Raw genomic sequence first — 103639 nt, 5'->3', positions numbered from 1 at the left:
GACATTCCTCTAAATCCCTTGCCTAGATCTCAAACGGCACATGGTTTTTTTTAAGCCAGTTAACAATTCTTTTTTTAAAAAAGGCCCATTTTGCAGTTGGAACTTTTAAAGAACCTCTGATCTATTAAGAAAACCCCTTTAAGGAAAACCTGGGAAGGAAGGAAGGAAGGAAAGGAAGGAAGGAAGGAAGGAAGGAAGGAAGGAAGGAAGGAAGGAAGGAAGGAAGGAAGGAAGGAAGGAAGGAAGGGAAGTGCTGTTCTCCTGCCAGCTGAGCTCTGGGAGGGAGTGGGCTGAGCTGAATCATGATGCTCGCAAGTAAACAAGAGCGTTTCTCCTGGAGCCTGGCCATCGGATGCCGAAGGGAGGCTGCCTGCCGCCTGCCCCAAAGCCACAAAGAAGACGTCATCGTGGCTTGGAGAGGCGGTTTGTTTTGATGGCTGCTCGAGCCTCCGTGCTTACTGAAGGCTCTTTGAACTATTTGGAGGATTTTTGGGGGAGCACTGCATGCGAGGGGCTTCTCTCGGTGTTTTTTGTTTCTTCCCCTGTCCCATCCACACGTTGCGAGGCGTTTCCTCTGACTAAGAGGCCGTCCAGGGTGCAGATTCAGACGTAACCAGAGGAGAAAAATTGGCTCCCTGGGAAGAAGGGACCAGCCACCCGCGTGACAGGCCGGTCTCCTCTGTCTCCTCCTTTGGGTGGGTAGCTCGCCTGGCCTGGCCTTCCTTCCAGGGATGCTGGCAGGCTCAGTTGGTCCACCCACATCCGACCTGAATCTCCTTTCCCACGTTGGACCCAAAACCCTGGACCCTTGTCCTAGTGGCCCAGAGAGTCCTCTGGCACGCAGAGCCCTTTCTGTAGGGACATGCCCTGTCTCCAGCTGGTCTTCCTCGCCTGTGAAAATGTCCCCCCAAATGGTCTGAAAATGGCCCGAAAAACAGCCAAAAACCCCAGGTCAATTTCAGGCCGTTTTCAGACCATTTTTGAGTCATTTCCAGGCTATTTTGGGGCCACTTTCAGGCCAGAAAATATAAATAAAATCAACATCAAATCAACATCAGAAAATGACCTGGCCAAAAACAGCCCAAAATGGCCTGGAAACAGCTCCAAAACCATCCAAATCTGGCCAAAAAACAGGCATGCGCTCACCGGCCAGGTGGTCTTTGCATTTCCGGTCCTCCAGCGCAGACCCATGAACGCGCATGGATGGCCCCTCTGGTGCCGAAAAGGTTTGCCATCCCTGTCCTAGTAGATCGAATCTCCTTCAAGTTCAAAGGCTGTCCTTTTTTCTCAGCCCCTCGGCTCCCCCTTTCATTGCACCCAAGTCTCGCTTTGCGACCGGATTTCCTGCCCCCCCCCCTTCCCAGTCCATCTCAAATGACGCTCTTCCCCCCCCCCCTTTGGTCTTTGGTTCTGGAGACATTTCTCTCCCACGGAACCAAGGAATAATTTCACCCGGGGCCCAGCTTCTGTAAGGATAAAGGGAGGGAGGGAAGCTGAAGGGGAGGGCTGGAAGAAACGCCCCCCCTTCCCAATCCGAAGAATCTCAATCTCAGTCTTTCCGAGGTGGCCAAGCGATCAGTCCTCACACTACGTCTCTGCGTTCGAAATAACACTTCCGTGGAAATCTCTGGATCGCAGCCTCACTAAATGAAATAGGAGGAGCGCCAAGGCCTCCAGTTCTCTTCTGTTGCTCCTGAGCCTTGGCTCCTCTCCTCTGCTCCTCGCTCCTTTGACTGGCTAACTCTTGGTCGCCCCTCCTGCTGTTGGCACCCTCGGGGGCTGAAGACCCTCGGGCCCAAGGAAGAGGAGGAGAAAGCCGGGCAGTTGTGAGCATCCAGGCCCCATTCCCCTCCTGCGCACAAATGGCCTGCTTCCCCCCTTGGCTGCCTTGCAAGCAATGAAGTCTGCTAGAAGGGTCTTTGGCAACGGGCAGACCACACCCCTTGGGGGCATCTCTGCCTCCAACAGCACCCAAGCTTGGGGGGGAAAGTGGGGGGGAAACTGCAACCTTTGCAAGGGGTCTAAAGGAGGACAATGTGGCCCTTCTGGCCTGATGCACAGCTTCTGCCTCTCTCCCCCCACCCCAAAATCACTGGGGCTTGGAATTGCCCACCGAATGCTGGTGGAAACTCTGGCAAAATTTCTCCCCTCGCCTGGTTGAAGCCTCCCAGGGGCCTGTTGGGTCTCCGCAGGTGGCAGGAGGGCGGAGGAGTCCGAGGGTGGCTTTTTGTGTTGGTGTGTGTTTTGTTCTTTCTTTCCCCTCTCCATGGCTTCCCGCAGATTCTTTGTTAAGTGCAATTCCCCTTGTAAATAACCCCCCTTGGATTTTGTGCATGGTTATTCTTGTATTGTGGGTATATAAAGATTGCCAAACCAAATGGCCTCTGTGCGTGCCCGTCGTCGTTTTGTTTGCCCCTGAGAAATAGGGCCTTGCGCCTGGGTGGGTGGGTGGGAGGAGGAGAAAAGCAGGCGAGATTTCTTTTTTTTGGGGGGGTGGGGAAGAAATCTCATCCATCGGTTTTCAATGAGTGGGGAGGGGGGCGTTTTGTTTCTGTAGAAGCCTAAACTGTGCTTAACGCTGGCAGACGAAACAATAAATACCCAAACCACATTATGCCTTGGTATGCTGTAGGGACTGGACTGGCACCTGCCATCCCTGCGTGGTGTAGCTTGTTTTCAGTTGCCATGCCACGTTAAGGTATCTGCTGCAGTTGGCGAGCCCCCAGAGTGGGCCACCATTTGCTCTCTGGTTCATATCGTGGCCTAAATAAACCCCTTCCCCTAAATCGGAGGTCTTCAAACTTGGCAACTTTAAGACTTGTGGATTTTAAAGAGAGCCGAGGTGGGGCAGTGGTTAAATGCAGCACTGCAGGCTACTTCAGCTGACTGCAGTTCGGCGGTTCAAATCTCACTGGTTCAAGGTTGACTCAGCCTTCCATCCTTCCGAGGTGGGTAAAATGAGGACCCGGATTGTTGTTGGGGACGATATGCTGACTCTGTAAACCGCTTAGAGGGGGCTGAAAGCCCTAGGAAGCGGTATATAAGTCTAACTGCTATTGCTATTGCTATTTCAACTCCGATTTCTCCAGCCAGCTCTGCTGCAGGCCGGATGCATCACGTGCCCCCCCCCCCCCCCGTTTTAGCAAAAGGGGAAAAACAGTTGCAATACATCACATGATGATGTGTCATTGCGAGTTTGACACCCCTGGTAGAGACAAGACTGATGGATAGACAATAGGCTGAGACAGATAACCTTTATTGTCATTGTTTACTGTGGGCAGAGTGGCACACATGAAAAATGAAATCCTCTTGCCTGCTGTCAAAAGCGTACATAACAAACAGATTCTGTATACATCCACACACGTCATCTTTTAACAACCTTGTAGTCCCTTGTGGGGTGGAGTCTGGGCGAGGGAATGGAGCTGAGTGTTTCCTGGCCAGATGCCCTTCCCTGTCGCCAAGGTGGAGTTTTGTTCAGCAGATACATTCTCATTGTGCCCAGAGAGAAATACCTGCCTCTACCTAGGATCGAACTCACAGCCTCCTGAAATATGAATCATTCACCATCTTGACCACCAAATAGAAAGATTTGAAGTTCTGACAGTTGGGAGGAAGACACACACACACACACACCTGCACTTTGGCAAGATGGCACCTAGGCCGCCTTTATATGCCCTTTACAACATCCCGTGATCATATGTTTCTGTTTTACGACCGCTTTGTTGAAAACGGGACATTCCTGGCCAAACCAGAACGCCCAGGGAAACTATCGTCTTGCTGAACGATGGTGGGGGTTCACTTCACGACCGCCGCAAAAGGGGCCAATAAATCGAGTCAGTCGTGTGACCAGGCCACTTTGCCGCTGTCACAACAAAGGGGCAGGCTCCACTGTGGTCATAACTCGAGGACTAACTGGCTTTCATGGGGACCGCTGACCAGTGCGAGTGACATTCACAGCAAGCTGCAGGAATAAGAGTTTTACACAGGGAAGCAATAGGTGTAGGGAGGGTTTCCTGCTTGGGCAGGGGGGATGGACTAGATGACCTAAAAGGTCCCTTCCAATTCTGTTAAGCCCGTTTTGCGATCCAGGGCTGCATTTCTCCAGCTCTGCAGCTTTAAGAGGTCTGGACTTCAACTCCCAGAATTCCCCAGCAAGCCCCGGAGGAACCAATGACAAAGAAAGGGGCGTGGTTTCCTCCGTCCCTCTCGCGCCAGTGGCGGAAAAGCCGAGCGGGGGGGGGGGAGGAAGGGGGAAAAAAAAAAAGAAAACACCGGCCGTTAGAGCACGCGCAGCCCAGGACGGGGAGAAGCGCGCATGCGTTAGCTTCCCATTTTTCCTCCCTCTCGTCTCAGGGGCGGGCGCTTTTTCGTCCCGGACGCGGCGGATTGGCCCCTTCCTTACGCTGTTGGAGGCGATTGGCTGCGCGCGGTGTGGGGGGGGGGAGGCGGAGAGAAAAGGGGCGGGGTCCGGCTTTCCCCCGTCAGGTGCGCAAGGGGACGCGGCTGACAGAAGCGGCGGGAGGCGGCGGCCGGCGAGAGGCCTCCCTCCCGCGGCTCTTCTCCACCGCCGGCCGGAGAAGATGAGCCGCCGCCGGGCAGGGCCGCGGCGCTGAGCAGAAGGCCGGGGCGGCGGCGGAAGGGGCGGGGCGCAGGTGAGGAGGGGCGGGGCGAGGGAGGCTTGAGTGACAGGAGCAGCAGGAAGCGACCAGGAGGAAGGAGGTTTCGGGGGCGGAGGGGGAGCCCATGGAGGCCTGGCGGGCTTGGGGGGCGGCCCGCCCGGGGACGGCACGGCAGCACCGCGGAAGGCCCGGCTCCTGCGGCGGAGGGGCCCGGAAGGAAGGTCTCCCCGCCGGCCTGGGGTGAGCAGGCAGCCCGGCCCTCGGGGGTGAAGAGGGAAGGGGGGTCTGAGATGGGGAGGGGGCGCCTCGGCCCGTCCGCCTCCGATGGGCTCGTGCAGGTAGAGCGGGGGGGGGGCTGGAGAGGGTTTCCGATCTACTTGCAGCCCTGGAGTTTCCTCGTGGCCTCCTTTCCCTGGACTCCCATTTCCCCTAGGGAGGTTTCTGGGACCCTCCCCCCCTTTCTGGGCTGATTTCAGAGACCGGAAGGCCAATTTGGGGGAGGGGGGAAGGGGGGGTAGAGAAACTCCTCTGCCTTGGTCCCCTCCCCCCCCCCCCGATTGGTCCTCCTCGACTTACGACCCCCAAGGGAGCCCGAAATGTACCTTGCCAAAGGAGACGTTGGTGAAGGGAGCTTTGCCCCCATCTTGCAACCTGCCTTCCCTACGGTCGTTAAGTGAATCACTGCAGTTAAGTTAGTGACTTGGTGATTGAAGTGACAGCGGAAAGGCCCAGCGTAGAGGAGCCTGGGAGGAAGGTCTCCCCGCTGGCCTGGGGTGAGCAGGCAGCCCAGCCCTCGGAGGAGAGGTGTGAAATGGGGAGGGGGCATCTTGGTCCTTCCGTTTCCGATGGGCTTGGGATGGATTCCCGGAGCCCACTCAGCGGTAGAGTGGTGGGGCTGGGGGGGAACCCTCTTCCCCATCTACCTGCAGCCCTGGAGTTTCCTGGTGGTCTCCTTTCCCTGGACTCAATTCCCCCGGGGAGCTTCCTGAGAACCCCCCCCCCCTTCCTGGGATGATTTCAGGCATGGGAAGGCCAATCTTGTGGGGGACAGTTAGGGGAGGGGCGGCTATACTTTGTAGGTTGGGGAGGGGGGAGAAACCCATGTCTCAGTCCCCTTGCAATTGCTAAAAGAGACGTTGGAGTTTTGCCCCATTGTGCAACCTTCCTTGCCTACCGTCATTAAGTGAATCACTGCAGTTAACATTGTGACCTGAGGCAGAGGAACCCGGAAGGAAGGCTGTTGCCGCTGTCTCCGGTCTGGGCTGAGCTGGCCGCCTGTCACTCGGGGGAGGGGGGGAGAGATGTTTCTGAAACTGGGAAGGGTCCTTCCACTTCCGATGGGCTCGGGTGGTGGGGCTGGGGGAACCCTCTTCCCGATCTCTTTGTAGCTCTGGAGTTTCCTGGTGGTCTCCTTTCCCTGGACTCAATTCCCCCGAGGGAGGTTTCTGGTACCCTCCCCATTCTGGACTGATTTCAGGCAAAAGAAGGCCATTTTGGGGGGGGGGGGAGAAGCTACACTATCCTTTCTAGGTGGGGGTGGAGGGGGAGGAAACCCCCATACCTGGCTCTCCTCCCAATTGCCCCTAAAGGTACTCTTCAACTTACCACCATAACCCGGCCCAAAGGAGAGGTTTTGCCCATCGTGTGAACTTTCTTGCCCACCGTCATTAAGTGAATCACCTGTTTGGTTAGTGACACCCTGGTGAATCTGGCTTCCCTGTTGAACGGGCTCGCCAAAGGGGATCGCATGACACCCCTCCGGGGACATTGTGACCGTCATAAATACGGAGCAATTTCATCTGTACTTGTGACTGTAAGGCATGCTGCGACGGTCGTAAGTTTGAGAAATGGCCATAAGTCACTTTCCCCCCTCTCGGGACGTTGTAACTTTGGACGGTAACTAAATGAAATGTTGTATGTTGAGGACTCCCTGTATTGGTTTGTGCCCACCTGCTGCTTGATCTGGTTGGGGGTGGGGGGTGGGGGGGTGTTACATCCGGGGTCCTTGAGGATGGGCAAGGGTGCTTTCTCTGCTGTGGCTTATGGAACAGGCGTTCCCTTGAGAGACGGTGGCTTGACCTTACTGGCTTTCAGGAAGGCAGTGGAGATCTGGCCCTGGGCTCAGGGGATTGATGGGGTGATTGGCAGGTGGCGGTAAGTCAGTGTGTACAACGTTGGCAACTTTAAGACGCCTGGACTTCAACTCCCAGAATTCCCTGTGGTGGCTGGGGAGTCCTCGGAGTTGAAACCCAAGTTGCCAAGTTTGGAAAGCCTTCTTTAAATTCTCTTTTAAAAGGCTTTAATTTCACTCCTCCGCCTTCTTCTCTTCCTTCCGGTCGATGGGTAACTAACTCTGTGCATTTGTTGAATTAAAAAGAGAAATAAAAGAGGGGAGCCCCATTGGACGGAATTGGCTCTAGGTCAGTGTTTCTCAACCTTGTCAACTTGAAGATGTCTGGACTTCAACTCCCAGAATTCCCCAGCCAGCGAATGCTGGCTGGGGAACTCTGGGAGTTGAAGTCCGGACATCTTCAAGTTGACAAGGTTGAGAAACACTGTCCTAACCACTGCTGGGGAATTCTGGGAGTTGAAGTCCGGGCATCTTCAAGTTGCCAAGGTTGAGAAACACTGTCCTAACCACTGCTGGGGAATTCTGGGAGTTGAAGTCCGGGCATCTTCAAGTTGCCAAGGTTGAGAAACACTGTCCTAACCACTGCTGGGAATTCTGGGAGTTGAAGTCCGGGCATCTTCAAGTTGCCAAGGTTGAGAAACACTGTTCTAGAGGCCTGGCAGCCCACAATCCTCTTCCCACAAGTGGATAACCTTACGACAGCATCTCTCTCTGCCATTCAGGAAGTTGCACAGGGCCCATTTCCTACCACACACACACACACACACACACACACACACCCCGCACGTGTGTTGTGCTCAGCAGAACAACTTTGGAAGCGCAGAAAGAAGAGTTTTGCCCGGCCATCCTGAGATGCTTCATCTGGCCTGCTGTTTCTCAAAACTCTTTAAAAGCGGCAGGGACTTCAGCTCCCAGAATCCTTCAGGAGGCAAGCTGGCTGGGGGATTCTGGGAGTTCCTCCCCTCACTTTAAAGATGTCACGGGTGCAAGACACGAATGGAGCCCCTGCTCCGAGAGCGGGGGTGTGTGTGTGCTCAAGGGCGTCAAGAAAACCCACAAAACCATCTGCGGGTAGTCCTCAAAGAACAACAGCCCATTTAGTGACCGTTTGAAATTACACTGGGGCTGAAAAAAGTGACTTACGACCGTTTTTTCACACTGGAGGGCCGTCGTAGCAGCCCTCTGACCGAAATTGCTTGGCCACAGACTCATATTTAGTGCCCTGGGGTCACGTGCTCTGCTTTTGCGACCTCCTGACAGGCAAAAGTCCACGGGGAAGCTGAATTCGCTTAACAACCGCGTTGCTCGCTTAACAACCACTTTAACGGTGGCAAGAAAAGTTGTAGAATGGGGCAGAACCCACTTAACAGGTGCCTCGCTTAGCAGCAGAAACTTAACCATTTAAGCACGGCAAGGAAAGTCGTAAAAATGGGGGAAAAGCCCAGCAAATGTTTCACTTAGCAACTGAAAATGTGGGCTCAATAGTGGCCGTAAGTCAAGGACTCTCTGCATGCCCCCTTCTGTACCTGCCCTCTCTCCCCAGAGTCCTTGAGGATGGAAAACGACCTTTAACTATGTCTTCACTCCCAACATCCATACGCTGCCAGTCTGGTTTTTGACATCCAACTTGGAATAGGTTTAAGTAGCAGGCCAGAAACCACAAGGCCCTGAGTTCTAGTCCTGCCTTGGGCAGGCAGCCAGCCGGGTGCCCTTGGCCCGGTTGCTGTCTCTCATCCCTGGGATGATGGGGGCAAAAAACCAAATTCTGAATCCTGCCAAGAAAACTACGGAGCCATGCTAAGGCCCGTGACCCGTCAAAACCGCGGTCGATAAAACCGCGCTCGATGAAAGCGCGTACCTGACGTCATCAGCAGCGCGACGAAAAATATTAAAAAATAAATAAAATTTAAATAAAATTAAAGCAAGCCGATTCACATAAAGGTAAGGGTTAGGGTTAGGTTAAGGTTTAGGGTTAGGTTAAGGGTTACGTTAAGCGTTAGCAATAGCAATAGCAGTTAGACTTATATACCGCTTCATAGGCCTTTCAGGCCTCTCTAAGCGGTTTACAGAGAGTCAGCATATTGCCCCCAACAATCTGGGTCCTCATTTTACCCACCTCGGAAGGATGGAAGGCTGAGTCAACCCTGAGCCAGTGAGATTTGAACCACTGAACTGCTGATCTAGCAGTAGCCTGCAGTGCTGCATTTAACCACTGCGCCACCTTGGCTCTTAGGGTTAGGTTTAGGTTTAGCGTTAGGTTAAGGGTTAGGTTTAGGGTTAGGTTAAGGGTTAGGGTTAGGTTTAGCGTTAGGTTAAGGGTTAGGATTAGGATTAGGTTTAGGGTTAGGTTAAGGGTTAGGGTTAGGTTTAGCGTTAGGTTTAGGGTTAGGATTAGGTTTAGCGTTAGGTTAAGGGTTAGGGTTAGGTTTAGCGTTAGGTTAAGGGTTAGGGTTAGGATTAGGTTTAGGGTTAGGTTAAGGGTTAGGGTTAGGTTTAGCGTTAGGTTTAGGGTTAGGATTAGGTTTAGCGTTAGGTTAAGGGTTAGGGTTAGGGTTAGGTTAAGGGTTAGGGTTAGGTTTAGCGTTAGGTTAAGGGTTAGGATTAGGGTTAGGGTTAGGGTTAGGATTAGGTTAAGGGTTACGTTAAGCGTTAGGGTTAGGTTTAGGGTTAGGTTAAGGATTAGGGTTAGGGTTAGGGTTAGGGTTAGGTTAAGGATTAGGGTTAGGTTTAGGGTTAGGTTTGGGGGGTTTAGGGTAAGGTTTTCGCTTTAATTTTAAATTTACCACTCACAGCGCGATGTTTTTGTCGCGCTGTGATGACGTCACGTACGCGCTTTTGTCGAGCGCGCAATTGTCTACCGCGGTTTTGTGGTGGAACCGCTAAGGCCGCTGTTAAGACCCCACACGGACTCAAAAGTTTTTCTCTGAAGACCTTTCGCTCTTCTCATCCAAGAAGCTTCTTCAGCTCTTGCTGGATGGTGGGCAATTCTTCAGCCAGAGTGGAGGAAGCTTTTTTGGATGAGAAGCAAAACGTCTTCTGGGGGGGGGGGGGAACACCTTTGGGACAAGTGGGACCTGGATGGCTGAGAATCTCCATGGGCAACGACCGAACGCAGGGCCGTCTCCACTGTGGAGTCTTAGGATTTGAGGGCATCGAGAGCAACCTTGGGAGGTGGCCGTTTCACACGTTCCCCATTCCAGTGTAGGGTCTTCTGCTTGGATGCAGGGGTCAGATTAGATGACCTACAAGGTCCCTTCCGACTGTTGGAAGAAAAGGTCCTTCTGGGTTCAGCTCCAAGTGGGGGGAAAAGACACTGGAAACACGGAGGCTGCTTGGAAAGACGGTTTAATGGTGGACAGGGTGGCTTGAGATCCAAAAGGGGGGGTCAGATGCTTCCAGATGTTGGGAGGAGAAGAAAAAGAGGCAGAGAGGCTGAGAGTCCCTGGTTTTATGCCCTCTCTGGCCTTTGACCTTGATCTTGTCTTCTGATTGGTTGTCAGACTCCCAGGGGGCCATGCGGGGGCATCTCTCTAGGCTGTGAGTCCATGTTTGGTTGAGCCTCGCTTCGTCCCAGGTGCCCCGTGGGGGAGATGGGTCAAGGGCTAATCCTATCATGCCTTAATCCCATCACGCTGGAGCTGAATGGGGGAGATCTTTGTTATGTAGAATAGACTGCCCCAGGCCTTTTAATCTCCCATTGACAAAAGTGGGTGGCTATTCAGAGCGAGTCTTCTTCCTGCCTAAAAACATGTTTCTCCCTTTCTGAATCAGGGAAAATATAAAATTCTGCCTCTTTCAATATTTCCCAGGATATTTCATTTTTTCTAGCAGAGGGGTGTGTGCTAACTTCCTCCGCGACTCTGTTATTCTGTTAAATCTCCTCTTGTTTCACGTGGGGGGTTAATTCTTCTTTTATTGGGATTTGGGCTGGTTTCTTTCACCCTTAAACAGGGAGACCAGGTGCCCTTCAGGCGTACCCGGATTCCACAGGTGGGTTCCCGGGGAGGCCCTGTTTCGTTAACCCTGTTTGCCCTCTGAACAAAATCAAAGGCGATATCAAGTCAGCAGTTCGACCCTCTTTGACTGCCAGCCAGAAGCAGCTTTGTGCCACCCGGTGCCGGGAAGCTTTTCACACGGCAGCGGCTGGTTTCTTTTGTCCCTTTGAGCCTTCTGCCTTGGGGCCACTGTGGAAGCCAGAGCGGGTGGCTCTGACCACTCCCATGCCAGGGGCCGATGCCCACCTGTGAAACCTGTGGCTGTGCAGAGTCCCCAAGAGAGCCAGTCGATCAATTTGCTCTCACCCAGCTGCCCAAACGCAACCGGCGCTCTGAACTTGAAGCCACGATTCCTTGATTCGGAGCCCTGGCAAAAGGTTCCTCTCTCACCGCAGGCTTAAAAGGCCGGCTGGCAGGGAGATGAATAGTTGCCTGCCCCATCTATTCACCTCCACCCCTGAATTTTATCCCCAGAGCTCAGGTGGGGCTTCTCCAGCAGCTGTGGCTCTTCCGTCCCGAGGACCGGCCCATAGATTTCCACTGCTCTCCTCTCCTCTCTCGGCCTTCTGCCCATCAGGCACTGTGCCCAGCTGCTCCTCCTCTTCCTCATCAGCCACCTCCAGTCCTGGGGGCTCTTGGCTCTCCAACGGAGGACTGACCGACGGTCCAGGTTCCACCACCCCCCCCCCCGGACAGCTCCAGGCCCTCTTCCCCCTCGGAGCTCTCAGGTTTCCCTGATGCTGAGCCTGACTCCCACGCCTCTCCTCCTCCTCCTCCTCCTCCTCCTCCCCCCCCCCTCCGATTCGGCTGCTGGAGGGGCCGGTGGCTGACAGGCCACGACACAATCAGAATAGAGCTGGAAGGGGTGTTGGAGGTCTTCACCAACCCCCTGCTCAGGCAGGAGACCCATCCCAAGCGGTCGTCCAGTCTCTTCTTAAAAGTGATGGAGCATCCAGAAATTCTGCAGTTCCATCATTTTTCTCACCATCAGGAGGTTTCTCCTTAATCCTACTTTGCTTCTCTCCTTGATGCGTTTCCATCCATTGTTCCTTGTCTGGCCTTCAGGTGCTTTGGAAAAAATAAGTTTAACCCCCCCCCCCCGGCCTTCTTCTTTGGGGCAGCCCCTCAAATCCTGGGATCCTGCTCTCATGCCCCCCCCACCCCCGGTCCTTCTTTTCTCTAGACTGGCCAAGCCCATTTCCTGCCCCCCCCCCCTGGTTCTTCATAGGCTCTATGGACATTTGTCCCTCTTAGGAGGCCTTCCTGGCCATCCAGGCTGGGATGGGACCTTTGGCCTCCAGCCGTTGCTGCAGCCAGCAGGGCCAAAGGTTAGCGGCGATGGGGGTTTCCTGCGTCAGGAACAGATCGAGCGTCTCCTGTTGCTTTGACTCATGTGTCCTTTTGGGGGGGGGGGGAACGAGAGGGAAATTTCCCCCACCTTCCTCTCCGAGAGACTCCCTTCTAAAGTTCCAAAACACTTGGTCTGTTTCCAGGAAGGCAGAAACTTGGTTCCTGGCTTCCTGAGTCATCCTTGTAGGTAGGTAGGTAGCATCTATTTCTCAGGGATTTCTTTCCGTGGGGTTTTAAACCCACAACTTTGAACTTGGCGTGTGGAAAGTGATCCCCCCCCCCGGCTTCCCTCTTTTGTATTTTACAAGCCCCCCTTGGCTGGAATCTCTGGCGGCTGCCAGAATGGCAGGATAGGTGTTGTGGGGCTTTAAAAAAAACACACACAAAAACCCTTAGCCCAGGGGTGTAAAAAAAAAAATATTGAAGGCCACATCAGGGTTGTGTTTGACTTTGAGGGTGGGGTGGGTGGGTGGCGTGGCCAGGGGGCATGGGCAGATTTTTAGAATAACAAGAGTTGGAAGGGACCGTGGAGGTCTTCTAGTCCAACCCCCTGCTTAGGCAGGAAACCCTACACCACCTTCAGACAACGGGTTATCCAACATCTTAAAACTTCCAGTGTTGGAGTGTTTGCAACTTCAGGTGGCAAGTTGTTCCACTGATTAATTGTTCTAGCTTGACATCCCTTGTGTGTTGGGGGCACCTGCGGTGGCCGAGTGCTAAGGCGGGACTTCCTCAGACCCCCACCTCACTGTCCTTATAATTTCCTTCCTTCCTTCCTTGTTCACTTCTCTTCTTTCCTTCTCTTCCTTTTTCCTTCCCTCTTCATTCTCCTTCCTTTTCTTTTCTTCGTTCTTGACTTCTCTCCTTTCTCCTTCCTCCTTCCTTCCTTCCTTCCTCGTTCTCTTCTTTCCGTATTTCTCTTCCTTCTCCTTCTCCTTCCCTCTTCATTCTCCTTCCTTCCTTCCTTTTCTTTTTCCTCCCCTCTTCATTCTCCTTCCTTCTTCCTTCCCCTCTTTCCTTCTTTTTCCTTCCTTCCTTCCTCTCTTCCCTTCTTTTTCTTTGTCCTTCCTCTTTCCCCTTCTCTCCTTCCCCGTCTGTTCTTGGATGCTCAAAGGCAAAAGGTGTTATGAAAACATACTCCCATTTGATAGCAAAGGCTATAAAAGAACCGAAATGTTTCTTAGTTCGTTTTGATAGCCCTCTGCCAGCAAAAACGGAGCGGGCGGGGAGGGGGCTGTGCGCGTGCACACACACACACACACACACACACACACACACACACACACACACCCCTGTGCCCCGTTTTCGGCCTGGGTGGCCTCCTGCATCCCTCTGGCAGTGAAAAGGGAGGCCCCGAGGCACCGGGGCCCAGATTTAAACACTTTGACACCCCTGCATCCATATGATCAAAATGAATCAATGAATGGGAAAACGTTGGGTTGCCTGCTCGAAAAGAGAAGCCCAGAACCACCTTGAAGGGGAGAAGAACGGCACAGAAATGACAGCCAGTTCTCGACTCACAACGGTTCATTTTTGTGACCGTTCAGAGTTACAGCAATGCTGCAAAAAAACCACGGCTTGCCACCCTCTTTTCACACTTAGGACGGTGGCAGCAGCCCCCCAGGGCCACAGGATTTGCATTTGGGTGCTTGGCAGGCAGCCGACTCACGTTTACGACGGTTGCAACATCCCAGGTTGCGACCTTTCCGACAGGGCCAAGATTCACTTAACGACCGTGTTACTCTTTGAATTGCTGCAAGGATTCACTGAACAAATGTGGCGAGGAAAGTCGTGGGGCAAAACTCGTTGAAGCAGTTTGCCGCATAAATTTTGGGCCTCATTTGCAGTCGTAAGTTGAGGACTACCTGGGATTAATTAATCAAATTTTAATAAAAGAATGGCATGCACAGGCCTTTCTTGTTTCATAGCCTCTCTCTCCTCTCTCTCATTCATTCTTTCTCATTCTCTCTTTTTTTCTCTCTTTTTCTTTCTCTCTCATTCTTTCTCTTTCTCTCCCTCTCTCATTCTTTCTTTTTCTCTTTCTCATTCTTTATCTCTCATTCTCTCTCTCTCTCCCTCACTCATTCTTTCTTTCTCTTTCTCATTCTTTCTCTCTCTCTCATTCTCTCTCTTATTCTTTCTCTCTTTTTCTTTCTCTCTCATTCTCTCTTCTCTTTCTCATTCTTTCTCTCCCTCTCATTATTTTTTTCTCATTCTTTTTTTCTTTCTCATTCTCTTTTTCCCTTTCTCTCCCTCACTCATTCTTTCTTTCTCTCTTTCTCATTCTTTCTCATTCTCTCCCTTTCATTCTTTCTCTCTTTCTCTCCCTCTCTCACTCATTCTTTTTCTCTTTCTCATTCTTTCTCTCTCATTCTCTTTCTCTCCCTCACTCATTCTTTCTTTCTCTTTCTCATTCTTTCTCTCTTTCTCATTCTCTCTCTCCCCCTCTCTCATTCTTTCTTTCTCCCTTTTTCTCATTTCCAGCTTATCATGAACCTGCTGTCTGGCTGCTGAACCCAGCGCCCCCCCCCGTTGCCATGACAACAGGTGATTGCTGCCACCTCCCTGGCTCCCTGTGTGACTGCCCGGGCAGTGCCACATTGTCCAAGTCAGTGGAAGATTCGGACCTCGGACGCCCCCAGTACGTTACCCAAGTCACAGCCAAGGACGGCCGGCTGCTCTCGACGGTCATCAAAGCCCTGGGCACGCAGAGGTGAGGCCGGTTCGATCCTCGGTGAGAGCTGGGGCAGGGGTGGGGGTGGGAGGCATGGAGGTGGGCTTCCCAGCCAGAGAGCACAGCATGCAGTTCTGGGGCAGCCGGATGAATGGTTGAATGAGTGGATGGATCTCGGGTGAGGGGCTGCTTGTCCTAATCTTACCGTTCTGCTTTTGTTAGCTGCCAAACCTTAGCTGTTTCCAAACATCCTGTCTTGAATGGGCTTCTGCCGGCAGTGTTTGCTTTGCTTATGAATGGAGCCCTCTAGATAGTTGGCTTCCTCTTTCAATCAGCTCTTTATCTCCTTAAGTGCCAGCCTCTGCATTGAGAAAGACTTGGGGGCTGCTTTCTGCCTCTAAGAACACGTTCCTCCATTTCTCCTTTAGGGAAATATAATATTCTGCCTCTTTTAATATTCCCCAAAATATTTTGAGGAGGTGGGGGGGGGGCTTCCCACACAACCGTGGACGGCTCCCATGCAAAAGCTAAAGTCCCAGGGGGCTGAAATCCCTCCGTCATAAAGGTGGTTTTTCAAGTGGATTTCCATGTTTTTCTCCGAAGACGTTTTGCTCCTCATTCAAGAAGCTTCTTCAGCTCTGACTGGATGGGGGGGGGGGAACCCCCCCCCCCCCATCCAGTCAGAGCTGAAGAAGCTTCTTGAATGAGGAGCAAAACGTCTTCGGAGAAAAACCAGAAAATCCAGTTGCCTCCTAAAAAAGCAGCCCCTTTGGGACACCCATGATCTGGATGCCTGAGAATCTCTCTAGACCTTCACCCACCTTGAAGTTGGTGTAATTCTCCATCCTGGCTGGGGAATTCTGGGAGTGGACATTCACCCAGGTTTAAAATCAGTTTACCGTATTTTTCGCAGTATAAGACGCACCTTTTTTCTTCTAAAAAGAGGCTGAAAATCTGGGTGCATCTTATACACTGAATAAAGCATTTTTTGCCTCCTGAAGCCCCGCCCCCTTCACAAAAATGGCCTTGCAAACCCTTAGGGAGGCTTTCAGAGAACTCCTGGGGGCTGGGGAGGGCAGAAATGAGCAAAAAACGGACCATTCCCCCCCCCGCCGCCCCCAGCAGCACTCTATATAAGCCTCTATATAAGTCTCCATAAGGCTATGCATGCAATTTTCTTGACAAAAAAACGGACCATTTTCACAAAAAATGGGCCATTTTTTGCTCATTTTTGTGTCCCCCCCCCCCCCCGGAGCACTCTGCAAGCCCCCTGCCCAAGGCTATTCATGCCTTTTTTTAAAAAAAAACGGGCCCGTTTTTGTGAAAAACAGGTTGTTTTGGGGAGGTTTACAGAGTGCAAAAACTTTTTTTCCCCCTTTTGGAAAGCTCTTTAACTGATTGATGAGAATTAGGTGGATCAAGTGCTGTGCCAGCAGAAACAAAGTCTTAGGTGCTGCAGATTGTCAGCGATTTCCTTCTCCAGCACATGGATAAAATACACCTGGAAACATCTACCTACCTACCTACTCTCTTTCTCTCTCCCTACCTATCTACCGTATTTCTCTCTCTCTCTCTCTCTCTCTCTCTCTCTCTCCCTATCTACTGTATTTCTCTCTCTTTCTTTCTCTCTATCCCTCTATCTACCTACCTATCTACACACTTTCTCTCCCTCCCTACCTACCTACTGTATTTCTCTCTCTATCCCTTTACCTACCTACCTACCTACCTACCTACCTACCTACTTACCTACCTACCTACCTATTCTCTCTCTCTCCCTACCTATTTACTGTATTTCTCTCTCTCTATTTCTCTCTCTCTATCCTACCTACCTACCTATCTACACACTTTCTCTCCCTCCCTACCATATTTTTCTCTCTCTATTTTTCTCTATCCCTTTATCTTCCTACCTACCTACCTACCTACCTACCTACCTACCTACCTACCTACCTACCTACCTACCCAACTATTCTCTCTCTCTCCCTACCTACCTACTGCATTTCTCTCTCTTTCTCTCCCTCTACCTACCTAGTTTTTTTAAAAAATTGCCTCTTCAAAACTTGGGTGCGTCTTATACTCCGAAAAATATGGTAATTTCCCATGCTGGCCAGGGAATTTTGGCAGTTGAAGTCCACCCATTTTAACATTGGTTCAGTTCTCCATCCCGGCCAGGGAATTCTGGGAGTCGAAGTCCCTCCCCCTCTTAAAGTTGCCAAGGTTGAGAAATGCTGGCATAGAGCAAAGTTTTGCCGGTTTCCCCATTCCTCCCCCCCCCCCCCAAATCTCCTTTTGGAAAAGCCACAGACAGGAAAATGGTTTCTGTTCTCCTTTCAGAATTTTGTCTGCCTGGCGAGGGGCAGAGAGGGTGGACTCTGGCTTTAGATAGTGAGAGACTGTGTGGCCTCTGAACAGCTCTGAACAGCTTTCCATCTGCCCGATAGGGTTCGGTCAAAGGCGTTGGATGCAAATTGCTTGCAACACGGATGGTTAAATACCCTGAGAAGATCAGGATCCCTTGTTAGTTTAACCCTAGGCAACCGGTGACTGGCTGGGTCCTTGTTTCACAGGCCCTGCCTGACTTGAACAAAGGAACAGGGTGACCATCGATGGGCAAAACGGCAGGGGAAGCAGGATTGGCTTCCCGCTGGCTTCCCCAATGACGCTCCAGGTGGGAAAGAGTCAAGGGACTCTGCAGGGAGCATTGGAAAGGGCGGTCGCCTGAAGCGGACACAAGTCGCACTAGGAAGGATGGGTCCCAGATTTTGGATGCACTCTTTAAGGTAGCCCATATTTGAAGTACAGATAGTCCTCGAGACTTAACGGCAGTTTGTTTAGTGACCGTTTGAAGTTACAATGGCACTGAAAAAAGCGACTTACGACCGTTTATCACCCTGTAGCATCCCCATGGGGACGTGATCAAAATTCAGATGCTTGACCACTGGTCCCTATTTATGACGGTCGCAGCATCCCGGGGGGGGGGTGTGTTCATGCGATGCCCTTTTGCGACCTTCTGACGAGCGAAGTCCTTGGGGAAGAAGCCAGATTCGCTTAAGAACCAGGTTACTGGTTTAACAACTGCAGGGATTCGCTTAATGACTGCGGCAAAAAAGTCGTAAAACGGGACAAAGCTTGTTTAAGAAATGCTTCCCTTAGCAACATAAATTCTGGGCTCCATCGTGGGTCGTACATCGAGGACTGCCTGCACATTGATTCCAAAAATCACTGCCCCAGGATGGGCTGTTTAGGCCAGTGGAAGGTTACAAAGAGCAGCCGAATAAATGAATTCACCCAACTGGCTCCTAGGGACTAAAACGTACAATGAACATTTGTAGGAACTGGGCCTGGCTAGTCTAGGGCCAGGGCAGACAGGAGAGTGTCTTCCAATATTTGAGGGGCTGCCACAGAGAGGAGGAAGGGGGTCGAGCTATTCTCCAAAGGACTTGAAGGCCAGAGAAGGAACAATAGATGGAAACCCAACAAGGAGAGAGATTCAACCTGGAAACAAGGAGAAATTTTCTGACAGTGAAAACAATCAACCCCTGGAACAGAAGTTGCCTTCGGAAGTTGTGGGAGCTTCATCACTGGAGGCTTTCAAGAAGAGGCAGGACTGCCATCTCTCAGAAATGGCGCAGGGTCTCCTGCTTGGGCCAGAGGGTTGGACTAGATGACCTACAAGGTCCCTTCCAACTCTGTTAATCTGTTAGATAGAGTTAGATGATTATGTAGACAGACAGACAGAAAGACAGAGACAGAAGTTGTGGGAGCTTCATCCCTGGAGGCTTTCAAGAAGAGGCTGGACTGAATGGTGTAGGGTCTCCTGCTTGGGTGCGGGGTTGGACTAGATGACCTACAGGGCACCTTCCCATTCTGTGAATCTGTTAATTGGCCAGAGGGTTGGTTTTCGGGATTGCAGCCGAGGGCGGAGGGTTTTTTTTCCAAGCAAGGTTGCGACACTCTTCCCAAAACGGACGAGAGGACTCTCCTCCTGCGTTTTTCCCTCCAGAATCCGGGGGGCGATTTTCTTACTTCGATTCCCCCTCCCCTCTTCCCCCACCCCCTCATTTCTAGCGATGGTCCCATCTGTCGAATCTGCCACGAAGGTGGGAACGGGGAGGGCTTGCTTTCGCCCTGTGACTGCACTGGCACCCTGGGCACCGTCCACAAGAGCTGCCTGGAGAAGTGGCTGTCTTCCTCCAACACCAGCTACTGCGAGCTTTGCCACACGGAGTTCGTGGTGGAAAGGCGGCCCCGGCCTCTAACGGAGGTGGGTATGTCCCGTCCCGTCCCCCCCCTTGGCTCCTACCCGGAGGGAAAGTCTTGGCGGGAGGGGCAGGTGTTTTGCCGCGTGTGAGGCGAGAGTTCTCTTGACTCCTCTGGGACTGACTTAAGAGCTGGCGACGGGCGGAAAGAATCGGTACGGTTCGGGCAGCCTCCTGACGCGACCCATTGCAGGAGGGGTGAAATCCTCCTGGTTCGGCCCGGTTCGACTGAACTGGCTGGGACGATTGGCATCAGTTCTGTGAACCGGCGGCAAAAATCCCAGATGGCCCCACCCACACCTGCCTGGTGTCCCTGTCGCCACTCATCTCTTCTGACTACTCGACCTGCCCACCCAATCCGAACGTTTCTCCCTCCGTTCACAGCAGAGCGGCTGCAGCCTGTGCCTTTAAGATAATCCCCGGGAGGGAGGGGGCCGGGGGGCGACCATAAGTGGAGCATAAAGGGCATGTGACTGAGTGGGCGTGGCCGTGTGGGACATCAAGTTGGCCATGGCCACTCAGTCACAGGACACCACCACCAAGCCATGCCCACAGAAACGGTAGTAAAACAATTGAATTTCACCACTGCATCGCAGCATTCTTCCGGGTGGCCTGAGATGACCTTCAGCTGCCCCCTATCAGGCCGCTGTCGGACATGGAGCCGGTCCTGGGCAGGACGCAAGGGCAGGAGGAGCCAGCTGAGGTGGTGTGGCCATTTCCTCACATCCTTCCCAGGAATTGGGAATCTCTTATTGAGAAGTTTAGTTTAGTTTAGTTTTATTGATTTTGTATGCTGCCCACTCCCGGAGGACTCCGAGCAGCTTACAATAAAACAAGGGAGGGGGATAATACACAAAACAACATATTAAAATATACAACAGTCACAATTTCCGAGGGGCTGGATATTTCGAGAGCCCTCCGGCCTGCTGGAGCAGCCAGGACTTAACGGCTTTGTGGAAGGCCAGGAGGGTAGTAAGGGTCCGGGGGGGGGAAGAAGAACCGGGGGGGGGACACACGAGAACAGCCTTCCAATATTTGAGGGTCTGCCGCAGAGAGGAGGGGGTCAGCCTCCTCTCCAAAGCACCAGAAGGCAGGACAAGAAGCAACGGATGGAAACGGGTCAAAGAGAGAAGCATGCTAGAAATAATGAGGATTTTTCTGAACAGAGCCATTAAATCAGACTTGCCTCCAGAAGTTGTGGGTGCTGCATCACTGGAGGCTTTGAAGGAGAGACTGGATCCGAGGTGGGATTCAGCCGGTTCTGACCACTTCTGGAGAACCGGTAGCAGAAATTTTGAGCAGTTTGGAGAACTGGTAAATACCTCCTCTGGCTGGCCCTGCCCCCATCTATTCTCTGCCTCCTCCCGAGTCCCATCTGATCGGGAGGGAATGGGGATTTTGCAGTATCCTTCCCCTGCCACGCCCACCAAGCCATGCCACGCCCACAGAACCGGTAGTAAAAAAAAAGTTGAATCCCACCACTGGACTAGATGGCCATTTTGTCTGAAATGGTCTAAGGGCAGTGGTAAAATTCAAAATTTTCCCCTACCGGTTCTGTGGGCGTGGCTTGGTGGGCGTGGCAGGGGAAGGATACTGCAAAATCAGCTGGGACTCGGGAGGCAGAGAATAGATGGGGGCGGGGCCAGCCAGAGGTGGCATTTGCCGGTTCTCTGAACTACTCAAAATTTCTGCTACCGATTCTCCAGAACCTGCTGGATTTCATCCTGTCTAGGGGCCTCTTGCTTGAGCAGGGGGCTGGACTAGAAGACCTCCAAGGTCCCTTTGCAACGTGTTATTTGATGTTCTCTTTGTCCTCCTGGCTGCAGTGGCTCAGGCAACCCGGACCCCGCAACGAGAAGCGGACGCTGTTCTGTGACATGGCCTGCTTCCTCTTCATCACCCCGCTGGCGGCCATCTCGGGCTGGCTCTGCCTGCGGGGCGCCCAGGACCACATGCAGTTCAACAGCCACCTGGAGGCCATCGGCCTCATCGCCCTGACCATCGCCCTCTTCACCATCTACGTCCTCTGGACCCTGGTCAGTGCTCGCGGCCTCGGCCGGCCGGCCTCACACTTCCGATACTGTCAGTTGTGCCCCTCGGCTTCCCGCCTTTGCAATTCCTAAGAGTCCCCGGGAAGGAAGCCTTAAGGACCCCATCACGCCCACACTGGGGAGGGGGGTACCCCTCTTTGGCTGCGGTGGGCTGGCTTTTCTTGCCCTGGCGGGGCTGCAAGGATCAGGCGGGTGTCAGAAGAGCGATTTCACGGACTGGGAGGCTCAGGGACACCCCCCCCCCACTCAGATCAGACCATCTTAGGTGGGGCTACGGGGGAGTCCAGTCCTGTTCCTTGACCTCGACTGGACCTCCCTGCATTTGAAGGATGGGACAAGCTCAGCTGATAAAGGAGGAGAATCTTGTGGCTTAGTGGTTAACACAACTGCCTAATATGTAATACAGCACAGGTTCTAATCCCAGTAAGGGTATGGCTCGCTGATGAGAGCTAAATAGCTTGAAATAGATCTATACTAGTCTCCCTTTATTTATTTATCAGCACAAATACAACATATATATAATTTTATAAGTTATAGCTTTATATTGTGTGTGAACAGACTTGGTTCTGGGTATCATTCATATTAATCCAATTAACAATAACAATATTAATAATCTCTAACATTTCTCAAACATAAGTAGTCCTTATTATAGTGTTCAAACATATATATTTAAAAAAATGCCTAACCTCATCTTTATCTCTACCTTCATCCATGTCTTTGTTGTTCTATCTAAACATTTCTCTATTACATATGAATAAATTTAACTGTTTCCATTTATATTGATCCAGTTTACACTAAGATTGTTAATAAACTCTATCAACATTTATCAAGTTTATATAACCCTCACATTATACAGCTCCCCCTTTAGTGCTTCAGTTCTTATCCATTTTTCCAGTTTAATCCAATTCACAATAACAGTAGGAAGAAAGTTAACTAGATATCATTCATATTGATTCAATTCACATTAAGATTATTGATTATCTCTTAACCACACTAATCAAATTATACAGTCTTGTTACAGTGTTAAAGTATACATTGAAAGAAAAATGCCTAACACCTGTAAACTTCTAATCCAGTGTTTCTCAACCGTGGCGACTTTTAAGTCCTATGGACTTCAACTCCCAGAATCCCCCAGCCAGCACAGCTGGCTGGGGGTTCTGGGAGTTGAAGCCCACAGGACTTAAAAGTCGCCACGGTTGAGAAACACTGTTCTAGTCTGTTATTTTTCTTCATTCTATAAGCAGTTTGTGTTTTAATATTTCCCCGGTCTAATTTTATTGCTGCCTCTCGAGTTTTTAATAAGCCAATTTCATATTAAAAGGGCTATTTGTTCACCCATCTCTTTCCTGTGTCCCCCCCCCCTCGTCCCCCCATGTGCCCAGGTGTCATTCCGCTACCACTGCCAGCTCTATTCCGAGTGGCGAAGGACCAACCAGAAAGTCCAGCTGATGCTTCCCGACGCCAGGAACCCGTCTCCCGTCCCGCACTCCCTGCTCTCCGCCAAGCTGCTGAAGAAGAAATCGGATGAGACGACCGTATGAGCCAGGCTGGCGCTGGTTTTTCTTCCGGAAAGGAGGAAGAGGAAGAAGCAGGGAAGGGGGACGGTCAGAACATTTCGCCAGCCCAGCTGGAAGGGCGCTTGCTGTCCGTTCATCGGTCAAGCTCCCCCCGCCCCCCGAAAGACAACCAATTCCCGGGTGTGTGCAATGGGGCAGGGGACGGGGCGTGCCATGGGCGCCCGCCATGGGCCCCGCTCCGTCCTCAAGGCCCAGCGGTGGGTAGAGGAGGATACCTCTCCCTCGATCCGTGTAACGATCTTATCTTATAGTACCTTAATTATTGTTGTAATTATAATTTTATGACTGTTCTCGGGCTTCGGCTGTTGTGTTCGGGGGGGCCTTCTCCCCTCCCGGGGCATCACTGTGAAAGGGTGCGGGGTTTCCTTCCCCCGGAGGGGCAGAGGGTCCCCGTCCTTCCCCTCAGCCCTTGTTCAGAGAGACGGACGGGCTTGTAAAAAAGAAGTCACGTGCAAATCCGGGGATGGAGGCCCTTTGGAACAAGAGCGAGGCGGGGTCTCCCTGTCACCCCTCCCTCTCTCTCTCTCTCTCCCTCCCTCCCCTCCTTTCATATTTTTGCACTATATAGATTGGGGTGGGGGCAGTGTTGTCTCCCCCTCCTTAATTTCCCAGTGATGCTCTCCCTAAGTAGAGGACCCTAAGAACGGGTTCGAATCTAAACATCCCAGGAGGAGTTTAAGGAAGCAAAAGATATAATAACCCCTAGAGGAAAAAAACTGGCGGCGAAACCAGAGGGCACTTTTTTCTTTCTTTCTTTTTTTAAAAAATAAACCATCCGTCTTACAGAAATAAAACAGCCACGGGGTCTGGAAGTGTTCAATGTTGCCTGCACGTGCCACGTGCCGCTTTGTCAAGTGGAGTTGCTGTCGTTGGCTTCTCGCTCGCTCGGGGACGAGCCGGCTTCGTTGCTGCTGGGATTTCGTGGATCAGAATTCCCATCCAACTTGGGGTTGGATCCAGCCTTGTTGAGCTTCGTGGAAAAGAGGAGGTTTTGGTTCAAAGGCTGCCCCACGAGAACTGGACTCCCCCCCCCCCACCACACAGAACATAGAATCCGAGGGCTGGAAAAAGGGGCCTTGGAGGTCTTCTAGTCCAGCCCCCTGCTCAAGCCAGGAGACCTTGTGCCATCCCAGTCAAATGGTTATCCGGGCTGTTTTTGAAAACGTCCCGTGATGGAGTTAGCCACCGCTCCAAGATAATAATCCATTGGTTAATTGCTTTCACAGTCAGAAAATCTCCCCTTCCTTCGAGATCTCTCTTTAGCAAGAGCGCTTATATACCGCTTCATAAGTGTTTTCCACCTCTTGCTCCCAGCCCAGCCCACCTTGGAGGGATGTTGTGATGGAGAAAATAGGCAGGAGGGGTGCTGGATGTGCTTGCCCACTTTGAGTTAGTGAAAATAATAAAGGTGGGATTGTGAATGAACGAATGGCAAAGTATGAAAAACGAAAGTTAGCAAGTACAGATGAGGCGAAACCTGGCCTTGGGAGTCCTTGTGGACGATCCCTTAAACGCAAGCCAGCAGCCCAAAAAGGCGAATGCAATCCTTGGTTGTATGAACAGAGGCATAGAATCAAAATCACGAGAGGCCTTAGTCCCACTGTATAAAGCCTTGGTAAAGCCACACCTGGGTGGTGGTGGTGATGGGGAAACTATCCAGTTTTAGTTTTGTAAGAGCCGAGGTGGCGCAGTGGTTAGGGTGCAGAACTGCAGGCCACTTCAGCTGACTGTTATCTGCAGTTCAGTGGTTCAAATCTCACCTGCTCAAGGTCAACTCAGCAGCCTTCCATCCTTCAGAGGTGGGTGAAATGAGGACCCAGACTGTGGGGGCAATTTGCTGACTCAATTTGCTAAAAAAATCTGTAAACCGCTTAGAGTGGGCTGAAAGCCATATGAAGCGGTATATAAGTCAAATAAATAAATAAATAAATAGTCACCGTGTTACAAAAAAGATGGGGAGACTTTGGAAGAAGTGCAGGGAAGAGCAACGAAGAGGATTAAAGGCCTGGAGACAAAACCATATGAATGACGGTCACAGGATCTGGGTTTGGCCAGTCTGGAGAAAAGAAGGACCAGGGGGGGCATGATGGCAGCCTTCCAGTATTTGAGGGGCTGCCCCAAAGAAGACCTCTTAAAGTCCCCTATGATTCATTGTTCTGTCAGGAAATTTCTCCTATATTCCAGCTTGCTTCTGTTGGAAGAAACGTCCTTCTGGGTTCGGCTCCAAGTGGGGGAAAAGACACTGGAGACATGGAGGCTGCTTGGAAAGATGGTTTTAATGGTGGACAGGACCACGTGCCTTGAGCTCCTGAACCGAAAAGGGGGATCAGATGCTTCCAGATGTTGGGTGAAGAAGAAAAAGGGGCAGAGATGCTGAAAGTCCCTGGCTTTATGCCCTCTCTGGCCTTTGATCTTGATTTCGTATTCTGATTAGTTGTCAGACTCTCATGGAGCCATGCAGGGATAACTCTCTAGGCTGCGTTATGAACCCAGGTTTGGTTGAGTTCTCAGATGCCATGTGGGGAGTTGAGTAAAGGGCCAATATTACCATGCTTTAATCCCATCTCCCTGCAGCTGAAGGGGAGAACTCTTTATTATGTAAAGGGACTAGCTTGGCCTTCTTAATGGCCCATTGACAAAGTGGGGATGGGCAGGAAGCTACAGGCAGCTATTCTGTCTTTTAAAACATGTTTTTTTTCTTTTCACATCCAGATAAATATTCTGCCCTTTCAATATTTCCTAGGATATTTCATTTTTCTGGGAGAGGGCTGGGTGATAAACTTCCTACACTTCTCCCCTTCATTAATTTCCATCCATTGCTTCTTGTTCTGCCCTCAGGTGCTTTGGAGAATAATTTGTGCCCCCCTCTTCTTTGGGGCAGCCCCTCAAATGCTGGAAGATTGCTAATGAAAAGTCCTCCTTTACTCCAGACTGGCCAACCCCAAACCCTGCCTTCGTGTCTTTTAGCCTCCACCCCACCAAATCTTCTTCTCTGCCCTCTTTCCAGGGTCTCAATCTCCATTTTTTTTTTAATAATGAGGGAGCCATCTTGGCTGGGGAATTCTGGGAGTTGAAGTCCCCGCCCAGAGCGACGGTAGTCAGGGTCGCTCAGGCGACAACCAGAGGCGCCAACTTCGGCAGCTACGGCAACGCTGACGTCATCGGGTGGGTGGAGGAAAAAGGGGCGGCGCTCGGAGGCGTGGCTTCCGGCCGCCGTTTTTTTTTCGTTTTTTGTATTGTCTTTCCTCCCCCCCGTCCCACCCACAACTCCCTCTCTCATTGGTCCGTCTAGGAGGCGATCAAAAGCGGGAGGGTTGGGCGTCGCCGGCGCAGGCGCAGTTAGCTGCCTCGCGCGAGAAGGAAATGGCGGCCGTTGTCTCGGGCTCAGTCTCGGCGGCGGGTTTGGAAGCCGGCCCCAAAATGGCGGAGAGCGGAGTCGTTCCCGGAGGCGGCTTGGGTTCGGGTGGGCCGGCGAACGGGGCGGGCAACGGCATCGCCGACGGAGGCCCCAAGAGGTGCGTGTTTGACGGGGAGGAAGACGGGATGGTTGGGGGGGGCGCGACAGGCAGGCCTCAGTCGTCGTCTCAGTGCGCATGCGCGGCGGGAGGGCGCGGGGCAGCGTCTGAGGCGCCTTTCTCGGCCGGGCGCACTCTCACCTGTGGCGGGGGACGATGGGGGATTTAGTCCCCGGCGGGGATGGGTCGCTTCTTCCGCGAGGGGAGTGGAAAGGAAAGACCGCTTCACTCCGGAAGCAGCATTCGGGAGACCGCTTCTTTTTCCCTCAGACGGGCTCAGTCAGGTGGTCCTCGACTTACGACGGCTTGTTTAGTGACCGACGTTACAGCGCTGCGCAGATTAAATCAAATCCCTGTTTCACGCTTACTAGGCGATCAAAAAACTCGGGCGCTCGCCGGTTCTAGGTGCGATCTTTTGACAAGCCAAATCAATGGAGGAAGCCGGATTTGCTTACCGACCGTGGAGATTCGCTTAACGGCGGCAGGAGAAAATGGGTGAAATGGGGCGCAGCTCGCTGAGCAAATGCGTCTCGCTTAGCATCACAAATTCTGGCCTCGATTGTGTGGCCGTAAGTCGAGGACTGCCTGTATTCCTTCACAGAAAGCGGAGTGGAAGCTGGGCATCCAAATTCAAGCCACGGTCGTGAGCACATGTCCGTCATCCAGCAAAAGAAATAAAGAATTTAAAAATAATCCATTAAAAAGAAAAGTTCCCAAAAGGAAAACTCGTTGGGCCACAGGAGTCTTTTTCTGCCACCAGATTTCTGTGTTTCTAAACCACAGAATCAAATCTGTGGATGGATGGATGAGAAGCGAAACGTCTTCAAAGAAATGCCAGAAAAGCCCCAGTAGGCTTCTGGAAAAAGCACCTTTGGAACAGAATCAATCATAAAATTCAATCATCAGAATTACTGAATAATGTAAAGTTATGTCCCTCAAAGTCTCTCCTCTTTTATAGAGGAAACGGTGCAGGTTTATTTCAATGCCGGTAGGAGAAGGAGGAGAAAAAAGAAGAAGAAGAGCAAAAGTTTACAAATTGCTCCCCTTTTTAATCTAGTTCTGGGTGGATTGTAATGTTTTAATTCTTAATATTTTCAGTGTTACTGTTCTATATTGTAAGCTGTCCAGAGTCACTTGACAGTAAGACGGGCGGCTGGATATTTGGAACTTGGGGACCAACCATGAGATCCTGTGAGCTCTCTCATTTTTATAAATAATTTTTATTTTATTTTTGAATAAACACAAACACACAAAAAACACACAAAAAACACACAAAACCATCTTCCATTACAAATTGTAGAAAGTGTGTCGATTGGTTACAAAAACTTTCATGCATCCCTTCCACAGTCACCACCTACAATTCATATCAAATCATATATTTTAAATCAAATATATTTATATATATGTTACTATCATCCTACCTCAATCTTCATTTGACTATAACTGTTTTTACGTCCTTTTATATAAAATATTCCAGATTTAAAGCAAAACCACATAATGGCATTCCATTAGCTCTTCCCAATATTATCCAGTAACATTACATCTTTATAACATGTTCTGAATAAAAATTGGTTATATTTAATAACAGAGTTTCTAAATCTCCTTTCGTAGTCACCATTTGCAATTTATATCAAATTTCCTCTTATCAAACCAATACATATATATACATTACTACCATCAATCAATTATTTAACTATCCATTATCACTTCATTTTATACATAACGCTCTAAATTTGACTTAATTTTTTATTATGAGCTTTCATTACATCAACCTGTGTCTTTCCATTAATAGTGCAGTCTTATATCTCTTGCCATTTGTGGCATTAGTATTCTGGTTATTTCCTTAGTAAGTTTTGTATGGACTTCTCTTCGCAACTTATTGCTTATTGCATATCTTGTATAAGCTCGAAACCCTCCATCTGCTTCTTCGATCAGCTTATCTTTGGTTATCACTAGTGCTTCTGACAAAATTTATCTCCTTAGTTCCATTAATTCTTCTCTCTTTCTTTCTTCTATACTTTGAAATCTGGGATAGATCTCCAGTCAATCTATCTCCCCTTTCCATATTCCACTCTTTCCATTTCCAACCACGCTCAGATCACTGTCAGTATCAACAATTTTCTTGTCTCTTTGTTTGTTTTTTCCTTCAATTTTTAGAACTCTGACCTCCACTTTCTTCATTTGATGAACATCCTCAATTTTTCCATCAAATTTTACTGTTCTACGATCTATGTTCTCCAATCTCTTCTCAATTCTGTTTTCAAAATTAATTTAGCTTAAATTTTTTTGGGGGGGTAGTCTCTTTTGTAATAATAAGATTTCCTCACCAGATGGACACACTTCCTCTTTCCGTTTTCCTCCCATTCCGGAGCTGTCCCAACTTCAGCAGCTTCAACGGCTGCGCTTCTGTCGCACACAAAAAGAGATTTTCCTGGATCAATCAGGGACTTTTCTCTGAAATCAGCAGGACGTACTCTTCCCTATCACCGTCTCCTCGGGATGTTTTAGGTCCAAAAGAACCATCCAGCGGCAAAAGTGTCGGCTGTGATCTTGGAGCTCCAAGATCGCACATCATGTCGTTGCGACATCAGCTCCTCCTTCCTCAGAGCTCTCTTAATGTTTGTGATTTTCTTGCAGACGTTTCATTACCCGACAAGTAACATCTTCAAGGTTACGATTGTAAGCTAGACAAGCACTGATGATGTTAGCTAGTGTGGCAATGAAACAACTGCAAGAAAACTGAAGAAGCTTCTTGGATGAGAAGCGAAACCTCTTCAAAGAAAAAAACCAGAAAGTCCAGATGCCTCTTGGAAAAAAAGCACCTTTGGATCATCCTGGATGACGGAGAACCTAGACAACTACAAGAAAACCCCCAACCTCAGGGAGCCCCAGGGAGCCTGCAATAAAAGAAAGTTGGAAATCGGATTGAATTGTGCGTGTGGATATCAGAATATGGTTGTTTCTTAAACTGGACAAAATCTTGTACCTGAGCTGTAAAATGGGTGACTGTAATCTTGCCATAAAGATGAAAGATTTTGAAAACTGAGAACAGTTCGAGATTGCTCCTGCTGAGTTAATGACTGCTCTGTATTGTGAGTTGTTGTTTTCCACATTGCACGCAATTGCTGTGATTTTGAGTACAATGAACCAAGCTATTGTGTCTTGTTATTAGAAGCCTAGGTTTAGTGCTTTGACAGGCATGTCGTCTGGCTGTTCCTAGCTAAGCTTCCAGTTAATGTTGGGCCTGGGTTTTGGGGAGGGGTCTGACTCGGTCCTCTTCCTTTTTTTGTTGCAGTGAAGGCAACTGGCCCAGCCAGAGCGAGAAAAGGAAAGAAAGGAGTGCCAAGCGGGGAGGAGGGAGCCGCTTTGAGCCGTACCCCAGCCCTTCTTCCAAAAGATACCGAGCCTTCATCACCAACATCCCCTTTGACGTCAAGTGGCAGTACCTGAAGGACCTGGTCAAAGAGAAAGGTACACGGCTCGGGCGCGGCGGCCGGACCTCCGCCCTCCTTCCTCATGACCTCTTTTTCTCTTTTATCCAGCAGACACGGAATGAGTCTGAAGTGGTTTGGGTAGCCGTAGCCATGTTGAGCCCCGAGGGTTTTCTGAGGGCAGGCGCTTCTGGCGTTGCATGCTGGCTAGCGGCTGTGCCCTGGCAGGAGACATCTTTAATGTGCAGGTGTTTGGCACGAAAGCGCCTTGAGGCTCTTGGGAGGAGAGCGGAGGCTCATCGTCAAGAGGCTTGGATTGAGGAGGTTTGCTTTTTTTAAAACCAAGAAGCCCTCTACAAGCCTTCCTGGATCCACGATCCAGTTTCCATGGAGGGGGAGAGCAGCAGTTTTCCTCGTTGACGAAATCTTGCTCGGTGGTTGAATATCTAAGCTTGTTTTAAGAGTGAGCTCAAGAAAAGATGGCTTCAACGCAGCCAGGCCTGGTAAATTGGCAAAGGAACACCCACCTCCCCCTGCTGAGCCTGCTTCAGAAATCCAAGGCAAGCATTAGAAAAATGGATGGGGTTTGGTCAGCCCATAATGTAAACAGGTAACTTACCTCAAGGTAACCTGGGGAGGTGGAGGCAACGCTAAATCAAAATCAGCACGACTTGAGCCGCTGCTGACCGGATTCTTTTTGTAGTGGGTCAATATGTTGGGAAAGAAGGCCGGTTGCAATCTTGGCGAGCCTCTCTTAAAACACTTAAAACTGGACAACAAGGCCTGTGGATTATTGTGCTTAGAGGACAAAGTGTACCTGTGGCTTAAAGTGGAGAAAAGATGGCTGACAGGAATTGTGAGCCCAAGGCAAGCAAATGGAACGCACAGGCCCCTCCTAGGAGTGTGCAGGCCATTCCCAGTTAAGCATATAAACCCTCCCCCCCCCCCCCCCGTGTGTGGGGGGAAATGTTGATAGCACCAGAAAGTGCAGCAACATCACTCCTCAGTTCTCCTAGCTATGGCTTGATTCACATGAAACGATGAATGGAAGGTTGCTTTGAGGCATGCCAGTGCTCGACCGAACGCTGTGTGAGAAATCTTGGTGAAAAGGAGGGCCTTCTTTGCGCATAGAGGTGTCACTACTTCCAGTATGATGTCAAACTTGGCCAGGTGTTTTCTGGTCTTTTTATCCCCCCCCTCCTCCTCCAGTTCACGACCCCATCCCACTGGATGCTACCTTTCCAACGAGAGGGTTGTTTTGCTCTGTTCTCCCTCTCCAGAAGTTTTTCCCCTGTGGGCAGTCCCCCCGGGAGGAAAATGGGAGACACGTTTTCCTTCTCTCTGCCGAGAGCTTAGCGGTTCTGACATTCTCGGAGTTTGTGACTACAGCTCAGATTGGCGTAACCGGCACCTCTACGGAGCTGCTTTCTTTCAGCCGCCTTTGGAAACAATCTGAAATCTCAACGTCCTTTGACGGCAGTCCCCGTAGTTCCAAGAATCTCACATTGTGGTTCTAAACATGGCTAGAAATTCTGGGTGTTGTCTCCAAGCAACCCAGGGCCTTGGATTTCAGGTATGGCGCAGCAGATCCACGCGGAAGGGTTACCGGCTGCACTTCCACCCTTCCAAGAATTGTGGGAAGCTTTAAAAGCCCGCAGTAATAATCCTACTGCGGAGAGGGGCCTGTAAGTATATGGTTGAGTAGAGTTCAGTGTTGTGGCCTGTTTAGATCTCGCACAGGTGTGTGTGGAAGCCTGCCTTGAAATGTTTTAATCGTGGCCTCTTCCTCTCGGTGAAAGTCATTCTAGTCTGATCATTGTTTGGTGAAACTTCCAAGTTACAGGTGTGCAGCATCTTCCTTTTCTTTTCTTTTAGTTTATCCCCTTTCAAACTTTAAACCAGGGGTCCCTTGGTGTTTTCCCAAACTGCCAAATGAAGTTGATATTTGTTGCTGAAATGTTTGGACACAATGGATAAATATATATATATATATTACCGGATGGCAGACTGGAATATCTGTTTGAAGAACCCAGACAGTTCAGATTTATTTCTTTCAAAAATTGAAAATTCAGCATTTCTTGGGTCAGGGTGCAGTTTGTGGCTTTTAAGCTTTTGTTATTCTCCAGGCTGGCTGGATGCTTCAGCAAATAGTATTGTATTTATTTCTTGCTTGCATCGAGCCACCCATCTTCTAACCGACTCCAGGCAGCTCCCAGTCGGAGTGGTCGCCAGTGTCTCAGAGCTGTCTGGAGGTCCTTGGAAGCAACAGCTGGAGCAGAATTCCAGATATAAATTCATCCCTTTGCCCCACCGTCTCTGGCGTAGTGGCATAACACTGCAATTCTCTCTCTCCCCTTCCCCTCCTGGTTAAAAGTTAGGAAGTTGGGCAACGGAAGGAAGACTTATCCCTGGGCCTAGTCACTGCAGGATCCCTGTGGTTAGGGGGTTGTGATTTGTGCGTTTGCAGTTGCAGCATCCTATGGCCACAGGATTGCACCTTGCGAACCTTCCCTGCTGGTTTCTCTGAAAAGCAGGGTCAACGGGAAAAGCCGGCAGGTGGTCCCACCGCGTCACACCCGATGGCTGGATGAGACTGGCTTCAGCCATGGAACTTCTGCAACGGTTACAACACGTTGCTTCAGGAGCCCAGTTGCGGGTTCCAGTTACTTCCATTACACAAGGGCTACCTGTAAATGTGTTTGTAAATATAGGTGGTCCTCGACTTACGACCACAATGGAGCCCAACATTTCTGTTGCTAAACGAGACACTTAACTAAGCTTTGCTCCATTTTACAATCTTTCTTACCAAAATTCTAACGGGTGCTTTTTTCAAGAGGCAACTGGACGTTTTTTTCTTTGAAGACGTTTCTCTTCTCATCTCATCCATGAAGCTTCTTCAGCTCTGTGATGTGGCTGTTTAGTGAATCCAGCTTCCCCCTTGACTTTGCTTGTCGGTCGCAAAAAGGGATCACCTGACCCTGGGGCACTGTCATAGCAGTAGCACTTATATACCACTTCACAGAGTTTTTCATTCCTGTCTTAAGTGGTTTACACAGTCATAGTTCTGAGTCAGTTGCCAAACACGTGACGACGGGGATGCTGGGAGAGCCGTAAGCCTGACAAACAGCCATCAGTCCTTTTTCCCAGTGCCGTTGTAACTTTGAACGGTAACTAAACGAACTGTTGAAAGGCAAAGGCTTAATGGAGTTTTGACGTCCTGTAGATTAGAAAGGAGAAGGAGGTGCCAAACAAGATTTAAATGTTTTCATGATGGAAGAACAATGTGATTAGGGAATCCAGTGGCACACGGGGCTCCTTCCTTGATGCAGGAGAGATGGTCCCACTGTTAAATCAGGCTTGGCAATATTAACTAGTAGTGGGGGAAAAGGACATTTCTCCCTGCGGGTTCTTCCCACTGTGTCCCAACCTCGAGGCGGCAACGACTGGCAGGTTAAACGGAGGAGGAAAACATCAAGGGCTCCGGTGCCACCCATGTGCTGCCCACCCGTAATGCCGAGTTGCGGCTGCTTAGCCAACGGAGGAGTGTTCCCGGGCTTTTTCTAATAAGGCAGAGGCTCCACATATGGTTGCTGACGACTGTTCTAAATCCCCCTTGTTTTCTTGGCTTTCTCCCTTGGTCTATGTACCGTCTGGAATCTCATTTGTAGTTGGTGAGGTAACATACGTGGAGCTCTTAATGGACGCTGAAGGAAAGTCAAGGGTAAGTCTCCGAGAGCTTTTCTTCTGTGGATTTTTAACTACTTGACAAAATGTGTGTGATGGCGGCGTGGAAGCCCCCCAAACGAGGTTGGGCCAGAGGCAGCGTGTATGTGGTAGAGTGGTTCTCTCGTTGGCAGGGGCCCAGAGCTGCTTTGGGCTTGGGGGGTGGGTGGGTGGGGAGGTGGGAGAGGGGTCTGCTTAGACCCGGCAGCGCCCTTGCTGTTGCTGCTGTTGCTGCCGCCGCCGTGCTCCTTGGTGTTTGGGCTGTCTGACTTGAGCATGGATCCTTACTGGCATTATCAATGTCCCACCTTTAGCTTAAATGTCTCCGTGTGGTTCTTGTGGCCGGCCTTTCGTAAGCTCGGTGTGGAAGCGAGGTTGTAATAAATGTCAGAACTCTCTCTGGCCGTCCGTGTCTTAAATGTTCAGAACGAAGGTAGCTGTTGGTGGGGCCTTGAGGGAGGCTCTGGACGCACCTTCCCCGAAGGCTGCTTGTGGAGGGGAGAGAGAGAAACAGAGTGAGGGCGGGGGAGAGGGAGGCCTTGGCTGGCCTAGAGGCACGTCGAACTTCGCAGAGTCGAGAGGTTCCGGGAGAAACTGGCATCTGTCCTGCCGATCATGGCTTCTGTGTCCCGTCCCGTCCCTCCCAACACGCCTGGCCATGTAGGCTTAGCTTCTTGCGCTCAGGCAAACAGCAGTTATACTGTTGTTCAAACGGCAGCCTGGACCCCACAGAAATGATCCCCAAAGTGGCACCCTTGGAAGGGATCCGAATACCTTAAGATCCCGTGGAAGAGAAAATGTCTGCAGTAATCCTCCTGCACTGGACTCTCGACTGACTTTCCTTTTTCTGTTCCCTTTGCCTCCCCAACCCTGGTTCTTTTTTTTTTGGGTTTGCATTTACCTGCCTGATACTCCACTTCGGCATCGTCAGGGCTGCGCGTAAGTAGAAGCACCCCCCTCCCCCCCCTCTTCCCCAAATCGGGGCTGGACCCGGGCCGCTTAGCCTGGGGAGACTCACCCCTCCTCGCCTCGTGTCTGTTTGCCTGCAGGGTGGTTGAGTTCAAGATGGAAGAGAGCATGAAAAAAGCTGTGGAAGTGCTGAACAAGCACAGCCTCAGTGGGAGACCCCTGAAGGTCAAGGAGGTAAGTGTGGAGCTTGGCCGCCCTGATTTTTGCCCTTTCTCGTGCCCTGCCCCCCCCCATAAGAGAGCAGCATCTGACATCAAAACAATAGCCTGAAATGCAGGTAAGCCATAATGAACTCCAACATGTCCATTGCTAAACATGAGTTTTTCCTGTTTTTCCACCTGCCTTGCCACCGTCATTAAGTGAACCTGGCTTCCCCAATCGACTTTGCTTGTCAGAAGGTCACAAAAGGGGATTGTGTGACACACACACCCCTCACTCCCGGGTCAGCTGCCAAGCGTCCAAATGTAAATCCCCCGAGCATGGGAATGCTGCAATGGTCTTATAAGGATCAGAAATAGCCATAAATCAACTTTTTTTGCAGTGCCGTTGTATGTTCAAAGAGTCACGGTTGTAAGTCGGGGAATGTCTCTATTCTTTTTTTTTTTTTGCAGGGCGATATAATTTCATATTTCTCTGTTGAAAAATCTGCGGGTTGTTTTGTTATTTGTATTGTGTTTTGTGACGTGAAGAATCAAAATGGGTTTGCATGCAATTTCTTGTTGGGAGAAAAAAAACAGTTTCCCTTTCTTTTGCTCCCACTGGAAGCAAACGAGAGAAGCGGCTCGACTTTTGGGGTGAAAAGAGACTCTCTTTACCCAATGTCCTGTCCTTGTACTGTGCTTCCCTGAAAATAAGACCAACACCACCACCCCCTCCGAAAATAAGGCCAGGTGCTTATTTTGACCCCCAAAATAAGCACCTGGCCTTATTTTTGGAGAGGTCTTATTATTTTTGAGGTGCAGGAGGTAGCGAGCGTGGTCACCTCGTGGCTACTGCTGTGTTGCAATATTTTCGGAGAGGGCTTATTTTCAGGGAAAAGAGTGGCCAGAAGCCAGGCCCCATTTGGAACGATTTCATGGAAAGCCACTGTAGTCCTCGCCATATGACCTTCCCAAGGAAAAAATTGAAGTTAGAATGGCCTCAGAAAAAGGGATTTACGATCTGCCTTTGCAATCTCAGGAAAGAGATTTCAGTGTAGGTCCTTGGCTGGTACTTGGAATGACTTTTAGAGTCTGGCAGATCACAATTTGGATCTTTCCCAGCCAGCTTCTTGCAGGCAAAGTCAGTTGGACAGCTGGATTCATTTTACAACCGTGTGAGTCGCCTGATAACCACATGGTTTGCTTAAAAAAACCCTGGTGAAAAATATTTGTAAGGTTGGGTCCGATCGTGTCATTACTTGCTTAGTGACTGAAATTCTGGTCCCTGTGGTGGACGTACATCGAGGACTTTCCGGCATAGGAGACCAGGCTGTCCAAGGAGCCATCCCCACTCGGGATTGGATTGGATTTATTAAATTTATAGGCCGCCCAATCCCGAAGGACTCCTGGCGGCTTACAGAAATAAAAAATTTAAAAACAAAGGAAAGCAGATTAAAAGAAGCACATCATGCACCCCGTCTAATCGGGGCTGGACCTCGGTCAAGAGGTCAACAGCCCCAGGCCTGCCGGAATAGCCAGGTTTTGATAGCCTTTCGGAAGGCCATGAGAGTGGGTAGGGTCTGGATCTCCGGGGGCAGTTCATTCCATAGGGTCGGAGCGGCTACAGAGAAGGCCCTCCCCCGGGGAGCCGCCAGCCGACATTGTCTGGCTGATGGCACCTGGAGAAGGCCCACCCTGTGCGATCTTATCGGTCGTTGGGAGGTGTGCGGCAGAAGACGGTCTCGCAGATAATCACCTTGGGATCCGGCAGAAAGCTTGCTCGAGATAGCCAACCCTGAAACATTACTTGACAAAATGATTTAAAATGTCAGCAAACTCTTCTCGGCTGCTACTGGGGTGGGGTGGGGGTGGGGGAGTTGTGTGAGCTCGAAAACAAACCACTGGCTAAAGAATTGAGATGGGGTTTTTTTTCTCTACATCCCTCCAAGAGCTCTCCTGTCCTGCAGGAGGCTGAAAGTGCCTTCCTCCCTCTTTTAGGATCCCGACGGCGAGCATGTCCGAAGAGCTGTGCAGAAGGCCATGGCAGCCTCTGGGAGTGGGATGGGCATCAGCCCTGGCGCCGGCGGGCCTGGCATGATTAACATCCCGCCCAGCATTCTCAATAACCCCAATATCCCTAACGAGATCATCCATGCCCTGCAGGCTGGCCGGCTGGGCAGTACCGTTTTCGTGGCCAACGTAAGTTGCCTCTCTTATCGATTTAACTCGATTTCAATCCTAATGTTTAAAGAGCCGCCGTCATCTCCGTCCCACAGTGGCTCCTGCTCTGACCCGCTGGTGACTCACCGACAGCCCCATTCACTTTAATGGGACGGCTGGTGATTCGGCAGGGACACAAGGAGGTGAGGGACGCAGCGGGTGACAGGTGAGCTCTCTTAACAGTTGCTGCCAGGATGGATCTGAAATGACAGGCGCTCTTTAATATTATATTTCTAAGCTGCAGAGAAGGTTTCACGTCCGTTTTTACTGCTTGCCCTTCCTCCCCCCATTTAGAAGCCTGGTGGTAAGAGATGCGTTTCTCTTCCAACGGTTATGCAGTTTGTAGATTTCCAAAACTAGGGACTAAAGGAATATTCCTGAAGTGTGTTTTATGATTGATCTCAGGGTTACTGTGACATGATGTGAATGCATCCATGCGGTGCCTGTTATCTGGCAAAACTTGGATTCATGGAATGAGTTTCCCCAAAATGCAAATATTGCAGAATATATAGCCTCCTCATGCTACCTATCTAAGCTCCATTTCACGCTGAACAAACTAAATTATTAATGTATCTTAAACTGTCTTTTGATAGACTTGTTTTTTACTCCAAAAGCATTTTATTAAAATAAATTTGATAAAAATAACAATCCAATTTACATTTTAAAAAACCATCGATTTTTATCCACCCTCCCTGGGTCCGAAAGGAGAGCTGTTGTCTTTCTTGGTCTCTGGCAGGAATGAAATTAGCCCAATGTGGACAATCCTGCCCTCTTGCCTGTTGAATAGCAAAATAATATACATGGCCCTAAGCTAAGGGACACAGTGGCTTAGTGGCTATGACGCTGACCTTGTCAGTCAGAAAGGTCAGCAATTTGGTGGTTTGAATCCCTAGCGCGGCACAACGGAGTGAGCTCCCATTACTTGTCCCAGCTTCTGCCAACCTAGCAGTTGGAAAGCACGTAAATAATGTAAGTAGAAAAATAGGGACCACCTTTGTGCGCCTTCGGTGTCTAGTCATTCCGGCCACATGACTACGGAGATGTCTTCGGACAGCCCTGGCTCTTCAGCTTTGAAACGGAAATGAGCACTGCCCCCTAGAGTCAGGAACGACTAGCACATGTGCGAGGGGAACTTTTACCTTAAGCTATTGTTTAGATCACTCATGGTTTTACAAGCCATTATGTGGGAGGGCTGGATAACTCCTGCTCTTATCTCTTATGTGGATCCCTGGCAATCTGGGTTCAGACCTGGGCTTGGCTCAGGCTAAGCCCAAGAACGGCATACGGCCGAAGAGCATTTCTTCATTCACTTACATGCAACGGACAGGATCTTGCCAGACTTAACACGCGGTTTGATCTGATCCACCCTTGGCAGCTTCAAGATGCAGGGACTTTAATTAGCTCTCAGAATTCCCCAGCCTGTTAGTCCACCCATCTTAAAGTCACCCTGATGGACGACCTTTGGGGGGGGGGGGCACACTCCCATCCTTGGCATTCGGTCCTGCTTAAATAAACCCTTGTCCCAGGTGGGCAGCTCACGCTCTCTTGCTCACAAGGGGGCGTGAGGGTCCTGAGGGTCGGCCGCCCTATTTTAAAAGACCCGATGTTGACGTCCAGTCGTTGCTCCCCTCTCGTCCCCTCCTGTCTCTTCCTTCAGCTGGATTACAAGGTTGGCTGGAAGAAGCTGAAGGAAGTTTTCGGCATGGCCGGCGTGGTCGTCCGAGCGGACATCCTGGAAGACAAGGACGGGAAGAGCCGGGGGATCGGCACGGTCACCTTCGAGCAGGCCATCGAGGCCGTCCAGGCCATCTGTATCCTTTGCTTGGACTGGACTAAGGATCCGGGACTGGCTTTGGGGGTCTCTGGGATAGAACGGATTGGGGGGCTCACCTGCTGCAGGAGCTGGGCTCAGCCTTCCTCAGGAGGCTGATTAAGAACAGCTGGCAGCTGTCCGAAACCCTCAGCTGATGGCAAGTGGGGATTGCAGAGGGCTACGGGCCGACGCAAACACCTCCCAAATGCCAACTGCTGATTGGTTCCAACTTCCTCTTGGAATAGCAGTAGCCCTTAGGCTTATATATCGCTTCCCAGGGCTTTACACAGTCAGCCTCTTACCCTTTCCCTCCCTCCCTTCTACCCATCCATCCATTTCTCACTCCCATTCTTCCTCCCTCCCTTTCTTCCATCCATACTTCCTTCCATCCGCCTTCCTTCCATACATCCTGCTTCCCCCCCCCCCCCTCACTCCCTTCCCTACATCTTAGCTCTTAGGCCTGTATACTGCTTCACAGTGCGTCCCTAAGCAGTTTGCAGAGTCAGCCTCTTGCCCCCAACCATCTGGGTCCTCTGCTGTAAGTTGGGGACTGCCCGTAACAAACAAGAGGGCAGTTCAGTTACACCAGGGGTGTCATTTCATTGGTTGTGGCTGACCTTGGGGGCTGGGTTGGGGTGGCCAACTGGGTGGGCGTGGCCAGCTTGACGCCACTCCCCAAACAGCTGCCATGTTTCCATCCAGCCTACAAACACTCCGCTCCCTTCGGTTGCCCAGACTCCCACCCCGCAAGGGATGATGGGGTCGTTAAAAAAGAGGAGGATGACCCGTCTGCAGGCTGTCAGAGGCTGCACCTTGTGCCAACAACGCAAGAGTTTTTTCCTCCTCTTGAACTGAAGCCCCCATGAGATCAGCTGGGATGATAAATAGGTTTTTCCTCTCGCTCCCCGGGGCCTCTCCCTTGAGAGAATGGGGCAGTGCGTTGACGGCAACAAGACACCGTGTGTGTGTGTGTGCGTGTGTGTGTGTAGAGAGCTTCTGCAAGCCTTTCCTAGAAAGGGAAGAGGACCAGCAGAGAAAGGAGGGACACACATAAGGTTTTTGTGCTGCTGCTTTTGCGCTCTCTGTTCTACCAACGTAGGACTCCCGAAAGGCCTTGACTCAATTCCTAGCTATGTTCAACGGGCAGCTGCTCTTTGACAGGCCGATGCACGTCAAGATGGTAAGCAAGGCAAGATTGCCTACCCCCCCCATCCCCTCCTGGTTTCCCCCCCTCCTCCCCCCGTCCCCCCCCCAACATTAAACTTCTCTTTAATGTTTCAGGATGAACGGGCGTTGCCAAAGGGAGACTTCTTCCCACCAGAGCGGCCCCAGCAGCTTCCTCGTAAGTCTTCAGGGCTCGCTAGGGAACTGTGGTCCCCGGCTGGACTGGAGAGATCGGCTGGTTGGGTGGAAGGATTTTTTCTTTTTTGTGTGCCAAAGTCCATGAGATTCCTTTCCTGCCTTTAATTCCGGAGCCTCCTAGACAACAGGATATTTCTTTGAAGCAAGCAGCTGCTTTGCCATTCAGAGAAAAGGTTGGGGTGTTTTTGTGGCACCCCATGGACGCTCGAGCGTTGCCGTCGCTGGTGAGCTTTGGAATTGATTTGTTGGGGAAGAAAAAACAAGGAAGCCCAGTTGCCTCCTGAAAAAGCACCTTTGAGAATCTCCGCTCCGGTCCGTCTCCCTCCCTCAGCGCCAGGGGTCTGTAGCGATTCTCTGTCATCCGAGTCCTGGTTGTCCCAAAGGTGCTTTTTTTCAGGAGGCAACTGGCCTTCCTTGTTTTTTTTTTCTTTGAAGACGTTTTGCTTCTGCTCCAAGAAGCTTCTTCAGCTCCGACTGGATGGTGGTGGAATGGAAGGATTTGTACTCCTTGCAGGCAGCTGGTCATTTGCATTTTTTTGGGAGGGACGTTGAGGGCACTTGGGGGTTTCTCTGTGTCCTCGGGGTCACCTGAGTGGTGCTCCTGGTTTCTGTAGTTTGTGTCAGGGTTCCATAGCGAACAGAACTCCGAGGCAGGTAGATTCCTCAAAGAATAGTTTTTATTGGGTGTATCATATTGGCACAGGCTGGTGAAAACCAACTCTGAACGTTCCCGTGGTTTTCACCTAATTAAAAATAAAAGTTTTTCCCCCTTTTCCAAACAATCAGTCCCATGGTTCAATCAAGGTGCCATCCGGTTGCTGGGTAACTTCACTCTTCCTCTTCAGCCACCTCTGGGAATGTCCTTGGTTCCCAGGGGAAAGTGTTTTGTTTTGGCTACAAAACCCCAAGTATCTCTTCTTCCCCCCTCCCCCTCCTTAGCCCTCATCTCTATTGTGGCAATGATGAAGCCTCTAAGATGGCCTCAGTCAGGTCAGCTTCAGATTGGAGAGAGTGCAGTTTTTCCTCTGGGAATCCATTCCTGCTCCCGCACCTTTCCCAGGGTGTCCATCCCAATTTGCATAGCTAAAGGTCTGCAGAGATTTTCAGTCATCCAGATCAGTTGCCTCCCGAAAAAGCACCTTTGGGACAACCTGGATGACTGAGAATCTCTACAGACTTCTAGCTGTTGGTTACCTGCATGGGAAACGAGGCGTTGACTCTGTTGACTGGTTTTTTCTTTCCCCCTAATTATGGGCATTGGGATTATTCCTTATGCTGTCGACGTTGCTTGTATTTGTTGTCCTGGATTGCACCAGTGAGGCGGAAACCAATTTCGTTGTATTTATTTTCTACAACGACGACAAAGGCTATGCTAATTTCCCATCGTTGTTGCAGATGGCCTTGGGGGGATCGGCATGGGACTGGGGCCGGGAGGAATACCGATCGATGCCAATCACCTGAACAAAGGCCTGGCCATGGGCAACCTTGGCCCTGGAGGTGAGTCTTTCACCTGATGCTTTTGGGGTTAGACTCGGAATTGAGCTGGGAGGGACTCTGGAGGTCTTCTAGTCCAGCCCCCTGCTCAAGCGGGAGATCCTATACTGTTTCAGACACTCTAGTGACTGTCCAGTCTCTTAGAAACCTCAGTGATGAAGCAGCCACAATGTCTGAAGACAATTGGTTAATTCACTGTTAAGAAGTTTCTTCTTAGTTCCAGGTTGCATCTCTCCCTGATTCGTTTCTATCCTTTCCTCCTCCTGCCTTCAGGTGCTTTGGAGAAGAGATTGACACTCCCCTCCCCACTCTCTTCTTTGTGGCAACCACTCAAATAATGGGATCCTGCTGCCATATATTTGTTTTTCTCCTTTCTTAATTGTTAGCCACAACATAAATTTTCTCCCTCCTCTTTTACCTTCCTGACCGGTTTGGGAGCCTCCCAGGTGCCTCTTGGGGTTGGCAAGCTTTTCCCTCTGGGCCACTGTAGGACGAAAGAAGCCGGTCGGAGGCCGCTTGCTCCCCACAGAAAATAGCCCAGGTGGTCCTGAACGAGCACAATTGAACCCCAAATTTATGTTGCTGAGTGAAAAAATTTGTAAAGCGAGTGTTGCCCCATTTTACGACCTTCCTTGCCACACTTGTTAAGTGAATCACTACAATTGTTAAGATGAGGGACATGTTTGTGGAGTGAATCTGGTTTCCCCATTGACTTTGTCAAGAAGGTCGGAAAAGGGGAGCACGTGACCTCTCCCGGGACATTGCGACCATCGTAAATGTGAGTCGGTTGCCAAGCATCTGAATGTAAATCACGTGACCCCCACGGATGCTGCAACGGTCATAAGTTTGAAAGATGGTTGTAAGTCACTTTTTTCAGTGCTGTGGTAGCTTTGAACGGCCACTAAGTGAACTTTTATAAGTCGAGGACTAACCTGTATCCGGCTTCAAGGTGGTTTTACGGCCCTCTCTAAGCAGTTTATTGCCCCCTAACAATCTGGGACCTTATTTTACCGACCTTTGAAGGATAGAAGGCTGAGGCAACCTTGAGCCGGTCAGGATTGAACTCCAGGCAGTGGGCAGCCTGCAGTATTCTCAACACTGCTCTTACAAGAAAGAAAGGAAGGTACAGAGAAAGGAAGAAAAGGAGAAAGAGAAAGGATAGAAGAAGGAAGGAGAGGAAAGAAGAGAAAGAGAGAAAATGGAGGAAAGAAAGGGAAGGAAGGAGAGAATAAAGGGAAGGAAAGAAAAGAAAGGTAGAAAGAAAAGGGCACAAAGGAAGGAGGGAGAGTATAGCGTTAGAATATAGACTTATATACCGCTTCACAGTGCTTTCCAGCCCTCTAAGTGGTTTGCAGAATCAGCCTATTACCCCCCCTCCCTCCCTTCCTTCCTTCCTTCCTTCCTTCCCACTTAGCCCTTAGACTTATATACCACTTCACAGAGCTTTCCACCCTCTCTAAGCAGTTTACAGAGTCAGCCTATTACCCCCCCTCCCTCCCTCCCTCCCTCCCTCCCTCCCTTCCTTCCTTCCCACTTAGCCCTTAGACTTATATATCACTTCACAGTGCTTTCCAGCCCTCTCTAAGTGGTTTACAGAGTCAGCCTATTACCCCCCCTCCCTCCCTCCCTCCCTCCCTTCCTTCCTTCCTTCCTTCCTTCCTTCCTTCCTTCCTTCCTTCCTTCCCTCCCTCCCTCCCTCCCACTTAGCCCTTAGATTTATATACTGATTCACAGTGCTTTCCAGCCTTCTCTAAGCAGTTTACAGAGTCAGCCTATTACCCTCCCTCCCTCCCTTCCTTCCTTCCTTCCCACTTAGCCCTTAGACTTATATACCGCTTCACAGTGCTTTCCAGCCCTCTCTAAGCGGTTTACAGAGTCAGCCTACCACCGCCAACAATCGGGATCCTCCTTTTTCCTACCTCGGAAGAACGGAAAGCCGAGTCAACCTTGACCCGGTCAGGATCGAACTGCTGGCAGTGAGCAGTTAGTTAGTCTGCCATACTTTAAACCAATGCTTATTTAAAGAGGTCCTCAGTAGTGTGGAAGAAAACGGGGGAAATACCTGGAAAAAACAATAGTGAGCAGTCGGCAGTCAGCAGGATTCCCCTGCAGGGCTGCCTTCCAACCACTGTGCCCTCAGGGTTGCTGCTTTTAATCCCTTCTGCTCTTGCACGTACTCACACAAACGCTTTTTTTATTTTATTTTTAGGGATGGGCATCGAAGGCTTGGGCTTCGGAATGAATAAAATGGGAGGTAAGTCCTGCAGCTGGAGAAAGGAGGCAGCAGAGACTTTGACAATGATTGTAGATCATCCAGAATCTTCCATGATAATTGACAGCTGAATTGGAAATCCAGGCTCTGGCATTCTTTTTTTAACGGCCCCATAATCCCTTCCGGGATGGAGTCCGATTTAACAGATTAACGTTAGCAATAAAGGAGAAAGAGCAAACTGAATATTGTATGATTTGGGAAGTATTCTACCAATGGTTGGAGAGAGAAAAAGGAGTTTCGAAATAAAGGAAGCTAAAAAATAAGTAGATAATACACAGATAGAAGTATAAATAAGGGGGAAACTGTTAGTATGTGGATGATGAGGATAATGATGTTTAATGTTGATATGATATTATTATTAAAAGATATTAAGAAGAAAACTCTTTAAAAAAATTAGCCGTGACCATTCCCTGCTCGGGCACAGCCTTTGGTTTGCCGTTCCCAGCCCTGGGGAGGGGTCAGCACCCTGCGATCTCGGTACCTTCGGTACCAGTCTGGCCAGGCCAGGCAACCATTCGGCCTCCGTTCCTCTCCGGCCTGCTTCAGGGGCCCTTGAATGATTTCTTGGGCTGGCTGAGAAAGCCAGATGGTCCAGTATGGTCCACTGTGCGCTTATTGATAAGCGCAAGAAGTAGAGCGTATAAAATCTCCGCATTTCACTCGGTGTGCCAATGAGAAGCCTCCCAAAACGGGAGCTGAATGGCGGCTCTTCTGTTTCAGGGATGGAGGGTCCTTTCAGTGGAATGGAGAGCATGGGCCGCTTCCCTTCCGGAATGAACATCGGCCGGATGAGCGGTAAGAACCTGGCAGCCTTAACGCCTCACTTCCTGTCTTCCTTTTACACCTGTGCGCACTCACCCCCCCCCCACCCCCAGTGAGACACACCTGTGGTGGCGGTAGCCCTGAGACTGTGCAATTCCTGGCTGGCGGCTCCTGGATTGGCAAATGGAAGGAGGGACCTGGGTTTGCAGGCCCTTTGTTCGAATGTATGTCAGTCTGCGGTTGGGATCGACCTGATAGACTAGATAATTCCATCTGAACGCTTCTCATCCTAGGCCAGTGTTTCTCAACCTTAGCAACTTGAAGATGTCTGGACTTCAACTCCCAGATTTCCCCAGCCAGCAAATGCTGGCTGGGGAATTCTGGGAGTTGAAGTCCGGACATCTTCAAGTTGCCAAGGTTGAGAAACACTGGCCTAGGCTTTTTGGGGTGGGGGGCGCTAAAGAAAGAAAGAATTACTGACCCCAAAGTGCTTTTTCAAGAGGCAACTGGACTTTCTGGTTTTTTCTTTGAAGACGTTTCTCTTCTCATCCAAGAAGCTTCTTCAGCTCTAACTGGATGGGCGGGAACGGAAGGATTTCTATTCCTTGCAGACAGCTGGTCACGGCTGGATGACCTCTTTCTATCGGTCCACCATAGAAAGGGTCCTCACATATTGCATCACTGTATGGTATGCTGGTTTAACAGCTGCGGACAGGAAGGCCCTACAGAGAGGCATCAATTTGGCACAGGAAACCATTGGTTGCCCTCCGACACCACTGGGTGACATCGCCAGATCTCGCTGCTTTAGCAGAGTAAGGAAGATACTCAAGAGATGATTCACACCCCGGTCAGTGTCTCTTTGCACTGCAAGGTGGCGCAGTGGTTAAATGCAGCACTGCAGGCTACTGCTAGATCAGCAGGTCAGCGGTTCAAATCTCACCGGCTCAGGGTTGACTCAGCCTTCCATCCTTCCGAGGTGGGTAAAATGAGGACCCAGATTGTTGGGGGCAATATGCTGACTCTCTGTAAACCGCTTAGAGAGGCCTGAAAGGCCTATGAAGCGGTATATAAGTCTACTGCTATTGCTACCATCGGGCAGAAGACATCAAAGTATAGCCAGCCGAACAAACAGGCTTAAAGTTTCTATCCTTGGGCTGTCAGACTTTTAAATACAACCACAATCACTCCATGCACACGCTAGTTTTTTTTTTCCTTTTTCTTCCTTTTTTTCGTTTCTGTTATAATTTAGGACCAGTGAGGTTAAAACCAATTTTGTTGTATTTAAAGACAATAAAGATGATACTTATACTTATTTGCATCCTTTTTAGAGTCGTCGAGGCCACTTGGAGGTTTTATCTCAGGTGTCCTCAGGGTCACCCGAGTGGTGCAAATGGGGGTGGAGTCTTCCGGGAGCTGCTGAACGGACTGTTGTAAACTGGAGATGGATGATGTCAGCACTTCCAAAAAGGCTCCCCCCCCCCACCCTCCATGTGCACCATTCAGGTGACTCTGAGGACACCTGAGATAAACCTCCAAGTGGCCTCAACGGCTCTCTAAAAAGGATGCAAATCCTTCCCTTCCCATCATTTAGTCCAGGGGACATCAACATTTTTACACCTACCGCCCACTCTTGTATCTCCGTTAGTAATAAAATTTTCTAACCGCCCACCGGTTCCACAGTAATGGTGATTTTATGAAAACCTAATGAACATTTTTAAATAATGCTATGAATTTTTTTAAAAAAGTCAATTAGCAATAGCAACAGCAGTTAGACTTATATACCGCTTCATAGGGCTTTCAGCCCTCTCTAAGCGGTTTACAGAGTCAGCATATCGCCCCCAACAACAATCCGGGTCCTCATTTCACCCACCTCGGAAGGATGGAAGGCTGAGTCAACCCTGAGCCGGTGAGATTTGAACAGCCGACTGCAGTCAGCTGAAGTAGCCTGCAGTGCTGCACCCTAACCACTGCGCCACCTCGGCTCTTAAATTAAAAAAGGAAAGTGCTTCTGTATCGGACAAAACCCCGACCGCCCACCATGATAGCTGGAACGCCCACTAGTGGGCGGTAGGGACCAGGCTGACTACCACTGATTTAGTCAGAGCTGAAGAAGCGTCTTGGAGGAGGAGCGAAACCTCTTCAAAGTAAAACCAGAAAGTCCAGTTGCCTCTTGGGGGGAAAAAAGCACCTTTGGGACAACCGGGACCTGGATGGCTGAGAATCTCCCTAGACATTAGGGAATTACTTACGCTTGGTGTTTATGGGGGGAAATGGGCCCCCTGCAAACCATTGGTTTAACGACCGTGTTGTTCATTTAACAACAGCTGCAAAAAAATGCCATTTCCAACTGTCCCAAGTTCATAACTCTGATGAGTAGAATTATGGAGGCTTTGCTTTCCTGTCTTGTCTTCCAGAAATGGACCGTGCCATCGGTGGGGGGTTCGAAAGAGACTTCCCGAGAAACGAAATGGGGATGCCCCGGAGTTTTGGAGACACTCTGGAGAGAGGCATAGGTACGTCACACGGGCTCTGCACCCGGAGTGGATCGTGCGCGCAGGAAGGGTCAGGTTTCTAAGAAGGAGCTGAGGGGGGGAAGGAAAGGTGGAAGGAAGGAGACATATGCCAGGGAGGGAGGGAGGGAGGAAAGAAGGAGAGAGAGCTGGGAGGTGGAAGAAAGGGAGGGATGTAGAGAGAGGGATAGGTATAGAGGAAGGAAGGAGAGAGAGGGAGGGAGGGATGGTGGAAGGAAGGAGACGGAGGGAGGGAGCCTGAAATTTCGCTTTTTAAATGAGCTTTGCCCCATTTTACGACTCTTGCCACAGTTGTTAGTGAATCACTGCAGGTATTAAGTTAGTAACTGGATGATTAAGTGGATCTGGCTTCCCCCATTGACTGTGCTTGTCAGAAGGTCGCAAAAAGGGCGTGACATACACACCACCACCACCCTGGGACATTGCGACTGTCATGTGAGTTGGTGGCTAAGCAATGGCATCCCTCACAGTCACATGATCAAAATCCACACCCTTGGCCACTGACTCACATTTACGATGGTTGCAGAGTCCCACCGGGGTCACTCAATTCCCTTTTTACCACTTTCTGACAAAGAAAAGTCAGATCCACTTAACAACTGTGGCGATTTGGCAGGGGAGAAAGCTCGTAAAATGGGACAAAACTCACAAATGTCTCACTAAGCAACGTTTTTTGGGTTGCACTGTGGTCGTAAGTCGGGGACTACCTGTGAAATGGAGCAGGAGGGCCCTGCTCACTCGGGCGGAGAGGGAGGCTTCGCTTTGCCAGTGGGGGCCTCCCCAGCTGGATTTCTTCCAGGGCTGGGAGACCTCCTCAGATCAAAGGGGGCCAAAAAGAGCTAGCCTACGAGGAGTGGGGGGGGGGGCATCCTGGGGATTATAGTGGGGGGGGGGCTTTTTCCTGCCAGGACTGAGAACCCCCCTTCTTCTTTTTTTCCTCCAGGGGGAGGCGGCGGTGGCGCCACAATTCCAGCCATTGACCGGATGGCTCCGGGACTGGACCGCATGGCCAGCAGCATTGACAGGCTCCCCTCCGGCCTAGGCCACGGGATCGAGCGCTCCGAGATGGACCGCATGGGGCTGGTGCTGGACCGCATGGGCTCCGGAGTAGATAGGATGGGATCGGGCATCGACCGCATGGCTCCCTTGGGCTTAGACCACCTGGCCTCCAGCATCGACCGCATGGGCCCCGGGATGGATCGGATGGGGGCCGGCCTGGGCTTCGGCCTGGACCGCATGGGCTCCACCCTCGACCGCGTGGGCAGCGCCATGGACAGGATGGGCAGCGGGGTAGACCGGATGGGGCTGGGCCTGGACCGCATGGTCCCGGCGGGGATGGGCCCCGTGATGGATAGGATGCCGGCGGGGCTGGACCGCCTCGGGGCGGCCCCCATGGACCGCATGGGGCTGGACCGCTTGGCGGCCCCCATGGACCGCATGGGGCTGGACCGGATGGGCGCGGCCGCGACCAGCATGGACCGCATGGGGCCGGCCTTGAGCCAGGGCATGGGGGCGGGCCTAGACAGGATAGGGCTGCCCATGGGGAGCACCTTCGAGAGAACCATGGAGATGGAGCGCGGGAACTTTGCGGCCGGGAACTTCACCAGCGCCCTGGGAACTGGAGGGCCTGTTGCTGCTGCCGGTGGAATCGCCAGGAAGGCTTGCCAGATTTTTGTGAGAAATGTGAGTTGGGCCAGTGTGTCTGTGTGTGTGTGGGGGGGGGGGGATCCAATTACTATTGCCTGGTCTCTCCATAACCGGTGTCCCCATTTTCCTCTATCCGGACCTCAACACGTGTTACGTGGTCAAACGGACTTGGAGATAGTAGCAGTCCACTGACCCAAGGGAGGGGGGTGTCCCGGTGGAATTTGGGGCCCAGCTGCTTCCTATCGGGTGGGGGCAGGGGGAAAAACAGGTGGGTGACTATGGAGATACTCAGCCATCTAGGTTGTCCCAAAGATGCTTTTGTTTTTTTTCAAGCGGCAACTCAATTTTCTGTTTTCTCTTTGAAGACGTTTCGCTCCTCATCCAAGAAGCTTCTTCAGCTCTGACTGGATTGGTGGTGGAATTCGAAGGATTTATACTGCTTGGAGACAAAGCTGGTCATTTGCATCCTTTTAGAGGGTCATTGAGGCCACCTGGAGGTTTCTCTGTGCCTTCAGGGTCACCCGAGTGGGGCAAATGGGGGTGGAGCCTTCTTGGAACTGCTGAAAGGACGGTGTTGTCAACTGGAGACAGATGATGTCTACCCCAAGGACAAAACACTCAGGCACAAACTGAGCAACATGGCATATGCAGTACAATGTAGTGAGCCATGTGCAGGACTGTACATTGGGGAAACAAAACAGCCACTTCACAAACTTATGGCACAACATTGGACAAACCCATCTGGACTAGATTCAGCAGTCCATCTGCATTTAAAAACACAGGCCATTCTTTTGAAGACAGCAAAGTCTACCTTCTGGACAGAGAGGACTGCTAACTTGAAACAGGAGTCAAAAGAGGCCATCTGTGTCCAAATTGAATAGCCTTCTCTTAACAGAGGGGGGGGGGTATGACATCATCTCCGGTCTACAACATCATCCTTTCAGCAGTTCCAAGAAGGCTCCACCCCCATGTGCCCCACTCAGGTGACCTTGAGGACACAGATAAACCTCCAGGTGGCCTCAATGACCCTCTAAAAGGATGCAAATGACCCGCTTTGTCTCCAAGGAGTATAAATCCTTCTCTTCCCCACCATCCAGTCAGGGCTGAAGAAGCTTCTTGGATGAGGAGCGAAATGTCTTCAGAGAAAAAAACAAGGAAGCCCAGTTGCCTCTTGAAAAACGAGCCCCTTGGAGACACAGATGGATGACTTTGTGGTGCCTCTTCCCTTTGTTCTCCCCAGCTTCCTTTTGACTTCACATGGAAAATGCTGAAGGACAAGTTCAACGAATGCGGTAAGTCGCTGGCCTAGACTTGAGACCAAAGAGTTTTAGGGCCATTTGTGAGCTACTAAGAGGGGAATTGCTAGAGGTAAGGAGGGCAGGTGGGCCCTCTGGAGCACTGTATCAGAACGGTACCTGGTGCTCCCGGCAGGCACCGGTACGCCTGTTTCGGGGCGTACCGGTTGTATCCCACCACTGAGGAACAGGCTGATCCTTGGACAGAAGAAGTGGCTGGGGGCAGCCCCTCTCTGTACTTGGGCCACAAGTGGTTTGATCCCCAGGTGAAAGGAAAGTTGTTTTGTTCTCCCTGATTTGAATTGAAACTTGGTCAGGCTGGAGTGGAAAAGGGGGGGGGAGGAATCCGTGGGGAAAAGAGTAGGCTGGAGGGCTTTTTCATTGAAGGTGGCTGTTGATAATTTCATTTCCACCCAGGAGTTGCTTCAAAACGAGACGGGCAGCAAATAAATTGAAGAAACAAATAAATATTAATAAAGGAGAATATTCGTAGCTCAAGGTTGACACGAGGGGTCCTTGCTCTCGGAGCTTGCTTGTTTTCTTGCAGATGTTTCGGGACCCAAACTAGATAATCTCGTCATCCGTGCTAGAAGGGAGTAGGGTTTGTGGAGAGGAGGAGGAGAAGGAAGAGAAGAACGACTGTGGGGTCCTTGGTGTTCTCTGAGCTTTCTTGCAGGCATTTCATGACCTAACTAGTGTCAAAGTTCCAAATAGCGTCCAAAAGTAAATCAGAGTCCAAGGCAAAGGATTCCTCAAAGTTCCAATTGATGAAGAGAGCCACATTGGCACATCTGGGAAAACCCGAATCTGAAAGCTTCCCGGTTTTCCCCACCCAGTTGAAAGTTCAAGATCTGCCCCCACACCCACAAGTCCTATCTCCCACTGCCACGCTGACAGCTTCCCCCCATCTAGTTCCAGCCAGGTGCAGAGGTGCAAAGACACAGGATGACCTTGGCTTTCTAGAAAGAATGTTGTTATGGCTACATAGCATCTAACTCCGTACAATCCCATTTTCCCACTATAGAAAAGGCCTTGTGGAATAATGGAAAGTGTGACTGGCCAAAGGCCCAAAGGAAAAGGGGGCTGCAGGCCTGACAACCAGGTGCGTCATCAGTGCCAGTGTTGGGCCTTTGTTGGATGATGTTGATGGTTGGTCCTTTAATAGCAGAGTCCCCCCAATCTTTCTGGCTTTGCGAGCCAGACAGGGAGATGGTTCCGTGAGAGCACGCGTAGCCTTGCCTGCTGCTCGTGCTAGTCGGGGTGCTCACGTTCCCCCTGCATTTCCATGGCCTGTGGAGACCCCTCTTTTTATCTGTGTCTGAGGACTGCTTTGTCTTCCCAGTCCGTTTCTGTTCTCGGAATGACGAGCATGGATGATGGTGTTGTCTAGTTGGGTCATGAAGCGCCTGCAAGAAATCCGCCAAGCTCAGAGAGCACCCCAGTCCTCCCCCTCCTTTTTTCTCTTCCCCTTCCGCCTCCTCTTCTCCACCAATCATACCCCCTTCTAGCACTGATGGTATTGCATGATTGGGTCATGAAATGTCTCAAAGAAAGCTCAGAAAACACCAAGGACCCCACAGTCCACCTTCCTTTCCTTTCCTCCTCCCTCCAAACCCAACTCACTTCTAGTATGACTGATGTTCCTTAGTTGGTTAATAAAAAGTCTGCAAGTAAAACACTCAGGCTCATAGACCACCAAGGACCCCCCCCACCACCTTTTCCTCTTCCGCTTCCTTCTCCCTTTTTCTGCTCCTCCTCCTCCCCACAAACCCTTCTAGCTCTGATGATGTTACTTAGTAGGCTCACAAAATGCCTGCATGAAAAAAAACACCCAAGCTCAGAGAGAGCTCCAAGGACTCCACAGTCGTCCTCCTTTTTGTCTTCCTCTTCCTCCTCCCCTCCACAAATCACACTCCCTCCTAGCACTGATGACGTTATGTAACCGGGTCACGAAACGCCTGCAGGAGAAACGGCCCAGCTCAGGGAGAGCCCCCCCAGGGACTTGAAAAGCTTGCGGGCCAAGGGAGGGTTTTAAAAAGAAGGGGAAGGGCGAACCAGCACAGCCGAGAGACCCACAACGGCCAACGGCTTCTCTTGCAGGGCACGTGCTCTACGCGGACATCAAAATGGAGAACGGGAAGTCCAAAGGCTGCGGAGTGGTCCGGTTCGAGTCCCCCGACGTGGCCGAGCGAGCCTGCCGGATGATGAACGGCATTCAGCTCCGCGGCCGGGAAATCGATGTCCGGATTGACCGAAATGCTTAAAAAGCCCACCCTTTTTTAAAAACAACAGAAACAAAAATGCTATGGGGAAGTTGGGGGGGGAGGGAGTCTAGATTTGTAATTCTTTCTTGTTTATGGTGTAATTCCCCCCCCCTTTTTTTAAAGAAAAAATCTGCCCGGATGTAAGACTGACGAAGACCACACAGCTCTGCTGCTTTCTGGAGTCATTTTAATAATTCCCTTTTTTAAAATCGGGGGTGGCCTTTTTTTTTTTTTACCCCCCTGATTCATTTTGTCTGTCTTTAACCTCTCTTTTTATTTTATTTTTTTTGAGGCAAGTTTTTTAAAACCGTTTAGGATGCCGAATTCTGGTTCTTTTTGTAGCGACGCCACCTTGTTGAATTGAAAACTAAAACATGTTTTGCATTGTGTCCGGAAGGAATTCCTTTTCCGCCCCCAGGAACTGGTGGCCCGGTTCTAGAACATTGTGGAAAAATCTCTTTTTTTGGGTGGGTGGGGGTGGGTGGGTGGTGAAAGCTAGTCCTGATCATTGTGTTATCTATTCTCCTTTGGAAAAGTAGCGTGTTTGCAACCTTTTGCAGACGGAAGTGTTTGGAAATGTGATGTGTGAATAGAACAACAGTCCGACCAAAACCGTATCCTGTACGCGATCTGTCAAACATTAAAGATGTTCCTTTGTGACTTCACGCCACCTCGCTTCTCTCGTTCCTTTGCAGCTTACGCTTCTCACTGGTGCCACTCCCGTCACACCAGGGAGGCCACTCTGGGCGGCTTACAAGTCATAAACAGATAAAGGTAGAAAATAACGTGTGTGCTGTGTTCTTGCTGACTTTTAAACACCCTTGGCACGGGACTCTGGCATCACGCGGTCCTGCTGAACTCTCTCTGGGTTTGCAGCTATCCAAACCGTCACTAGCACAGGGGATCCTCGACTTACGACCACAACGGAGCCCAGAATGACTGCTGCTAAGCAAGATAGTCGCTAGGCCGGTTTTGGTCCGTTTTACAATCTTTCTTGCCAGTTAAGTGAATCACTGCAGATGTTCAGTTAGTGACACGGTTGTTAAGTGAACCTGGCTTTCCCCATTGCTTGGCAGAAGGTCGCAAAAGGGAGTCTCCCACCCCCACCTCCCGTAGTCGTCGCAGAAGGATACCATGGTCGATGGTATCGAAGGCCGCTGAGAGGTCAAGGAGCACTAGGACGGAGGCATAACCTCCATCCCTGGCTCTCCAGAGATCATCGGTCAGCGCGACCAAAGCAGTTTCCGTGCTGTAGCCAGGCCTAAATCCCGACTGGAAGGGATCTAGATAATCGGTTTCCTCCAAGGACCGCCAGAGCTGAAAGGCCACCACTTTCTCAACAACCTTCCCCACGAAGGGGAGGTTGGAGACTGGACGATAGTTGTTTAAAACAGCTGGATCCAAAGAGGGCTTCTTCAGAAGGGGTCTCACCACCGCCGCCTTTAAAGCGGGGGGAAAGAACCCCTCCCAAAGAGAGGCGGTAACAACCGCCTAGATCCAGCCCCGTGTCACCTCCCTGCTGTTAGCAACCAGCCAGGAGGGGCACGGGTCCAGTACACATGTGGAGGCACTTACGGCTCCCATGGCCTTGTCCACGTCCTCAGGGGTAACAGCTTGAAACTCAATCCAGTGATGTCCTGCCAGATTCTCCCCTGGTGCCTCGGCTGGCTCTGCGCAATTGGAGTCCAGGTCCGTCCGAGAATAACACTTCACAGGATCTTGATTCTCTCCCTCTCTTTATGCAGCCTAGAGCTGTGTTGGCTTTTTTGGCAGCTGCTGCACACGGCTGGCTCCTATTTAAATGGTGATCCACTAGGACTCCAAGATCCCCCTCACAGTTACTACTGTTGAGCAAGGAACCACCTATACTGTCCCTGTGCATTTCGTTTTTCTTGCATAAATGTAGAACTTTGCTTTTTTCAGCATTGAATTTCATTCTATTAGATAGGGCCCAATGTTCAAGTTTGTCCAGATCCTTCTGTATCTTAAGCCTTAAGTCTTCTGGAGTGTCGGCTATTCGTGCCAGCTTGGTGTCATCTGCAAATTTGATGAGTTCCCCATTTATTCCCTCATCCAATCATTGATGAAGATGTTGAAGAGTCCTGGGCCTAAAAGAGTCTTGGGGTTCCCCACTGCATACTTCCCTCCATGTAGATGCAGTTCCATTGAGGACTACACGTTGAGTGCGGTTGGTCAGCCAGTTACGAATCCCACCTGGAGGTGATGCTGTCCAACCCACATTCTTCTACTTTATCTAGTAGTAGGTTATGGTCTACCTTATCAAGTGCCTTACTGAAGTCCCATCCATCCCTGCCTGCCTCCTATCTGTCTATCATTTCCCTCTTTCCTCCCATCCATCCATCCCTTTCTCCTATCCATCTATCCTTCCTTTCCCCCTCTTTCCTCCTTCCTCCCTTCTGTCTCCCTCTGGGCGTCATTGAGAACTACCTGTAACTTCCTTCTTTCCCTCCTTCCTTTCCTTCTCTCTCTTCTCCCTTCTTTCCTATCTCCTCCCTCCAACTTTCCTTCCATTGTCCCTCCCTCCCCTCATCTCTCTCTTTTTCCTCCTCCCTTCCTATCCCTTCCTCTTTCCTCCCTCCTCTCCTTTACATCACTTCTTTCTTTTCTTCTTTCCTTCCTTTTTCTTTCTCCCCTCCCTCCCTCCCCATCTTCCCTAGAAGGGGACTCTGAGCGGCTTGTAGGTCGGAGCCAGCCTGGGGGAAGCCTTCCTTGGGCAGATAGCTGAAGCCCTTTGCCCCTGGGTGGGGGGCCTGCTCGGGCCTCCCGGGAGCCGCCAAGGCAGAGGAAAGGCGGGGAAAGAGGAGGGCGGATTGGGGGGGGGGTGTCAGCGAGTATCTCCCCCCCCCCTCCCAACGTTGGCAGCTCAGCGATCCTTGAAAACCACGTGGCGCCTTTTGCGCCTGCGCGGCGCGTGTGACGCAACAGTGCCGGCGCGCTTCGACGTCATCTCCGGGCGCCGCATGGCTCCCTGCCCGCCAGGCTTCCTTGGCCAAGATGGCGGCGGTCGCATCCTGGGGCTGCCGGGTAAGCCGGACGGGGGCCGGGGGGGATTCTCTCAGCCGGGATGGAGCGCCAGGCCGGGGTTGCCTGAGGCTGGAGCCAGCACGGGGAAGAGGCCTGCAGGCCGGGGATCCGAAGGGCTTGTGGGGTGGCTGAGGGGCCTGCAGCAGTTGAACCCCGAACAAGCCCCCTCCCCCTCCCCGCATGCAGCCGGGTCGATCAGGTCCCCACACGGGTCCCTTGATAGGGCTGGGCCTCGGGAGCTTTTCCCGGCTGGAGGCCGCTCCTGCCATGCCAGAGATGCTTCCCAGGAGCTCACCCCCCACTCCTCCCCCCCCCCCGTGTATCTCAGGTGTTGGGATTCGAACTGGGATCTTGCAGAAGCCAGAGCCCCACCCCCACCCCTCCCTATCAATGGAAGTTCTTCTAGAGCAGGGCTCTCCAAACTTGGTGATTGGAAGACTTGTGGACTTCAACTCCCAGAATTCCCCAGCCAGTGTCAGGGAATTCTGAGTTGAAGTCCACAGGTATTCTGAGAGTTGAAGTTCACAAGTCTTCTGGGGAATTCTGGGAGTTGAAGTTAAATCTTATGGGGAATTCTGGGAGTTGAAGTTAAGTCTTATGGGGAATTCTGGCAGCTGAAGTTAAGTCTTATGGGGAATTCTGGGAGCTGAAGTTAAGTCTTATAGGGAATTCTGGGAGTTGAAGTCCACGGGTCTTCTGGGGAATTCTGGAAGTTGAAGTTAAGTCTTATGGAGAATTCTGGGAGTTGAAGTTAAGTCTTAAGGGGAATTCTGGGAGTTGAAGTTAAGTCTTATGGGGAATTCTGGGAGTTGAAGTTAAGTCTTATGGGGAATTCTGGGAGTTGAAGTCCACAGGTCTTCTGGGGAATTCTGGGAGTTGAAGTCCACAGGTCTTCTGGGGAATTCTGGAAATTGAAGTTAAGTCTTATGGGGAATTCTGGGAGTTGAAGTTAAGTCTTCTGGGGAATTCTGGGAGCTGAAGTTAAGTCTTATAGGGAATTCTGGGAGTTGAAGTCCACGGGTCTTCTGGGAGTTGAAGTTAACTCTTATGGGGAATTCTGGGAATTGAAGTTAAGTCTTATGGGGAATTCTGGGAGTTGAAGTCCACGGGTCTTCTGGAGAATTCTGGAAGTTGAAGTTAAGTCTTCTGGGGAATTCTGGGAGTTGAAGTTGTCTTTTGGAGAATTCTGGGAGTTGAAGTCCACGGGTCTTCTGGGGAATTCTGGGAGTCGAAGTCCACAGGTCTTCCCGTCGCCAAGTTTGGAGAGCCCTGCTGTACAGGTCAAAATTTCCTGCTGGAACTCAGCATCTGATAAATCTTAAACTTGGATGGCCATAATCACAATTCCTGGGTTTGCTTCGTTGCTGTGTTCAAAACACGTCATATGGCAGCTTTAATTATTTCATTTATTTCTTACATTTGCTGCCAATCTTGGCACAAGGCACCTCGCAACATTAAATGCAATGTTTAACGCAATGGTGGTTGCACCACACCTTGCAACCTGCATTCCCACAGCACACTGAACTGCAAGACATCCCGCTCCCTCGTGTGTTAGCGTGCTGCATGAATCTACTTTCTACAACTCCTCACCCTGTTTACAGAGCAAGGTCTTTCCTTGGCCGTTCTCAGCAAAGCTGTCATGAGGGAGAAATGTCAACGACGCGTTTTTCTCTTTTCTAATCCTAGAAATATCTCTTAAATGCGTGGCTTGTATCCCGACAATGCTCCGGCCCTGTGCAGCATCCCGCCTGTGTGTGCCGAACGGGCAGAACGGCGTTAGAATTTTACCAGGTGCGTTTATGACCAACGGATAGACCACATCTTAACCATGATTGAGCCCAAAATTCTGCATGTTAAGCAAGAGAATTGTTAAGCGAGCTTTCCCCTACTTTACGCCTTTTCTTGCCGCAGTTATTAACTGAATCACTGCACTTGTTAAGTTAGTGACATGGTCCTTAAGTGAATCTGGCTTCCCTATGGACTTTGCTTGTTGGAAAGTCACAAATCGTGATCACATGCCCTTGGGACACTGCAACCGTCATAAATAGAAGTCAGCTGCCGAGCATCCCAATTTTTGATACATGGGGAATGCTGCATCGGTCATGAGTGTTTAAAAATGGTCATGTCACTTTAGTGCTGTGGTTACTTTGAATAGCAATAGCACTTACATTTATATACCGCTTCACAGTGCTTTTACAGACCTAAGCGTCTTATATAATCAGCCTCTCACCCCCAACAATCTGGGTCCTCCTTTTACTGACCTCGGAAGGACAGAGGGCTGAGTCAACCAGTCAGGATCGAACTCCTAGCAGTCAGCAGTGAGTTAGCCGGCAATACTGCATTCTCACCACTGCACCACCGCGGATCTTACAAGAGAAAGAAAGGAAGGAGGAGATAGAAAGAAAAGGACAAAAAGAGAGAGGGAGGAAAGAGGGAAAAGAAGAGAGAGAAAAAAGAAGGGAAATGAGATGGAGGGAGCAGGAGAGAAAGGAAAAAATGGAGAAAAAGAAGGGAAGGAAGAGAGTAGAGGGAAGAAAAGAAAGAAAGTTAGAAAAGGTGTGAAGGAAGGAGAGAGGGAGGGAAGGAGGGAGAGAACAGCAATAGCACTTAGATTTATATACCGCTTCATAGTGCTTTTACAGCCCTCTCTAAGCGGTTTACAGAGTCAGCCTCCTGCTCCCAACAATCTGGGTCCTCATTTAACCCACTTTGGAAGGATGGAAGGCTGAGTCAACCTTGAGCCAGCCAGGATCCAACTCCTGGAGTGTGAGCAATGAGTTAGCCTGCAATACTGTCTTTTCACCCCTGGGCCACCCCGGCTCTCGTGGTCACTAAACAAATGGTTGTAAGTCAAGGACTGCCTCTACTACAATAAAATAAGGAGGTTTACTTTGAGGGCCAAAATGAGGAGAGTAATAGAAAACACAAAAGAGGAACAGGTGATTAAGTTAGGAATAGGCATTTACTCTGGGGTAATGGAGCCGCAGAGAGGCTCTGGCCACCGGCTGAAGAGAAGAGCCCAACGGGACTTTAGGGAGAATTAATATGTGTTATGAATGACTTGTCCTGTTGCTTAGCTCTAAGATAAATTTGGTTTTCTTGCCTTATTTGGTTTTTTCTTTGTGTGTGGCCAATCTCAAATGTCTGATGACCGGGACTCTTTTTTTAATCTTCTAATTTGGGGGTCGGTGCCTACAGCAGGGTTGTCACACTCAATTTCATTGAGGGCCGCATCAGGGCTGTGGTTCACCTCGGTGTAGGTGTGTGTGTGTGTGTGAGAGAGGGGGGGGCACTTGGTGTGTGTAGCCATCTTGATGCCATTCCCCAAACTGCTGGCCTGATGTTTCCTCTTTGCATTGGGTAGACTGGGCCAAAGTGTAGTCCTCAATGGAACTGCATCTTCATGGAGGGAAGTGAGCAGTGGGGAACCCCAAGGCTTTGTTTTCGGCCCAGGACTCTTCAACATCTTCATCGATGATTTAGATGAGGGAATAAATGGGGAACTCATCAAATGTGCACCAAGCTGGCAGGAATAGCCAACACTCCAGAAGACTTAAGGCTCAAGATACAGAAGGATCTGGACAGACTTGAACATTGGGCACTATCTAATAAAGTGAAATTCAATGGTGAAAAGAGTCAGGTTCTGCATTTAGGCAAGGAAAACGAAATGCACAGGTACAGTATAGGTGACACCTTGCTCAATAGCAGTAACTGGGAGAGGGATCTTGGAGTCTTAGTGGACAACCATTTAAATAGGAGCCAGCTGTGTGCAGCAGCTGCCAAAAAAGCCAACACAGTTATGGCTGAATCAACAGAGGGAGAGAATCAAGATTCGGGAAGTGTTGATACCACTTTATAAGGCCTTGGTGAGGCCACACCTGGAATCCTGCATCCAGTTTTGGTCTCCACGATGTAGAAAAGATGTGGAGACTCTGGAAAGAGTGCAGAGAAGAGCAAGAAAGAGGATTAGGGGACTGGAGGCTAAAACATACGATGAACGGTTGCAGGAACTGGGTATGTCTAGTTTAATAGAAAGAAGGACTAGGGGAGACAGGATAGCAGTCTTCCAATATCTCAAGGGTTGCCCCAAAGAAGAGGGAGTCAAACTATTCTCCAAGGCACCTGAGGGTAGAACAGGAAGCAATGGGTGGAAACTAATCAAGGAGAGAAGCAACTTAGAACTCAGGAGAAATTTCCTGACAGTGAGAACAATTAAATCAGTGGAACAGAAATTGCCTCCAGAAGTTGTGGATGCCCCAACACTGGAAGAAGATGTTGGAGAGCCATTTGTCTGAAACTGCATAGGGTTTCCTGCCTAGGCAGGAGGTTGGAGTAGAAGACCTCCAAGGTCCCTTCCAACTCTGCTATTGTATTGTATTGTAAAGCGATGCGGGTAGACCATGCCAACTAGTTGGGCGTGGCCAGCTTGATGCAACTCCCCAAACTGTTGGCATGTTTCCTCTTAGCATTGGGTAAACCCGGATGGCCCCGCAGGCCAGATCCGACCACATCTTGAGGCCTTGAATTTAAGACTCCTGGCCTAGAGGCCCTCGGGTGGTTTATAAATGAAATAATATCTTACTTCTCTGTTGATTTTTTTCCCCTCTGGATGAAAGAAACTGTCCTTACATGACTCTCAAAGGAGGGTGACGAAATAAGACGTTGGCAAGAGATTTAGTTAATCTGCCTTTCTTCCTGAGGTTTGTCAGGGTGAAAGTTCCCCGGTATCCTTGTAAATTGAGGTCACCGGTTCTTGGAAACAAGAGAGAGGATTTGGGTGATTATTCCCTTAGCGAGAAAGAGAGGATATAAACACTCCAGACACTGCTTCCGTTTTAAAATAGACCTTGGACTTAGACTAACTTGATTGTCCCTTTTAATGCACACTAATCAGGATGCATTAAAATGGTATTTCATGGGATGCAGTTCTCCAAGGGTCACCACCTCCAATACAGATTCCATAAACATGACAAAAATATAAATAGAAATGACAGAGTTGGGAGGGACCTTGGAGGTCTTCTAGTCCAGCCCCCTGCTTAGGCAGGAAGCCCTACACCACTTCAGACAAATGGTTATCCAACACCTTAAAAACAGTGTTGGAGCATTCACAACTTCTGGAGGCAAGTTGTCCCACTGATTAATTGTTCTAACTGTCAGGAAATTTATCCTTAGTTTTAGGTTGCTTCTCTCCTTGATTAGTTTCCACCCATTGCTTTGGAAAATAGCTTGACTCCCTCTTCTTTGTGGCAGCCCCTGAGATATTGGAAGGCTGCAGTCATGTCTCCCCTAGTCCTTCTTTTCATCAGACTAGAATAAAATAAAAGATTATGCATAAACCCACATACCCACACATGTTATTATATGACACAGAGAAACAACACAATCTAATTTGGATGGAAAAATGTACATGGCCAGAAAAATGAATTACAGCTAATTTGTCCTGTAACAATTCAAATTCTTGATCTTGAGCTGTCAAAAACTGTCAGTCACCCAGGAGGAGGAAGAGGAGGAGAGAATTTAAGGCTGGAAAAGAGGAGCGGACTGCCACCAAGGAGAAACTATCCTTAACAGCATCTCAGTGGCCTGTCAGTCGGATTCTGTTTTGGCCTTTGAATCAAAGGTGCCTCCCTAAGAATTTAGATAGTTCCTCAGGGTGGTTTTTATTTAAACCAAGTTGATTTAAATCACGCTTTAAATCACTCGTAAATAGGCTTGATTTAAATCAACTTACAATACAGTACAATAGCAGAGTTGGAAGGGACCTTGGAGGTCTTCTAGTCCAACCCCCTGCCTAGGCAGGAAACCCTATACCATTTCAGACAAATGGCTATCCAACATCTTCTTAAAGACTTCCAGTGTTGGAGGCAACTTCTGTTCCATTGATTAATTGTTCTAATTGTCAGGAAATTTCTCCTTAGTTCTAAGTTGCTTCTCTCCTTGATTAGTTTCCACCCATTGCTTCTTGTTCTGCCCTCAGGGGGTAGAATCATTTCAATCCTAATGTTTAAAGAGCCGCTGTCATTTCCGTCCCACAGTGGCTCCTGCTCTGACCCGCTGGTGACTCACCGACAGCCCCATTCACTTGAATGGGACGGCTGGTGATTCGGCAGGGACACAAGAAGGTGAGGGACGCAGCGGGTGACAGGTGAGCTCTCTTAACAGTTGCTGCCAGGATGGATCTGAAATGACAGGCGCTCTTTAATATTATATTTCTAAGCTGCTGAGAAGGTTTCACGTCCGTTTTTACTGCTTGCCCTTCCTCCCCACATTTAGAAGCCTGGTGGTAAGAGATGCGTTTCTCTTCCAATGGTTATGCAGTTTGTAGATTTCCAAAACTAGGGACTAAAGGAATATTCCTGAAGTGTGTTTTATGATTTATCTCAGGGTTACTGTGACATGATGTGAATGCATCCATGCGGTGCCTGTTAGCTGGCAAAACTTGGATTCATGGAATGAGTCCCCAAAATGCAAATATTGCAGAATATACAGCCTCCTCATGCTACCTATCTAAGCTCCATTTCACGCTGAACAAACTAAATTATTAATGTATCTTAAACTGTCTTTTGATAGACTTTTTTTTTTACTCCAGAAGCATTTTATTGAAATAAATATGAATAAAAGTCCAGTTGCCACTCAAGGGGGGGGGGGGAAGCACCTTTGAGACAACCCTGACTCAGAGGATGGAGAATCGCTGCAGACCGAAGGAGCTGAGATGTTTCTCGGTGGAAAACCCGCCTCGAGCCCGTAGGCCTTGGGCGGAGGGTGCCACCGAGCGCAGGAGGCAGGCCTGGCTTTGTTGCTTGCTTCCAAGGTGTCATTGTGACCTTTTCTTTAGTCCAGATGTTCTTCCTCGGGCCATCGGAAAGGTTTCATCTCTGGCTTCGTGGAGAACATCAAGCAGGAACTGGCCAAGAACAAGGAGATGAAGGAGAGCATCCAGAAATTCCGAGACGAAGCCAAGAAATTGGAAGAATCGGACGCCCTTCAGGAAGCAAGGCGGAAATACGTATGTTGCGTTCGCTGGCGCCGAGGGGCGTTTTGGGACTCTCATGGGACAGGTAGTCCTCGGCTTACGACCCCGACGGAGTCTGGAATGTCCATTCCTGAGCGAAGAGGTTGCTCCTGCAGCGCCTTGCGCAGCGCAGTGAAGTTTTGCAGGCTTCACAATGGGGGAGACGGGGTCCCCTCCTTCTTGAGCCCCTTATGATGCGGAGCCTCCCACAGGTGACTTGCTTTTCCTGCAGAGCCCCTGGTGGTCTTTGGCTCTCTGAGGACCAGCTGATTGTAGGTGCGCTGCTCCTGGGCTCGTCGGCCTCCAGACGTCCCACCACCCAACACCAGTTCAGGGGTTCCTTCCCCCCCCCCCAGGGGACAGAGAGAGGGGTGGGGAAGAGAGAGAGTCAGAGAAAGAGAGATGGGGGAAGAAAGGGAGAGGGAGGGAAAGGGGGAGACAGACAAGGGGCACAGAGACAGGCAAAGAGGGGAGGAAAGTGAAAGAGAGAGAGACACAGAGAGATAGAAGGAAAGAGACAGACAGATGCGGGAAGAGAGAGAGAGAAAGGGGAAAGAAAGAGGAGAGGAAAGAGAAATAGAGACAGAGAAAGAGGGAGAGAGAGAAGAAGAGAGACGAGACACAGAGACAGGCGGGGAAAAGAGAGAGAAAGGGGAAGAGAAAGAGGGAAGGAAAGAGAGAGAGGGACAAGAGATAGAGGGGGTGAAAGTGAGAAAGACAGACACAGAGAGATAGAAGGAAAGACACAGACAGATGCGGAAAGAGAAAGGGGAAAGAAAGAGGAGAGGAAAGAGAAATAGAGACAGAAAGAAGGAAAGAGAGAAGAAGAGACGAGAGACACAGACAGATGGGGAAAAGAGAGAAAGAGGGAGGAAAGAGAGAGGGACAAGAGATAGAGGGGAGGAAAGTGTGAAAGTGAGAAAGACACAGAGGGATAGAAGGAAAGAGACACACAGACAGACAGAGATGCGGGAAGAGAGAGAGAAAGGGGAAAGAAAGAGAGGAGGAAAGAGAAATAGAGACAGAGAAAGAGGGAGAGGGAGAAGAAGAGAGACAAGAGACACAGAGACAGATGGAGAAAAGAGAAAGGGGGGAAGAGAAAGAGGGAGGAAAGAGGGACAAGAGATAGAGGGGAGGAAAGTGTGAAAGTGAGAAAGACACAGAGAAGGAAAGAGACAGACAGACAGAGATGCGGGAAGAGAGAGAGAAAGGGGAAAGAAAGAGAGGAGGAAAGAGAAATAGAGACAGAGAAAGAGGGAAAGAGAAGAAGAGAGACAAGAGAGAGAGAAGGAGAGAGAGAGAGTCATGTTACTGGGTGGGAATGAGAGATGTCGAGTTGGCCACGCCCACCCAGGTTTTGTGGCTGTCCCTGTGTTTTCTGTGGGAAACTGGTCCAAATGTCTCTTTGAGTGTTTAAGATTGCAGACCCCTCCTGTCCCCCCTGGGCTGCAAATATTCACCTGTCATTTGATGGATATTTGCTAAAGAGTTTTCACCCTGCGGTTTCTTTTAAAGCTCTCTTGTGTTGCGGGGGGTGGGGTGGGGGGCTGAAGGTCCCCTCCCCTTAAGTGACAAATCCACCCACCAGCCCCGCCGTTCAGAGCCGCCTGAGAGATCGGAGGCCGATCCTCCTGGGGGAACTAAAACGGCTCTGATTTACTCCTGGAATTCTGAGGCTGGAGCCGTTGTGGATCATCAGGAGACGGTGGTCCCTTCAAAAGAACCTGATCGCAGGGCTGGCGTGGGTTGAGAAGGGAATTGACTTCTCCCTCTCTCTGTGGCACCAACTTCTGCTTCCTTCTTGCAGAAAAGCATCGAGTCTGAAACTGTCAAGACCTCGGAAGTGCTTAAGAAGAAGCTAGGAGAACTCAGTGGCTCCGTCAAAGAGGTAAGAACCATAGAGACCTGTCCTTCCGGTCATCCTCCTCCAGCAGAGCCACGGAGGTGCAGTGGTCAGAGTGCAGTACTGCAGGCGACGTCTGCTGACTGCCGGCTGCCTGCGATTTGGCACATTGAATCTCACCAGGCTCAAGGTTGACTCAGCCTTCCGTCCTTCCGAGTTTGGTAAAAGGAGGACCCAGATTGATGGGGGCAAGAGGCTGACTCTGTAAACGGCTTAGAGAGGACACGGTATAAAAGTCTTGTTGAAAGGAAGGAGGGAGGGAAGGAAGGAAGGAAGGAAGGAAGGAAGGAAGGAAGGAAGGAAGGAAGATGGGAATAAGAGGAAGGACGGAAGGAAGGAAGATGGGAATGAGAGGAAGGACGGAAGGATGGAAGATGGGAATGAGAGGAAGGAAGGAAGATGGGAATGAGAGGAAGGAAGGACGGAAGGGAGGGAGGGGGGATGGGAATGAGGAAGGAAGGAAGGAAGGGATAGGAATGGAGGAAATAGGGAGGAGATTGGAATGAGAGGAAGGAAGAGAGGGAGGGAGGGAGGGAGGGCCATGGTTGTGCAGTGGTTAGAATGCAGCATTGCAGGTGTTCAATCCTGACTGACTCAAGGTTGACTCAGCCTTCCGTCCTTCCAAGGTGGCTAAAATGAGGACCCAGATTGTTGGGTCTTGGCTCAACAAAGAGGCCGGTTCTGCAAACCACTTAGAGAGGGCCGTAAAAGCACTAAGAAAGTGGTATATAAGTCTTAAGTGCGAAGCCAGGAATGCTCTCCGGAGCCCTCCGAGCGCTGGTGAATTCCACTTGGTGGGTCGGCAGCTCTCTGGAGGCCGAGAGTAAAGGAGTCCATGCCGATTCCTCTGAGAGTCAGCCGCCTTCCTTTAAGGACTTAAATTGTTTAATTAGTTTATCAGAATATAAAAGAAAATGAAAATAATGGGAAGCTAGAGGAGGAAAAGTGGAATTCTGCATCCAGTTTTGGTCACCACAGTCTCCATAAGAGACACTGGAAAGAGTGCAGAGAAGAGCAAGAAAGAGGATTAGGGGACTAAAACATATGAAGAATGGTTGCAGGGACTGGGTATGTCTAGTTTAATGAAGAGAAGGACTAGGGGAGACATGATAGAAGACTTCCAATATCTCAGGGGTTGCCCCAAAGAAGAGGGAGTCAAACTATTCTCCAAGGCACCTGAGGGCAGAACAAGAAGCAATGGGTGGAAATTAACCAAGGAGAGAAGCAACTTAGAACGGAGGAAGAATTTCCTGACAGTTAGAACAATTAATCAGTGGAACAGAAGTTGCCTCCAGAAGTTGTGAATGCCCCAACACTGAAAGTCTTTAAGATGATGCTGGACAGCCATTTGTCTCAAATGGAATAGGGTTTCCTGCCTAGGCAGGGGGTTGGACTAGAAGACCTCCAAGGGTCCCTTCCAACTCTTGATATTCTGCTTATATAAATGATAGCAGTCTTCCAATATTTGAGGGAGGGGCTGCCACAGAGAGAAGGGGGTTAACTTATTTTCCAAAGCCCCCAAAGGCCAGAGAAGGAATAATGAATGGAAACTGATCAAGGAGAGATTCAACCTGTAAATAAGGAGAAATTTCCTGACTGTGAGGACAGTTAACCAGGGGAACAGCTTGCCACCAGAGGTTGTGAATGCTCCAACACTGCAAGATTTTAAGAAGAGATTAGAAAACCATTTCTCTGTAGTGGTGCAGGGTTTCCTGCCTAAGCAGGGGGTTGGACTAGAAGACCTCCAAGGTCCCTTCCAACCCTTCTGTTCTTCTTCCTTCCTCCCCGGTCGCAGAGCATAGATGAAGTCAGCAAGAGCGAGATTGGCCGGAAGATCATGGAAGGCATGGAGGAAGCGGCCAAAACGGCGAAGCAGTCGGCGGAAACAGTCTCCAAGGGAGGAGAAAAGCTGGGCCGGACTGCAGCGTTCAAGGCCATTTCGCAGGCAAGTCCCCCCCTCTTTCGGACAGGTGCTACCGGCACAGGTCCAGCTCCTCCGTGGAGGGCAGGAGAGTCGGCTCAGGATGGGTTTCTCCGTGGTCCCTTTCCCCGGTTTCCCGATCGGTTTTCCTCTTCCTTCTCGGCATTTTTTGGTGATTTTGCTTTGCCTCGTTTTGGCTCTCAGGAGGGCTCCAAGGCCCCAGAGGGCAGGAGTCTCTCCAGAGCTGCCCGGGGGAGGTCAGACGGAGGGTTGATCTGGGGGTTCTTAACCAAGGGTGGGGTTGAAAAATGTGAGCAGCCGCTTCTCTGCCTGGTTGCTGGGTGGGCGTGGCCCACTCGGCCTCCTGCATCACGGCGGTTGGTGGGGGGCATTTTCACCTTCCCCAGGCTCTGTAGGATTTCCTTGGGCCCTCCGGGAGAGCAAAAATGGCCTCCCCCGGGCTCCGGAGGCTGGAAATGGACCCGTTGTGCCCTGGCCTGGACTCTTCACACGTGTTTGGGGAGGAGTTAAGAACAGGAGTTGGATTTAGTCGCTTCGGACTGGTTCAGGCAAACCGGATGCTAATTTTATATCTGGTTCGCCGCACTGGTAGTTGCAAGGACTGACTGGCCCCGCCCACTCTGCTAAGCAGCTCCCTGAGCCTCCGGGCAGGCCCTGCACCAGTGGTGGTTTGTAGGCGGTACGCCCCGGTACAGGCGTACTGGTCCCTGCCCGGAGCCCTAGGTACCATTCCGGTACGGTGCTCCAGAGGGCCTGCCCGCCCGCCCGAGCTCCTTACCTGTATCTGAGCTCTTCGGCGCTTCCGCACACAGAGTGCGGGGCGCTTGCGCAACGCTCCGCCGAGCAGCTGGAGTATCGCGGAGACTCAGAGGCGTCGCAAGAGGTAAGGACGCATGCCCATAGGCTGCATGCATTCATGTGGTGGACGCCGGGCCCCGTTGCAACCGATCTGGAACCCACCACTGCCCTGCACTTACCTGGCATCCAAAACGGGCCACGTGGAGAATCCTGCGAAGGGAGGGGAGCAGTGGGCGGGGCCAGCCAGTCTTTGCCACTACCAGTTTGGCAAACCGGTTATAAAATTAGCATCCGGTTCGCCCGAACCGACTGAATCCCACCCCCTGTTCTTAGCTCCCCTCCAAAGACATCTGAAGGGGCCCAGCCTGAGTCAGTGTTTGGACCATCAGCACCCAGGATCCGGCTGTAAGGTCAGCTCCCTTGGCAGAGGTCTGTCCAGGCCACCATGGGGACCTTTTCCTCAACGAGGAAAAGTCCTGCAGATGGTCGCGGCTGGGCTACTGCAATCCACTCCCACACGGGGCGGCCCTTGAAGGCTACTCGAAAGCTACAGCTGGTTCAGAATACCACAGTGTGAGCTGTGCCTCTTCCGGTGGATATGTTTTATTTTAATGCTTTTAGAAAATTTATATCGCCTCCTGCTTGCCCTTGGCGACTCAAGGCGGCTTACAAGGATATAAAAACCATATGAAAGAGAAAGAAAAATAATAACATACAAACACACAGCGACAACACACACACACACACAAACAATGGGCTCCATCCCACTATGGGTTCCCCGGGCTCTCTGACAGAGCCGTGTCTTCAGGGCCTTCCGAAAGAGTGTCAGAGTGAGGCCCACTCTAACCTCCGGGGGCCTGGGGGTGGGGGATCATCCAGAGAGAGGGAGCCACCACGGAGGAGATCTGGGTCCCACCAGGCGTCTCTCCCAGGGCAGCGATGGTGAACCTTTTTCTTATGGCGTGCTAAAATTGTGCGCATGTGCTATTGCACGCATGTGCATGCCCACTCGCCCCTCCCTGCCCACCTGCACATTCGTGCATGACTCCCCGGCGCATGCACGCACGACCCCTCCCCAGGCTCTGGAGGCTTTCCTAAAGCCTGGGAAGAGCGAAAGCGGCCTCTGCTGGCCGTCCGGAAGGGCGGGAAAATCAGCTGGTAAAGCATGCCGGAGCTGACAGCTGGCGTGCCACCAAATATGGCTCCGCGTGCCACCTGTGACACGTACCGGCGCTTCCCTTCCCAGGGCATGGAGAGCGTCCGGAAGGAGATTGACGAGAGCGTGCTGGGTCAGACGGGCCCTTACAGGCGTCCGGAGAGACTCCGGAAAAGGACCGAATTTGCCGGCGAAAGGCTGAAAGACGAGCGGATATTCGAAGCCAACGAGTGAGTGCTGGAACTGGGACCGGCCTTCCCATGGGGTTCCTGGACTGGGCAGCTTGCTATGGGGTGATGGGAGGGGGGGGGCAGGAAGTTTACTCCCTGGCCATCTTCAAGTGGAACTGGGGAAGCCTTCATCTGCCTTCCTCTTCTTGGGGCTGTGCGGGCTTTTGGCTGCGAGGATTTGTTCCACGGGAGCCGAAAAAAGCTCTCCTTCCCAACGTGTGGAGAATCGGCGATGGGGACAAGTAAGGGGGACACACTGGCCTCCTTCCCTAATTTCTCTCTTTTGCCTCCCCCCCTCCCCAGACAAGCGATGGGCATGGTCCTACACAAAGACTCCAAGTGGTACCAGCAGTGGAAGGAGTTCAAGGACAACAACGTGGTTTTCAACCGTACGTATATGGGTTTGCAGTGGGTCACGTGGTTAGGGTACCGGGGCTGACAATTGGTCGGCTCGAGACCCGGTTGCTGCTACAGGACGAGGCAAGTGCCCGCCACTCGCTCCAGCCGATTCAGCAGTTTGAAAGCGGGCAACCATGAGTCGATAGATGGGCACCACTTTGGAGGGCAGCCTAATAGGGACAGGAAAGGAATTACCACCACCACCACCCGGCATTCCCTGGACAATGTTGATGTCACCGGGTAATCTTTCAACCTGGAAGCACTTGAGTGGTTCGGACACGGAAGGTATAGTGCAGTAAGCTCTGTAGGATCCCTCCCCTTTCCTCCTCTCCATCACCCAGAGTCACTTCTGTCAGAATTTGTTGCGGCAACGGCATCCAGAAAGCACGCCCAAGTAACTGATTCAGCAGGATTCGTTAACTTCTCTTTACATATAATATAACACATGAAATACCCAAACAGGTTCCTCCAACATAGTAGAGAAGAGGGATTGTAAGTAGGTACAAACACAGGCCGGGGGAGCAAGGAGCAGTTTCAGTTCAGAGCAGCAGACTAGTTTTGAGCTCAGCACAGACTCAGAGCTACAGAGCTGAGCCACGCTCAGGCTCCTAATTGTCTCCAGCAAATACTGTTATCAGCGTTCCAAATAGCATCCAAAAGTAAATCGGAGTCCGAGGCAAAGGATTACTCAAAAGTCCAATTTACTAGTGGCTTGCAGGCCTGACAACTGTTTAGGTTTCCAAACAGTCCCCATTGGCTGACCTGTTGCCATGTCTATTCCAGTCTTATGAATATTCATACTCCGACAACTTCAAAACAAGAAGAGCAGCAAATAAATTTAAGAAGTAAAATAAATGAATAATTCTGCTCAGGGAGCCTTTTCAGCTGTCAGATAATTTTACGTTTAGGAAACTGAACAATCAGCAGCAATCCCAAATATTGGAAGATTGTTAAAAATGCTTAGTTTTCAATGCCCCAAATCTTAAATGATTTTAACACTCTATTTGCTGTTTGAGACATTGTTAAAGACTGCCCAGAGTTGCTTGATAATGAGACAGGCAGCGTATAAATTTAATTAAAAATAAAGAATTCAAGAGATGTTTTTTTAAAAAGTGTTAACCATCATAGCTGCACATTAGACAGGGGTTTGTCCTTCCAGATTTGATTCCCGTCCCCCCTCCCGAAAAAATAATATATATTTCACAGTTTCCAAATGCTGCATTGTAAGCATAAAAAAGACTCCTTTCCACCTACAGCAGTCTATCCTGAATCTTAATAAGCCCGTGGCTTCCAGCTGAAAATAATATAGGACAAGACCAAATTATATGAGTCAATCTTCCGTTTTCTCCAGTATCAAAACCAGCCTCGGGAATAGGGCGGCATACAAATTGAATAAATCCAATCCAAATCTAATCCAGCCCCCCTAAAACATGGCCTGGAGCAGCCCCCCCCCAACCTTTCTGGCTTAGCGGCCTGGCCACGAAGTGGGGGGGGGGAGGGGATGGTTTTGTGTGAGTGACGGGCATGCGCACCAGCGTGCACAGCTCCATTGGTGCAAGTGATGAGGAGCTGTGAGCGTGAGAGGCCGCCGCTTGTGCGGCCCAGTTCCAAATGGACTGCGGCCCAGTAGTGGGCTGCGGCTCAGTGGTTGGGGGACCCCTGATGCGAAGTCTCCGGTCAACTCTAAAGAATCTTTGGTGCTATTTCAGGGGTGTCAAATGCAATTTCATTGAAGGCCGCATGAGGGCTCTGGTTGACCTCGGTGGATCCGGAGGGGCGCGGCCAGCTTGATGCCACTCCTCAAACTGTTGGAATGTTTCCTCTTTGCATTGGGTAGACCGGGCCGAAGCGACATGGGCCGGCCCCTTAACATTTCCCAGGATAGCCGGATCCAACCACGTCATGGGCCGCATCCGGCCCGCGGGTCTTGATTTTGACACCCCCGTGCTATTCGAACCCGTTTTGAAAAGTCTAGGGCAGTGTTGGTGAATCTTTCCGTCACCGAGCGTTGAAACGGGAAGAGCAGCTCCCAAGTTGTGAGAAAGGAGATCTCTATCTCATACAAGAACAAGGAGCAAGGAGACCATAACTGATAGAAAGCATATTTATTTCAGATCAGCTTTTGCAAAAGGATTCTCAATCGTGCAAGATAGAAAGAGAATGTCAGACAGCTCTCGAGGCAGGGTTTAAATGCAATTTCGGGGGTGACAGTTCCACGTCCTTACGCGTCAGTGTTACACAAGGCCGTATTACGCAATACGTATTCTACAGTGTCCTGGCAACTAGTTAAAACAGCCCAAAAATCCCCTCAGTGGGAAAATCCCCCAATCGCTTCCCACCATTTTAGGAAATTACAAGCATATAATAAGACAGTCAATCTCCTTATGTGTTAGCACAGTGTTTCTCAACCTTGGCAACTTGAAGATGTCCGGACTTCAACTCCCAGAATTCCCCAGCAGTGGTTAGGACAGTGTTTCTCAACCTTGTCAACTTGAAGATGTCCGGACTTCAACTCCCAGAATTCCCCAGCAGTGGTTAGGACAGTGTTTCTCAACCTTGTCAACTTGAAGATGTCCGGACTTCAACTCCCAGAATTCCCCCAGCCAGCATTCGCTGGCTGGGGGATTCTGGGAGTTGAAGTCCGGACATCTTCAAGTTGACAAGGTTGAGAAACACTGTGTTAGCATCTTGAAACTGACGCGCCTCCTGTTACGTAAAGTGTAAAACGGAATCGTTCAGGTTCTTTTACGCGAAGAACCTGATTTCTCTCACCAGTGCACACAAATCGGAAGAGCAGTTCCCCGGTGCTCATGCCGGGAAGCTGAGCTTCCAGTTTCCAGCATGCTATCCATGCCGGGTCACTCTTCTGATTTCTGCTGCGGGTTGCCACAGATTTGCCATCGCGGCTCTAGGAAACTAGTTTCCTGTTTTTCAAGTGTATTTTATTGTATTGTATTGTATTTATTGTATTTGGTTTATTTGTATGCCGCCCTTCTCCAGGAGGGACTCAGGGCGGTGAACAACTCAGGGGGCGAAAGGGGACATAAACAACAGTACACATAATTAAAATACACAAAAATCACACAGCCATACCGGTTGAGATATGAGTGACCCCCTCCTCGCTTCCCAGGGCAGGGGGTCCCCCGTATTCATTCTCCCAAAGGCCCCTTTCCGTTTCCTTAGGTTTTTTTGAAATGAAGATGAAATACGACGAGAGTGACAACACCCTCATCCGTGCCTCGCGCGTCATGACGGACAAAGTGACCGGCTTCATAGGTATGTCTCCCTTTTTTCCCCCCCACCTCTGGTGGGCGGGGGGGGGCATTTCTGGCTGGCCGTTGGCTGGACCTTGTAGGGCGGAAACGATTCTCGCTGTGACCAAGGCAAGGTTTCCAAAATTGCTCAACGATGGTTCGTTTAGTGACCAAAATTACAACAGCATTGAACTTGTCAATCATTTTCGTACTGGATGACCATTGCAGGATGTCTGCGGTCTCCTGATCAGATCCGGACACTTGGCAACTGGCTCATACTTGCGACGGTTTGCAAATGTCCCGGGGTCAAAGCTACGGACACCCTACCAGTTTTGGCAAGGGCCTTTTAATTTCATGAAGGTCTCAACACGGGGACGGTTCCAAAATCCTCCAGTCAGCCTGTGGCCCTTTTAAGATCTGTGGACTTCAACTCCCAGAATCCTCCAGTCAGCCTGTGGCCCTTTTAAGATCTGTGGACTTCAACTCCCAGAATCCTCCAGTCAGCTTGTGGCCCTTTTAAGATCTGTGGACTTCGACTCCCAGAATCCTCCAGTCAGCCTGTGGCCCTTTTAAGATCTGTGGACTTCGACTCCCAGAATCCTCCAGTCAGCTTGTGGCCCCTTAAGATGGACTATGCTGGCTGGAGGATTCTGGGAATTGAAGTCCACCTATCTTAAAAGGGGCCACAAACACTGGGGTCGTAGCTAGCTGGAGGATTCTGGGAATTGAAGTCCAGAGATCTTAAAGGGGCCACAGTTGAGAAACACTGGCGAAGACAGATCTGGGGGCGTTGGTGGTCCCTGCTGCCCCACGAGAGATGGACTCTTGCCCTTCTCGGCCTCCGTCGAGCCAAGCTGCCCTTGAGCCATCCCTGCAGGGCTGGGTGGACGAAGAGAGGGAAGGGAGCGCTGGTTTGGGGGAAGACACCGACCTCCGCTGGGGTCCCCCTCCCTTCCTTGCTGCTTAGCCGTCCTCTCTCTCCCTCCGGCAGGCGGGCTCTTCTCCAAGACAGAGATGTCCGAGGTCCTGACGGAGATCCTGCGCGTTGACCCCAACTTCGACAAGGACCACTTCCTCAAGCAGTGTCAGGCCGACATCATCCCCAACGTTCTGGAGGTAGGTAGGTGGGGGAGGCGAGAGAGGAAGCCCCCCCAAGAACCCCACGGGGGTAGAAGAGGAGGAAGGGGTCAGCTCTTCAGAGCTTGAGGCTTCCTGTCTTTCAAACCCTGTGTCGGGGTTCCAAGCAAGACCCCCCCCAACGTAAGAACGCAATAGCAATAGCAGTGGACTTATATACCGCTTCTAGGGCTTTCAGCCCTCTCTAAGCGGTTTACAGAGAGTCAGCATATTGCCCCCAACAATCCGGGTCCTCATTTTACCCACCTCGGAAGGATGGAAGGCTGAGTCAACCCTGAGCCGGTGAGATTTGAACCGCTGAACTGCTGATCTAGCAGTAGCCTGCAGTGCTGCATTTAACCACTGCGCCACCTTGGCTCTCGAAGTCCTCTCCCCTGCACCCACGTGTCCGTCCAATGGCCCAATCAATGCACCGTCCCAACTGAGACGCCTCCCAGTCACCCCACTCCAGGCGCAGGGCAGGATGTCCTTGACTCTCTGAGAAAGGAATGTTATTTTGACTATCCCCCATACTCCATATAGCAATAACAATAGCAGTTAGACTTATATACTGCTTCATAGGGCTTTCAGCCCTCTCTAAGCGGTTTTACAGAGTCAGCATATTGCCCCCAACAGTCTGGGTGCTCATTTCACCCACCTCGGAAGGATGGAAGGCTGAGTCAACCTTGAGCCGGTGAGATTAGAACCGCCGAACTGCAGATAACAATCAGCTGAAGTGGCCTGCAGTACTGCACTCTAACCACTGCGCCACCTCGGCTCTTCTACCCCCCCTCCCCCCGATTCCCCATAGCATTGAATGTGGCCGGTCTGAAGGCCCAGTGCAAAAGAAGGGGGCTTCCAGGCCGGACCCCCTGTAGGAGCAGAAATACAGAAATTTAATCCTCAAATTACAACAGTCCATTTAGCGGCCGTTCAAATTTAACAAGGGCCCTGAGGGAAAAAGGGACTTTGGGACCTTCTTCGCAGTTATGATCTTTCCAGCATCCCCGTAATGACGTGCTTCAAATTCAGATGGTTGGCTAGTGATTCACACTTACGACGGTTGCGGTGTCTGGAGTCCTCTTTTGCAACCTTCTGACAAGCAAAACGGAATGGGTGGGAAGCCAGATTCACATAACCATCTCGTTATGAATTGAACAGTGGCAGCGATTCACTTAACGCCTGTGTCGGGGAAGGCCGCGAAATGGAGCAAAACCCCACTGAACAATTGTGGCCGTGAGCCAAGGACTACCTTGTCAAATCGCAGCAAAGAATTCCGATTTTGCAGCCGACGGGTACGGGACCGGCAGCCTCGCCTGTCGAAACCACTGACTGCAGCGGTTGTAAGCGGGAGGACCTGTGGCGAGTCCCGTTTTTCAGTTCCATTGTAACTTTGAATAGTCGTTAAAAGCCAATAGTCGTAAAATACCCCTAGAGTGAAAAGAATAGGAGAACGTTTGACCTGAGCGGCCATTGTATAGCAATAGCAATAGCAGTAGACTTATCTACCGCTTCATAGGGCTTTCAGCCCTCTCTAAGCGGTTTACAGAGAGTCAGCATATTGCCCCCAACAATCTGGGTCCTCATTTTACCCACCTCGGAAGGATGGAAGGCTGAGTCAACCCTGAGCCGGTGAGATTTGAACAGCCGAACTGCTGATCTAGCAGTAGCCTGCAGTGCTGCATTTAACCACTGCGCCACCTTGGCTCTTGGTACCTCCATGTCTCCTTGGAGGGTGTGTGTGTGTCGGGGGTCTTCCTCAGAGGCCTCTTCGAGCAGGGGGATCCGCTGTCTTCCTCCTGTCAGACCGGCCCCATTCTGATCCCCTAGAGTCGCTTGATAGTGAGATGGGCGTCATATAAACTTAATTAAAAATAAAGGATTCAAGAGTTATTAAAAAGATATTAACCATCATTGCTGCACATTAGACAGACATTTGTCCCTCCAGGTTTGATTTCCACCCCACCCACCCCCCAAAAAATAATAATACACATTTTATTGTAAGCATGAAAAAAGCGCATTCCCATCTACGGAAGTTCATCCCGAATCTTAATAAGCCCGTGGATTTCAACTGAAAATAATATAGGACAAGACCAAAGTATATGAATCAATCTTCTGTCCTCTCCAGCATCAAAACCAGCCCTCCTAAAACGCGACCCGAACTGTTTCTCAGCTCCATCTGATCGAAGTGAAAAGGCCCTTGTGCTAAGGAGACGTTGCGTTGCCCAGAAAAAAAAGGGACTCGGGGAGGGGACGGGACGAGACGTATTTACGACGGTGTCAGTCCTGCCCTGTTCCGATCCCTTAGGCGAGCAAAACCCTCGACTCCCATTTGCTCGAAGTCAAAAGGCACTTTTGCTGAGAGATCTGATTGCGGGAGACTCATGCGGAACCTGAGAGACCGCCTCCTGCCAATTATCTCCCAAAGACCGATTCGATCTCACAGGCTTGGCCTTCTCCGGGTTCCATCGGCCAGCCAATGTCGGCTGGCAATCCCCCGGGGGAGGGCCTTCTCTGTTGCTGCGCCGGCCCTCTGGAATGAGCTCCCCGTGGAGATCCGGACCCTTACTACCCTCCCGGCCTACCGTAAAGCTACCAAGTCCTGGCTGTTCCGACAGGCTGGGGGCTGTTGAAATATCCAGCCCCGCCTCAATTGTGAATGTTGTGCATTTTTAAATTCTTTGTATTGTCTTATTTATTTCCCTTTCCCTGTTTATTGTGAGCTGCCCGGAGTCCTTCGGGAGTGGGCGGCATACAAAACTAATAAACAAACTAAACAAACAAACTAACTAACTAAATTCCCACCTGCCCGTACAGAGCTAAACCCCCTGATTTTTCTCAGCCCTCCCTCCGTGGTCCATCCGGGCGTAACCGATCCGGTACACCAAGACATTTTGGGAAACGCTGAAGTGTTTGGGCTGGTGAAATTCTACTCCCGGGGCCAACGGCCTTGAAGGTGCCAGCGTGCCAGCGCGAACCGGATTCCCTTCTTCCTCAACTATCGATCCCCCCCCTCCTAATTTCCCAACATAAAAGAATACAGCAAACTACCCCTTGGCTCCCCCTCCCTCTGATAACAGAATTCCGGCAAGGCGCCAAGCCGAACCTGGTGGATCTGACGGACGGTCCCAATGTCCCAGGAGAGACATGTGAGAGATCCCCTTTTGCCACTTCCCGACAGGCAGAGCTACAGATACTCTCTTCTCTTGATCCCTCCACGTGTATTGCACAGGTCCCATTATCCAACCATGGCTGCACCGGCTGGGAATGATGGGAGCGTCTACTCCGATGCATCTGGAGGTCAATTGGCCGGGGGAAAACTGCTCAGTGACACCTTGCTTATGTTGTGACGTTGCATTGCCCAGAAAAAAAAGGACTTGGGGGTGGAGAGGAATGACACGTATTTATGACAGTGTCAGACCTGCCCCGGCCTGAACCATTAACAAGTGAAACCCTCGACTCCTTGTTTGATTGAAGTCAAAAGGGAATTTGGCTGAGAGATCCAGATTGCAGGAGAGTTAAGCAAAACCTAAAATGACGGTGCCAAGACAGAGCTAGAACCCCTGATTTTCCCCAGCCCCCCCTCCCTCCATCCCTCCGTGGTCCATTTGGGCATAGCCAATCCGGCACTGCCAACACGTTTTGGGAAACGTCGAAGTGTTTGGGTTGCTGAAATTCCACTCTCGGGGCCGACGGCCTTGAAGGTGCCAACATGCCAGCGCGAACCGGAGTCTCTTCTTTTTCAACTGTCAATTCCACACACACCCACACCTCTAATTTCCCACCATGCACAGGTAGTCCTCAATTTACAACAATTCATTCAGTGACCATTCCAATTTACAACAGCACTGAAAAAAGTGACTCGGGACCATTTCTCACAGTTTGCAGCGTCCCCCCATGATCAGGTGATCAAACGGCCTCACCCGCGAAGTCCACGGGGAAGCCAGATTCACTTAACAACCGGGTGACCGATGTATCCACTGCAGTGTTTCATTGAACAACGGAGGCACGGAAGTTCGTGAAATGGGCTAAAACACACATAACGAATGTCTCACTTTACAACGGAAATTTGGGGCTCAATTGTGGTTGAGGGCTACCTGTACAGCAAATTGCCCCTTGGTTCCCCCTTTAATGACAGAAGGCCGAAGCTGGAGGTGTTCCGACCCCTCCTTTCTCCCCCGCCAGGATCCCCTGCAGCCTCTTCGTCCGATTCCCATTTTAAACGCAATGGGACCTCGGGAGCCGACCGTAATCCGTTCCAGGACTTCGGTCGGCCCCCCGATTTGTTCGTGACCAGAAGCAAGACTGACTGCGCATGGATGTGCACAATAAAATAACATGGCAGGGGAAATAGTTGCAGCTGTGTTTATTCGGCACCCGAAGATGTGCTTGTGACCTGAATGCAACATTTAGCGGATTTTTCGGTCGGCACCAGTATCGTTCGTGGTGTGAGCTGTCCGGGACCTGAGATCCCACTCTAAATCCTGGCGGGACTAGCTAGCTATCTAGGGTCTTTAGTTGAGACAAACTTAGTTTAACCTTCTCCCATGCTGGCTTTGTCCTTCCTTATTGCCCGGACCACCCCTGGTGCCCCTCCCCATCCATCCACTGCCCACAACACACACCTGACAAGCATCTCCTGTTTCCTTTCCATAGGCTATGATCTCCGGAGATCTGGATATCCTGAAGGACTGGTGCTACGAAGCGGTGAGTCTCTGCGGGGACAACGGCTGCTGGGGAAGGGGACCATTGGAAAGGCTTTCAGGGCCCCCACAGGACCCCCTTTTCAGCCCTGATGCCATGTTTCCGAAAGATGCCCTAATTAACTTACGAGCCTCAAGCCAAGTTTCAAAGGAAACCCAGTCATTTATTAGGAACAATATCTCGGCAATACCCGTGTGGAGTCAGATCTAACCTCAGTTTAATTATGGCTGAACTTTATCCCTGTTTCTCCCTTCAGTCTGTGTCACAAATCACATTCGCCAATGAGGTGCTGCAGCAGGTTGTAAAATTTCGCACCTCACAAGCCTGCTGTAGTAATCTGAGATCCAACTCTAGCTGAAGGTTTGCATAGAATTCTCTCCCCCCTTTCCTCCAATGTCAACTTGATAACAGACATGGAAATGCTTTACAAGTTGACAGTCAGCTCCCCTCACTTCCCGAAGGCGACTTGTGTGAGGAAAAAAACAATTTGAGTACAGGTATATACCTAAGCTTTAGAGGATTCCCTCTGCGGTCCCCTTTCATCCTCTCCCTCTTCGGCCAGAGAAAAGCCAGAGGGGGAGGGGGAGTTGGGGGGGATGTCGGTGGAGAACCAAGGCTGGCTCATAGCCCCCCTCTCCGAACCCCGTCTGCCTTTGTCCCCAGCTCCTCTGACACGCAGGCTCTTCAGCTCCCCCAGCCGCCTCTCTGGGTGTAGCTTCTGCCTCTTTGTCCCTTTAAAACTTTGTGGCTTTTGGAGTGGTCTTTAAGCAAAACACAGTCGTAAAACGAATCCACTGTTCATTACGGGCTTTTTTTTGTGGTTAGGAACCAGAATTAAATGCTACTTTCTTCCAGAAACTATTTCACAGGATTTGCAGATTTGGGGTGCCGGATTCTAAACCTACGCAGCCTTGAGGACTGGGAACTTGATTCCCTTGGGGGGGGAAATGACTCAAGTCGTCCCTTCTGCAGAGATTTCCTTAGGACCCCGCGACACCCCCACCTCTGGGGCCGAGAGGCCGAACTCTCTTAACGGGTGCCTTTTTCTCTTCCAGACCTACAGCCAGCTGGCCCACCCCATCCAGCAGGCCAGAGCGATGGGGCTCCAGTTCCACTCCAAAATCCTGGACGTGGACAATGTGGACGTGAGTAGCCCCTCCCCACCCGGGAACTCTTGCGAATCCCCAACCCCCAGTTTGGACTCCCGGAGGCCCCCCCCCTCTTTTGCACCCAAAGGAGCTCCGGTGGAGGAGACATTTCCCCCAAAAGCCTGGGGATCCCTCGGGGGGGGGGGGTTCTCTTCCCACCTTCCCTGGTCTTATTCTCCCCCCCCCCCTTTGGAGCAGATGCCCCTTTTGGGTGGGACATTCCTCCGCACCTTTTCCATCACTTAAGACACGGACAGGTATCGTTCCTTCCCAAGGAAGCCCTGTGGGAGGCTCTCCTCTACCTCTGTCTGTCTGTCTATCTCATCTTCCTCTCTATTTTCTACTTATCTATCTGTGTCTGTCCGTCCGTCCGTCCGTCCATCTGTCCATCCATCTATCTATCTATCTATCTATCTATCTATCTATCTATCTATCATCTATCTATCTATCTATCTATCTATCTATCTATCTATCTATCATCTATCTATCTATCTATCTATCTATCTATCTATCTATCATCTATCTATCTATCTATCTATCTATCTTATCATCTATCTATCTATCTATCTATCTATCTATCTATCTATCTATCTATCATCTATCTATCTATCTATCTATCTATCTATCTATCATCTATCTATCTATCATCTATCTATCATCTATCTATCTATCTATCTATCTATCTATCTATCTATCTATCTATCATCTATCTATCTATCATCTATCTATCTATCTATCTATCTATCTATCTATCTAATCTATCATCTATCTATATCCTATTATCCATCTATCTATCTATCTATCTATCTATCTATCTATCTATCTATCTATCTATCTCTATCCTATCATCTATCTATCTATCTATCTATCTATCTATCTATCTATCTATCTATCTATCTATCTAATCTATCATCTATCTATATCCTATTATCCATCTATCTATCTATCTATCTATCTATCTATCTATCTATCTATCTATCTATCTATCTATCTTTATCCTATTATCTATCGATATATCTATCTATCTATCTCTATCCTATCACCTATCTATCTATCTATCTATCTATCTATCTATCTATCTATCTATCTATCCTTTATCTATATCTATCTATCATCTATCATCTATCTATCTATCTGTCTATCTATCCTTATCTATATCTATCTATCTATCTATCTATCTATCATCTCTCTATCATCTATCTATCTATCTATCTATCCTTTATCTATATCTATCTATCATCTATCATCTATCTATCTATCTATCTATCTATCTATCTATCTATCTATCCTTATCTATATCTATCTATCATCTCTCTATCATCTATCTATATCTATCTATCTATCTATCTATCTATCTATCTATCTATCTAACTATCCTTTATCTATCTATCTATCTATCTATCTATCTATCTATCTATCTATATCATCTCTCTATCATCCATCTATCTATCATCTCTCTATCTATCATCTATCTATCTATCTATCCTTTATCTATCTATCTATCTATCTATCTATCTATCTATCTATCTATCTATCTATCTATCTATCTATCTATCTATCTATCTATCTATCTATCATCTTCTCTCTCTCTCCCGTCTCCCTCCCAGAGGAGCTCTCTGTGTTATACAGTTCAATCAATATAATAAAAATATTAAAAACTGAATAATTTAAGACTAAATGTTTTTAAAAAAAACATTTAAAAATTGTCCCGGACATCTGTTAAGTTCGCCCCATAGAACCAACCTTTCTTGTCTGTCGTTAAGTGAATCACTGCAGTTGATAAGTGAGTAATGCAGTTGTTAAATGAATCCAGGCCTCCACATAGACTTTGCTTGCCAGAAAGTCACCAAAGGGGATCACATGACCCTGGGACACAACAACGGTCGTAAGTATGAGTCCGTTGCCAAAGGTCTGGATTTTGATCACGTGACCTTTGGAAACTGAAAAGACAAGAAAGAAACCCGAACCTTTGAGACAACCGTGATCCGCATGGCTGAGAATCTCCACAGGTGTCAAGTGACTTAAAAGTAAAGTTTCGTAGCTTGTGCTGGGCCAGTCACAGCCACTTTATGGACTAGCACCTTGAAATGCCCTCTCTTTTCAGCTGGCGATGGGGAAGATGATGGAGCAGGGCCCCGTGCTGATCATCACCTTCCAGGCTCAGCTGGTGATGGTGGTTAAGAACCAGAAGGGAGAGGTGGTGGAAGGAGATCCGGTAAGGGCCTTACCTGCTGGGTGGGTTGGGGGTGGGCTTCCTGGTCCACCATTCGAATGGCGCCAAATTCAACACCCCCAGCTGAGAAGGAAGGTAAAGATGAGCCTAGGACAGGGGTGTCAAACTCGACTCCATTGAGTGCCCAGGATGGGCGTGGCCAGCTCGACATCACTTGTGTCGTCGGTGCCTGTGGCGGCCTGAGCGCTGCGCCAGCAGAAACAGGCTCCGGAGCCTGCGGTGGCCGCCTTCAACCCTCTGCCCTTCCTTTCTCTCTCCCCCCCCCCACCTCAGGAGAAAGTCCTGCGGATGTTGTACGTCTGGGCCCTCTGCAGGGACCCCGAAGAGCTGAACCCCTATGCTGCCTGGCGGCTTCTGGACATTTCTGCCTCCAGCACCGAGCAGATCCTATGAGTTGGCCCCGGGGGGACTCGGCAGCGATCCTGCAGAGGGTTCCCCCCCCCTCTTTCCTGCGTAGAGTCCAACACGAGGGACACCGTGGTGCAGCGGGGCTGGACCGGGGCGCTGGCTCGGATGTGGATGCTGGGAGACCCTCCCCCCTGGACTCTGTTTTCCTGGTCTTCAGACTCGGAGCTTGCCGGCATCCGAGCATGATGCGGAGCAACGGTGAGCCTCCTGTCCTCACGGACTTCTGGCGCCGGCCTGCGCTTTGCCAAAGTTGTGCCTGTTCCGAAAACTCGCTGCCCTCCCGTCTCGCACAGAAGAGGCTTCTGGAACGGTCCTTTCCTGGCAGCTGAGTCGAGAGGCTGAGCCGGACTCCAGCAGGGCGTCCTTGGGGCGGGGGTGGGGTGGGGGGACAACCTACCCACACACGGGAGAGGAAAGCCGGAGGGTCTCTTGGTGTGGAAGGCTGGCAGGAGGGGGGTCTTCCTCCCAGGAGCTACTTTCTCATAGAGTGGAACCTAGGGATCTTCGGTACCCCTCCCCTCTTTCCGCGGCCCTGGCAGGTTTTGGACTTGGCTTAGCGCCCTTGGTGGGGGGCCAGGGGGGGTAGTGGCCTCCTGCCCATAAGAGTCTTCTACCCCTCCCCTCTGTAAATTAAAAAAAAAATGCAGCCCCATCCCACGTGTGCGCATATCTGTTCGGACCCAGCTCCCCAAACACGGCCGACCCCCCTGAAGTGAACGCAAAGATTCCTTGATTCGGAGAGCCGGCAAAAAGTTCCTCTCTCACCACAGGCTAAAAAGGCCGGCCGGCAGGGAGATGAATAGTGGTCTGCCCCATCTATTCACCTCCACCCCCCTGCCTTTGATCCCCAGAGCTCAGGTGGGGCTTCTCCAGAAGCAGTGGCTCTTCCATCCCGAGGACCGGCCCATAGATTCCACTGCTCTCCTCTCCTCTCTCTGCCTTCTGCGCATCAGGCACTGGACCCAACTGTTCCTCCTCTTCCTCATCAGCCCCCTCCAGTCCTGGGGGCTCTTGGCTCTCCATCGGAGGACTGACGGACGGCCCAGGTCCTCTCCCTCTCTCTCTTTCTCTCTATCTCCCACCCTCCCTCTTTCTCTCCCCCTCGCTCCCCATCTCTTTCTCTCTCTGCCCCCTCCATCCCCCCTCTCTCTCCCCCACTCTTCCTCTCTTTCTCTCTCTCTCTCTCTCCCTCTCTTTCTCTCCCCCTCCCTCCCCCTCTCTTACTCTCTTCCCCCTCCCTCCCCCCTCTCTCTCACCCACCCTCTCTCTTTCTCTATCTTTCTCCCCCCCTCTCTTTCTCTCCCTCTCCCTCTCTCTCCCTCCCTCCCTCTTTCTCTCCCCCCCAACCTTTCTCTTTCTCCCACCCTCCCTCCCTCTCTTTTTCTCTCTCTTTCACCCTCCCTCTCTCTCTTCCTTCCTCCCCCCTCTCTCTTTCTCGCTTTCTCTCCCACTCTCTTTCTCTCTTCCACCCTCCCTCCCTCTCTCTCTTTCTCTCTCTCCCCCCTCCCCCCCTCTCTCTCTCGGACAGCTCCATTCCCTCCCCTCCTCGGAGGTCTCATGTTGCCCTGATGCTGACCCTGACTTCCCCCCCCCTCCTCCTCCTCCTCTGATTCGGCTGCTGGAGGGGCCAACGTCTGACAGGACACAACACCCAGAACTAAGGAGAAATTTCCCAACAGGGAGAACAATTAACCAGTGGAACCGTCTGCCACCAGAAGTTGTGGGTGCTCCATCCCTGGAGGTTTGAAACGTAGCTAGGTCAGCGGCTAATTTTCGGATTCCCGAGATGGACTGCCCTGACCAGCAAAATACAGGCAGTCCGTGGCTTAGTGACTGGAACGGAGCCCCCCCCCCCCAAAAAAATAGCCATGTTGCTAAGCGAGACATTTGTTAAGTGAGCTTTTGACGCATTTTACAGGTTTCCTTGCCACGTTCGTTAAGCGAATCGCCGCAGTTAAATTGGTCCTTAAGTGAACCTGGCTTCCACCTTTGATTTTTGCTCGTCAGAAAATAGTCCTAAATCACTTCCCTTCCCCCCCCCAATGCTACTGTAACTTCGACCATTCACTAAGCGAACCGTCGTAAGTCAAGAGCTACCTGTACCAGGAGAAAAAAACATTTTTTTCCCCAGTAACTGGACAGGTGTGCTGGAGTTTAACCAGGGAAGGAAGGAGGGGTTGGCAGGTGTGTGTGTGTGTGTGTGTGTGTGTGTGCCAGCCCCACGATTGAAGCCCTGCCCCTCACTCGGGGCTGAGTGTTGCGCGTGGGATGCCTGGGGCGTTTATGTGGTTGGCATTTTGCTGCCCAGCCAATCCCCCCCCCCCCCCCCCGGCTGGCAGCCTTTCAAACTCGTGGCCTGGGGATGGGGGTGTTGGGGAACCCGGCCAATTGGGACGGATGGCATGGAACCACAATGAAACCATCATGGCTTCACAAGGTTGGAGCCCCGTCAGGAAACGGGGGGGGGGGGAGCGCAGGAGAAAGCAGGTCGGTTCACCTGAGGCCCTGAGCCAAGTCAGTCTCTCTGTTTATCTCTCTTGATCCCTCTCTCCTCTTGCTATCTTGTCTTTCTTTCACGCATGCACCTGTCTGTCAACCTGGCTCCCCTGTGGGTGTCCGTGGGCGCCTGCGCATGTTGTCTGCCTGTCTGTCAGTCAGTCTAGCATCTATGGTATCAGTCTGTCTGCCTATCTGTTAATCTCTATCCATCTTCTCTCTATATTATCTGTCCATCATCTGCCTGTCTATATTATCTATCTATATCCATCTATCCTCTTTCTCTATCTGTAGCCATCCATCGTATCTCTATCTGTCTGTCTGTCTGTCTGTCTGTCTATCTATCTATCTATCTATCTATCTATCTATCTATCTATCTATCTATCTATCTATCTATCTCTAATCTATCCATTCTCTCTATCTATCTATATCTATCTATACCCATCCATTCTATCTTTCTGTAGCCCTCCATCCATCCATCCATCCTACCTACCTACCTACCTACCTACCTACCTACCTACCTACCTACCTACCTACCTACCTATCTATCTATCTATCTATCTATCTACATCCATCCATCCATGGTATCTTTATCTGTAGCCATCCATCCTGTCTGTCTGTCTATCTATCTATCTATCTATCTATCTATCTATCTATCTATCTATCTATCTATCTATCTATCTATCTATCATCTATCCATTCTCTCTCTCTCTCTCTCTCTCTCTCTCTCTTTCTATCTATCTATCTCTATCTATCTATCTATCTATCTATCTATCTATCTATCTATCTATCTATCTATCTATCTATCTATCTACATCCATCCATGGTATCTTTCTCTATCTGTAGCCATCCATCCATCCATCCTATTTCTATCTATCTATCTATCTATCTATCTATCTATCTATCTATCTATCTATCTATCTATCTATCTATCTATCTATCATCTATCTATCCTATCTCTCTGCTCTATCTCCATCCATCCATTCTATCTTTCTCTATCTATAGCCATCCTTCCTATCTTATCTATCTACACCCATCCTATTTACCTACAGCCAGCCATCCTATCTATATCTATCTAATCTATCCGTTCTCTCTCTCTCTCTCTCCATCCAATCTATCCATCATCCGTCTGTCTATCATCCATCTAGCCATTTTCTGTCTCCTGTCTGGTTGACTAATCCCCCCCCACCCCAATCTTAATCTAATCCACCTCTTTGCCGTTGGGGTTTGTGTCTTGGGTTCTTCTGGATTGGGAGGGGGCCCACAGGAAGTGCCGGGGCTGAGGGTTGGCCCAGGGTGAAGGAACAAAGGCATTAAAGCCACCAGGCGGGCTGGGGAATTCTGGGACGTGAAGTCCACTTCTCTTAATCTCACGTCGGACAGAAATCATAAAAACCGCTTGGAAGGAGGGAAGAAGCAACCAATTCTTCCCAGGGCATTGCCTAAAAATACCTCCACGGTGCCTTCGCCGTCCGTCTGTTAAATTCTATTTGCCGCTTGAGTGTAAACAGAAGTAAAACAGAGGCAGTCCTCGACGTACGACCACAATTGAGCCCAACATTTCTGTTGTTAAGCGAGACGTCGGTTCAGCAAATTTTGCCCCATCTTACGACTCTCGTTGCCACCGTCGTTAAGTGAGTTGCTGCAGTTGTTAGTCACCCGGTCGTTAAGTGAATCTGGCTCCCCCGTTGACTTTGTCAGGAGGTCGCCGAAGGGGGCACCGCAACCGTCATAAAAGTGAGCCGGTCGCCAACCACTCGAATGTAAATCACGTGACCGTGGTGCGGATGCTGTGATGGTCGTAAGTGTGGGGAAACGGTCGTGAGCCACCTGGTGCCGTTGCAACTAGGGACGGTTACTAAATGGACTGTTGTAATTCGAGGACTACCTGTAATAAAAGCCAGAAAGAGAAGGCAGAATACAGAGGTGGGAGAATAAATCAAAAAGATGCCTTTTTAAAGGCTGCTTTCCCCAAAACTCCCTTGTCCACACACAAGAGTTGATGCCAGGGGTGCTGCAGGGGTGCTGCAGCCACTGCCAAGGCAACTGCGTGCCAGTGGCAGGTAGGTTGGATGTGCCAGGCGGAGGGAGCGAATCCTACCCCAGCTCCAGAAAGAGCCAGGCTGGGAAGAAGGTTGCAGCCTTGGCAGCCGCCTTCCCACGGGTCTCCTGGTCTGGCGTGACTTCAACTCCCATCGTCCCCTACCTGGGGAAGAAAAAGGAAGAGCGAGAAAAGGCTCCAGAGAAGGGACGATGGGAGATTTATCTTCAGAATCAAAATAAAGGTAGAAGGGACCTTGGAGGTCTTCTAGTCCAGCCTCCTGCTCAAGCAGGAGACCCTGCACCATTTCAGATAAACGGTTATCCAATCTCTTTTTGGATAACCGTTTATCTGAAATGGTGGGAGTCCTCCTGGATCCACAGCTGAGTTTTGTCCACCATTTGTCGGCTGTGACCAGGAGGGCATTTGCCCAGGTTCGCCTGGTGCGCCAGTTGCGGCCCTACCTGAACCGGGAGGCTCTCACAACAGTCACTCGAGCCCTTGTGATCTCTAGGCTGGAATACTGCAATGTGCTCTACATGGGGCTGCCCTTGAAGAGCATCCGGCGACTTCAGCTAGTCCAGAACGCGGCCGCGCGAGTGATCATGGGCGCACCACGGTTCGCCCATATAACACCAATCCTCCGTGAGCTGCGCTGGCTACCTGTTGATCGTCGGGTACACTTCAAGGTCTTACTTACCACCTATAAAGCGCTCCATGGTAGTGGATCTGACTATTTGAGAGACCGCCTCCTGCCAATTACCTCCCTGCGTCCCATCAGATCGCACAGAGTAGGCCTCCTCCGAATTCCATCCGCCAGTCAGTGCCGACTGGCGACTACGCGGAGGAGGGCCTTCTCAGTTGCAGCTCCGACATTATGGAACAACCTCCCCGTGGAGATCCGTACCCTCACCACAGTCCAGGCCTTCCGCACAGCCCTCAAGAACTGGCTATCCCGTCAGGCCTGGGGATAGGATTACTCTCACCCCGCCCGAATGTTGAGTGAATGTTGTGTTTTTATGACCAATTTCCTTTAATCACGTTTCTTTTCTTTTTAAGTCTTGTCTTGCACTCCCTTCCCTTCACTGTTGTAAGCCGCCCTGAGTCCCCTCAGGGAAAAGGGCGGCATATAAATTTGCAATAAAACTAAAACTAAAAACTAAACTATAATGATCAGCAACCAGGGCAACAATCAATCAGAATAGAGCTGGAAGGGACCTTGGAGGTCTTCTAGTCCAGCCCCCCAACCAAGCAGGAGACCCTGCACCGTTCCAGACAGTTATCCAATCTCTTCTTTATAGCAACTATTTGAGACAAGTGGCTGTTCAGACTCTTCTTAAAAAGCCTCCAGGGATGAAGGACCCACAACTTCTGGTGGCAAGCAGTTCCACTGGTTCATTGTCCCCACTGTCAGGAAATTTCTGCTCAATGCTAGGTTGCTTCTCTCCTTGCTTCGTTTCCATCCATTGTTTCTTGACCTGCTTTCAGGTGCTTTGGAGAATAAGTTGACACCCCCCCCTCTTCTTTGGGGCAGCCCCTCAAATACTGGAAGGCTGCTATCATGTCACCCCCCTGGTCCTTCTTTTCTTTAGAGGGGCCAAACCCAATTCCTGCAACTGTTCTTCATATGTTTTGGCCTCCAGGCCTTTAATCCTCTTAGTTGCTCTTCTCTGCACTTTTCCCCCCCAAAGTCTCAACGTCTTTTGATGTTGAGAAAGAAAGGAAAAGAAAGAAGAAAAAGGAAGGAGGGAGGTAGACAGAAAATAGATAAAGGGAAAAGAAGAAAGGAAAGAGGGAGAAAAGGGAAAGAAGAGAAAAAGGAAGGGAAAAAGATAAAGGGAAAAGAAAGGAAGGAAGGAGGGAGAGAAAGAAAGAAAAAAAGGAGAAGGAAAAGAAAGGGAAAAGAAGAAAGGAAGGGAGAGAAAGAAAGGAAAAGAAAAAAGGGAGGGAGAGAAAGAAAGGAAAAGGAATGAGAAAAAGGAGGCAGAGAAGGAAAAGGGGGAAAAGATAAAGGGAAAAGAAGGAGGGGAGAAAGAAAAAGGAGGGAGGGTGGGAGAGAAAGGAAAAAGGAAAGGAAGAAAAGAAAAAGGGAAAGGAAGAAAGAGAGAAAGAAAGGAAAAGAAAAAAGGGAGGGAGAGAAAGAAAGGAAAAGGAATGAGAAAAAGGAGGCAGAGAAGGAAAAGGGGGAAAAGATAAAGGGAAAAGAAGGAGGGAGAGAAAGAAAAAGGGAGGGAGGGTGGGAGAGAAAGGAAAAGGAAAGGAAGAAAAAGGGAAAAGATAAAGGGAAAAGAAGAAAGAAAGGAGAGAAAGAAAGGAAAAGAAAAAAGGGAGGGAGAGAAAGAACTGAAAAGGAAAGGAAGAAAAAGAAAACGGGAGGGAGGGAAAGAAAGGGAAAAAGAAAGTGGAAACAAGAAAGGAAGGAGGGAGAGAAAGAAAAAGGAAGGAAAAAAAAGAGGGAGGGAGAGAAAGAAAGAAAAGAGGCTCCAGAGAAGGGATAATGGAGATTTAACTTAACCGGCTGGTTCCCTGATAATGCATGGATTTGCCTCCTTTCCAAGAGATTGTGGCAGTGCCCACATCTGGTTCATTTAGCGTAATGTCCCAACTTGGGCACCGACCTAGAGAAGATCTCAGCCCTTCCAGAGGAGCCTGCTCTCCCCCTCCCCAAAAGCTTCCCTGGGCACGAACCCTGGCAGGGACCTCGCCCAACCTCCACAGCCGGCCCGGGTGCCACCTCAGGCTGCACCAGACTCTTGCGGCATCACTTTCCTGGCAGAGGCTCCGCTCGCCCCGGGGCTGATGAGCCCAAAAGAGGCTCAGCCAATGGCCGGCCGTGTCTCCCTCCAACGGCCAGTGTTGCCACAGGCTGGCACTCCACAACACACACACACACACACACACCCCGCCCGGAAAAGCAAGCTGCCTATGATCAGCTGGCAGCGCCCTCTCTCCCCCCACGCGGTGCCAACTCTTCTTCTCCCTTCGCTGGTCTGGCCGCATCTGGTGGCAGCGAATTCCAGCGGGTACCTTCAGGTGGCTGCAGGTGTGTGTCTGTGAGGGGGGGGAGGGCAGCTTCTCTTGGGTCAACCTGGTGAGAAAGAAGACCCCCTCCCATTTCCAAAAGGTGCCCTCCTTGGCTCGGGGGTCCCTGCTAGGGAGGGGGGGTCTTCCTCCTGCTTCTGGATCCCGAATGGCTGGCTGGCTGCTTCAGGACTTCGTCCCCGGACATGCCTGATTGGCTGCTTCCCACCCACCCAGCGCCCCCACCCCCTTTTGGCCAGGGAGGCGGTTGCCATGGCGACCGCCGGGCAGCCATGGCCTTGGGTGGGGGATGCAGCGATGGTGGCTCAGGCGGGCAGCCCCCATCCCACCTGTTTTTCAAAAGCCCACCGCTCCCTTGAACCGAGGATGTGGGGAAGGGGGGGGGTCTTCTGGATCTCAGGTCCAGGTCGGCCTCTCCGAGCCCAAGATCAGATGGGGGTGGGGTGGGGGGGTGCAGCAGGGACCCTCACCACCAAGCGCTGATCCTTCTGCCTTTGAAGAAAGGAGGGGTTCCTGCTTCGACATGCGCCCCACGATTTCGCCTCCTCCCTCCCTCCCCCCCCCCCCGCCCGAATTGGCTCTAGGTCTTGATCTGTCCTGGGGGATCTAGGCAAGTCCCGATCCCAGATCCTCAGCCTGGCTGGGAAGGAGGGGCTTTGTAGTACAACATCTCCCTCCCAGGACGTCCGGAGTTGGGGAGGCCGGAGATTGAAGGGTGCAGCTTGAGGTCATCAGGGGGGGGGGCTACACGTGGTCCGAAGGCAGCAGACCAGATGGCCGCAGGGGCTCGCTTTCCACTGGGCGGTCTTGACCCCGGACCCCTTTCCAATTTGGGGTGCTCATGATCACCCTGGAAGCCCTTCTGGTCCACAAACAGGCCATTGACTCTCAGTGGGACCCCTCGGTCTTTGTGGGGGCTGGAAGGAAGGGCTCCCTCTCGGCCTCCACGCCAGGGAATACAGAAGGAGAGGGATGGAACGGAACGGAACAGAACATTGAATAGAACAGAACAGAATAGAATAATAGAACAGAACAGAAAATAGAATAGAATAGAATGGAATAGAACAGAACAGAACATAGAATAGAATAGAATAGAATAGAATAGAATAGAATGGAATGGAACGGAACATGGAATGGAATGAAATGGAATAAAATAGAATGGAATAGAACAGAACATAGAATATAATAGAACAAAACAGAACATATAATAGAATGGAATAAAATAGAATGGAATGGAATGGAATAGAATAAATAGAAAATTAGCAATAGAATAGGATAAGAATAATATAGGAGTTGGAAGGGACCTGGGAGGTCTTCTAGTCCCAGCCCCCTGTTCAATCAAGAGACTCCATCCCATTGCAGGGGAGGGTCTGTCCAGCCTCTTCTTCAAAACCTCCAGTGAGGGAGGAGCCCCTTCTTCGCTCCCTGCCCTGCTGGGGTCCGGGGGGGGGGGCAGAAGGCCTGGGGGGGGGTCCCCCCTGTTTCCCAGAGAGCTGCTGTGGCTTCCAGAGGCTCTGAGAGGGCGGGGCGTGTTTCTCCCGGGGCTGAACTCCAGAGGGGGCTGTGGCGGGGGAGGGGGCTGTGGGCGGAAGAGGGGGCTAGGTTATCAGCCTCCCCCGCCCGGGGCAGCGACGGCTCCTAGTAGCGGCATTTAGAGCCCCGGGGGAGGCAGGAGGTCGCCTCTGAACGGCCGGGGTCTCGGTCACGAGGGCTAGAATGTTGCCTTAGTTCTCGGACTCCCGGAGGGCGGCCGGGGGGGGGTCCTGATCACAGCTCCCCGCGCCCCCAGACCCTCCAGCCGAGCAAGGGGCCAGGCTGAAGAGGAGCGCGGGGCCACCGCGGCGAACCAGAAGAGGAGGACGGAGCCATCCGGAGTATCGTAGCCGCCGCATCTCGCCCGGGGAAGACCGTGGAGCGAGGAAGGGCAGCGCAGTCAAAGGCATCCCGGTAAGAGGAGGAGGAGGAAGAGAGGAAGGGGAGAAGGATGAAGACAAGGAAGAGGAAGGGGAGGGGGAGAAGGAAAAGAGGAAGAGGAGGAAGAGAAAGTGGAGGAGGAGGAGAAGAGGAGGAGGAGTGTTAGGTAAGCTGTCCGTTGGGAGAGCGAGTAAGTTCAGACCCTAACCCTAACAAGGAGGAAGAAAGGAAGAGGAAGAAGAGAATGGAAGAGGGGGAGGAAGAGGAGAAGACGAAGAGAAAATGGAGGAGGAGGAGAGGAAGAGAAAGTGGAGGAAGAGGAGAAGAGGAAGAGGTGCAGGAGGAAGAGGACAAGGAAGAGGAGGAGGAGGAGGAGAGAAAAAAGAAAATAGGAGGAGGAGGAAGAGGGGGAAGAGGAGAAGAGGGGGAGGTGAAAAAGAGGAAGAGAGGAAAGGAGAAAGAGAAGAGGAGAAGAGGAAAACAGCAGGAGGAAGAGAAGGAAAGGAGAAAGAGGAGGGAAGGAGGGAGGGGGCATCCCCAACCAGGCGCCCGCGGGTCTCCGGGCGCCGCAGAGCGCGGGGGGAGAGGGTGTCCCGTCCCGCCCCCTCCCCGCCCCCTGGCGAGGCTCCCCCATCGGCGCCGCCGGCTGGAAGTCCGAATGCAGCCGCAGCCTCGGCTCTCCTCTGCGGGCGGCGGCGGCGGAGCGAAGGGACCGCCCGGGCTGCGCGCAACAGCTGGCGGCCGCGCCCTGCCAGGTGACGGGGGCTGCGGAGCGGGCAGGCGGGGGGGGGAGGGAAGGAAACGGCCTCTGCCCGGGACCCCAAAGCCCAGCATCCGCAGCCGCCTTCGGAGGGGGGCGCGACGGGGCTTTTTGCGCGTCTTCTGAGAAATGGGGTTTCATGGACAGCGAGAAAAGGGGGATCTGGGAGAGATTGGGGGCTGCTGTCTCCTCCCCTCCTCCTCCTCTTCCTCCCCTCCTCCTCCTCCTCCTCCTCTTCTCCTCCCTTCCTTTCACCTTTTCCTCTTCCTCCCTTCCTCTTCCTCCCCTTCCTCTTCCTCCTCTTCCTCCCCTTCCTCTTCCTCCTCTTCCTCCCCTTCTCCTCCTCCTCTTCCTCTTCTCCTCCCTTCCTTTCACCTTTTCCCTCCTCTTCCTCCCTTCCTCCCCTTCCTCCCTTCCTCTTCCTACCCTTCCTCTTCCTCCTCTTCCTCCCCTCCTCCTCCTCCTCCTCTTCCTCTTCTCCTCCCTTCCTTTCACCTTTTCCTCCTCTTCCTCCCTCCCTCTTCCTCCTCTTCCTCCCCTTCTCCTCCTCTTCCTCTTCTCCCCCCTTCCTTTCACCTTTTCCTCCTCTTCCTCCTCTTCCTCCCCCTCCGATCTCCCTGCTCTCTAGAAGTGCCTCCCCACCACCTCAGGTTTATCTCCCCCCTAATCTCCCCCCCTTTCCTAAGGGCTAGAAACTTGCCTTTCAAAACCAATGCAGTGTGTGTGTGTGTGTGTGTGTGTGTGTGTGTCTGTCTGTCTGTCTGTCTGTCTCTCTGTCTGTCCTTCAGGGTGCACCAATTTCCCTCCACCTCCCATTTGGGTTGAGCCTCCCTGGCTGGGAATCCCGATCTCGTCCAAGCTCCGTTGAGACCCCCAAAGGCGTTGATTTGGGGCCTCCCTGGGCAGGGAGGAAGTGTGAAGTTGCTCTCTGTAAGGCAGTGTTTGTCAACCTTGGCAACTTGAAGATGTCCGGACTTCAACTCCCAGAATTCCCCAGCAGTGGTTAGGACAGTGTTTCTCAACCTTGTCAACTTGAAGATGTCCGGACTTCAACTCCGCATTCGCTGGCTGGGGAATTCTGGGAGTTGAAATCCGGACATCTTCAAGTTGCCAAGGTTGACAAACACTGCTTGTAAGGAACCACAATGCAGGTGTTGGGTAAGGAAAAGCTGGCATTTTTTGCAAAGCCCAGAGAGATGAGAGACGGGGCAAACTTTGTATTCATCTCCTGGCCTCTGCCTAGTTAGACCCTCCCCTCCTCCCAGCCCCTCAATTTTGCCCAAACTTTGCCCCCTTCTGCCTTTCGTCTCTCCAACCCTACCCACAAAGTTGCAAAGGCTCAGCTTAAACAGATTGTGAATTCCGCCCCCCCCCAAAAAATTCAAATTTGTATCTGGGGGGGGGGGGAGGCTGAAATGTGCTTGGAGGAGATGGCACGGAGTTGGGCAGGGATCCCCTCCCCAGACCCGTGAATCTTTGAATGCATTGAGGGGGCTCCTGGCAGAGCAATCGGTGGGTTGAAAGAGGGCTGCTTGGAGCAAAGGGGGGGGGGTTGTTACAGACGGCCCTCCACCCCGCTGGGCAGGCAAGGACAGAGGTGAGCTGGCTATAAAACCAGATGTTGCATAGCAACGTTGGTGGTTTGAGTGGTTGGTCTGTGGTGGGGGTGGAGGAGATAGTTCCCTTGTGCCTCCCAGGGGGGCTGGGTTTAAAAATAGAAGCCCTTGGGCCCACTTCTCTTGCTCCCCCCCCCCGTTTCAAATCGATTTCGGAGAGATGAAGAAGCAGCTGACCTTCCCGTAATGCCAGCCAGCAACAGAGAGTCAGAAACAAAGACAAACCACATTTCTTTCTTTTTTAAAAAACTATTTTTTTTATTTGACATTTTCCAAACATTAAAATCACAATTACACTTCTACAGCTTCCTCTTATCTGTATTTCTTTTTTTTTTTCCTGATTTCAGGTTTTCCATTTTTTTTAGCAATAGCAATAGCAATAGCAGTTAGACTTATATACCGCTTCATAGGGCTTTCAGCCCTCTCTAAGCGGTTTACAGAGTCAGCATATCGCCCCCCACAGTCTGGGTCCTCATTTTCACCCAGATAGATAGATAGATAGATAGATAGATAGATAGATAGATAGATAGATAGATAGATAGATAGATAGATAGATAGATAGATAGATAGATAGATAGATAGATAGATAGATAGATAGATAGCAATAGCGGTTAGACTTATATACCGCTTCATAGGGCTTTCAGCCTTCTCTAAGCGGTTTACAGAGTCAGCATATCGCCCCCACAGTCTGGGTCCTCATTTCACCCAGATAGATAGATAGATAGATAGATAGATAGATAGATAGATAGATAGATAGATAGATAGATAGATAGATAGATAGATAGATAGATAGATAGCAATAGCGGTTAGACTTATATACCGCTTCATAGGGCTTTCAGCCTTCTCTAAGCGGTTTACAGAGTCAGCATATCGCCCCCAATAACAATCCGGGTCCTCATTTCACCCACCTCGGAAGGATGGAAGGCTGAGTCAACCTTGAGCCGGTGAGATTTGAACCGCTGAACTGCAGATAACAGTCAGCTGAAGTGGCTTGCAGTACTGCACCCTAACCACTGCGCCACCTTGGCTCATTTTCCCTTCTATTATTTTATACGTATTCTTCTTTGTTTCCTACTTTCTCGTTTTTGCAACCTTATCCATCTATATACACAGTCTTCCCATCTCTTATCGCTTTCTAAGTAAATGCCATCTCTCTCCCTTGTCTTTCTATGGGTTTCCTTACGCCTTGATTTTACATCTCTTTCTGAGCCGGTTACACCACCTGTTCCATATCTAGTAGTAAACCTGTAACATTCCAGCACCTTTTTTATGATTTCTGCATTTGATGGAATGGTTTTTAGTTTCCAATTTTGGGCATATGAAATTCTGGCAGCAGTGATTATATGAAGCCTTTTATATTGGATATCCTTACTGATATATTTTTAAAATTATTCCTAGAAGAAACAGCTCAGGGTTCATGTCAATTTTTTTGTTCTATTATTTCTTCTAACCCTGCGTTTCTCAATCTTGGTGACTTTAAGTCCTGCGGACTTCAACTCCCAGAATTCCCCAGCCACCTATGCTGGCTGGGGAATTCTGAGAGTTGAAGTCCGCAGGACTTAAAGTCACCAAGATTGAGAAACACTGTCCTAACCATTTTTTAATTTTGGTCCAGAATTCTTTGGCTTTTGGACACACCACATATGGCAGGAGGTTCCCTCTCAACCAACCACATTTCAACCGCCTGGATTTAAGGGTTTTTTTCCTCACCCGTCGGCTGCAAAGAAGCCTTTGCATCGGGAAGATGACAGATTAACAGAGTTGGAAGGGACCTTGCAGGTCAACTAAAGGCCCAGGGGCCAGATATGGCCCACGGGCCACATAGATCTGGCCCACAGGGCCGCCCTGGAAACAGCAAAGGACCACCCCACGGTGCCTCTGCCATGGCAGCCGAAAACGGAGCTCGGGAGCCCATTTTCCCCTGGGACTTGGGCCCCAATAGACGCCCCCTGACAGGAGTGACCTCAAGCTGGCCACACCCACCCTGCTCCCCCCACAAGTCAAATATAATCCTGATGCAGCCCTCAATGAAATCGAGTTTGACACGCCTGTTGTAGGTCAACCCCCCACCCAAGCAGGAGACCCTGCACCATTCCTGACAGAGGGCACTCCAGCCTCTTGAAAGCCTCCAATGATGAAGCTCCCACAACTTCCGAAGGCAACTTCTCTTCCATGGGTTGATGGTTCTCACCGGCAGAAAAATCCCTCCTTATTTCCAAGTTGAATCTCTCCTTGATCAGTTCCCATCCATTCTTCTTTGTCTGGCCTTCGGGGGCCTTGACCCCCTGCTCTCTGGGGCAGCCCCTCGAATATTGGAAGATGCTCTCCTGTCTCCCCTGGTCCTTCCCTTCACTGGACCAGCCAGGCCCGGTTCCTGCAACCGTTCTTCGTAGGTTTTATCCTCCAGTCCCCTCATCCTCCTTGTTGCTCTTCTCTGCCCTCTTTCTAGAGTCTCCACATCTTTTTTTATAGCGTGGTGACCAAAACTGGATGCCGGATTCCAAGTGTGGCCTTACTAAGGCTTTATAGAGTGGTGTTAGTACCTCCCTTCATCTTGATTGAATCCCACTCTTAATGCAACTGAGGATTGTGTTGGCTATTTTGGCTGCCACCACACACGGCTGGCTCCTATTTAGCTGGTTGTCCACTAAGTACAGTGGTCTCCAACCTTGGCCACTTTAAGACTTGTGGACTTCAACTCTGGGAGTTGAAGTCACAGGTCTTAAAGTGGCCAAGGTTGGAGACCACTGCATTAAGACTCCAAGGTCCCTCTCAGTGTTCCTGCTATGAAGAAGCCTGGTTTCACCCAGTCTATAGGTTTAATTTTGGTTTTTCCTGCCTAGGTGCAAGATTTTACTTTTCTCCACATTGAATTTCATGCAAGACCCAGGGTTCAAGTCTGCCAAGGTCCTTCTGGATCCTGAGCCTGTCATCTAGGGCTGTGATGGTGAACCTATGCCACGCGTGCTACAGGTGGCACATGGAGCCATATATGGTGACACGTGAGCTGTCAAGCTGCAGTGCCAGTTTCCGAACTTCGGGTTGGCTTGTTGGGCCCGTTTTTCGCCCTCCCCAGGCTCCGGAGGCTTTCCTGGAGCCTGGAGAGGGCGAAAACAACCTCCCCCCACCTCCCCCCCCCACTGGAGGAAATACCCAGCTCAGCTGGGAGGTGAGCAGAGAAAGAGGCTTTGTGGCTGGATGGCAGAGCTGTCTGCCAAATGCAGAAGGGGCACAGGATCCAGCTCCCCTTAAAACCCGCTTCCCTCCCAAACTGGATCCAGAACGGGGGCTCTCATCCCTCCCTGTGGGCACATTTTTTTTGGGGGGGGGAGCAATTTATGCAATTGCTTAATTTCACCAGCCAATTGTGTCTAATTGGCTGCCACCCTGTCAATCACGGCTTCCGTTTCAACTTTGCCTCGGATTGATGTTCTCAAACCAGCCTGTACTTTGCTTGCCTCTCTTTCTCCTCCTTCTTCTCCTCCTCCTTCTTCTCCCTTCCATCCTTCCCTACCACCTCTTTCTCCTTTTGCTACCTCTCATCCTTCCACCTCGTCCTCCTTCTCCTTCTCTCTTCCTTCTTTCCCTATTCTCCTTCTCTTTCTTCTCCTTCTCCACCTCATCTTTCTTCTTCTTCTTTCTTCTTCTTCTTCACCTTCTCCCTCTGATCTTTCTCTTTCTCCTCCTTTTCCTACTTCTCCTTCTCCCCCTTCTTCTCCTCCTTCTCTCTCATCCTCCTTCTCCTTCTCTCCCCACCCTTTTTCTTCTCCTTCTTTCTCTGGTTCTCCTTCTCTCCTGCTTTCTTTCCCCCTTCTTCTCCTTCTCCCTCTGATCCTTCCTTCTCCATCACATCTTTCTTCTCCTCCTCCTCTCCTCTTTCTTTCCCTGTTCTTCCATCCTTCTCGTTCTCCCTCTGATCCTTCTTCTTCTCCTCCTCCTCCTTCTCCTCCCTTGTCCTCCTTCTCTCCCACCCTTCTTCTTCTCCTCCTCCTCCTCCTCCTTTTCTCTTCCATCCTTCCCTACCACCTCCTTCTCCTTTTGCTACCTCTCATCCTTCCACCTCCTTCTCTCCTCTTTCTTCCCCCATTCTTCTTCTCCTTCTGATCCTTCTCCAACACACTTTCTCCTCCTCCCTCCTTCTTCTTCTTCCTCCTCCTTTCCTTCTCCTTTTGTTTCTTCTTCTCCTCCTCCTCCTCCTCCCCCCTTTTTTTCTTCTCCTCTTGTTTCTACTCCTGCTCCTCCTCCTCCTCCTCCTCCTCCTCCTCCTCCTCCCACTAACCGTTCCTAGCATGGTGGACATGGATTTGCATGGGTGGCCAAAGTAAACCGGAGATGATTCTTGTGATTCTTTCGCTTGGAGTGATGGGTCTGCTTTGATACCTCTGAAGAGCTGGCCAGAGAGGCAGCCACTTAGGCAGCACCAAAAAGCATCGATCCTTCTTCGACCAGCTGTTCTTAGTGTCCGACTCTCTCACACCTGGGCATCGTTAGAGGGAAGAGATGGCTGCTTCTTATATCTCTCTCCGTATCTTCTGCTTTCCTGGGTTTTGTTCACCTCAACCGCTGCCGCTCAGCCAAAGGTTGCCCTGCATTTGATTCCAGATGTAGAACTGAGAGAAATTTTCATGCCAAAACTGTAATAAGATTTTCCAGCCCTCGTTTATTAGCAAGGGGTAGAAAAGCAGAGTTGGAAGGGGCCCTTGGAGGTCATCTAGTCTGACCCCCTGCCTGAGCAGCAGATCCAATACCGTTTCAGGCAAATGGCTGTCCAGTCTCTTCTTAAAAACCTCCAGGGATGGAGCACCCACTACTTCTGGTGGCAAGCAGTTCCACGGATGATTCCTTCCCTTCCCTTTTTTCCCTTCCCTCCCCCCCCCTTCTCCCTGTAGGTTATGTTTGATTGGGAGCTGCCCAGAGTTTGGAACTAAATAGGTAAAATATAATAATAAGGAAACAGGAGGGGGGGAGGGAGGAAGGAAAAGGGGAAGGAAGAAAAAGGGGAAGGGAGGAAAAGAAGGATAGGGGAAAAGGAAGGAAGGAATGGGAGAGGAAGGAAGAAAAAATAGGAAAATACAGAAGAAGGAAGGAAAGAAAAAGGGGCAGGGAGGGAGGAGAAGAAAGAGAGGAAGGAAAAGAGGGAAAAATAAAAGTAAGGAAAAGAGAGGAAGGAAGAAAAAGGAAGGAACAGAAGAAGCAGGAAGAAAAAGACAGAAAGGAAAAGAGAAAAGGAGAAGGAAGAGTGAGGTGGAAAGGAAAGAAGGGAAGAAAGAAAGAATGAAGGGAGAGGGAGAGAAGAGAGGGGAGGGAGGAAGACAGAAGAAAAAGAAAGAAAGGAAGAAAAGAACGAAAGAAACTCAGTTCCTTTGCAGAAATGCCTCTCCCAGCCTCATCTTCCCAGCGTTGCTCCTCACTTTGGACCAGGTTCTCCATGGAAAGTGGCCAAACATCCACACTCTGAAAGTTTCGGTCAGTTTGCTGGCTCTCTCCATCCTTCCCTCCCTCCCTCCTTCCTTCCCTCCTTCTTCCTCCCTCCTTCCCTCCCCCTTCCTTCCCTCCTCCCTCCTTCCTTCCCTCCTCCTTCCCTCCTTCCTTCCATCCCTCCTTCCTTCCTTCCCTCCTTCCTTCCCTCCTTCCTTCCCTCCTTCCTTCCCTCCCTCCTTCCTTTCCTCCTTCCCTCCCTCCCTCCTTCCTTCCATCCCTCCTTCCATACGTTCCTCCTTCCCTCCTTCCCTCCCTCCTTCCCTCTCTCCCTCCTTCCTTCCTTCCTTCCCTCCCTTCCTCCTTCCCTCCCTCCTTCCCTCCCTTCTTTCCTCCCTCCCTCCCTCCCTCCCTCCCTCCTTCCCTCCTTCCTTCCTTCCCTCCTTCCTTCCCTTCCTCCCTCCCTCCCTCCCTCTTTCCTTCCCTCCCTCCCTCCCTCCTTCCTTCCGTCCTTCCTTCCTTCCTTCCTTCCTTCCTTCCTTCCTTCCTTCCTTCCTTCCTTCCTTCCTTCCTTCCTTCCCTCCCTCCCTCCCTTCCAGGGCTGGCTTTTCATGAAACCCCCAAAGGTTGCGTTAGAATTGCAGCCTCTTTAGTCTCCCGATTCGACCGGGAGGAAAGGCTCCAGTCAGCATTTTCATCTCTTTCTCCACTGCCCGCCCCGTCCTCACCCCCTCCCCACAAAACGGAATCTGGAGCTCTTGAATCCTGTCAGATCTCAGAGGAGGCGTCGGAGGGAGCTTGGAGGACCAGAGAGAAAAGAATTTGGGACTTCCAAAGCAAACGACAGGGGTCTCTCAGTTGCCCCCCCTTTTTTCCTCAGCACAAGAGATATTCCCCCTTTATTTAAAAAAAAATCAGCCTCGATTTCAGAACCATGAGGACTGGAGCCTTACCCTGTTTTGAAAGAAATTAAATAGAAATAGAATAGCAGAGTTGGAAGGGACCTTGGAGGTCTTCTAGTCCAACCCTCTCTGCTTAGGCAGGAAACCCTATACCATTTCAGGCAAATGGCTGTCCAGCATCTTCTTAAAAATCTCCAGCATTGGGCATTCACAACTTCTGGAGGCAATTTCTGTTCCACTGATGAATTGTTCTAGGTTGCTTCTCTCCTTGATTAGTTTCCACCCATTGCTTCTTGTTCTGCCCTCAGGTGCCCTGGAGAATAGCTTGACTCCCTCTTCTTTGGGGCAACCCTTGAGATATTGGAAGACTGCTATCATGTCTCCCCTGGTCCTTCTTTTCATTAAACTAGACCTACCCAGTTCCTGCACCCGTTCTTCATACTTTTGTTTATTCTATTTATTTGATTTGTCAATCATTTACAAGATAATAGGTCTAAGAATAAACAGGAGTATGGATGAAAGGAGTACAAATAAGTGGGCACAGTGGGACAGGGATGGCGGGCACGCTGGTGCGCTTATACAGACCCCTGAGGAATGGGGTGAGGTCCACGGTGGACAGTTTAAGGTTAAAGTTTGGGGGGGGGGGTTGAGGATGTAACAACGGAGTCAGGTAGAGAATTCCAGGCATTGACCACTCGGTTGCTGAAGTCGCATTTTCTGCAATCGAGTTTGGAGCGGTTGACCTTGAGTTTGCATCTATTGTGTGTTCTTGTATTATTGCGGTTTTAGCCTCCAGTCCCCTAATCCTCTTCGTTACTCTTCTCTGCACTCTTTCCAGAGTCTCCACATCTTTTCTACATCGTGGAGACCAAAACTGAATGCAAATATTCCAAGTGTGGCCTTTCAAAGGCCTTATAAAGTGGTATTAACCCTTCACCTGATCTTGATTCTCTCCCTCTGTTGATGCAGCCTAGAACTGTGTTGGCTTTTTGGCAGCTGCTGCACACGGCTGGCTCCTATTTAAATGGTCGTCCACTAGGACTCCAAGATCCCTCTCACAGCTACTCCTATTGAGCAAGGTACCACCTATACTGTACCTGTGCATTTCGTTTTTCTTGCCTAAATGTAGAACTTTGCTTTTTTCACCATTGAATTTCATTTTCTTAGACAGTGCCCAATGTTAAAATCTGTCCAGATCCTTCTGTATCTTAAGCCTTAAGTCTTCTGGAGTGTCGGCTATTCCTGCCAGCTGGGTGTCATCTGCAAATTTGATGAGCTCCCCATCCTTCTCTCTGCCTGGAGGTGGCAACCAGAGCGGCTGGCTTCTCAAATCCTATCCTCCCAAGCGCCTGGTGGGAGCGAGCGAGCGAGCAAGCAAACATTGGTACCCAGCGCCAGCCGATGACCTTTGCGGGCGCCTGGTTCTCTGGCTGAATAGCAATGACTCTCTGATGGCTTGTCATCCCCAGCAATTTTGCAGCTCCGGGGCTGCCGGCCGGCCTTGAGGAGAGGGAGGGGTTGGGAGGGAAGGTGGGCAACAGCGGGGGAGGGTGGCTTCCCACTTTAACCCCACCCACTAGGCCGCCTCTCTTCCCGCTCCCCCTCCCACCAGCAACCAGGGCAACAACTCTCTGAGCAGTCAGTCAATCAGAATAGAGCTGGAAGGGACCTTGGAGGTCTTCTAGCCCAGTGTTTCTCAACCTTGGTGACTTTAAGTCCTATGGACTTCAACTCCCAGAATCCCCAGCCAGCATAGCTGGCTGGGGAATTCTAGGAGTTGAAGTCCACAGGACTTAAAGTCACCAAGGTTGAGAAACACTGTTCTAGCCCAACCCCCTGATCAAGCAGGAGACCCTGCACCATTCGTTGTCCAATCTCTTCTTTATGGCGACCATTTGAGACAAGTGGCTGTCCAGACTCTTCTTCCAAACCTCCAGGGATGAAGCACCCACGACTTCTGGTGGCAAGCAGTTCCACCGGTTAATTGTTAGGAAGTTTCTCTTCAATTCCAGGTTGTTTCTCTCCTGGATTAGCTTCCATCCGTTGTTTCTTGTCCTGCCTCCTGGTGCTTCGGAGAATCAGTTGACACCCCTTTCTTCTTTGGGGCAGCCCCCTCCAATACGGGAAGGCTGCAATCCTTCCCCCCCCCCCCCAGTCCTTCTTTTCCCTGGGCTGGCCAAACCCAAATCCTGCAACCGTCCTTCAGAAGTTTTAGTCTCCCGGCCTTTCATCGTCTTGGTTGCTCTGCACTTTCCCCAAAGTCCCAACCTCTCTTCTGTAAGCAAAACTGGACACGGGATTCGGGATGTGGCCTTACTAAGGCTTTACAAAGGCTTTACTAGGACTCCACCTGATTTTGATGATGTGTACGGTAACCCCCTGCCTAGGCAGGCAAGGCTGGCCAAGCCTTGGAAACAGGACTCTGGGCTGCCTGAGGTTCCAGCACATTGATGTGCAAATGCGGCAGCCAAAACCGTATGCAGGAAATGTGCTCTGCTTTCCCTCCTCCGTCCAAGCTGTTGTAAAGCTGGAAGGGGGTGACGGAGGTCGTGAAGCCCACCCTCTTTCGGTCTCTCTCTCTCCTCTTTCTCTCTTCTCTCTGTCTCACTCTTCTCTCTCTCTCTCTCCTCTGTCTCTCTTCTCTCTCTCTTCTTTCTCTCTCTCTTCTCTCTCCGTCTCTCTCTCTTCTCTCTTTCTCTCTGTCTCACTCTTCTCTCTCTCTCTCTCCTCTGTCTCTCTCTCTTCTCTCTCTCTGTCTCTCTTCTCTCTCTCTTCTTTCTCTCTCTCTTCTCTCTCCGTCTCTCTCTCTTCTCTCTTTCTCTCTGTCTCTCTTTTCTTTCTCTCTCTCCCTCTCTTCTCTCTCTCTCTTCTTTCTCTGTCTGTCTGTCTGTCTCTTCTCTCTCTGTTTCTCTCTCTTCTCTCTCTGTCTCTCTGTTTCTGCCTGTTTCTCTCTCTCTCTCTCTCTCTCTCTCTCTCTCTGCTCTCTCTCTCTTCTCTTCTCTCTTTCTCTCTCTCTTCTCTCTCTTCTCTGTCCATCTCTCTCTCTCTTTCTCTCTCTCTTCTCTCTCTGTCTCTCTTTTCTTTCTTTCTCTGTCTCCCTCTCTTCTCTCTCTGTCTCTCTCTTCTTTCTCTGTCTGTCTGTCTCTTTCTCTTTCTCTCTCTTCTCTCTCTGTCTCTCTGTTTCTGTCTCTCTCTCTTTCTCTCTCTCTCTTCTTTCTCTGTCTCTCTTCTCTCTCTCTGTCTCTCTTTTCTTTCTCTCTCTGTCTCTCTCTCTCTCTCGGTTGATTCGGAGTTTTGGGGGGGTCTTTAACATCACTGTCCAGCCTGAGCCACTTTAAGAGGGTGGGCTTCACTCCAGAATCCTCCCAGCCAGAAAAGCTCAAGGGCTGAAAGCTGAAAAGTCGCCAATGTTTGTTGAAGGCAAGAACCATCCGTCTGCCATCCTTCTACAAACCAGTTTTTCTACCATTTGTCTGGCCGACTGCCTCGGAGGAGGGGGCTGGGTTGGGGGCTTCAGAGGGGCAGACCTTCCTCTCCTTCCCCCCCCCTCCCGAATCTCTGTGCCCGCAGAAGCACCTGCTGCGCCCCTAGGGGAATCCCCCCTTCTCCGCCCGGCCGCTGCCAGAACATCGTGCAGCCCTCCTGTGGAGGCTGCGTGACCCTCTCCCGCCAGACGCCCCCCCCCCAACCCCACCCCTGATGAGATGACATCTCCGTTTTTCGGCATCCACCTCGATGCCGTCTCCATGGGAACCGTCTGGGGGTGTTGGCTGCTGCAAGGAAGCTCCGGTTGATGCGGGGAACCAAGGCTGGCGTGGCAGAGGGGCAGGTGGGCACGCCGCTCGGACCCTGGCCAAGCAGGGATTGACAGGGCCTGCGCCCCCCACCCCAGATCTCCCCACTCCCTCCCAAACGGTGAGTCTGGGGGATTTGCATGTTGGGGAGGGCAGAGAGAGAGAGAGAGAGAGTTGGGATGCCAGGTGGGTGGGTGTGGGTGGGTGTGGGGACTACAAG

The 103639-nt window shown here is 50.6% G+C and overlaps 4 protein-coding genes across 5 annotated transcripts; all 4 read left to right on the top strand.

Moving 5' to 3' along the window:
* Nucleotides 1-4485: 4485 nt before the first annotated feature.
* On the top strand, nucleotides 4486-23449 carry MARCHF2 (membrane associated ring-CH-type finger 2). Of its 2 annotated transcripts, none has more exons than XM_087703403.1 (5): nucleotides 4486-4652; nucleotides 14580-14808; nucleotides 18835-19030; nucleotides 20852-21061; nucleotides 22459-23449. In XM_087703403.1, exons 2-5 carry the CDS (start codon nucleotides 14633-14635, stop codon nucleotides 22615-22617), a joined length of 741 nt encoding a protein of 246 aa, XP_087559529.1. In that variant the 5' UTR covers nucleotides 4486-4652; nucleotides 14580-14632; the 3' UTR covers nucleotides 22618-23449. The 2 variants fall into 2 exon arrangements, with proteins under 2 accessions (XP_087559529.1, XP_087559528.1); XM_087703402.1 differs by lacking the exon at nucleotides 4486-4652 and adding an exon at nucleotides 4705-4859.
* A 2528-nt stretch (nucleotides 23450-25977) lies between these two features.
* Nucleotides 25978-33464, top strand: LOC148049962 (heterogeneous nuclear ribonucleoprotein M-like). Its single transcript, XM_087703401.1, has 3 exons — nucleotides 25978-26168; nucleotides 29464-29639; nucleotides 33268-33464. Exons 1-3 carry the CDS (start codon nucleotides 26017-26019, stop codon nucleotides 33363-33365), a joined length of 426 nt encoding a protein of 141 aa, XP_087559527.1. The 5' UTR covers nucleotides 25978-26016; the 3' UTR covers nucleotides 33366-33464.
* Nucleotides 33465-33514: 50 nt separating this feature from the next.
* Nucleotides 33515-52753, top strand: HNRNPM (heterogeneous nuclear ribonucleoprotein M). Its single transcript, XM_087703400.1, has 13 exons — nucleotides 33515-34261; nucleotides 34372-34465; nucleotides 36430-36630; nucleotides 38309-38462; nucleotides 39595-39644; nucleotides 39746-39806; nucleotides 41222-41323; nucleotides 43530-43574; nucleotides 44313-44387; nucleotides 46769-46867; nucleotides 47826-48565; nucleotides 49770-49821; nucleotides 51925-52753. Exons 2-13 carry the CDS (start codon nucleotides 34388-34390, stop codon nucleotides 52086-52088), a joined length of 1821 nt encoding a protein of 606 aa, XP_087559526.1. The 5' UTR covers nucleotides 33515-34261; nucleotides 34372-34387; the 3' UTR covers nucleotides 52089-52753.
* A 2319-nt stretch (nucleotides 52754-55072) lies between these two features.
* On the top strand, nucleotides 55073-81812 carry TIMM44 (translocase of inner mitochondrial membrane 44). Its single transcript, XM_087703399.1, has 13 exons — nucleotides 55073-55133; nucleotides 56820-56924; nucleotides 61969-62139; nucleotides 63953-64033; nucleotides 65844-65993; nucleotides 68035-68174; nucleotides 68478-68563; nucleotides 71757-71849; nucleotides 72819-72943; nucleotides 77600-77650; nucleotides 78703-78792; nucleotides 80900-81010; nucleotides 81302-81812. Exons 1-13 carry the CDS (start codon nucleotides 55104-55106, stop codon nucleotides 81419-81421), a joined length of 1353 nt encoding a protein of 450 aa, XP_087559525.1. The 5' UTR covers nucleotides 55073-55103; the 3' UTR covers nucleotides 81422-81812.
* Nucleotides 81813-103639: the final 21827 nt, after the last annotated feature.

The sequence above is a fragment of the Thamnophis sirtalis genome, unplaced genomic scaffold (genome assembly GCF_051295495.1).
Source record: "Thamnophis sirtalis isolate CommonGarterSnake01/CBP01778 unplaced genomic scaffold, rThaSir2_p1.2 scaffold_1, whole genome shotgun sequence".
Lineage (NCBI taxonomy): Eukaryota > Metazoa > Chordata > Lepidosauria > Squamata > Natricidae > Thamnophis > Thamnophis sirtalis.
Note: the sequence above shows the minus strand (reverse complement) of the source record. Positions and strands in the feature narration are given on the sequence as shown.

Excerpts from the sequence above, each read along its gene's own strand:
- MARCHF2 (XM_087703403.1), top strand. The coding sequence starts at position 14,633 with ATGACAACAGGTGATTGCTGCCACCTCCCTGGCTCCCTGTGTGACTGC. Across the intron at positions 14,809-18,834 it reads AAAGCCCTGGGCACGCAGAG|CGATGGTCCCATCTGTCGAA; the intron begins GTGAGGCCGGTT and ends CCTCATTTCTAG. Across the intron at positions 19,031-20,851 it reads GGCCCCGGCCTCTAACGGAG|TGGCTCAGGCAACCCGGACC; the intron begins GTGGGTATGTCC and ends TCCTGGCTGCAG.
- LOC148049962 (XM_087703401.1), top strand. The coding sequence starts at position 26,017 with ATGGCGGCCGTTGTCTCGGGCTCAGTCTCGGCGGCGGGTTTGGAAGCC. Across the intron at positions 26,169-29,463 it reads GCCGACGGAGGCCCCAAGAG|TGAAGGCAACTGGCCCAGCC; the intron begins GTGCGTGTTTGA and ends TTTTTGTTGCAG. Across the intron at positions 29,640-33,267 it reads GGACCTGGTCAAAGAGAAAG|TTGGTGAGGTAACATACGTG; the intron begins GTACACGGCTCG and ends TCTCATTTGTAG.
- HNRNPM (XM_087703400.1), top strand. The coding sequence starts at position 34,388 with ATGGAAGAGAGCATGAAAAAAGCTGTGGAAGTGCTGAACAAGCACAGC. Across the intron at positions 36,631-38,308 it reads GTACCGTTTTCGTGGCCAAC|CTGGATTACAAGGTTGGCTG; the intron begins GTAAGTTGCCTC and ends CTCTTCCTTCAG. Across the intron at positions 44,388-46,768 it reads GAACATCGGCCGGATGAGCG|AAATGGACCGTGCCATCGGT; the intron begins GTAAGAACCTGG and ends CTTGTCTTCCAG.
- TIMM44 (XM_087703399.1), top strand. The coding sequence starts at position 55,104 with ATGGCGGCGGTCGCATCCTGGGGCTGCCGG. Across the intron at positions 72,944-77,599 it reads TCATCCCCAACGTTCTGGAG|GCTATGATCTCCGGAGATCT; the intron begins GTAGGTAGGTGG and ends TCCTTTCCATAG. Across the intron at positions 78,793-80,899 it reads TGGACGTGGACAATGTGGAC|CTGGCGATGGGGAAGATGAT; the intron begins GTGAGTAGCCCC and ends CTCTCTTTTCAG.